Source organism: Stegodyphus dumicola, chromosome 4 (assembly GCF_044657685.1).
Source record: "Stegodyphus dumicola isolate Sdum_Otavi_A_Nest chromosome 4, ASM4465768v1".
In the NCBI taxonomy this organism is placed as follows: Eukaryota; Metazoa; Arthropoda; class Arachnida; order Araneae; family Eresidae; genus Stegodyphus; species Stegodyphus dumicola.
This window is the reverse complement of record NC_140771.1, coordinates 215,786,114-215,930,292: the sequence shown is the minus strand read 5'-3', so window position 1 is coordinate 215,930,292 and position 144,179 is coordinate 215,786,114. Positions and strand designations below refer to the sequence as shown.

The 144,179-nt window shown below is 32.3% G+C and overlaps 2 protein-coding genes across 5 annotated transcripts in view; one reads left to right on the top strand and one right to left on the bottom strand.

Moving 5' to 3' along the window:
- The window catches only part of LOC118182831 (uncharacterized), a 14,311-nt gene extending 12,660 nt beyond the window's left edge, over positions 1-1,651 (top strand). Inside the window, exon 3 of the mRNA XM_035352227.2 lies at positions 1,412-1,651. Within this exon, the coding sequence (XP_035208118.1) occupies positions 1,412-1,484 (73 nt within the window). The 3' untranslated portion in view covers positions 1,485-1,651. The remainder of the gene's footprint in view (positions 1-1,411) is intronic.
- A 37,460-nt stretch (positions 1,652-39,111) lies between these two features.
- AGO1 (protein argonaute-1) lies at positions 39,112-135,810 on the bottom strand. Of its 4 annotated transcripts, none has more exons than XM_085815976.1 (20): positions 135,713-135,810; positions 134,473-134,761; positions 129,255-129,372; positions 128,953-129,134; positions 125,134-125,270; positions 123,136-123,358; positions 121,964-122,047; positions 121,591-121,654; positions 119,900-119,971; positions 116,875-116,958; positions 112,642-112,764; positions 108,155-108,303; positions 101,086-101,270; positions 96,474-96,633; positions 92,953-93,043; positions 87,725-87,919; positions 76,382-76,618; positions 74,625-74,824; positions 64,858-64,890; positions 39,112-56,712 (listed from the first exon to the last, which is right to left on the bottom strand). In XM_085815976.1, the coding sequence occupies exons 1-20, from the start codon at positions 135,729-135,731 to the stop codon at positions 56,604-56,606; spliced, it is 2,754 nt and encodes a 917-aa protein (XP_085672102.1). In that variant the 5' UTR covers positions 135,732-135,810; the 3' UTR covers positions 39,112-56,603. The 4 variants fall into 4 exon arrangements, with proteins under 4 accessions (XP_085672102.1, XP_085672103.1, XP_085672104.1 ...); XM_085815977.1 differs by having other exon boundaries at positions 108,155-108,288; XM_085815978.1 differs by lacking the exon at positions 64,858-64,890.
- Positions 135,811-144,179: the final 8,369 nt, after the last annotated feature.

Genomic DNA, 144,179 nt, shown 5'->3' with positions numbered 1-144,179 from the left:
AATCCTCTCGAGTAGTTTAGTGATTAAAGAAGGGATCTGGCGGACTTCCGAAACCTCCCTCAGGCTGTTCTTCATCAGCACTATACCTGGCGGGACTGTGCCTGTTCTACCCCCCACCCAACGGTGAAAGTCTGGTGTTCCGATCACTTCTTTACCTGTATTACTTTCAGCCTTCTAACTGCCGTTTGTAGCAGCTAGTTATCTACGGAGTGAATCCTTGCGGGTGGTCTACAGATGTGCTGCGCGTGGATTTTATCACTTTAAGCTACCCGTTTCGAAGCCATGCAGTAAAATACGCTACCACTAGGGACTCCTACAATTTATTTACTCCACCAAGAACCTCAAGGTTTTAAATCATATTAATTTTTAGCCCAACATAAAGAAGCAATTTCCTAATCCTTTTCATGGTACTGAGAAAAGGATCTGGTCTGCCTAATGTGAAAAATCTTGTCTAACTTATGCGACTGGACTATTTACACTACGACAAAGTATAGGAAGCCTATCTATCCAAAGGAAGGAATGCTTTCTTAGATGATTTTTAAGGAAAATTGTCTTTTAAGTTACACATGAGGAAAAAAACACACAAAAACTTCAGTGCAACCTCTCATGCAGCCAGCCCGTTCGCAGGGATTTGAACCCCAGTCGAACTACCGCCATTCTTGTCGCGTGGCTAGTGTTGGACACGTCTAACATGCAGAATAACAGTAAGACCTATTTTTATATCCCATACCAATTATTCTAGACAAAGAACCTAGACAAAATTATTATGAGATTTTGACACTAGCTCGGTGGGGAGAAAGCTTTTTCCTTATATAATTGGTCTATTTGCTTCAAAAGCCATATCTAGCTCATTTAAGGTTAAATAGCGATCCGACTTACTACTGAATTTATTTGATAGTTTTGGGTCACCACACCGTTTGATCTCCTGAGAAATTTCTATCCTCGCATTTCGTAAATCAGATCTCAATTCAGTCTCCCAACGTCACATAATTATTGACAAATTCTATCACTTAATAATATTTCTAAATAATCTAAATAAAGTTTTTTTTAATACTTTAAAACTTCCAAACCACGAATCACTTTTTGCTTCAAATGCTTTTTAAACATATGTATTTCTTTTTTAATATGTAAAGACATTAGGTTAATTTTTTGGAAGCAGGAGTCATGAAAAATGAGCAACGCCTTCGTCGGAAATCGAACCACCGACCTCTGGAATACACGCCCAGCGTGCACACCACTACACCATGAAAGCACGCTAAAAAGGCGGGATAAATACCTTATAAATGTAGCTAAATAGTAGGTAAATAATGTAAAACGCAATGAGAAACGTTGTCGTTAATTTACTTAATAATATAATAACCGAAGTTCTCTTTTCATTTGCAAATATACTGAACGATAACTTTTCTTTCAGGTTTCAGACTCCAACTCCTTCATCGTTCAATAGTGAATACGCCTTTCGTCGAAGATCAGTAGACAAACATTAAAGCTCAAAATTGATGTCACCTGGTGTGACATCAAAAAGGTATTATTATCACTGTATCTCATAAGTTAATTCATTTCATGTTTCACTGATATTTCATGCATCTATTTTGTAAATATGTTTTGTAATTAATTGTCTGCTCCTTTAATAAAATATATTGTTATTTTTTAAGACTGAAGTACTTCGCTTCTTAATAAGTTTGTCTGTAACCTGCATAGATAGTACGTATAACAACAAAGCTGATTTAAATAGCTGTGCTCGCTTAAAAAACGCAGTGAGAAGAAAGAAAAATGTTTCTATCATGCACTACCCTAAAGTAACAAACAAACAATGCAACATATAATAATCCAAAAGTAACTCCATGTTAATGTGTTCTATTAGGAGTAATTTTCAGTTTTCTAATAAAAACTCATCATTACGATAAAGTAATTAACTTCTATAGAAATCCAAATTAAGAACATGATTATTCAACTGATTTCGAATACAAAACGCAGTACGTTGTAAAACACTCCACTTAAAAATTCGTATTTTTTTTTTAAAGTTGGGCATCAGAAACGTTATTTGTAGAAGTGGCAATAGTATCAAAACTAGTATTATACCACAGCTAGAGACAGGAACAATGAAGCAGAGTGCTCTCAACAAATGAGCGCAGATTTAATCTGACAAGCATCTCACGAATCGTCAGGTGAGAAAAGCAAAAGCACTCACACCAATGGGAAATCAGGGAATGCAATCGCATGGATGGCTGAGATGTTCTTATCTGAAAAAGCATACGGTAGCATTTATAATACTCGTCAAACTTAATATGCTCTCTGATTCAAGTTTTCAATGCCGTACTTCGTATTTATGTTAGTTATCTGCAGCTAAACTGCAACTAAACAATAAATGTTACTGTTATGGCATGATATATGCAAAACTAAAAGGTTGAAAACATGTTCCGCACTGAATGCATGCTGGAATTCGGGTGCGTAGTGTTGCTTAGTGTAAATTAAGTTTTTGAGAGAAATAAATATTGATTAATTATGACTCAGGCATATTTTCAATGAAAGGCAAATTAATTGGTAGTCAAAGAAAGGTCGCCCATGATCTGGACGTCTCTCAGAGTTAAGAGCTTGAAACCGCTTTTTAAACAGTGAAACAATTAGTAGTCAGCCTGGGCAAAGGCGTCTAAAAGCAACAACGGTATCCACAGACTGCATTCTGTTATTGTTGGCTCGATGAAAGAGTGAAATAATGGTAAGAGAAATGGACTGAATTACAACAAAGAACACGAGAGCTACCTGCTTAAGGAAAGGATTTTAAAAGGATGCAACGTTTTTGAAGCATTTAACAAAAATAACTTGGCTACTCCAACTCACTGCTACCATTTCTTTTCTTTATTTCATCTTTTTCAACTCACAACTCTCTCTCAAAAAAAAAAAAAAAAATCTTACTACCTTATACAATAATGCAATACGAATAACATCTCTTAATTCAATATAATAATATTCAATTTTCAATACAAAATTTTATACACAATACAATATACAATACAAGTTTTATAATAATAAGCTAACACTTAACTAACATTAGGAAGCTTCTTCTTGGGGTAAAATTGCAATTTTTGTAATTCCACGCTTAATGATGCCCTTTGCTGTCTGTATTTCTACTACTCTAACCTTACCGTCAACTCCAGGAAAAATTCTTGTAATGCGCCCTAACACCCATCTACAGACAGGAAGTTCATCCTCCTTAACTAGTACTAGCATACCAATTTTAATATTCGTTTGTTCTACCTTCCATTTTGAACGCTGTTGTAGTGTGTTTAAATAGTCCCTATGCCAACGATTCCATATCAACTGGACAAATCTGGTAGTTCGTTTCCATCTTGAGAGTCTGTTTTCAGGTATATCAATTAATTCGGGTTCTACTATAGCATTCAAGGGTCTTCCAATGAGAAAATGACCTGGTGTTAATGCCTCTAAATCATTTATATCGGAAGATAAGGGAGTAATAGGGCGAGAATTTAAAACAGACTCTGTCTTAAGTTACTACAGTTAATAACTTCTCGAAAGTCAACCTTGCATTACCTACAATCCGCTTTAAGTGATATTTCATGGATTTTATTCCAGATTCCCATAGTCCACCAAAATTAGGTGTCCGTGGGGCAATAAACTTCCATACTATTCCTTCTTCACCTAAATAATCTGCTAATTTTTTGTCAGGGTTTCTAATTAAATTGTTAATTCTTTGCAATTCGGCATTTGAGCCAACGAAGTTTTTTGCGTTGTCTGAGAAAATGATTGAGCATTTTCCGCGCCTAGCAATAAATCTCTTTAAGGTGGCAATAAATGCGTCAGTGGTGAGTTCACTCACTAGTTCGAGATGCACTGCCTTTGTTATAAGGCAAATGAAAAGAGCTAAATATACCTTATGAAGAGTTCCTTCCTCTGTCCCTTGTACCTAATAAGAAATGGACCGCAAAAATCGGTGCCGACATGATTAAAGGCTGAGCTTGGATTTACGCGCTCTGCAGGTAATGACCCCATAATTTGTTCGATAGTGACTGGTTTATTTTTACTACAAATTATACATTCATGGGTAATCTTTCTAGTTAAATTCCTACCTTGTAATGGCCAAAATTTCTGTCTCATAAAACACAATAATGCTTGCGAACCTACGTGTAAATATTTCCGATGATAGTGCTCAGCAATCAGCTTAGTTAGTTTGCATTTAACAGGCAAAATTATTTGATGTTTTTGTGAAAACATTACATTGGCCCCTTGTAATCGGCCTCCTACTCTCATTACATTATTTGCATCTAAAAAAGGGTTCAAAGAAAGTAAATTACTTTTATTATTAATGGGTTTACCTTGTGCGAGGGAGTTGTATTCTGAATAAAAACTACATTTTTGAACCTCTCTTACTAAAAAGGATTCTGCCTCATTTAACTCCTTTGAACTTACTCCTCCTGTTCTTCTCTGTGCTCCTTTCTGTTTTGCACACCTAGAGTTCCAAATGAACCTGAAAATATAACTAACAATACGTAATAATTTTAAATAATTGTTAGTGATATCTAGGATATTATCAATAAATTTTGAAGGCAAAGTGCATAGACAAGCAATGTCAGTTCTTTTTCTCAGTTCATTAGAAAATGTCTCTGTCTTTTCTAATTGTTCAAAGTCAATGTTCTTGTTAGGTATGACACCCTCACTCAAGAATGGAGGACCTTTCCACCACAGATCAGCATCATGCAGCTTGTCAAAATTCAGTACTCGGGAAATAAGGTCTGCCGGGTTCTCCTCTGAACGCACATAATTCCACTGGCATGTCTGTGTTAGGTCTTGGATCTGCAACACTCGATTAGCAACAAAAGTTTTTAGTACATGCGGAGGATTCTGAAGCCACGCTAACACTATGGTTGAGTCACACCACAGACATATTTTGCTGATGTCCAATTTCAATAAAGGCACCACCTTTGCAACAAGTTGTGCTAGCAGTACAGCTGCGCAGAGTTCCAGTCGAGGTACTGTCAGCGGTTTTAGTGGAGCTACTCTGGACTTGCTGCAAAGCAAATGTGAAGATAAATTATTGTCACTTCTACAGCGTAAATAGATGGCTACTCCGTATGCGTGTTCTGATGCATCTGAAAATCCATGAATTTGTATATTAGAAAAACTATCCTGTAAAACATATCTACTGACTTTCAAATTGTTGATAGATTGCATTGAATCAATAAAAAGTTGCCAATCCTTAATTATCCTTTCGGGTAGCGGATCGTTCCAATCAAGCTTCAATAACCAAAGTCTTTGGATGAAGATTTTTGCTTTTGTTATCCCTGGACCAAGCAGTCCTAATGGATCATAAATGCGAGCAATATCAAACAACACTGTTCTCTTTGTGTAAGTAGTTGTTTTCTTGATGGTTGATTTGTACGAAAAACAATCTATCTTTGGATTCCATAATAATCCTAAAGTTTTGATGCTCTGATCGTCATCGAAATTACTGAAAGAATATTCCTCTTGTCCATCCGGAAACTGCAAAAGATCAGGATGATTAGCACACCATCTGTGCAGACGCATTCCTCCACGTGATAATATGTTAATCAATTGCAACTGTAATTCTTTAGCCTCTATTAGAGTATGGACTCCTGTGAGTACGTCATCGACATAAAAATCCCTTTGTACTATTGGCGCTGCTAACGAAAAATTGTTTTTCTCGTCTTCTGCTAATTGATTAAGTGTGCGTGTTGCTAGATATGGTGCGTTGGAAGTACCGTAAGTTATAGTCTTCAGTCTATAGACCTTAACTGGTTCTTCTTCACTACTCTTCCATAAGATGCGTAATAAATCTCTTTGATGTTCTTTAATCAAAATCTGACGATACATTTTTACAATGTCTGCTGTGAAGGCAATTTTATGCGTTCGAAATCTGCAAATAATATCAAATAGTTCGTCTTGAGCTAACCCTCCATTCAGCAGAATATCGTTTAACGAAATTCCAGTAGTCGTAGGAGCAGTAGCATCGAACACTGCCCTAAGTTTAGTGCTAGGTTTCTCGGGTCTGAAAACCCCATGGTGAGGAAGATAATATGAGAAACTAGAGCTATCCCCTTCATCAATTTCTTCGGAATGGCCTAATTTATTGTATTCCTTAATGAAATCTTCGTATAAGTGTTTCATTTCGGGATTGCGAGTGAAGCGTTTAAGTAGATAATTCAGTCTTTTGCCAGCGTTTTCTCTCGATTCCCCTAAAAGGCTAAGTCCTTCCTCCTTAATTGGCATTTCCACTACATATCTGCCATCATCTTGCCTCGTGTGTGTACGAAGAAAGTGCTGTTCACAAAATTCCTCTTCCTGACTTTTCACTTTTTTTGCTTCATTAATACCTTCAATCTCCCAAAACCTTCTCATGTTGTCAGATAAATTATCCCCATTTTCCACAAACCCACAAAAATTATCAACACTGCCTTGCTGCGGCATGCGTACTGACGCGCTAACGATGTATCCAAAAACTGACTGATGGAGAATCAGGTCTTGCATATTTATTCTATTTGTTCCTAGTAAATCAAAAAAATATTTCGTTAGATAATAAAACATGTATTTGACCAGGTTTAAAAAACTCTGCATCAGCTAAACCAATGAGTTGCAACTGCTTAACATCAGAAATGTTTGTATATCTAGCAGGCGTTACGCGAGTTATTTTTTGAACAACAAAAAATTGTAAGGTACGAATAAAATCTCTAGTAGCGTTAGCGATGGTTGCTATAGCTTTTTCCTTAACACTCATAACTGTACCATTGATACCTGAAATAGAAGCGTTTATTTTTCTTTTCTTCAAATTCAATAACTCAGCACCTTCTTTAGTAATGAAATTATTTTGAGAACCGGAATCCAGCAAGGCTCTCAGCGAGATAAATTTTCCATCATTACCCTTAACGAAAATAATTGCAGTTGAAAGTAGAACTTGTTTATTAAAAGAACTGGAAATATTCAGCGTAGTACCGTTAATGGACTTTGCTTGGTTGGTTTCATTAGTGTCACTAACCTTTTGGCTGCTTGCCATTGGAGTAAATGTATCAGCATTTGGAGAAAGATTACTGCTTAATTTATTAGTATTGTTTGTGATTTGATTCGATGTGCCATTTGCTTTATCGAAATTTTCTTCATTTCGATCAAAATGTAAGAGCGAATTGTGAAATTTCTGACATTTTCTGCATGTATTAGAACTTTTACAGTCCTTGATTGTGTGGACCGAAGATAAACAATTGAAACATAGTTTTTTTGTCTTTACAAATTCCAATCGTTTCTTGACTGTTAGATTTAAGAATTGCGCACATTTCAACAATAAATGATCAGCTTTACAATAAGGACAACTTTTTGAATTTTCCGAAAGTGATGTAAGAGCTTTGGTATTAAATGAGCGTTTCGATTCCCCATACGGAGGTTTGTAATGTGATAGGGTGCGAGCGTGTTCCTTCAAAAAACATGTCAGTTGTTTAACCGTTCCTATCTCGTCTTTTTTAAGTGACCTTTCCCACCAACACCGAGTATTTCTATCCAACTTTTCAACTAATAAATAAACAATTAACGTGTCTGAAAATTCTTCCACCTTTTGCTCCAATGCTTCCAAGGATCGTAAACATTCGTGCACCTTATCGATAAATTTTAAAAGCGACGAAGTAGAATCACTCGTTTGAGGTATAGAAATTAATTTCTTTATGATAGAATTGATCAAATCTTTTTTGCTGCAATAGCGCTCAACCAACAGATTCCATGCTATGTCATAATTCGAATCTGAAATTGGAATGGACTGAATAATATTTAAAGCGTCTGCCTTACACGAACTCTTTAAATATTGCAATTTTTGCGCATTAGTTAATTTGCTATTTTTATGCACAGCTGCGGAAAATAAATCCTCAAATTCAATCCATTCTTCGATTTTCCCACTAAATATTGGAAGAGACAATTTAGGCAATTTTATATCGGAAACAATTGTGTCTTTACTCGAACCTTTTCTATTTGAACAGCTATTCCTTTGAGAACTGATCTCAGAAATTTTTCTTTTAATTTTCAAATGAATTTCATCGAGATTATCTACTACATTTTCCTTTTCCGTAATGAATTCGTCAGTGTCCTTTTCTTCACAATGTGCAAATAAAGAATCGAAAATGTTACTTAATTCCTTTTTAAATTCTAATATTTTTGATTCGTATAACTCCAATAAGGAAATATCTGCTTCATCCACTGTAGAATTTACCTTATTTTCAAACTTTCTGATACTGCATTTTAAACTCTTTTTGTTAGCTTTAATTGCTTTCAATTCACTCATCATGAACAAATAAATAATTTATCACTTACCGTGATTGCAGATTTCTCGACAGCAACACCGGAAATGAACGATGACACAGTATCCAATCTTAATTGCGTAATCCACACGAAAACGAAAGCATTCCAAACACTCTATATGAAGTTATGCGTAATACAACCAAACGAAAGTATTCTAAATGTTCTAAAAAGTTAATTTTAGCAACGGTATCTTTTACCTGTGGCTCGGCGGGCCATAAAGTGTTCATGCGATGCGTGCGTTGTTATACAACAATTTCAAATTAACTAGAAGTGGACTGTACTAAATATTTTATTCGACAACTTTAATCAAATGCGTGCCATCTTTCAAGCGATGACTTACTACTAACAACAACAGCAATAAAAAAAAACTGAGTAAGCGTTTACAGGGTTGCTGTAATGAACATGCAAGGCGCCAAGAAGAGAAAAAATGACGTAATCTTACAGTTAAATAGTCTTAATGACTTAACAGGGAATTACAGTGACGGAATCGCAAATGTAGACCTCTATTATTGCAATGGAAAAGAAACCTTTGCCGAAATCGTGGCCAAACCGCCGAAGGAACGCAACCCGGCTATCCTGATATACCCTAAAAATGACACCATAGGTCTCATTAATGATAAACTCAATGAACTCATCTCCTTAAAAAAACAGTAAAGCAAAAATAAACAAGATTGCTCCGATTAAAAATGGATCAATCGCCATCTGTTGTAATTCTGAAGAGGAGCTAAAGAAAGTGTCAGATGCACTGAATGATACAGCGGATGCTAAATCCCTCTTTGAGAGATCTTGAATTTGGAGTCTTTATTAAGACTCCAAATTCAAGATCTCCCAAAGTATCTATTAATAATATTCCTAAAGATACTCCTCCAGAACTATTAATAGAAGAACTTGTTGATCAGATCAACAATGAAAAAGAAGGGATCTCCGCTCTCTTTAAGGTAAAAGGAAGACTTTCTAATACTGTAAAATGGATTTTTGAATGTAATTCTTCAACCTTTAAGACATGCACGGAACACAGGAATATTACTTATAACTGGAATTTTCTCCCTATTGCAGAGTTCTTTGGCGTCAAACGATGCTTCCACTGTCAAGACTTTACGCCTTCTCAGTACAAGTGCAAATTTAAATCTTATTGTGCATTCTGTGGAGGCAATCACTCAATAAAAGATTGCAGAGCCGAGATACCTAACTGCATAAACTGTAGATTGTACAACAACGAAAACGGCACAAACATTAATTACAAGCATGCAGCATATGCACCTCAGTGCCCTCTGTACAAGAGAGAAACCGAAAAAATTAAAGCTGTCACAAATTATCAAATAGTCTAAATCATACTTCATTTCGATTAATCAACGAAATTTAGCCTTTGATTTACCTAGTTATTTTTCTCTTTTTCTCATTTTTCAAATTGTAAAGTATTTTTATGAATGCCTCATTTACCACAAATCCTTCAGTGCTAAACAATACTTCACAGATTCTCAAGAACCTTAATCGCCTTCAGTGTAATCTTAGGAGATGCAAGGAAGCCACATCTTCACTTGTGGAGTTCGTCTCAGAATCCAATTACGATATCTTACTAATCCAGGAGCCATACAGCGTGAAAGGAGAGATAAGGGGGTTCTCATATCATGGAATATTTTATATAAAAACTTAAGCAAAGATTTTCCAGTCCAGAAAAAAAATACCTCAGACATTGTCGTACAAAAAAATACATTGTCGTAACGAGCAAACAACTACACCCTACTGTATGCAAAATTCATAGAGACATTATATGTATCTCAATTAATTCAGGTACAGTACATTGGTGCAGTACATGCATTTCTTCTTGCCACTGTTCGCCCGCAGAAGAAATTGAAAGAAATCTTATACACCTTGACAATATAATTCAGAGTGCTCCGACTGCACATCACTTTATCTGTGGTGATATGAATGCCCACTGCGTGCAATGGAGATATCCAAAATCAGATTCTAGAGGCGAAAAAGTGAAAATTTCATAGCTGCCAACTCTCTCGCCCTTCACAACGACACCGTACAAGGGCCTACCTTCAAAACATGCTCAGTTAAAGGATGGCCTGATCTGACCCTTTCAAGCACAGCCCCTTTCTTAAAAACTGGAAGATACTGGACGAGGAAAATAATTCGGATCATAAGTTCATTCAATTTGAGATTGATCTCACATTTTCTAGTACCAGCACGAAACGTTTTCAAATAACTGAGTCTGGCATCAAGAAATTTAAATACAATCATGTCCATCAATTAAGGATAATTCGGAGTCACGCGGAAATCGAACTCTAAAATAAATATATCACCTGCAAAATCACTACACACATCTTCAAGAATCCTATGCAAATTTCAGGAAGTAACCAGATGACACCGATGGTACGTCACAATGACGAGAGTGTAAGAGAGTGATATATAAGGAAAACAGGCAAAGAAGTAAAATTGTTCGCAGGCGCTTTATAAGCATTTCAGTGCAATAACCGAATAGTTATGACACAAAGGATGCATTTGGATGATTTTTTACGTGGTAGAATTATCGGCCGTCTGGAATTTGGGCGTACCCAACTGGAAGTATCAGACGAACTTGGAATTGCCCAGAGTGTCATCTTCAGGCTTTGGCAACAATTCCAAGATGATGGTTATGTGAGTAGACGTAACAGCACAGGTCGCCCCAGAGTTACAACGCCGAATGAGGACCGGTATTTGGCAGTTACTGCCAAAAGAAACAGGCGGAGCATAGCCTCAGACCTGTCTCGTTAGCTCTCTTCAGCCACTGGTACGACAATTTCAAGGCAGACCGTGTACAAATGCTTAGGGCAGATTGGTCTATATGCTCGTAGACCTGTCAGATGTGTTCCACTTACTGCAACTCACTGTCGCCTGCGGTGTTAGCCTGGAGTAGAGAGCATGCGTTGTGGACACCGCAACAGTGGGCTTGTGTGATGTTTTCCGACGAGTCCAGGTTTAGCTTGCAGTCTGATTCTCGCAGGACTTTCATATGGAGAGCTCCAGGTACCCGTTACCGCCAAGGAAACATCATTGAACGACACCGTTACGGTGGTGCAGGAGTGCTCGTTTGGAGTTCTATTATTCTGTGTTCCAGAACTGACCTGCATGTTCAAATTGGAACCATGCCAAGCCAAATCTATCGGAACGTCATTCTGGAACAACATGTACGTTTGTTTCGGGGCGCCATGAGCGCACAATTTGTGTTTATGGATGACAACGCCCGTTCTCACCGTGCAAACATCGTAAGCGAATGCCTTCAATCGGAGGATATCACCCGTATGGACTGGCCAGCGTTCTCACCGGACAGTAGAGCACGTGTCGGATATGCTTGGCCGATGAGTTGCAGCCCGTCAACCTCCCCCTACATGTCTACCGGAACTTCGAAGAGCATTGCTTTTTGAGTGGTGTAATATCCCCCAAGATCTGATCGATAATTTGATACTCAGCATGCCTAGGCGTTGTACCGACTGTATTGCATCGTCTGGGAGACATACAATGTATTGACAACCATACCAACCATGTAATATTGGTTTTTTGTAAATAGGTTTTTTTTTTTTTTTTTTTTTTTTTTTTTTTTTTTTGTAATTTGCTCCAGGGAGTAAAAATCGCTAATTTTTATAATAATATCAAACGTATAGCATCTTTTTTGCTCTTTACCTTTTGTTTAATAAATAATCTTTACAAATAAGTCAAATTTGGTTTGCTTCTAACTCTTCTTTTGCCTGATTTTGCATTATCCTTAATTTATGGACATGAGTGTACCTCCTTGCTAAAGAAAAATCTTCCATTTTGAATGGCATAAACTACTGCAGGGATCGCAACCAATAAATGACATCTCCAGTAACTTTTTCTCAATCATACAAATAATATCCCAACAGAGCTTTAAAATTAGAGCTCCAAGAAATAAATTCACTGCAAATTGGTGGACAAAAGAGTTGAGGGCAGAAAGGAACAAAACTAAAGCCTTAAGGAGGAAAATAAAATCTGCATTGGACGACAGTTCTAGGAATGCTGCATGCTTGAGATTCAACGAGCGAAGAAGGATTTACAAAAGAAAATTACGGAAGCTAAAATAACCTCGTGGGAAAATATTTTGTTCTCAAAATAAAGCTACGTATGGCATCCTCCATAAATTGGCAACTAAGAAATTCTTTGTTCCCACAAAAATTACGCTTTCTAACAAAGATCACGTAAGCAACAGCAATAGTATTCCTGATTCCCAGATTCTGTCGCAAGAAGCAGTAACCAAAATCCTTGACGCTATCTTCATGGATGACAATTCAAAATATGACACACCCGAGCAGAGAAAGATTATACTTTCCAATTTCTCACGGAATGGCTCAAAAGACTCCCCTTCACTCTACGAGAAATTAATAATATTATCAAGCACCTCAACAATAAGAAAGCCCCGGGCCCCGACTCTATAAACAGCAAAATTCTAAAAATTATGCACAATTATGACCCAAGAATCCTTCATAATTTCTTCAATAAATGCTTAGAATTGTCGACCTTTCCCGATAACATGAAGAAACGACAAATTATACTTTTCGAGAAGAAGGATAGGAACTCCGAAGATCCTTCTGAATTTCGTCCAATAAATTTGCTGCCCGCCATAGGAAAAGTTCTAGGGCGTTTGAGATATCACTTTATCAAAAATAAACAATCAGTAAACACCAGTACGGATTCAAAGACAATACAAGCACTATTCGTGCAATTGATAAAATACTGAAGCAAATCCAACAGAATAAATCAAAAGGTGAACACAGTGCACTTATTTGTGTTGATTTAAAAAGTGCCTTCGACTTCAGTATTACATGTGTACGTTCCGTCGTTTAAAAATATTGGACTGTAAATTGACTTGATATTATTACCTCAGTGTAGAACCCAAGAAACCTCAGAGTCATAAAGTTGATCGAACCTTCTTTATTGGCTTTCAAACATTAAGTTGGTTGAGGAACGGCGAAGACGACATTCAAACCTCAAACTTCAGTAGCGGCTTACCAAGCAAACTCAGAAGAACCTCTGTTTAGTTGAAACTCCAGTAATTCACACCCGCCTCAAAGCTCTAAACGCGAGCTTTAAAACCCTAACAAATTTGCGTCTGCGCCACTCCTCGATACAAAGAAAGAAATACAATTTGCATAACATCGAACATACCCCCAGCCCTTTAAGTCCCAAGGGGGCTCAAACAATAAATTTAATTTAAACTGAATAAACCTGAAAAATAAAAATTAGAGTTTCTAAATCAGGAATTAAATGGCAAAGCACATAGCTTTGCTATGGGTCTTTTTATTTCCCCATTGGAAGTGCGTAAACTCACCACTCGAACTTTCTCATCAAGACCAGTATACACTTTAGTAATTCTACTTAATTTCCAAAGTAGCGGAGGTAGATTTTCGTTCTTAATAAGAACCATATCACCAACCTTCAGATCTTGCTGCAACTTGCACCACTTGGGTCTCTGCTGCAACCTAGATAAATACTCACTGCTCCATCTCTTCCAGAAATGTTGAAATAACCTTTGCACGTTCCTTCAACGATCACTGCAGCTTATAGTTTCTTGAATTTGGTTAGATTCTGGAATAGTGCTTAAAGCCGCTCCGGTTAAAAAGTGTCCTGGTGTTATCGCCTCGAAGTCGCTACAATCACTTGAAGCTTGTACCAAAGGCTTAGAATTAAGACAGGATCCAATTTGGGTTATTAATGTCAAAAATTTCTCGTATGTTAAAATAAGTGTTCCTAAACATCTTTTTAAGTGATGTTTCATGGACTTGATACCCGCTTCCAAAGCCTCCAAAATGAGGGGCAGAGGGAGGATTCAATAACCATTTAATGTTTTCTGAAGAAATATAATTCCTGTAGCTGTTCATCATGTTGAACAGTAGAAAAGGCTTTCTTTAATTCTTTATTAGCTCCTATAAAATTCGTTGCACAATCACTGTGAATTTCACACTGTTTGCCTCTACGAGCTATAAACCGCTTAAGTGTCGCAAGGAATGATTTTGTTGAAAGATTTCCATCTAATTCTAAATGTATTGCTCTTGTAGCAAAACAAATAAATAGACATACGTAACACTTAAAAGTTTTAACTTCTCTACCAGGACGATATTTAACGTTAAATGGTCCTGCTAAATCAATCCCTATACGAGAAAACGCTCTACTTTGAGTAACTCTTGAAACGGGTAAATCTGCCATTAGCTGAGTTGCAATTCGCGCTCTAAATCTACGGCAGATAACACATTGGTTTATACACTTTCTTATAATATCTCTAGCATTCACAATCCAAAATCTATGTCGTATGACAGAAGTGAGTAGCTGGGTACCTGCGTGAAGATACGTGTCGTGATAATGCTTAATAATTAAACGCGTAATATTGTGATTATTAGGTAAAATCATAGGATGTTTCTGATTATTTGAAACTGTATAGTTTCAGAGCCTTCCGCCTACATGCATTATTCCTGCGGAATCCAAGAAAGGACTTAAAGACAGTAATTTACTTGATGTCTTCAAGGGTTTACCAGATTCTAAACAGAATAATTCTTCTGGAAATTCGGCTCTTTGTACTTTCCTAACAATCATAAAAGTAACTTCACAAAATTCTTCAGTAGATAAATAACCCTTTATACGCTCTGTAGGTAACTTACTACAATTATTTCTAAATCTTAAACACCACGCTAACACCCAACATAACTTTAACCATGATGAAACCTTTGAAAACACACTAGGCTCTTCAAATTTGGAAACATATGAACTGAAACTCTTTTTCAATTCCTTCAACATGACCTCATTTTCTAATTCTACACTTGAATCTTGCTGTACATGAATTAGGGGTTCGTTTAAGCCCTGCGGTCCCTTCATCCATAACTCACATTGTAAGAAATCTGATGGAATAAAACCTCTGGTCCCACAGTCTGTAGTATTTTGTTTCCCAGCAACATAATTTCATTGAATACCTGGAACAGCTTCCTGGATCTTTGCAACTCGATTTGCCACAAAAGGTAGCCAACGGCGAGGTTCGGATGAAACCCATGCCAGTGTAACCCGCGAGTCGGTCCATGCGTAAATATTGTTAATAGGCAGTTCTATGCATGATAATACTGCACGTAAGAGGTTGGTTAAAAGTAACGCAGCACACAACTCTAGTCTCGGAAGAGACTGGGTTTTTAAGGGCGCTACTCTGGTTTTCGATGTCAGAAGGCTGACCTTGACTTATGAATCAAGGTTGATTGTTCTGAGATAGATGACTGCACAATAAGCCTTTTCTGAAGCGTTGCAGAAAGCATGGATTTCTATAACTACTGCCATCGGACTCAAGATATACTTCGGGAATTGTAAGCTTGAAATACAGTAGTGTGTGATGAAGGGCAGTTCTAGGTAGAAACGCTTCCATTTTCTACTTATTCTCTTGTCAAAGATTTCATCCCAACCCATCTGTAAACTCCACATTTCTTTTAATAATACTTTCGCGTATATCATTGTTGGCGCTAACCATCCCATTGGATAAAAGATTTTGGCTACCTCTGATAAAATAGTCCTCTTGGTAAACTCTTTATCACTTATGCATTCCGAAAAATTAAATGTATCACTAGAGGTGTTCCAATTAATTCCCAATACCTTTACTTTCTTGTCACTGGTTATTTCCAGAGAAATACTGGATTCTCGTAAGCACTCTGGAATATTCTCTAAAATAGCTGAACTGTTCGAAATCCATTTCCTTAAGCGGAATCCACCCCTTTCCATCATTTCATTTAACTGCTGTACTAGAACATTCGCTTCCTCTTCACTTTGTGCCCCTGAAAGCAAATCATCAACATAAAAGTCACGAAGGGCAATTTTTGATGCTAAAGGTAATCTTACTTGTTCATCTAATGCAAGTTTTTTCATTACTCTAGTAGACAAGTATGGTGCACAGGCAGTCCCATATGTAACTGTTACTAATCTGAATGTACTCAAGGGCTCACTAGGACCAAAGCATTCGTTGCCAATTTGTATCTTCTGGGTGGACACGAATTTGTCTGAACATCTTCTCTACATCGGCACATACTGCAATTTTGTAAGTTCTAAACCGTAGAAGAATTGGAAACAGCTCTTGCTGAACTCTTGACCCAACCATCAAAATATCATTTAATGAAAGACCCGATTTCGTTTTAGCTGAAGCATCGAAAACAACTCTCAGTTTAGTCGTAGTACTTGATTCCTTTAACACGGCATGATGAGGCATGTAATACGTAGAGTCAATAAAAATCTCTCCCTCAGGCACTCCTTCCATATGTCTCAGCTCAAGGTATTCCCTCATGAAACCCTTATATTGTTCATATATTTGAGGCATTTTTAAAAGTGAATGTTCTAAAGATTGGAATCTACGCATAGCTAATTTTTTCGAATCTCCAAGCTGAGAAGGCGGAGAATGAAACGGTAATTTCACAGTATATACCCCACTTTCCTCTCTCGTAAATGTAGAGTTGAAGTAATTTTCACATGCTCTCTCCGATTTGGTAAGCATGTCAAACGTAGGTACAGCATCCAATTTCCAAAAATCAGACAGCATCTGACCAGTTTCCACTTGTATATTATTCACATAGATGGTAAGATTAATTTCTGTTGAATTATTCACACTACCTGAAATAATCCATCCTAGTTCAGAACGAAAAGTTACTGGTTTACCTTGTTCGCATTTAATTATTCCCTCCTTCAAAAGAGGTAAAGCAATATCTACGCCTAAAAGTATATCAACAGGCCCACTCTTGTAAAATCTTGGATCTGCTAACATTAAATCATTATATTCCTCATCGTACTTCTTATCTAATGTAAAATGCGGCAAGGTTCCAATAATTCTATTAATGATAAATACTAGTGTTTTAAATGACATTTTCGCTGGAAAAAGTGGGACGAAGTTTATTTCCGTAATTCCATTAGTTTTCGTATCCAAAGACCCTAAACATGAAATAAAAACTTTGGTATTTCTGCTTGCTAACCCTAATCTCTGTACACAATCTTCTGAAATCAGGCTTGCTTGACTGCCATGGTCAAGGAGGGCTCTACACTATTGGCATTCACTCGATGAATCTAACACTTTAATAACAGCCGTACATAATAAAACTTTACGCTGATTAAAGTCTGAAACACAAGATTTAATTACTGGACTAGAACTTGTGATATTCTCTACTGACTCAGCCGATTGAGTACGAGGTTCTGGCTCGAGGGAAAATGGCTTACCCGTCACTGATAATTCTTTCGAACTGTTCGTAACTCCTTTACGTGCTTTTGGTTGATTTTGATCTCTTTCGAAATACAGTAGTGTGTGATGATTTTTAAAGCATTTTTTACATTTATGTATACTTCTACACTCAAAAGTTTTATGATTTGAAACCAAACAATTAAAACAAACATTATTTTTCTTGATAAAATTAACACGTTCCTGAACATTAGATTTAAAAACTTATTACATTTAAAAACTGAACACCCGGCTTTACAATACGTACACTGCGCGCGAATCTCTGAAGGCAATGAAGTTAATTTTTCTCTTGTAACGTGTTTTTTAACACCTTGCGTTTTACCTGCTTGCAAGGTTATGGCATGAGATTTCAAGAACTCTAACAGATCATTAAGTGTTGGTATTTCTTCACTTTTATTGTTCTTTCCCACCATCCTCTCGTCGAAGAATCTAATTTAAATTGTACTATTAACATTAAAATAGTATCCGCGAATTGCTCCACTTTGAATCCTAGATTTTCAAATGAACATACACATTCTCCTACAGTGTCTACTAACGCTAATAACTGACTAGGAATTTCAGCTTATAAATTTGATAAATACAAGATTTACTTTAATAACGATGAAAGTAATTCTCTTATGTGAAAATCTTTGACACAATAAATGCCACGCTATTTCGAAATTCCTGTCACAAATAGTTAAAGCTTGAACAATTTGCAAAGCATCTCCCTTTAAAGAACTCTTTAAATATTGTAGCTTTTGCGCACCCGATAAACGGCCATTATCCACTATAGCTGTTTTAAATAAATCAAAAAATGATAACCATTCTTCAGAACTGCCTTTAAATACAGGAAGAGTTAGCTTTGGTAAGCTTATACTCGCTATTTCACAAGATTTAGTTTCCACACTAATATCTTTAACATTCTTAACTCTGGTTAGCATTAAAATTAGCTCATCAACAGTATCTTGTACGACCTGCTGCTCTTCTATAAAGACATCAATATATTTTTCTTCACACACTACAAATATGTTGCTAAAAATATCCGAAAGTTCGGTCATTACATTATTTAATCTAGATTTAAAAAGTTCTAACTGATCAACATCAGCAGAATCGTAAGTCACTGTAATTTTCTCTTTTAGTTTACTCAACTTAGCTTTAGCTACACGCTTTTTAGTCTTAAGCGTTGTAAATTCCAATATCTAATAAGAAAGATATAAAAATACACTGACTCACCAATTTCACTGCAACTCCGTAGCCGAAGAACCAAAAACATGTACGTTTCGTCGTTTAAAAATAGTGGACTCTAAATTGACTCTATATTATTACCTCAGTGTCGAACCCAGAAACCTCAGAGTCATAAAGTTGATAGAACCTTCTTTATTGGCTTTCAAACATTAAGTTGGTTGAGGAACGGCGAAGACGACATTCAAAACTCAGACTTCAGTAGCGGCTTACCAAGCAAACTCAGAAGAACCTCTGCTTAATTGAAACTCCAGTAATTCACACCCACCTCAAAGCTCTAAACACGAGCTTTAAAACCTTAACAAATTTGCGTCTGCGCCGCTCCTCGATACAAAGAAAGAAATACAATTTGCATAACATCGAACAACATGCACTTAATAAAGCCAACTGCCCTTCTAATCTTCTCAATATTCTCATACATTACTTTCATAATAGAGAAAGCATATTCATTCATAAGAAGATGATAACCAATGAATTTCCCGATCATACGAAGATCTTCGCGTTTGCGGATGACATTGCGTTGGTTGTTAGTGGTAGAACTAGAGACATCTTAGAAAGGAATGTGAACGGTTCTCTCAAACAGCTTAACATAGAATGCCAGACGTTGAAACTCTATATTTCGCAAGTGAAGTCCAAGGCTATACTTTTTAACAAGCCAGGCCAAAAGCTCTTAAGAAAGCCTACCTTCACCCTGGACGGAAAGAAAATTAAGATTACCCAAGTCCTGCAGTTTCTGGGTATCCACATAGATAATCAACTTAATTTTATGTACCATCTTACGGAGACTCAGAAAAAGACAAATCAAATCGCTAATAATTTCAAAAAAATGCAATGCAGTAATTGGGGACTTCGTCCTCACATTCAAAAAATTTTATTTACAACAGTAATTTCAAGTATAGTTAATTATGAGGCCGCAATCTGGGCGGAGACTATGACAGAAAGGAAGAAAAGGAAACTTTTCCGCCATTCAGAGACCTTTTATCCTAAGCATCTGCAAAGCCTATAGCACGACAACTAATTACTCTCTATGAATTCTCACTGGAATTCCTCCGCTTCATTTAATTGAGACGAAGGATTCAATAAAAGCCAAAGTACTCCAGTTGAAAGAAGATGCTCACCTGAACGGCACCACCTTTTATGCCTCAACGTATGAGTCTTCAGCCATACCATTGACTTACCATACTTCAAAATATTGTAATTTAATAATCAATCAGCTTGATAAACAGAAAATTCTGTTTATCAAGCTGAGCTGTCAGGAATTCAATCTGCAGTAAATAAAGCTATATCAAATAATTTCAGGACAATAGCTATCTATTCAGACTATCAAACTGCATTATATGCCCTGAAGGACAGAAACAATAAGAACCAACTGGTTCAGGATATTCAAAATACAATAAGTGCCCACCCAGAAATCCAGTTTTTCCTCAATTGGGTGAAAGCCCACAACGGAAACGACGGCAACGAGGCAGCTGACCTTCTTGAAAAGGATGCAATGACTAACATCAACAGGTAATTCATTTCCCGTGGCTTAAGTCCCATTTAAAATTTACACTGAATGCAGTTGTCGAATCAAAGTGGCAAGAAGAGTGGGATTCTGCATTGCAAGGCAGAAGAGTCCACAATGTTTTCTCAAAAACTGACAAAGAGGCACTACACTATGACCATGTTCTGAATCAGTATATCACAGGGCACGGTCCTTTGTCCACCTACTTCCATGACAAAGGCATGTGCCCCATGTATCTCTGCATATGTGGCGAAAGGGGTGACCCTGATCATTACATTTTTTACTGTAATCTAACAGACGGCAAACATCTGATTAAGCCTAACAACAATTTAATACCATTTAAGAAATACGCAATAAAGAACAAACAACTTAGAGCCAAAATCAGAGACGTTCGTATACATATCGAAAGACTCGGACTGGATATTTGTCATATCTAATGCTTATTCATCTCCATATGTTACTAAAATATATTTATTTATTTATTTATTTATTTATTTTTAATTTTAATGTTCCAACAATTTCATTTATCTACTCAATGCTGATGGACGGGAACTCCAAAAACTTGCTTGTTACACCTTCCGCCATAGAAAAAGCATTTGTTCTTACATTTAAGACTTTTGGAAGCATCAGTTGTTGAACTTTTCAAGGACAGTCTTTTCTCAATATGATTTGTGTACACTATTAATACCAGAAGTCAGTTATCTCAGAAATTCCTCTCAAGTGGTTGATGGTAAAAAAAGGAGGAGCGGGAAAAACTCGGCCCCCCCCCCGGGAGTTCTTTCTCGAAATTGGGTTGGAAAGTTTAACAGTTAGCTAGGTTCAGCAATACCTCAATTACCTGTGGTACTACGGAGGTGCTGGCCTAGCTGCTTTGTCTGCTGTACCCCAAGAACACATCCAGTCTCTTTGAATAAATGCCGAGGCGTGTGGCAGCGGTCGTCTCCAACAATGGCGGCTACTCTGGCTACTGATTCTGGAAGGAACCACACTTCAGAGAAGTCTATAAATTTAATAATTTGATATTTGGTCAACATGTTATCTACTAAATAAATTTTGTTGTGATATCTCTTGTCTTTCTTGGTGTTACAATTTGGGTGGCCAGCAGTGTATTTTTATTCTGCATAGTAATGACATTTTAGGATTTGCTGAAAAACAAAGTTTTAAAATAATAAATAAAGATTGCTATTCATTAGCATAATTGAATCTTTACAGTTTGATTGTTCTTATTTCCACTAAATACTGAAATAAAATTCTTTAATAAATACTCCGAAAAATATATTTACAAAATTTACTATTGATTTCACTGATCCCAAATTTTGCAGGTTTATTTTCGCAGATATGAAGGAAAGGAACGAAAAGATTTCAAAGTATAAATAATTAACTGACAAAATTTAACACCACTTAACCAATTAAAAGACATAAAAATGATTTTTTATTATCTTATCATAGTTATTTATTAATAATTACTGCTGTTTTTAATTTTAAGAATAACTTGAATGAACGATCAGTAATATATCTAATACTTTAAAACTATAAATCCTTCAAAGCTTTCAAAAAGTATGTAAGTGTATTATTTATTCATTTCAGTTATTATGTAACAAAAAGAACAGGAGATCAAAAGTCGCAGAAAAATTAAAATTTCCTAAAATCCTCTCGGCATTTCCCAACATAAATAAAACGTAATTTTGTACAACATTACAGCAAACGAATTATTACTAATGTAATGATATCTTTATAATCTGATAATAAAGAAGAAATCATAAAAGACTGAACAGATGTTGCTTCAATACTTTCAAGATTCTCAGGAAAGCCAATTTTTTATTTATTTTTTTTTCCCCTTTCTATGACCTTTTTCACTCGAACTTCATCAATATATAAATTCACGAATTGTTTTCATGTCTCAGTAATTTTTTAACTTTACCTTTCACATACTTGCAATTAGCTTCATTGCTCGTTGATAAATCTAGTTTTAACAGGATTTTTGAGAAATGGTCAATGCATGGAAGGCAGATTAGTTGATTGGTCATAGAGGCAACTATAATAAGCAGCTTAATGTATAACGATTTGATTTAGTTTATTATGGCAAAGCACACTAGGCTATCCTATCTGTCTGAGGAATGCCTTCGCGAAAGATTTTAAGGGAAACTGGATCGTATACACAGGGAAAATCATGAAAATGCCCTTGCAGCCAGCCCGCTCGCCTGGATTCAAACCTAGGTCGAAATTACCAGTGTTCAGCGATATTACTGCTCGGTAGTAGGTGGGACAATGTATAACGAATAAGAAAACACCAGTACCTTGTAGCCGTTTTACTTTTATAACACATCTTTATTTGTTCCAGAATAAAATGTTCTGTTCCTCAACAAAGAATCTCAAGTGATTTTTATTCAACGTATGCTTCCTTGTTATATACTCGTAAGTCATAGTTCGTTTTTAATGATTTTAATGACTATTTGTTTGACATAACTATAAATGTTTTCAAATTTAGTCCATAAAATAAGTTTAGTATTTCCATTTAAATACTCCATTTCAACAGCTTCTTGTCCAAGAAACACTGCTGTATTCATATGAAGTGATACATAGATACTTTCTCCAATTTTAGGCTGCATATTAAAACTAAGCAATAAAATATAAACAAAAAAATTTAATAAAAAGTTTTTCACCCATAGAACATAATATGTGCACTGAAGAGCCAAACATTATGACCACCAACGTGTTGCGCGACCTTTGGCCTTCAAAACAGCTGCAACTTGTTTTGGCATGGATGCCACAGTATGTACCAAATGTATAAGCAGCTACCACGCAAGGTCGAGATATCCCGACAACGTGGTGTCTGAGCGCTGAGCTGCCGCTTCAGTACATTCCACATGCGCTCAATCGGGTTAAGATCCGGCGACTTAGGTGGTCAGGACATTAATTAGAATTCATCCTTATGCTCCTCTATCCACTCTAACATAATTTGAGCCTTGTGACATGGAGCGTTGTCCTGGTGGAATATTCCATTTCTAAATGGGAAGACAGAAGCCACGTAAGGGTGCAACTGATCCGCAGCTATGTTCAGATATACCGCAGATTTCATAATCTGTTCTACCACAACTAAGAGTCCAAGAGCCGCCCAAGACGCTCCTCAAAGCAAAATACCGTCACCACCCAGGGATAAACAGAAAGGGCTAGCTCATTTCTTTTTTCGACTCCTCGCCGACGCGAGCCTAATGGGGGGGACTTAACAGGCAGTAATCTGACGTCACTGTGATGTCACCTGCTCTGATTTCCCGCGTTTAAAACTGTAGTTTCATTCAGCTGCGAGACGATTTTCTAGAGGTTACATATCCCAAATTAATTTTAATCATATATATATACGTATCTGTTTTCTAATAATGTATATACTCGTATTTTGTGGTGATGGCGATAAGGAGCGCGCCTTGCGCCCTCCGATAAGTGTGGCAACCCTAGAGGAGAAGTTTCTTACGAGTAGCGAGCAGAGCGAAACAGGCAGGCTGTCGGGGAGTGTGCGCGAAGTTCCTAAATAAAGTTTAATTATTATTGTGCACTATGTCTTGTTAATATTTATATTAATGCAGTAAGAACATAATCTGTGATATGGAATTTGAGGATTGGTGGTAAAAACATAACAGGAAATCACTATAATGGTAACCCGGACTGTGTTAAATCGTATGAACAGTTCTCAAGCACTTTCGGTTTTGACTACAAGCCATCACTCAAGATCTCCAAACCAGAAGTAATGGATTACATCGGTTTTCGTCCTCCGGATCACAGATGAGTAGTAATTATAGATCATTTTATAATTCTGTTTTCTACTTATCATTTAATTTCATTTTCTTTAGTTAAATTTTTCCTTTTATTTTGGCTTAAAAACCTTGCACAATGTCTGATGTTTATGCCGTCCAAATTCCGGTTTATAACCGATCAGACCCATCTTTATGGTTTATTATGTGTGAAAGTACCTTTGCTCTTGCCACCCCCAAACCTATCACAGAATCCATTACTAAATATAATTATGTAGTTGCTCATCTTCCTCCAGATATTGCATCAATAGTACGGGATTTACTTATGAAACCAGACCCTATTGATCCATATGCAAAGCTTAAAACTGAGTTAATAAATCGTTCAGGAGAATCTTCTCAGCAAGAAATTCGCCAATTATTATGTGGAGAGGAATTAGGTTCTCGAAAACCTTCCGATTTGCTTAGAAATATGAAACGTCGAGCAGAATCTTTAAATGTTCCTGATGACTTAATGTTAGAATTATTCCTTCGACGTTTGCCTTCGACTGTTCAGTCTATTTTGGCAGCGGTTTCCAATTTAACTGTAGATAAAGCTGCAGAAATTGCCGACAGAATTTTAGAAGTAAATCCAACCCCAGGGACTTATGCCGTTTCTTGAGGATAAATTATTTAAACAAATAGAAAAATTAAACAAACGTATTGATCGCATTTCTCTTTCTCGTGGTCGCTCACCAAATCGCGGAGATAGCAATAAGGAAAGAAGCAATTCCAAAAGGAGAGATTATTCTGTTTGCTGGTATCATAGACGTTTTGGGAAAAAGTGTAGAGATGACAAATGTACAAAACCTTGTTCATGGCAGGGAAACGAAACCAGCAAAGAATAGAGGCGACTTATTCTTTGCCTCAAGTTTCACGTCGCCTGTTCGTTCGTGACTGTAGAACAAACCTTTCATTCTTGGTCGATACCGGCTCTGACGTGTCCTTACTTCCAGCAAATAATTCTCAAAAACGGAATTCGTCCCAACAAACACTTTTCGCTGCTAATTCTTCTACTATTCATGTTTATGGTCAAAAAACACTTTCTTTGGATTTCAAATTAAGACGACAGTTTACATGGACTTTTTTTATAGCAAATGTTAGTACACCCATTCTTGGAGCAGATTTTCTCCATTTCCTTGAATTGGTGCCTGATCTCAGAAACAAATGTCTCAAAGATTTAAAAACGCATTTTAAAACCGTCGGTTGCGTGAAAAATGCAAGCATTTATTCAGTAAAAACTGTATTTAGTGATACACCATATCACAAAATTTTAAAAGAATTTCCTTCAGTTACTAGATTACCAGATCCTAACCAACCTGTTAAACATAACACCGTTCATTATATCATAACTAAAGGTCCACCTGTGGTTGCAAAACCTCGTCGGTTAGCTCCAGATCGCTTAAAAATAGCAAAACAAGAATTTCAAACTATGATGCAATTGGGGCATTTGAGACCTTCGAGCAGCAATTATGCATACCAACTTCACATGGTTCCAAAAAAGGGAAGTCTGGAATGGAGACCTGTAGGAGATTATCGAGCATTGAACGCTCAAACAATAAAAGACAAATACCCTATTCCATGCTTAGCCGATTTTACTGCTGCATTGCACGGTACTAAAATTTTTAGTCATGTCGACCTGATTAAGGCATACCATCAAATACCAATTAACCCAGCCGACATCCACAAAACCGCCATATGCACACCATTCGGTTTATTCGAAAGTACCCGTATGCAATTCGGCTTATGCAATGCATCCGCGACTTTTCAACGTTTTATAGATGAAGTCACGCGGGATTTAGAAGGTGTTTACGCTTTCGTCGATGACTTGCTCATAGCCTCTAAAGATTCTGAGGAACATTGCAGGCATTTGAAAGCTTTATTTTCCAAACTTCAGGAATATGGACTTCGCATAAATGTTTCAAAATGCACCTTTGGTCAAACGTCTATTGATTTCTTAGGTTTTCACCTTAGTGAAAACGGAATTGAACCTCTTCCTGACAAAGTCAAATGTATTTTAGATTTTCCTCAACCTACCACTCTCACTCAGCTTCGCCGATTTTTAGGCATGTTTAACTTTTACAGATGTTTCATACCTAAAGAAGCACATATTCTTTCTCCTTTAATAAAATTGTTAGAAGGCTATATTAATAAAAAGAAATCTCGTTCTCTTGTTCAGGATTCATCCCCACAATTAAATTGGAACGAGAATGCTGAACAAGCCTTTATTGCTGCCAAAAATGCCATTGCTCAGGCTACCCTTTTGAGACACCCTATTCCCGGAGCCCAGCTAAGCATCTGGGTAGATGCCTCAGACGTCGCAATCGTCGGCACACTTATGCAGTTGTCTCAACAAACATGGGAACCTATAGCATTTTTCTCTATGAAACTCAGTAAAAGTCAACAGAAATGGTCCGCGTACGATAGGGAATTATTTTCTATTTATTCTGCAATTAAGAAATTCCGTCACATGTTAGAGGGCAGAAATTTTATAATTTATACGGATCAAAAACCGTTAATATACGCTTTTAAACAGAACCCTCATAAATGTTCACCTCGACAATTGCGCCATTTAGATTTTATTTCTCAGTACTCTACTGATATTAGGCATGTGCAAGGTTCAAAAAACGTCGTTGCTGACGCTCTTTCAAGAATCGAAATTGATTCCATAACAAAATCTCCATTTTTGGATTTTAAAAAATTTTCGGAAGCTCAACGGCATGATCCGGAGGTACAAGACCTTCTCAAAAACAACACATCATCTTTGAAACTGGAATTTAAACCGTGCCAATATTCTGATGGTAATATTCTTTGTGACATATCAACAGACATTCCTCGTCCATTTGTTCCGAATTCCTTTCGCAGACTCATCTTTAATCATCTGCATAATCTGTCACATCCAGGAATTGCAGCTACTACGAAGCTTATTTGTTCTCGTTATGTATGGCCCGATATGAAACGTCATATCAAAAATTGGGTGAAATCCTGTGAATCTTGCCAAAAATCGAAAATTACTAGGCATACTAAAGCACCACTGGGCACATTCTCTCTTCCTGATGCACGTTTTTCAGAAATCCATATGGATATTGTCGGACCGTTACCTCCATCAGAAGGCAATGTGTACCTTTTGACTCTAATAGATAGATTCTCCAGATGGCCTGAAGCCATTCCCATCCCGGATATGAAAACGGAAACCATTTGCAGAGCCATCTTCAACTGTTGGATATCTCGTTTTGGCTGCCCATCGATCATAACAACAGACCAAGGTTCTCAAATGAGATCCGCACTTTTTGCAGAATTCACGCGCATTTTGGGTACGAACAGAATCACAACAACAGCCTATCATCCAATGTCAAACGGCATTGTTGAACGATTTCATCGACATTTAAAATCTTCTCTCAAGGCTCACGAGACCAATAACTGGACTGAAACACTACCAGTTGTTATGCTTGGTATTCGGACAGCCGTAAAGGAAGATCTACAGTCATCTTGTGCTGAACTGGTGTACGGCACAACTCTCAAGCTGCCTAGTGATATGATAACGTCATCTAAGATATCTCCGTATGACACACAATTTATCACGAATCTTAGGCATAGAATGCAACAGTTGAATCCAATAGCAACATCTGCACATTGCCAAGAAAAATGTTACGTAAGTGCTACCTTAAAGTCGTGTACGCATGTATACTTACGTGTCGATCGAGTAAAGCCACCTCTGTGCCAACCATATACAGGTCCGCATAAAGTTCTTTCTAGAACGGACAAAACTTTCACAATTGGTATTAACGGTCTGAAATCTACTGTGTCTATAGACCGTGTGAAACCAGCCTATTTGCTTTCGGACTCTAATTTGCCTGAACTGAAAACAAATAAAGACTTAAAGACAGTTCAGCAGAATAAATCTGCAAACGAACTCTCTAAGACAGTTCAGCAGAATAAATCTGCAAACGAACTCTCTAAGACACAAACTGTCACCAGATCGGGAAGACATGTTCACTTCCCTAAGAAACTTGCTTCTTACATAACAATTTAAAACATTTTTTTTTTAAATTGATATCTTAACATATTTTTTGTTATTTCATTTTTATTATATGTGTCAATACCTTGTTATATATTGAATTGCATTTTGATCTTTTCTAATTTTATATTCTAATTTTGTAATCATGTAAAAAATACCCGACAGCACGGATACTCTGAGATAATTTCATAACCTATGTCGTTCCTTTGAATAGCCATTAAAGGAACTGGGGGGAAACTCTGTGGTGATGGCGATAAGGAGCGCGCCTTGCGCCCTCCGATAAATGTGGCAACCCTAGAGGAGAAGTTTCTTACGAGTAGCGAGGAGAGCGAAACAGGCAGGCTGTCGGGGAGTGTGCGCGAAGTTCCTAAATAAAGTTTAATTATTATTGTGCACTATATCTTGTTAATATTTATATTAATGCAGTAAGAACATAATCTGTGATATGGAATTTGAGGATTGGTGGTAAAAACATAACAGGAAATTTCCATAATAAAATAATTTATATATATGTAATTTTAAACAGTTTTTATTTTAAATTCTATATTGTAAAGTACCGTTTACGTAATATGGCTTTTTGCGCTGTAGTAACGTGCCGTAGCACTTACAGAAGTACGAAAGGATGAGATATTTTACTTCATGGGACCAAAAGATCCAAATGAGATTTTGCTTTTGACGAAAGAATGGATACACAAATGTCAAAGACAAGATTCTATTAATGTGAAGAGCTGAAAAATCTACAGCGAACATTTTCTATGCAGTGCTTATGAAGATATGATGAAAAATCGCTTGTTTGGATAGCCACAAAAAGAAACTGTTGAAATGGAATGCCGCGCCGAAAGTAAATTATGATGACAATAATAAATCGAAATTGATGATGACCATAATAAATTAAATTTTAATGATTTTGAAACTCACAAATGAAAATGTAGATATTCCTGAATGCCCTAAGTTTAAGGATAAACAAGAATGCATTGATAATTTGAAGAACAAAATAATATCCTTAGAAAATTGTATTAAAGTATTGAAAAATAGAGAAAAAAATTTTAGAATGTTTGTTCAGCCGCAAAGAAGGTGAACAACATCTAGACAAAAATTGGTATCAGAAATTAAAATCTCAAATAGCGAAATTTTTTGGGGGGAGGAAGCACAAAAATCGGAGAATTTGAAAAACTGTCTAAAGCAAGGATGTCAAACTCGCGGCCCACAACAAATATTTTTGCGGCCCGGCCAATATATCGGCAAATAATAATACATAATAATAAAATAACATATCGACGAAGAAAAGAATGAAATGTTTACCGCTAAGTAATTAACGATAATTTATTCAGTGCTGTTAGATTACTCACAGCGAGCTGACACACACACTACTTAAATTACAAATGCGTGTAGTAGCTTGCGTTCAGCTACCTTCGGCTTTTGGGGGACACGTGCACTCAGAACTTGTACGCATCCCCCGATAGCCGAACTCATGGTCTCAGTTTTCCAATCATAGTTTTGTACGATATATTGGTGCATGCATGGGCATGCACTTTGCTTTATTACTAATTATTACTTAATTCATATTGTTACGGATTTCATAGTTATTTATTTATTTAGTTTTTTTTTATTTAGAATTGTAATTAGATTTGCTTCATGTTGCCTTAACAACGCAGACCATTTTTGAAAAGACAGCTGCGTTGGAAGGTTAAAAATAGAACAGCGCGTGCATTTAATACCTAATAAATAAATATTTATTATTGTATTATTTGAAATAAATCTACGTTTCTATGAATATTGATTTTTTTTTTTTTTTTTTTTTTTTTTCGGCCAGCCTAAAGTTAAACCTTGTTTGTTTGGCCCAAGTGTATCTATGAGTTTGACATCCCTGGTCTAAAGCGTACTTTTATGACGACGCAAATTAATGTATTACTGGAAAAGAAGGAAAAAATCTGGTGGACTAGTGAAGATATTTCACGTTGCATTGTCATAAGAGCTCTGTCATCTTAAAGCTATGATTTTTGGAAAGAAAAAAATTGGAATATCTTTACCTAGTATTAGCAAATTAAAGAAATGGTGCGCTAAATTTTAGCGTAGTCCAAGAATTCAAAGTGATGTTCTTACTCTAAAGAAGGAAAGAGGCGAATATTTGTATTCTGTAGAAAAAATATGCGTTCTCAGTTTCGACGAAATGCATAGTGATGGGACACTTGTGCTTTACAAAAGGAAACTGTAGTAAAATAAATTTAAAAAACAATAACAATTTTTTGTGGGTGTGTTTCATACTTAAATTTAGTAACAATTATTACATAACATACATTTTCTCAAAATATTAAAATATTAATTTAATAAAAATGCAGTTGTTTAGAACGGAGCAAAAAATGGCACACATAAGTGTTGGGACACTTACTTTTCCATCAAATATTTATCCAAAAATTTTACTTCTTGAAATGTTTTAATATTTTGTTGGATTTCCTTTTACTTTTGAAACGCGATTTAATCTTCTTGGGATGGATTCGACTAATTCTTTTGTGATTTCTGGAGTGATTTTACCCCATTCTTCTTGAAGCAATGATTTTGATTGTTGTTTTGAAGAAATGGTGTGTTTGCGAATTCTTGATTCCAATTCTTACCAAATATTCTCTATGGGATTTAAGTCTGGAGATTGTGGTGGTGTTTTTATTATTTCAGGACAGTTATACAGCAGCCAGAGTCTAACGTTCAAAGCAGTGTGCTTGGGGTCATTGTCCTGGTAGAATTTAAAATCGTTACGAAGGATCAATTTTCGTGCTGAAGATTTCAAATTTTGATTTAAAATGTCAATATACTTGTACTGATCCATTTTACTGTCAATAAAAACAAGATTACCAACTCCAGCGGACGACATACACCCCCATACCATAACTCCTCCTCCACCATGTTTTACTGTTCGCACCAAATTCTGTTTGCGAAATTCTTTCCTGGGTTTTCTCTACACCAAGATTCTACAGTCAGAACCAAATATATTAAATTTACTCTCATCAGCAAATATAACTTCATTCCAGTAATCAGAGTTCTTATTTATGTTGGATTTTGCGAAAGCCAGTCTGAGTTTTCTATTCTTTTCACTTACGAAGAATTTTTTCCTGGCTGCTCCAGTAGATCGAATTATTCTTCTAATAGTCTCAGGATTAACAATTACTCCATATAATGCTTGTAAATCAGCAGCAATTTTTGGAACACTCATTCTTGGAATTTTTTTAATATTTCGAACGATAATTCGCTTTATTCCATTGGATAGTTTTGATGGTCGGCCAGGTCTTCTTTTATCCTGGATCATATGATTCTTTTTATATCGTTTAATGGATATTGAAAACTGTTGAAGGACTCAAGTTAACTGTTTCAGCTGTTTCTCTAATAGATTTTCCACGTTCAATATGCAAATTAATAACTAATTTTCGAATTTCAAGCAAAGTTTCATTTCGTTTAGCATTCATAGCTGCACAGAGCTAAAAAACACAAAAATTCCAAAACAAACTGGAGAGAAATACTGCAGACGATTTTATAAATTATTGCCAATTGCTTTTGAGTAAAAATTAATATCCCAAAAGATATTTTTATTGCTTACTTCAGACGATTTTTGTTGCATAGTACGTAGTGTGCCATCACTTATGTGAGCCATTTTTTGCTCCGTTCTAAACAATTGTATTTTTATTAAATTAATATTTTAATATTTTGAAAAAATTTATGTTATGTAATAATTGTTACTAAATTTAAGTATGAAACACACCCACAAAAAATTTTTACATGTTTTTTTAATTTATTTTATTACAGTTTCTTTTTGTAAAGCACAAGTGTCCCATCACTTTTTTGAGACACTGTAGATTGAAAACTCTGCTATGACTCTAAACTGGACCAAGTTCTCGGTTCTTTTCAAAATGTGCAGTTTGTTTTAATCAGAGGTCTCATTTCGCGCTCTGCCTCAAATTACTGAGAAACCACGTTTTAGAAAAAGGATTTGTTTTAGAAGATGGAACTGTTTTAAATTTTAATATTATTAAAGAGGTTTTAAATAGAGATTGAGAAGAAATCAAATTGTGTCACAAACTAAAACCGAATTATTTAATGGTCAAGGGAAACGAGAGACAAAGTCGCTTCAAAGAAAACATTATTTTCAAAAAGTACCGCAAAAGGTATACTCCACCCCACAGGAAATCAAAAAGCATCTGACTTCTGTTGAGTTAATCGATAATATCTTCGGTATTATGAATAGTACCAACAAGAATAACAAGTATTTAACAAACTAATTTTGTTAAATACTTGTTATTCTTATTGTATCTTTCGTAACTAATTATTGATTAGATTTTGTGCTATATTAGCATTCTAGATAAAATATAATAGTATAAAACATCAAAGTAATTGGCATAAAAAGACTTGCTTCCTTTACTCACGCTTTTGAAAAATTAAACAACTGTATTAGGTACTCTGAGTAAAGCTACTTTGTCAAAATTAAGGTAACAATCTTACATACACTGGTGTGCAAAAATTAAGGACGCAACGGTTTTTTCAATATAACTTTGCACAAAAGCTTTCCAAATCAACACATTTAATACCGTAAGATCCCCAATACGTAAGGACATGAGTAATGTAAGCAACACTTACTAAAAGAGAAATCAGAGGGATAAAAAGAAGCTTTATTGAAAAAGTAGCATGGAGCGCAATGCGACTGAAGGCCAAAACATCCCTGTGATGGGTGTCCAGCAAGAAACATCCGGTCTTTAATAGGGGATATGATCTCCCCCGACTGCTAGGCAGGTTTCACAGCGTCAGCCCATGCTGAGAATGAGGGTGTCAATGAGTTGTTGAGGCATTGCTGCCCATTCGTCTTGCAGCGCCAATCGAAGCTCCGGAATCGTTACTGGTGGTAAGGTACGAGCTGCCAAGCGTCAGCCTAGAAAATCCCATACATGCTCGATGGGATTGAGATCCGGAGATCGTGCCGGCCAATCCATACGTTCAATATCTTCACTCTCTAAGCTGTTCGGCAGCTACTGTGCGATGACATGGTGCATTGTCGGTCCATGAAAAGGAACTGCGGACCCATAGCGCCTCTAAAAAGACGCACCTATGGAAGAAGAATCTCGTTACAATAACGGGTCCCGTTGACTGAACCTGCGTCGAAGATGTGAAGGTCTGTACGACTACCAAGCATGATGCCTCTCCAAACGAGAACACCGCCACCTCCATACCTGTCCCTTTCAATGATGTTCGAGGGATGATTGCGGCGTCCCCGCTCTCTCCAGATGAGTATGCGATGAGAATCGCTACTCAGACTGAAACTGCTCTCATCAGTAAAGAGCACTCGTCCCCATTCATTGTCTCTCCAATTCCGGTGTTCCCGGCACCACAGAGAACGCCTTCTCCGATGGGCAGGCGTTAGAGGTACACACCGTACAGGGCGTCGTGCAAACAGACCACCACCGTGCAGTCTTCTGGCCACGGTAAAACGCGATATTGCTTGTCCAGTCGCCTGTGTCGTGTGTCTAGGGATTTCTCCCGCTGTTTGCCACCTGTCTCTTCTGGCCTGTAAGGCAATATACCGGTCATCTGCGGGTGTGGTTCCTCGTGGACGACCACTACTAAACCCCCGGATAGCTGTTCCTGTAGTTTGAAATTGTCTCCAAAGTCGTGAAACGATGCTGTGAGCAATTCCGAACTTTGCAGCCACACTTGTCACACTGCGGTCTTCCTCCAACTTCCCAATGATTCGACCTCGGATAAAAGCATCCAGATGCCGTCTAACAGATTGGTTATTCGCCATTTCTCGCTGAGGCAGCAACTCGGTGTGATTTTAACTGCTATACGGCGTGCAATCTCTTTGCCAGAAATACTGATCTTACACCGACAACATGCTTTATACTACTCAGACACTCCCCCATTACGTCTACCTGCATATCTGCGCATGTGCTACCATACATCACCTTACTTAATCTCCTGATTGGTCTTTCTGTCCGCTCTGCCTCTTCGTTCAGCTGATATGCTAATTTTTCGACTTCGTCCTTAATTTTTGCACACCAGTGTATATTTATTTAATTGTAATATAGATATAAGTATAAATTACAAAATTATTTAAAAAATATCTATTATTATATTGAATCGGAAGAGAATTATAACAATGTAAAATTTACAATTAGGCAAAAAATCAAACGTAGATTAGCAGAAATGTTGTCATGTATGTCATATATATTTAAAACTATGTCAATGTAAAATTGTTTTTTGAGTAAATTTAAATAGCTGCTATTATAGTTATCTTAGAAGCAATATAAAAATTCTCTCAGTTAACATGCAGATAAAGAAATGATTGGAAATAAACGTGCATTAAATAAAAAACCTGCAAATAAAAATAAAAAAACACGGAACTTTATGTTAAAAGAGGTGCACATTTTATCTATTATTTTAAAATTGAGTAAGTATTATTAAATTTTTTAATGGTTCAGTCTAAAATTCATAAAGCAGTAACATTGTCTCTTCCAAATTATAGCTATCTTTGACACACAGTTCATTTCAAACGCTGGTTCAAAAACGCTAATTTTCAGGCTGTGAATTGCATCTGCGCGCTCAGTGTCATCATGACTACGTCATCACTTCTCACTTTCTGCTTCAGGGGGAAAAAGCTCTATGAGCTAGCCCTTCTCTTCTAATAAGTCCTGGTCACCACCAACCTATATATGACCTGCTATACAGGAAGGGGGAGCAACTGTTCGCCTGGAAGATGGCGTAACATGATAAATCATGATTCATCCGATCAGGCAATTGTCTTCCACTTATCCACGGACCACTGTAGGTGTAGTTGACAATGACGCTTGGCCGACAAAGGCACACCTGGGGCAAAGAATACGTATTGTTAAGAAGGAAAGCCTGGTAGCAGCAGGAGTGGCTCCTTCCGAACAAAAAGGGACACAACTGCGCATGCGTAAAATATCTGTCGCCAAAAAGCGCCAAAGTTCGAAGCTGATGTCGAAGTTTGACCACTTTCGACGGTGACGTTTATCAAGAGTTTAAAGCTGTGTGACTCCTTTTTTTTCCCTACATATTGACATATATAAAATCGGACATCAAACTGCGATATGGATAATACAAATTCAACTAATAAAGCAAAAAAAGCACGAAACTTCGAGTTTAAATTATCGCGGAAAGTCAAAGAACGATTCAAATTAACCCGTGTTCCTCAATTTCCTGTACACGTACCGGAGGTGGAAAATCTCGGCCAGGTACATCACAAAGGGGGGAAATTCTCGCCAACAGGTTCCGTCGCCAAATCCCTTGGCGAATTGTCTAAATCTTTCTAGCGCCGTAGAAGACAAACTGGTTTACATTACGTCTATGGAGCATTTCCTTCTTTACATTAACTTTCTTTGCCTGGGGGACGTCTGCTCAACTGTGTGAAAGAAACCTGCATTGTGTTGGGCTCTCATCTGAGCCATTGTCTGGCGCAGATTTTGCTGCACCAAGCGGAACATTCTCCGACGTCCTTTTTTGTTTGACACGTGGACGTCCAACAACTTGGCGTCTACTCCTGGTTTCACTGTCATTTATCCACTTTGCATAAATACTAACCACGGCAGATCGAGAACAGCCTACCAGTCGTGCAATTTTGGAGATATACGTTGCAGGTCTTCAAGCCATCACAATCTGCCCTCTATCAAATTCGCTTAGATAAGCAGCCTTTCCCATCACTCGCAAAAGTACGGGCAAGAACAATTCTTGACGAATCGAATCTAACCATTATATGAAGAATGAATTAATTCTTAATAGTCACTGAATGTAGAAATAACTTTTCATACTTCTTTTATTACTAACTATTGCTATAGGAAACTTCAAATTGCGTGCATATTTTCTGAAAATAAACGTTAAATTTAAAAAAAAAAAAAAAAAAAAAAAAAAGTCCCAAATTTCGGAATTAAAAAACGTTACCATTGGTATGGCTACGTTACCTAAGAGACTAAATTCGAATTTCATTTACTTTAGAAGCTCCCATTAATGCACTGCTCTTTCAGAAAAACCTCGAAAACTAATAAAACATTTTATTCTTAAAAAAAAAAAAAACTATAAAGTACTTCTGCGCGCATATGCTTTTAATAAACAGAAAAATTATTGAAAACACAGCGCCATAGCTAAGCATTTTTCTTCCACTGGATTACCTGCAACAAATTACTACAAGAAATTCCAATCAGCAATCTATTAAAAAATGCAATTTTCCATTCATTTACGTTCAAACTTCGCAACTGTCATTGCTTAATCGAACTTTCAGGGGCGCAATGTTATGATTTTTTAAAAGTTATGAAAAAGTAAGCATAATGACATGCAATGGTCCTATAGACAACATAAATGAGTTTAAAAAAAAATTTTTTCGTCCCCCTTTATGGAAAGGGGACCGGTTTCGCCTTGAAACCAGCGCCCATCTAGAGCATTTAAGACGAAACATTTGCTTATTTATCTTTACTTTGCTGAAAAGTATCTGAACGTAACCTAAATTGCAGATTATACTAGTAAATTACTGAACAACTAATGAAGTAAGTAATATTTGCATAAACACGCATTTTTAGTTATAAATAAAAAATTTAAAACAGGAAACAAAAAAGTATGAGACAAAAAGTAACTAATAATGCACTAAATTACTTGCATAAAACTATGAAATATTTTTTTAAATTATGTTTAAAACTAAGAAAATTATATGTAAAAATAAAATAAATTAAGATGCATATAATTATTTTACTATGAACTAGAAGCATGAGAAAAGCGACCGCTAAGAGAAGCATAATAAAAACGCAACTGTGAGTGTTTTTCAGTGTGCTCTGTGTCTCTGTAAAAAATAAGAAATGTTTTCCCTCTCTCAAAAGCTCCATAAATCCTCATCTTTGAAGCCACTCAAATGAAAATATTGTGCAACTGTATACAGCAGTGATCCGAAAGCAATAAACACAACTGCAAATATCTCGCGACTCTGTCATCTAATCCTTTCTTCGATGTCCCAGAGGGGCGGTGGTTTCATACTGAAACCGCAATGAAAACATTCAAAATTAAAAGGGTTCCATTACTTTTTTTTTTTTTTTTTGTGAACTAAGGACATTTCATTACTCATTGATGCCTGCTTATAAAACATATTGTGGAGGTTTTTTTTTTTTTTTTTTTTTTTTTTTTTTAAATGGGTCAAAAAGAGTAGTGTGCAAAAGAAGCTATTTTTGAATGATTCGTATCAATTAATGGATGCCCAGAAAGGTTTGCTGCTGCCATCATTCTAAATTAAAAAAATGTTAAAAATGCGGTTTCAACGCGAAACCACCGCCCCTGAAAGGGTTAAGAACAAAGCGCCCGAGGATTATCTGCTTAAACGAGGAATACCTTTATGGAGGGCTCTCAGACAGCCACTGGTGTATATATGTATGTGGGTAAAACTACGAAAACGGCAATGTTTAGCTGTCATTTGGCCATAGTCATTTAGCCAAAAGTAATACTTTCGTAATAGGAACTAATTACCTTCGAGATATCTGAGCTAACACTTTTTTCCCTTGTAATCAATTAAACGAACAGCTGAGAGTTTGCATTAATAAAACAGACTAACTTATTACAAACTAAAAATCGCCTTCTCTTATTCAAAATTTTCGATAAGCTGCTCCTTTCTTGAATCGCTTTTTTTTTATTTGTTTTTCTGTAACCTTTTGGGAGAAACTGCGTGCTTTCTTGTTCTTCAGAAATGTACTTTTTTCTAAAAAAAATCATTCATTTTATAAACACAGTCTACATTTTCCCTATTGGAATAACAAAAATGAACTGTTGCCAATATGCATTTTTATTTTATTTTTTAAAACACTTAATGCACCAGGTGGAGAACTTTTCAGTTCAACGCGTTTTCTTGGAGCCAAAAAATGCGGAGATATCTTCCAATGAAATTTGGTTTTAAACCCACTTTAAATTTATTTCATAACCTTAATAATAAGCATAATAGTGTAAAACAAATTCTATTTTTAAAAGCATTTAAATTAATTCAGCAACATAACATTTTGCATTGAATTAAAATTTATTTTTATGAGCAAGATTACCAAGCTGGGTTGTGGTTTGTAATCCTAATATCCTTTTCTTATCAAGCTCAATCTTTCTTTGCATAAATTATTTTGATGGTTAAATCCATTTTCAACCATCCAAATGCTAAAATGTGAGACATCATCAAGTGATACTGATAACTTAATGATTTTTTTTAGTGAGACAGAAATTTAAGAATAAAATACTGAACGCTTTCCCACTAGATATTTAGTCTTGAACTTCCTAGGACAGAGGGGAAAAAATGACACTACAGTATGTTTAATGTTCTGGATTCAAGCTAATAGTACCAGGTTGAGCTGTCTAACACTGCTGCACGCATCACTGCTGTTGATATATTTCTGTTATATAAAGCAGGCTGCCATACCGTTAGTTACATAACAATTACTCAGTGCTTAAGGTACCCAGTAAATGAATACATTGCCATATCCTTTCATGATCTTACGTTATCACAGCAATTTGACATTCTTGAAAGCTGAAGAATGATTGAGGCTGTGAGCTCAAACTGAATTTTCAACTGCCTGAACAACTATCAGCCATTCTGTATATGGATGGTACCTCAGATCAGTTTTTAATTTTGTGTCACATTGGACCACTTATTGAACTTTAAACATATCCAAATTCTCAATCACTGGCCACAGAATTTTTTATTTCTGGAGGAGAAAAAAAAATTATCATGCATTGTCCTGTTTAGACATATAACAATGCTGCCATCATGTTGTGTCCACAAATAATTTCGAAGTCAACTAATATGTCATCAACTATATGAAGATAAAAGCTAACTGCACACTTTAATCATCTTATATCAGCCTAACGCAGCATTTTATATATATTCACTATGCTTTCGAATTAACTTTGAATTAATATTGTCACTGCATTTTGCATTTTTGATTACAAAGTCTGTATACTTATTCCTGACACAGAATTTTATGAATACATCAATATCTTTTGTAAATTATATAAGAAAAACAAAACAATATAGAATGACATTCAACATTTATTCACACATAAATGCATTTTCAACGGCTGGCTGACATGTCACTTAAAATGTATACGTCCAGTACCAATACACTTCTGTTAAGAGGTTTCTTCACCTGATTGAAGCAATACATTAGAGCATAAATTAATATTTTATCAACCATCACCTCCTAAACTCGATTATAACAAAACTGCTTGATATGTACTAAAGCTTATACAAGATACATATGAAATGAAATGTGCATTACTACAGACAACCAGGGTTCGTACATATTCCAGAAATACGAAATAAAATATTTTCAACAATATCTCATTTCCAATGCCTCCCCCCCATTGCAAATTTACGCACTGTTAAAGAACTTGCTTTTTTGCAATTAGCTGTCAGAGATTAATTTTATCAAAATCTAGAATACAAGGAGAAATAACCTTTTTTATGCAAATCATACAAATATATCCCCGCTTCATTTACAGGAAGTAAACACACTTATGTAAATCAGAAATATACACTAAAAACTTTCTTGAAAATGTTTACATAAAGTTTTAATACTTCAGTTCAATAAAATTCTACCCTTTAAAAAAAATGCATATACTTTAAAAGCTTTTTATCTCTAAAATGAAATTAAGGCTTTGCTAAGAAATGTACGAACCCTGTAACTTCTACAACCAGGGCTTGAAAAATACAACTGATGAATAAGCACAAAGATTACATGATAAACATACACTATTTCATAAATATAATTTGATCACCCAGCCTTTCATAAACTAATGTAAAAACTGCTAATTAACCACATTAAAACTTAATTTCTTTCCATTGAGCGATATAAAAGAATTCAAATAAAATAAAAGCCCTTCGTGTGATGTGCATGAATAACAGAAAGATTAAATTCAAATGTAGATTTGGCACACAAAGTTAAGTTTTCTTCATACAGAATACTTAATCTATACGTTCAACATGCACCTAATGGCACTGGCATTGCTTTCCATCTCTCTTAATCTTCACTTGTGACACAATAAAGAACTTACAAAAACAGTAATGGAAAAAGGCTCTTTCATATGATATAGTGCTCAAGCAATTACACTTGTGGGTGAAGAAAAACAAATACTGTCAGTCATCAGTTTTGCATAGTGGAGCCTTTAGTTAAGCATTAGGGATTATAGCATGAATTTACCTAATCGGTCTCACTTTTAAGGCACCTCCAAAAGCTCATAGTTAAGCAGGGGAAAAAAAGTTTGCACTTAAACAACATAAATTACAGCACCACTAACACTTGTTGAGGCTCCATAAATAAACTCACTACAACAAAAATTATAACTTCTCATTTAAGACTCTAGCAATGAAAGTTTTTAATTAAATATAATATATATATCAGGTAGACTCTGAAGTAGATACACTAACATTAAACACTTATATTTAAATGAGAAGACAAATGTAAAATGTGAGAAGTCAATAAATAATTAAAAGGGAACAAAGGTAAGTTGATCAAATTTCTTACATTGCTTGAATTGTGCACAATTAGATGAATTTTAGATAATATTTTTCCAATAAATAATTTCACATATATTTGGAAAAGGTGTAGGAAAAAGTAATGCAATTTATTTTTGTAACTTTTGGAGGGAAGGAGAGGCGATATCACTTTAAAAAATATATTAAGTTTGCAATTTTCTTGGCTGTCAATTCACAGAACAGGAAATAAACAGTAATATCACTTCAGTTACAGATAATCAACTGGTGTTCACTTTATAAACCAACTTACAGCACAATAAAAAAAGTAGGTATCATTAAAAAATATCTAAATTATAGTGATAATATTAACCCATTTATGCCAGTCACTTTGTGCAAACTAAAGACAAAATGTAATAAATAATTTTTTTCATTGCTAAAATGGTGCATCATAGAAATAATTAAAAACTGACTGAAGTGAAAAATGAAAAATACAATACACTAATATTTTTTAATTTTGCAACATGCACATACACAAAAAAAGTTTCACATACCTTTTTGTGTGCAAACACTGTATCTCATAGCTACCAAATTTTAAATATATATATATATATATATATATATATATATAAAGTGAGATTACAGATACAATATCATTTTAAAAGATCTCCAATCTAACTTATATTCAATTTATAATGCATGATTCAGGTTAAATATTAATACAGTGTGATTCAGGTTAAATATTAATGCAGTCAAAAGTCTTTAATCCGGACTCGTCGGGACTTCGGCGATTCCGGATTATAGATCATCAGTTTAAATCTGGTAAGATGGCATGCAGAAATTATAAAATTAAAAATATGAAACCGTAATTTATAAAATAATGAGCAATTATGATCTAAAGGGTATCAAAATTTACCAAAAAAGAAGCCTAATATTTATTTGTTTACTTTATTAAACATTTCTTTCAACGCGCGGATGCGTAAAGCATACCTTACGCGTAGCCGAAATTAGAAAATTGCAACCAGAAAACTATTTCATTTGTATTCGTGATATTTATAATGACGAGGAATTTGATTTAAATCATATCAAAGACGGAGTACATCGAAATTAAATACTACATTTAGTAAGGAATTATAAGCCCAATAAAATAAAAACATCTGCCCTGAAGATAACGATAGTGTTGACAAATCAACTTCCAGTTCATTGCGCGCCGCGACGTCCCCCCCCCCGGCGCAGAGCAGCGTGAAATTGATAAACAGATTTCGGAACGGTTAGATAAACAAAAAATATGCCTTTATCCATTTTTGTAGCAATTCGTTTTTTGTTTGATGGACATCGAAACATATTTTCGTTTTCTAGATCCTTTGGGAGCTCCAGCATCGGAAATTCTATTTGACAATTGCTCTTACAGTCTGCAAAAAATAATAAGCCGGATCCAATTCGAAGATTACGGAACAACGCAATCATCAACATTAACAGAAATACATAATTAGATAATTTTAGCTTATGCCGTCCGTTATATATTAAACGCGCACGCGAAAACGTATTCTGCACTTGCGCAGTCGGAAATGTCTTGCGCGCACGAGTAAAACGCCTATGCGCATGCGTCAATGCGGCGCATGCGCAGAAAGATTTTAGCTTTGAGGTCCGGATTATGGGTGTCCGAATTAACGACTTTTGACTGTAATATGATTCTGATGAAAAATACATTAATATATAATTAAAATATTCCAAATTTCATGTTCTTTGGTTAACTTAATTTTGAAATTTTCTTACACTTTTAAACTGAGAAAATCCTGAGTAGGGAAGGAAAGTTTTTATTTATCAAAGTAATTTCAAATATGATGGAAATAAAATTAATAATGTCCATATTATTGTGCGGGGAAACTTAGTAATGTACTATATGTATTACAATATTAAATACAAATGTTTATTTATTAAACTTTCTGTTAAATTTTCAAGAAGAGTTCTACAAATAACTACAATATCAAATTAATAAGAAAAATTATGCTGAAAATACTTATAGATGGTTGTAGTGGATGGAATTAGCACAAATTACGTTTTATCAATTCAAATATGAAACATTTTTGTTAGTAAAGGCTTAAAATTAAAAACAGATTTGGTGATCTAATGGGAAATGTAATGAAAAAGGTGAGAGAACTCACAGCTATGGTAAATTTTTAGGCAGAGAAATATTTTATAATATTCCCTTGAGCATCTTCTCAGATGTAAATCAAATTATTATAGCCTCTTCCACTACAGTATTTGAAGCTACGTTTACGCTTGCCCATACTTAAAGGACAAGCACTATTTTGTAATTATACGAAATAATAACACAAAATGGACTGGCATGTATATACTGCAAATAAAACTGGCTGATCTTGTATACAGATTGTTTCAATGCATGCATAAGTCTAACTCACTACTGCACATTTTATCTTCAGTAATGCACCATAAATATAACTCTCATATTCTGCAGAAATGGGTTGAAATGGCATTACACATTAACGAACATAAAAACTACTACACTTGCCTCACTCAAAGATACTATATACTAATTGATAATAGTGATATACCACCAGAAAACAGGTAATTTTTCAAGCCTTGGTTGATAGAGAACACATGACAAAAATCACAGTTTCAGCCAGTTATAACATCGATTAAAACTACAACTATATACAAGGAGTAAAGCGCAGTGACACGTTTCAAAAATCTTACAAGTGCATAAAATTTAAATCACTTTAGCAACAATCTACAGCAAATTTTACATTACACACAAAATTATTCACATTTTTTAGCCATGTTGTCCTTTAACAGTGAAAGATCTTAGATGTCAGTCACCATATTAATAACAATTTTACTTCTGATTATTTTCAGCAATATACAGGCTCTTTTTTCCTCAAATTAAAAAAATTGGACAAGGGGAAGAAAAGGAGGGACAATAATATTAATTATTTACATAGCATTATTTCATATATTTACTTCATTTTAAAAAGCACAAAAAGCTCAAAATTATTTGCAGATCTGTATCAATACACTAATCATCATATAATGTAATTAGTCATTTTACAAATTTACAATTTACAAGTTTCTGGCTCCAATATTTATGTAAATACATCAATTTTTTTTATGGAACACTATATTTAATCTAAGCATTTTACTATACATAAAAACAGCAAAATTTTGAAAAATAAATCATATTTAGTCCACAATACTTCCATAATTTTCTACACTGATCTGCTTTATCACTACAAAAGTATCTTAAAACCCAAACTACTTATTACATTGGTAGCAAGGAATATGGTTCATCACAACATTTTCACTGGGATTATAAATATAACAATTGCAGGAACCTATGCCATCAAAATGATATATATTATATTTAGAACCCATAACCAAATATTAAATAAGAAAGACAGCTGTTTTTATAAATTATATTTTAGCATTACATAATGTTTAAATAATGTTACATAATGTTTAAATAATTCAAATTTGCTTCATTAAATACAAGCAAAAACATATTATAAAATAAAACAATATAATATACATATATATATATAAAATACAAACACTATATTTTTGGCTTAATATCACTTTTCCCTTTCTGATTAGTACGGATATTTTGCATAGTTTCACTGGTTAATTTCAAATTAACCAGTAATCAATTAGTTAAATTCACTGTAACTGGAAAAGTTTTTTTAATACACTTGGTGGAAACAATACACATACTTCTGCAATGCTAGTCAAAGGGACATTCATAATTTTGAGAAAGTTTATATACTTATTTTATATACTTCAAATATTATAGTTATAGTTTATATACTTCAAAATACTTATTTCTCATTCTACCACTTAATTGAATGATGTGCCTTTCTCACATCATACATTTCTCCTATATATTCAAAATATTTTTTTAAAATTGCTTTTACTTGTCTTGAAAGTAAATACTAACCAAGAATAATATTCCTTATTACATACATATAAGAAACTAAATCAAAATGTGCATTTTGGACTATCACATTCAGAACTTCAAAGTGTTAAAAAAGTTTGCATAACAAGTAATAAAAAGGATATATAAGTATTAACCTTTTCAGTCTCAGTGCATTATGCAATATACATTACAATTTGATATCAATATGACATGAGATTGATATGTTACTGACAGGCCACTGCTTTTTTGATACGATGAAACTAAAGGTTTTATTTGATGGTCTAACAACTAATAAATAAGGCTAAAATAACACAAACTTAATAAAATGGAATATTTTGAGTGTTAACAAATATTACCATTTTACTCCATAAATATTAACCCTCTACAAGTTAAGGGTGTAAATGATGGATCTGTTTCCAAGTTGACTGCATATTAGAAGGAAAAGAGAGCACAAAGAGAGAAGGTCATTTTGGAATTATTCAAGAAAAATAACACTTATTCATGGCATTTTTGAGAACTTTAGGGTCTTAAGGGTTTGATGCTTCAGATAGTTAAAAAGCATGATGCTAGATGATGAGATTTAGATATGCATCAAATAGATAATTTTTAACTTCCATCTTTCAGTATGCCAACAGCACATAAAATACACTGATTTTCTGAATTTTTAGATTTCTTGAAACAGATTTTTTGCTTTCTTGTGTACAAAAGTAAATTTAATATAATCATTATAAGTAATATTGCATTTTGCCTTAATTTCATGTTAACTGCATAGATCATGAATTTGTACAGAAATAAAATGTAAACAATATTTGTGCGAAACTAAATACTTTGACAAAAAACAGATTTTATAGGATCTTTGTTTTTAATATTAAGATTTTAAAGCAAGAAAGTGCTTAGTATTAAAAATGGATGTACAATGCCCCTACGTCGTTGGCACATGAAAAAACTTCATTCTCGCTGCAAAAGGAATAAAAAGGTTATGTATGACACCAAACTGAAAGGAAAAGATGGCTTCTTAAAATTAATTTGTTTAACAGCTGACCGTTTTTAGCAGTTATTAGAAATTTCAATTATTATATATGTATATATCTATAATTTGAAGACTAGATACCTTTTTTTCTATTTTACTTTTCATCACTTTTACTATTACTCCCCACGTACATTTCCATGCTTATTCCAAATGATCTCCATTTGCAATACACTCTGCTACCAGATTATAACTGCAAGATTTTTATGTAAAATACATTCGCTTAATATTTAATTCATCAACCTAAATTTTAATTTATTTTTTTATTTTTAAGTTATGCTTTTGACTAACTGCATTTAACTTTGCAATTTTCTAAAATTTTTATGCTGATGAAAACCCGAGTAAGGGAACAACTTATATTTCTAACAAGTTCTTTTAACAACTCTGCGAAGGTAAAGTTAAACTTTTTTTCTTAGCACACTTTTTATCGCCACTATTAAAAAAAAGGAGGACATACATGAGATAATTATAATTTAATCTGCACATGAGCAAATATATGCTCTTACCATACTGAAAATAATAATTTTAATTACTTAAAAGATACCTTGTTAAATTATATCATGTTAAGACACTTTTTCCAATATTTAATTTTTCCCCTTCTTTTATAAACAAATTATTTTTAAATAAGTTACTCTAACCAACACTTACCTTCTGAAAATCTTCTTCATACAGTCAATCAATAACTACATTTTAACAGGGCTTTTAATTCAATAAAACATTTCATCATAATTCCTTTCGACGGCATACGTTTTAGATGGGTGATATTTTAAAAACATTCATTTCTTTCAAACTTTACCATGGCGGATTAGAAAGCATGAAATTCCAAGGCAAGATACCTAATATTCATGGAAGTGGGTTAATTTTATGGAAGAATTTTAGTTATTTTTCTCTTAAAAGTAAAGCTGTTTAAAAACATTTACATATTTAACAATTTTTCAAAAAATATGAAAGCTAACAAAAGTGCAGCAGCTGTACCCTGAAGTCAAATGAAATAATTTTTATAGCAATCCCACCAAAAGATTGTCTAAATGAAAAAAAAATTTTTTTTAATACAAGATATGAATATATGACCAATTTCAGTCATACTTAGGGAGAGTTTCACACCTATTGATATGAACATTATCAAGAAAACTTACATATAAGAAGCACCACACACCACTAATAAAAATTTTATCACCCATATTAATTTTCAAACTTATGACTAGCCCACTGCAAAACTGAAGATTATTTCCTCCAAAGTACACATTAGTCACTTGTATTTATTCATTTAAATTCTCTCCTGAGAGCAATAAGGGTAAGAGTATGTGAACTAATATTGGTTCTCTATGATAAAAAAAAAAAAAAAAAAAAAAGTTAATGTATACCAATAAGATAGCCTAGGTTCCTCTACCTATAGAGCTTCCAATTTGCTTTTGGAATAAGTTTCACCTATCACACAGATACAATAATTTTAAGTACATAATTAAATAAGGTTGACTAAATGTTCTTTATAGATTGTATGAACACTTTTTACAACTTTTCAGCAGTTATGGCAAAAACATCCACATTACACAATTCAGAAGCAAAAATGCTTTGGCTAAAACTATATAAATTAACAGCAGCATTAATAAATTTCACCAATGAGCTGACACATTTTAGGAGCAACTGGCATCAGTTCATAGATATAGAAAAACTGCATAAATGATTGTCTGAAAATTAATGCCATTAAATTATTTTACAGCAATATTCAATAGACTGCAATTATGAACATTACAATACTCTACTAAGAAACATGAATAAAAATTTGCATTATTGAGTTATTGTCTTATATTTTGATCAAACCAGTTCAAAGATGTTGAGCTTATTACGAAGTACTATAAACAAAGATCCAAAACTGATAGCTTATATGAACATTTCCTACTAATTTAAATATGCATAATCTCATAGACTAAGCTTGTGAAATAAATTTAAAACAATCTAAATATATTATGCAAGAAGTATAACCCCCTTTACATTATATTTAATCACTCATCCTCTTAGCATTCAAAGCAGAAAACAAAAATGAATAGGCTGTTATTAGATTCAGAGAAAACTTATGCAATTCTTAAACTTTACTTCTAGACAAATTCAGCATTGAATTCAATTTTAAGAGCATAAATGATAGTCTGCCTAGGTGCCTGATAGCCTGCCTGCACAGCCAAAGCTGAATATAATTTGACCTTTAGCATAAAACTCCAAAGTTTCACTTTGGAATAACTCAAATAGAAATCATAATACTATTCTTATGCTTAATTTTTAAAAATACAGATAGATAACAGTGTGAATATAGAAATCAATTTTGTAGTTCACAAAATTAATATAAAAATTTTAAAAACAAATTGCCTATATTCATTCCAAGTTTTATTTCATAAAAAATTAATTTCAACTAAACAATGGTTGATACTATTATCAAACAACATTTTCTGTAAAAGCTAGGTACTTTAATTTAAAAACTGAAAGCCTTTTGATTACATTTCTTCATTGCTGACAGTTGGCAAAAAAATGCAATTCCACCAGAAGTTAATATTATAAAAAAAGGTCATGGTTTAAAAGTTTTTTTATTAAACAGATTACATTAGCAGGATAATTGTTAAATGTAAATTTTCAATACACACATTAGCATTTCTCATTTAATTTTTTTTTCCATTTAATAATATGATTAAATTTCAACTAACCTAAATGGTACTTCTTTGGTACATTTTCCTATAAAACTGTATTACATACTGTTATACTTAATTGCTTTCAACAGCAAGTATAAAACAATTTATAGTGTGGCATTTTTAGACAGCCATATCAAAATCATAATTTAGCAAGTGTATTTTACTAGTGACATTTTGACAGCCACATCATTGAACTGGTTCATATAAGAATTAGCCATCACCAGTTTCCTTTCTTCTGCAACTAATCAAAATATCAAAAATATTACTTATTCTTAGATTATACAGTATTTTTACTTCTTGGATAAACTAAATAAAGCAAGTTAGATACTATACACAATAATCTGGAGAGGAAAAATGCTAAGCTATGTATACATAAATAGCCCAATAAAATGAGTAAAATAATACCATAACACATTTGTACAATATTCAACAAAAAATAACATGTTGAGCTCAATTATGGGACTCCCACTTATAATAAAAATTATCTTTTGAATTCAAGTTATGAATAACTTAATATTATAATTAATTATAATTTTACTAACAAAGAATTATCATATTCAATATTTTACTATAAGAGATAATATCAATAATATTTATAAATAATAAAACGTAAAACCTTATTTATTTCCTTTTTTTAAAACTACTTTAACGGAAATGAATATACATTACATGCAAGTCAAATTAAAGCGCATTTTAATTAACAAACATTAAAATATTAAAATTAAACAAAACATTAAAATATTAAGGGTCAGAAAAAAGGACAATATCAATTATTACTTCATTCTCACATAGCAAATTTATCTGTTATAGGATTTAAAACATCAAAATTTAATTTTTACTGGCAAAATAATGAACTTTTCTTAAATTAAAGATTTTAATTTTTTACTCATGAAGTAATGCTAATTGTTTTTTCCCTTAAAATTACAACAAGAAAAATCCCTATTTCTACTGTAAAACAAATACAAAACATAACACAAGATTCCCTAAATAAATATGAAACAAAATTCATTAACACATACAAAAATGATTAATACATAAATATATTTTATGTAAAATATGGATCTCAAGTAATTGGGGAAAATTTCAGAGGCCACTGATACAATATCTACAGAGATGAAGCTAATTAATTTTGTCAAAATGATAGTATGAAAATGCTCATTTGAAAACATTTTAACTCAGTAACACATAATAATTTCTATGAATTAAAAAGGACACACACAAATAATAATCATCGTAAAGCTCCATAATTCACAATCGGAAGTCAATAAAGGCTTAAGTGCATTTAGATAGTTAACATGTTACCTCTTTTGAGGTCTCTTCACTTTTGTGTTAATTACCTTCAATATATTATAATGCCAAATACTGGCCAATTTAACATAGCCAATAAAACAATTACAAAAGATAAACACTATAATGTAACTAAATTTATGATTTTTAAAAAACAAAACATTTACCAAATTCACAATATGTTTACATATCTGTTATATTAGTTATACATTTTACTTAACAGCAGGTACTCTTATGAAAGACAAATTTCAAGATAAATGAAACAGATATTATTATTAAAATGTGAAATTATATAAAGTAACAGTGCTGCAATTGTTAGCTCAGAACCTTTTCCCTTGGGGGAAAATTATTCTTTTAAAAACTATCCTTTTTAATGTATAGACTATCCAAATATTGCATAACTCAATGGCAGGAAACAACTGCAGAGAAAACAAATACATATCTAGAAAAATATCAACTGTCAGACATATATTAAAGACAAATGAATCATATACAAAAATAAAAAAAAGAGAGCAGGGTTGTATGAAAAAATCTTTTCTTCTTCACTACTAATACATGACAAATACAGTTAACAATAAACTTCAGTTGTTTCATTTAATGCCTTCATAAAATATATTGCTACACATATTATTAAAATTAAAACACAAAATTTCTTTAAATTTTAAAATACTTAAATTTTTACATGTACTTAAAGGGGTGTCAATTTAAAAATCAAAATTTGGCAAGGAATAATATAAAAACTTTAATTTATGGGTAGCTGAAAAATTTAAATATAAATAAAATATTAAAACTATAATTAACTTTTAATACAATATTCTTAATTTAAGGACATATTTAATATTAAAAATTTATTTAAGTCATTATGCATAAAATCAGACAGGTTTAAATAATTAAAGAATATAAGCTCTCTCTCTCTCTCTCATATGCATTACTGGAAACCATAAAACAGGGTTGCCACTCAAATAGGAAATTGAAATTCCCTGACTTTTCCAGGTTTTCCAGGTGTGTTTTAAGAAAATTCCAGTCTATCTGCGTAATGCACATTGGCTGTGCTAAGAGATAAATTAATTATGGTACCACTTGAAAACACAAAAATTTGCCAATTACATATGGCTTATAATATATAATCCCCAAAGCATTACTATTATAACTATAATAGGAATTGTTTTCTCCACTGAAGATTCAGATTAGAATCTGCCTAATCTGGACCAAAATGACCAACACCAAAATGACCCGTTTACTGCTCATCATAATATCCCCAAATCCCATTACAGTCAAAAGTCGTTAATTCAGACACCCATAGTCCGGAATGATCTATAATCCGGACCTCAAAGCTACAAACTTTCTGCGCATGCATCGCGTTGACGCCCTTAAGGGCGTAAGACCTTTACCACTGCGAATTTGCGTGTGCGCAAAATACGTTTACGAATGCGCGTTTAATGTATAACGGACGGGATAAGCTAAGCTAAAATTATCTAATTATCTATTTCAGTTAATGCTGCAGATTGCGTTGTTCCTTAATCTTCGAATTGGATCCGGATTGCGGTGTGCAATGAATTGGAAGTTGATTTGTCAGCACTATCCTTATCTTAAGAGCAGATGTTTTTATTTTATTTGGCTTATAATTGCTTACTCAATGTAGTATTTCATCTCGATGTACTCCATCTTTGATATGATTTAAATCAAATGCCTGGTCATTATAATTCGCTTCCGATAGCAAAGAAAGTGACATAGGTTATTGAAAACGAAAAAATTTCGATTGACAAATTAGTCGGTATTCTTGACACAGCAATTATAGAACTTGAACAGCGGAACTTTGTAACTGAACAAGAAATTATGTCTGTTTATAGAATTAAAGAGAATGTATTATCACATAAAAAACGAAGCAACTGAAACAACTTACATTGAAAGAAATGTTTAATAAAGTAAACAAATAAATATTAAGTTTTTTTTTTTTTTTTTTTTTTGTAAATTTTGATACCCTTTAGATCATAATTGTTCTTTATTTCGTAAATTACGGTTTCATATTTTTAATTTTATAATTTCTGCATGCCATTTTACCAGATTTAAACTGATGATCTATAATCCGGAAAAATCGATAATCCGGAATCGCCGAAGTCCCGACGAGTCCGGATTAACGACTTTTGACTGTATATGGTACATGGAGGCTATTCTAACCTCCATGTTGCCCTATACTAGGATTAAACCGATTTTATTTTATACGAGAATACCTATTTTCCTTAGTTCAACATGCACTGCATATGCGCATGGGAGTCTCTCGATACTCGAGGTTACTGGAAACCAAAAGTTACTGGAAACTTGCTTTGCCTTTCTCTCAAGACAATCTGACTGGAGGAGCGAAAATTTGGCTCTATGCCAGCTGACTGAATGATGCTCATGCGATACATAATTCGCCTAGAAAGTGATTGGTTCCAACGTCGGCGCAAAACTCGCTTTTGGGGGGGGGGGGAATATCCGTATGGAATTCCCTGACTTTTCCAGATTTTGACTAAAATATTTAAATTCCCTGACTTTTCCCTGAATTTTTTGGTCAATTTTCAAATTCCCTGACTTTTTACGGTTTTCCCTGTAGCGTGGCAAACCTGATAAAAACATACAAATGGTGTTTTCATGAACTACTGTTATTTTTTTAGCAAATTATACTGGTTATATTAGTAAATGTGCACTGAATTTTATATTTTAAATGTCTATTTTTTTTATACACTCTTAATATATTTATGCACTTAGACCTTAAAACTTTACCAGTCACAAAACAAAATACATGAGAACAGAATATATTGGAAATATATCTCTCCAACCTTTCACACCACAAAAAACTAATCATTGACCTGTTTTTGTTTTCCTTTTGTACAAATAAAGCATTCTAACATTCAAAATAATAATAATTAAAAACAGAGAGGAATACTACACATTAATTTACAATAAACTGAAGTGCATAATACTAAAACATATTCTGAATTTGTATTTTGATAATAAATTACTGTACATAAAAATGAATAATAGAAGATAATAATTACTAGCGATAATATAAATTAATATACAATAATGTTCACAATATACCACTTCTCTTCGGTAAAGAGGGAAAACTGAAATGTTGTGAACTTAAAAATCTACAAGCACATGTTTATACAGGGTTTAAATGACCACATTAAGCCAAGACTTGAAAGGGGGAAGAATATTGAAGTGAATACTTACTTAAATGTGAATTACAATTAAAGGATTCAGTATAACATGAAACACTGGTTTGTTGATGTATGAAATAAAAAATTTCAGAGGATAGTTATCAATAATATATACAAGAATTTTTTGGAAAGTAACTTCATATATCAAACACACAGAATTTTACAATATCCTGACTTTGGAATCAGATGTATATAAGTTAATCATCTCCAATAAGCAAAATTTAATAATCATACAGCAAAATGATAAACAACTGCATTTAAAAAAAGAACTAAAGATTTCACAGTATAATGAATTCTACATGCACTTGAATTATTTAAACAAAAAAGTGTTTTTTAATCACTAAATAAATCTGAGATTAAATTATAATTTAAAAGAAAAAAGGTTTTTTGATAATTATTTAAAAAGAAATATAGTGAACAATTATCATGCAAACTATTATACACCAAAAAGCTAAGAAAGCATTAAACAGCACAAATTAAAATATTTATATATATAACTACAAATAGGGATATAAGCACTAACACAGCATTAAAAAAATAAGTACACAAAATAACTTCTTTCAATCACAAAGACAATGATTAGAGGCTGCCCCAGGAATTATTGCACTCAAAAGTCTTTTAAAAATAAAAGCTGAAACACTTGGTACCGCAAATTCAATACATAATTTTCAAAAAGAATTCATTAAGATAATAAACTCCATTGCAGACACAGAATAATCAATTTTAATTTTTTGATTGTGTACCTATTATAAATCCTTTTCCAATTTTTTTAAATCTTCCAAATTATAATCACATTCTGTTTACTACAGAAATCATAATAAAAATTCCAATCCCCTTTTTGTTCTTGTCTGGTTTTCTCACTTATCCACAAAATGAAATGTTCATTCATGAAATTAACATTGTAACAATCTCAGTCAGTAGGAAATGACATTATATTCACATTTTGAAAGTATATTTGTGTTTAAAAAATATACGTTTTTATAATTTGAATCATTTCTGTTTATAAAGCCTATACAGCAAAATTTCTTTAACTAATAACTTAGTACCTAAGTCATATCTGATCAGCAGTGAAAGAACTTAGTTCGGTACATAAATTTAAAAATGAAAATTCACTTCTTTTCATAAAAGGGTATTTAAAAACTTTAAAACGCTTACAGAACTAGAAACAAAAATTTTAATAAAAGCCCTATATTGCATGCATAGGGAGAGGCAAGCTTTGGTGTCAAATCAACATTTAAAAGCAAAATGAAGTCATTTAGGATCACATTCTTTGTAACAAAAATCATGATGCAATTTCAATGCATTCAAAATGCAAAACCTTTAAAAAAAAAAAAAAAAAAAAAAAAAAAAAAAACTTTTACCAATAAATCTCACAAGTAAACAGTAACTATGGATAAATATTAATGAAACATTTCAGCTATAATTTGAATAAAGTTTTCTTCATTATCAAACACACTACTAATAAAACATTAATTTAGGATACTTGGAAGTTTTAAATAAAAAATGATTAGTTTAAAAACATAATTATGCAAAAAAAAAATAATTACAGGCATTGGCAAACATTTCCACATGCAATTTTAAGTTTTACTCTTTTGAACTGATTTTTAGTTGAAGTGTGCAATATGCACATATACCAAATTAATGTACACTATGTATGTGTGTACATACATACATATATTATACACACAAAATTTTAAGCCATTATTCCTATAGTTATCTTAAGATTCATTTCAAGATTAAGTTTTTTAATTAATACTTAGTTGATTGATTGGAGTTGATTGGAATTAAACAAAAACACATATAGATCAAGAAATTAACATACATAAAAATAAAATGTCCTTGAATGGCAAGTATCCTCTTCCAAAGTGAACAGTTTCAAAAGCCAGTGCATGAGGTGGAATGCATATATAAAGTTTACAAGAAACATAAATTCAGACATTTCACAAATGTGATATTGCTTTCCCACAAACAGCATAAAATAACATTAAATTAAAGCGAAATTTCTGTGTTGTGACAGTTATACAGAGCACATCAGCACATATCTTGATAGTAATTATGCACAGCAATCATACAATCTTGATAGTATTTTTTTTTTTTTTTTTTTTTTTTTTTTTCAGGTCAATAAAGCAATATATTCATACTGAGGTGAAGAGCAATATTCTTTGGTTACAAAAGTGGCACTTAGTTACTGGGAGCAAAATGTAACTCCTCATAACAGCACATCAGCTGCTCCTTTTAAGTGGCAGAGGAAGACATTAGAAAAACCACACATTAGTCATTTCCTCAAACATGAACACAACATTCAACACAATTATTTGCTTCATAAATAAGAGCTGAAAAATCTGTTAAATATATGATAAAAATATAAAAGGAATGGTAGGAATACACATATAACGTCATTTGGCTCTCATTACTCTACCAGGTTCTACAAACTAGATTTTTTACCAATGAGAAAGTCGTATGTGCCCGTGCATGATTAAAATAATGCTGTGAATAATTTATTTATTATGTACATATATGTAGGCAAAGACACGGGGGGCTTGTGAAACCCAGGCAATATTGAAAGACATACAGTTTCATTTCCTCTCATGTAGGCTGCAGCTCAATTTTTTTTTTTTTTGTTTGTTTCAGGGCAGACTAAGGCACTGATTGTGCCAGTACTTAACAATGGTATACTTATTGAAATTAATATGTTTTGATTAAAATTCTGTAAAATGCATGCACATTATGAGCACACTTAAAATCTGATTATGAGATAAACATCTGAAAGTTTTTTTCCTTCTCTCTCTCTTTTTTTTTTTTTTTTTTTTTTTTTTTTTTAACTAGCAGCTATAGATACTAATTCAAAGCAGAATTTGTAGAAAGGATGACAGCTCATGATCTCTTCTAATTTGGCGCATTAGATTTCAGTTATTGGTCCATGCCAATTGTGGACGGTTGGCAATAGCCTGAGGCTACATACAATTCCATATTAAGAAAGCAGAACTGTCACATCCATGTTATAAAACTGTTTCATTGCTTTAACTAAACAGATTTCTATATACAAAATTTTGTTAAAAATATATCTAGAAGTTAATATTGCTAAGAAATGGGGAAAATGTATGTATTACATGCAGTTATTAAATATAAATAAAAGAAAAAAGACTTTCAAAAATAGCAGAACAGACACCGATTTCATAATAAATTACTCAAAGGAATATAAAACAATAAATTATGGAAATTACAAAGGACAACATCCTTTCTGCAATGCTGCTAAATCTTAAATTCAAATATAATTTGTGACATTTACTAAATAAAACAACTTAAATACAACAAATTTAGTCATTACACATGCAAACTGAAATTTTAATGTAAAATCAGTTCTTATGCGTCAACAGATTAACAACCTATTGAGATCAACAACCTAAAGAGAGAAATCCATTATCAAACTAAATAAAATTACAATTTCAATTTAACAATGTTTATCGCAAAACACCTGTTCAGAAGGCTGCAACATCATAAATTGAATACAGAATAACTATGAAAGCAAAATGCTCATCCTCTTCGTTGTCTAGTTTTCAAGACTTCAAATTTTGTCAGAGTATGACCAGAATTGTTGCATTTTTAAAAAGGAAAGGGAAAAAAGAATGAAAAGTTCTCCGACAAAACAGATGAATATGATACACAAGTCCAATGGCACAAACAGTCATTATGTAATAAAACTTTTGTCAAAAGTCATTAATATTCACATCAAGTTGAAACAAATTTACCTATTTGAAAATTTTCTGTCATTCTGCCTATATTAACACACTGCACATTAGCAGTTACAATGTCATATAGATCAAAAGTGTAGAATAATCTGGCACCTGCAGTTAGATTGCAACTGAGCCAAATAAGATGATGCACTTTTTTCAGAAGATTTTTGTTGGGAAATACACATTTCCATTTTAAGCAAAATACATCACTTTGTTGGTGTCAGTATGTACAGTAACTGCCCTGGCCATTGCAAGAGGGTTGCGATCTTCTCCATTTGTGGACTGCAAACTGCCATCACCACTACACAGGGAAGAAAATTAAATGCTATTTAACATGCTGTAATTTTGCCAACTTATACATATAACATCAAAAAACTTAAATTTTGAATATAAACAAACAATACAGAAAATGAAAACTACAAATTTCAGCACTTTTATGTTATTGGCTAATGACCAAAAAAATATCTTTAAAAAATTAAAAATATACAACCATATTCTGCATCTAATGAAATAACAAAATTCAGTTTATTTAATTTCAAAAAGTAAATGATTTTTTAAGTATGTATTTTACTACAGTGGAACCTCGTTTAATGAGCATAATTTGTTCCCATATCTTGTATGTAACCCTAAAACACTTGTTCAAGTGAAACAATTTTTTTTTTTTTTTTTTTTTTTCCCCCCCCACAGAAATCAATGTAAAACAGGATAAAGCATTCCATCCCCCTAAAAACACACTCAAACATATTTACAATAATGTAAGATATTATTTATAACACATCTTATTTTATAAGAAAGTTGCCTAAAGACATTCTGTTTTACCTACACTTCAAATTTTCGCAAAATTGGAGACAAAACATTATTGTTAGTGTGCATAGGTACTGCCTTATTAGGATGATGCTTCTCAATGTATGACGCAAATTTCAAACACTTTCAGCATTTTCCTCATTTTACTAGAAGTTTGCAGCTTTGCTGAGGCTATTATCTCCTCCTCCCATTAAAGAAATCTCTTCGATAATTTTTTGTTGTGACACAGATTGCAGCTTCATAAGCTCTAGGATGGTCAGCTCCTCACCATGCTCTTCCACTAGTTATCCATCTCTAGCCTTAGCCAGAAATAAAATCAAGTCGATTATTGGCTCCCTGCGCACTTTCTCAAATCCATTGAAGTCACATTTGATAACGCCCAGATAAAGCTTCTTCCATGCAGATACAAGAGTTCTCTTAGCAACCCACTCCCATGCCTTGTCTATCATCTTAAGACAGCCAACAATGTGAAAATGGTCTTTCCAACACTCTGAGAATGAGATTGGTTCCTTCTGTTACCTGAAAACAATGCTTGAGCAGGACTTCAGTGTAAAGATTTTTAATTTGAAATGACCTGCAGTAAAGGAGTAGTGTTGGAAGCAAGAACTGGATCTAAATGAATTTAAATTCTTCAAGGAGGTCATCTTTTAGGCATGAAGGATGAAGCAAGTGATGGCATGGCAAATTCCTTTCAAGCAATTTCCCCCCCCCACAGACCAAACACTTCATTAATCCAATCAAAAAGTCATGTGTCGTCCAAGCCTTATTGTTAGAACTCCACACGACATTTAGCTTGCTCTTCTGGATTCTTTGAAAGTTCAGGATTGTCTGAATGGTAAACAAACTGTTTAATTTTCCAATTGCCACTTACATTGCCACAAAACAACAGCGTAAGATAGTCATTCATTGGCTTGTAGTTCAGTGATGCCTTCTCCTCTGCTGTAATATAGGTTTGCTTCACCATCTTTTTCCAGAAAAGACCTGTCTTGTCATGATTAAAAACCTGCTCTGGCAGATAATACTCAAAATTCACAAACTTCTTGAACGTAGCGATGATGTTTTTGGCTACCTTTATGGCTTAGTTTGCTGCTTCTCTGTTCCTCACAATGCTGTAGATACTGGTTCGTGTCTTAAGCTTTTATAATAACCCACAGCTTGTCCTGAATGCTTCAGACATGTAAACACGCTTAAAATAAATAAATAAATAAATAAAATAATAAAATAAATAAATAAATAAATAAAATAAAAAAATAATTTTTCTGAGTACAACTTCCAAAAATGGACAGTATGATGCTAGCTGAATTTGAACTGACAGCTGAGATGCAGACAGGATCCCACATGTGACCACATGATGTCTCCATGCCATTGTTATGTAAGTGTTTTTTAATTAAAAATATAATTATAATAATATTATAAAAATATAATACAGTGGTGGCCAAAATTGTGGACACTTTTGGAAATTTTTATGTTTTTGAACTTTGTATGCTTATAGAAAATGTTATGTTTCGCAAAATGCAAACTTGTATATATAATTTTAAAGAGAATTTATTACTGAATTCAATACAAAACACAAAATTCAATTACTTGCAATACAAAAAAAGTTATATGTACTTTAATATAAATAAAAAAACACAGTTATGAAGTGGTTTGTAATGTCTAGCTTTCCTGGCCAATCACTGTTCTTGTGCTGAGAACCAATCAAATGTCAGTAACTGCCAGTAGAATGACATCATGTTTACACTTGAAACAATTCATTATTTTGCTTTGTTCTGTAGAAGGAGGACCTGTTTCTTATACACTGCAATTACAAGTAGGAATTTTTGTAAAAAATTTTAATATTTAGTCAAGAAGCAATGACATCAAGTAAAAGAGTAGATTGGACACCTAGAAAGAGATGTAATATTATTGTGTTACGAGAAAGTGGTCTTTCCTATGCTGAAATTGCAAGACAGGTGGGTGGTTCAGTGACTACATCTGGAGTCCGAAAGTTTTGTTTACGATATCAGGAGATTTATTCAATAAAAAACAAAGAAGGAAAAGGCCGAAAAAGGTGGACCACATCTATTGATGATAGAAGAATAAAAAGACATCCAAGATAGAAAAATGTCATCAGCGGCCATCAGAAGTGATCTGAATGATGCTAGTGTTTCTGTCAGTTCAAGAACAATCAGGAGAAGATTAACAGATGTCGGACTGAGAGGTAGAATTCCACGAAAAAAGCCTTACCTTAATTTTCAGCAACGGAAAAAAAAAAAAAAAAAGACTACAGTGGGCAAAGGAACACATTAATTGGACAGATGATCAGTGGTCACAAATTATATGGAGTGATGAAACTAAGATATCATTATTCGGTTGTGATGGGCCAAAATATGTAAGACGTAGAATAGGAGAAGAGCTACATCCTGACTGCATTCAAGCAACTGTGAAGAACCCACTTAGTGTTATGATTTGGGCATGCATGTCAGCAGATGGTATTGGTCGCCTTCATGTCATCGATGGGACGCTGAATGCCAGAAAATACATTGACACTATTCTAGAACCAAAACTTCTACCTTTCATCAGAGATCTCTTTCCCAACAATGCTTCGTTTATTTTTCAGCAGAATTCTGCTCCTTGCCACACAGCCAAAATATCGACAGAGTGGTTTCGTACAAAGAGCATTAAATTGTTGTCATGGCCAGGAAACAGACCTCACCTCAATCCTATTGAAAATTTGTGTCACCATTTGAAAACTCTTGTCCGAATGAGGCGCCCATCAAGTAAAAGAGAACTAATTGAAATTAAGTTTAATTGTTGTTTCCTGGCATCACATAATAACGAAAGAAGACTGTTGTCAGCTCAATGAAACGTCGATGTGAAGCTGTAATCAAAAATAAAGGGTACCCTACTAAGTAGTACTGATAATTCCATGCAATCATCACTATCTAATGTATATCGATAACTACTATCATTTAACTTTTTTTTGTATTGCAAATAACTGAATTTTGTGTTTTGTCAAATGTAACGTTTTCTATAAGCATACAAAGTTCAAAAACATAACAATTTCCAAAAGTGTCCACAATTTTGGCCACCACTGTATATATATATATATATATATATATATATCAATAATGTATAAATAATGTAATAATATTATAAATATATATATATATATAAATTTAAACAAATTTAAATTTTAACAAACACATATAAAAGTAATTTTTTTTAAATATTTTTTTTAAAATTATTTTGGCTTTAAATTTAATTTTGGTTTTAATTTTGCTTTTTTACTTTTATACATGTTTGTTAAAATTTAAATTTAAATTTAAATTTGTTTAAATTTAAAATTCATTCCTTGCAGCAATGGTGCAAAGAATTATTTAATTAATTAAATTAAATTTATTCTTATGAAACAAATATATATATATATATAATGTAATAATATTATAAATATATATGCAAGGTAAAATTATATGACTAAGCATCCTGGGCCACTAGTGCAGAAAACACACTGGTTAGCTCAAGGGGACAGCCCTATTGATGGATATGTTTGTTTAGAAGTATTGCGAGGCTTCCAGTTTGGTAAAATCAAGAATTGTAAATGAAAGATGATAACGGTGAAACCATAAATTCTGAAAATCTTAATCTTATTATTTATGATGTTAAACTATAATTTATCAGTATAGAAATAAGTATTATAAATATTTATGTGCATTACATTTAATTATAAGTAATTATTATGTAAAAGTTTCTTTTGTGATATTCTGTAATAAACAAACCTTCCCTGAAGAATTATGATTATGTGAACTTTCAAACAAAAAGACTTTTGGACTGAAATGCTAAAAAATTCAATGACTCTAAAAATGAAAAATTTATTTTAAAAAAATTGATATTTACAAATTATACTTTACAGGACAAAAATTTTATGACTTTTTTTTTTTTTTTTACATTTGCTAGTGCTTTAACTCTTTCTCTTTAAAAAGGCTTCTCTGTCGCTACGCCTTTTTCTTTTTGAAGGGGGGGAATATGTAAGATAAAATTATATGAATCAGAATTATAATATAACTATAAACATTAATTCTTCCTCTTTATTCTAAAATCATAATAATTTCTCTGCACTGCGTCATTTCTAGATCACGCTATGGCCCCGGCAGCTCTGATGACGTAATAATTGGGAACTGAAACTGCCTTTGTAAACCAAAACTTTTCTCTTCGCCGTGCTTCCATTTTTAATAACTACGCACTTCAGCTTTTGCTCTCTACTGTGCTAAGATGTAATTTTGCTGGCTTGCTTTCTATCTCAACAATATCAAAAATGCAAATCTTCTGTGGAAAGGCACGACTAGAGTGCCAAGGGATTGTGGCCAGAAATATCAGTTGCAAATAAAAATGGAATTAAAACTGCCTCGAGTGCCAAGTTCTTTGAATATTACCAAGTTAGCATTACTAGCATACTACGCAATCAAAATCTTCTTCAATATGGGTCTAATCACACATCGACGGTGTTCCGTCTTTTGATTTGCTTTTATTATGATATATATATATATATATATAATCTGAATTTAAATGATATTGTAGATTAATTCAAAAATTAAATCTTTTATATGTTTGCACATTTTTTAATTATTTTAACTTTAAATTTGCTTTTTTACGTATATACATGTTTGATACAATATATATATATATATATATATAATTCATTTAAATCAACCAAAACTGAACAGAAGGAATCACAATATAAGTTAAATATCTGATTTCAAACTTCAATTAATATTTAAAACAAGAATTTGCCAACAAGAATTGAGAATTTGTAACAGTAAAACTAATTATGCTTTTTGAATAATTATTTATTACAGTGCTAATTAACAGATATATTTTTAATTTCTCCCCCTCAGGACCAACAGTTTCTAATTTTACATATTAACCAAAGCTATTTCAAAATAATTTTTTAAAATTGTAATCAGAAATTGGATTGCAATCAACATCTTGAACAGTTTAACATAAAAATTTTAAAATGTTTAAAAAATAATTTACAAGTTAAAAAATACAAAAAGAAAGTGCAACTTGGTTTTAATATGAAGATTTTCATATATAAAAGCCTAAGCAATTACAAATGTCCTACTCATTTAAGAATTAACTCTTCTAGAAATTAAAACACAAAACACAGAATGCTGCGCTAAAATGAACTGTTCAAATGGCAGAACAAACGGGGAGGAGGGATCATTCTGATATTATTTCATCATATGTTAATATCATACAGATTCTTGTGCACTTAATTAAATAAAGATTTAATTGTTCAAGCCATAAATGCACGTTTTTTTCTTGGGATCACGGAGGTTTACAATAAATATTATTTCCATCTAGTTACAATACTTTACTTTGGCAGAATAAAAAATTGGCAAGTAAAAACAAAAACAAAACAAAACAAAAAAAAAAAAAAAAAAAACCCTCAAGTTTCGTTTTGAGGTGTTTAAAAAAAATTTGAAAATTATAAAAATTAAAAAAGACCTGGAAATTTAAAAAGATTATATGATTATATGCGAAAATAAAAGTCTTATTACTACTTAACATACAAAAGCACATATATGCATATTACAAACAAATTTTAAAGAAACACACCAAATGAACGCTAAACAAATACAAAAGCGAAGGCTAAGCATTAATAAGTATCCATTTTCATTCCATTTACTAAGCAGCTTCTGTACAGAAAATTTAAAAGAAATAACTGTATGAATTTATACAAATACAATTTTCTCCGTGCACCAGAAATTCATAACTCTATTGTCATACACACATTTGCAGCTAGGGATACTTTTACATAGAAAATGTTATTAATAATACATTAAAATTTATGTAAGTAGCCTTATACTGTTGTCTTTACATAAAAACTGCCACTTTGATTTCTCAGCCAAAAAAAAATGAGCTAATTAATTTGCTAATTAACAAATATATGCAAATTGTTAAAGGTAGAAAAATTCTAGTATTTATTAAATAGATCTATGAAGTAATTTTTGACAAAATTCTCCTTCCAGAAAGAGCATTACTTTATTTCTAGAACATACTTGATATACATCCAAACTAAACATTCCGAAAGCATCTTTATTTCAGCAGTATTATTTTCAAAAAAAAAAAAATTTGCTTACAAACATAAAAGTATACATTAAATTTTTAGATTATTTTTTGTTATATGAGGAAGAAAATTACTAAAAATTAGCTACGCAGAAATAGCAAATTTGATATTCCCTGCTCATTATTATACAGCTGTCTTTTCCATAAGATGACAGCAAAAATTTTACTGTGAGTAATGATTCAATAAGTAACCTTCTATCCTTAGCATAGATAGAAGTACAAATGCTATTCTTATACATATTTTTAAAAGCTTATACCTCTATTTACCTCAATTATTTCTAATAACAAAACATTCAACGTCCTACGCATCTTTAAATATAATATATATATATATCACTTAAGGCTTTGATTAATATATCCTTGGCTATAAACAAAGCTTGTACCATACAGCATAAGACAATAGCTTTAAGCAAATTAGTAGTTATTATATGATAATACATGTGATACGAAAACAAGAAATAACTCGGCAGTTAATTAACCATTCAAAATTGCACTATCCTATATGCGAACAAGCCAGAAATCACATGCTTTTAAATATAATTATTTAAAACAAATGTAACAAAATCAACATATTGATAGCAGCATATCAGTAGAGGGCAGATTTCTATGTACTAACTCTTTTAGGGTGGTGATGACCTTGCTAAAAGATTTTATAACATTGCTTTAAAACATATTCTTAGCTTAAGAGTCAACAATTAATAGTGGCAAAGGAATGATTTCTGATAAAAATTCTCAAATAATTAGAGAGAATTATTTCCTTTCTTCCATGACAAATTTTTTTAAAACAGTTTATAAAATTTTATTTCCAGCATCAAGTTATAGGAATTTTAAGATACTAACACATTCCCCCCCCCCATATTATACACACTTTTTAAAAGTGACAAAATCAGTATGTTTATAAACTTTTATGGTTTGCTTGCAAAATCAAAACAAGTTCATTGTAAGCAAAAGAAGAATATGCTACATGGAGAGAAAATCCAAAAAACAGCAAACTGAAAGCTGTTATATATTATTAAGCATGAAAGATAGCAATTTCAATATGTGTTTAGTAAGCACAACAGCTTGAACTCGACTTAATTATGCAATTATGCTTAATTATGCATATATATATATATATATATATATATATATATATATATATAAATAGCACATCACATTTGAGTATCACAAATGAGAAATTCCTGGTTAAAAACAGATATCACTCTCAAACAAATGCACTCATTCTTTATCAAATAATTCAAGCTCAAATACATGCAAAACAATTAACAAATAACAAAAAATGCTCTTCTTTTGATATGGTTATAAAGGTGTCAGTGCTAAAAACATTTCTTAGGAACTAGGGTAACAGCCATCATTTATATCCACATTCATGCTAAATGTGATTAAGCAAAAAATCTAATGTGATAGAGCTTTTAAAATTATCCAGGCAGATATCAAAGAACATCATGAGCATGTTCGATCAAAAAGAAAAAGGGCAAACGACTACGTAAATTTCTACTGCAACATCAAAAGTCTTTTTTGACAATGTACTTACTTCAAACTTTGGCTTCCACCACCCAAATCTTGCCTGGAATGCAATGGAGAAATATATACATGACTTTTAAATTTTTTAAACGATAATTAAAACATAACACATTATTCGAATTACAATTTCCTACCAAGCAAGAAACATATTGCACCTATAGTCTGAAGCATATATATTGGATAGGGAAATAATTCAATGTAAGAAGCACACTGAAGTGAAGAATTAAAAACCTCAAGTTCTGAATTCTCTTTTAAATTTCGGCTGAACTCTAGTCTGAAAATTAGTAGATAAGAACATCACGGTATTAAATATCAAGTCCCTTTTATTTCAAAAGACAAACAATATCAATTTTCTATGAAAAATCATAGAAAAGTATTTTCATTAAAATGTTTTTACATTAACAGCTTCAGGCTGTAGCAGAAAATGATCCAGTTACACGCAGGATATGATTCATTTTGTCTCTATATATCTCTCTTTTCCTTTAATTACTCAGAAAATTATTAAATCTTTATTCCTCCCTTTTATTCCTATTAAAATAGCAATATCAATATACATACATATCACAATATTTAAAATTTGTATTTATTGCTTTTGACTACCAATTTCAATTAATCAAATTCCAATTACACAGTTTCTTTTCAGTTCTTTCAAATTATTGGCTTCATAAACAATTCATAAAACAGCTTAATAATTTTTTGTGTTTATCTACTTTATTGTGCATTAAAAATTCTTATTTTCATTGCAGAAAACTCAAAATATCACTAATCTGAGGTTTTCTATGATATAAAAAACAGTACGACATCCAAATTATTAATTCAACTATTAATATTGAATATTTTACTGATATTTCTATCATAATATACTGTATCAAACTTTTCTACACTCTTAAAACATAATTTAATTTATGCTGCTTCAAATTATATATCAGCCATCATCTAGTTTTTCTACTCTTTTCTTCAATATTTAGGCACAAACATGCCTTTTGCCTTGCTTTTATTCCAATTTAGTAATAAATTTAGATGCTTTAAGTGTATTCAACCATAGCATATCTCTAATGATAAAACGATACTTGTATCTTCTATGTTTATATAACCTACATCACATTTACGAATCACAGCAAAACAGGAAAGAAAAATTTAATAACAGCTAAATAGCATTTTAATGATTTCTGCAACTATACTTTGAGTAGGCAGATTTTGTTTTAACATTAAAAATCTCACCCTTGCAAACACTTGAAATATTGTTTTTCCTTCGATATGTACTTGGAACAATTTATAAGTTATTTTCTCCCTTCATTCTGTATGCCTTTGTGATGTAACGGTAGCATACTCGGCGCGCATTTAAAGGTCCAGGTTCAAGTCCCAGCGAGGGCACTGCACATTTTTCACGTCTCCTGCTTCAAAACAACTTAATGACCCTACAAATTTTTCTCTTTGAAGTCAAATAACTACAATTTCCCCAGAATTTTTTAATAACTAAATAAGAACAATTTTCTTCAAAAAGAGCATAAACATATCAAACTTCCATAGGCTGTTTCTTTAAAAAGCGCCATTCTCCACGAAAACAAAACTGTTAAGCAGCAGACGATAATTTATACTTTCAAAAATACAGCTGTAGTTAAAACAAAAATTTCTAAGCAGATGATTTTTTATAGCAAAGCAAAATCCATCTAAAATATATGCTAAGAGCCTGACATAATCTATATAACTGACATAATGACAACCTCATAAAATCTTTAGAACTACCATTTTCCAACTATATAAATGGAGAATACGCACATCACAATACATATCAATAAGCTTAACACAATCAGATATCAAGAGGTCAATCAAATGAAACATAAAATATGTTAAATTTTCAAAGGAAATGAATCCTTAGAAAAATTATTTTTATTAAAAATGCTTTTTTGATCAATTTTCCTTAATTCTATCTCAAAACACGTGAAAGTTTTTATACAGAGCATAAGAATAATTTCTACTTTAATACATGACTTAAAAACTAAGCATTTCTACAGCAGAATTGCATAGAAAATTTCTAAATCTAAACAATCACATATTTGTTGTCAATGAACAGAAATTTACTTATGATCAAACTCAAAACCAAACAAAGTACATCTAAACATTAGCCTAACTTTTCTGAACAGAGAAAGCAAAAGAAGCATACCATGAACATGAAAATTACGGAAGTTTCAACCTGAGATTGATAGGTGTAACAATGGCAATAATACAAAATTAAATTCTGACTAATTTAAAATTTTGTATTAGTACAGCTAAAAGGGTACATTAATCATTCATGTTGCAAATGTGTTTTATTCAATCAGGCTGATTAAGGCAAGCAATGACTTTATCATAACCAAAAAAATATCATATTGAACATGTCACTTTAATTTCCTTTATAGGATCACGATTTTTATTTGAATAAATAATAATTCCTAAAATATAATTTCTTAACATTTATTTAACGATTTACACGTTGCCTCTTTTCTGTTAATAAATATAAGCATACAGTAAACTCTCCTTAACACTCCAAGCAGCCAAGAGTTTGGTTCCAAAATGAATAAATGGTATTTTCTCAATAATTAAAAAACTATCCTCTCACTTTGTACACTGATGTTTTTTCTTCCAGTACATACAGACTACCTTAATTCCTTGCACATATTTCATGATGCATGTTTGTGTACTTAAGAGTATAAGTATGTGCAAGTGAAAATTTTTAGTGTGTGTAAGTGAAAATTTTTAGTGTGTGTGTGTGTGTGTGTGTGTGTGTGTGTGTGTGTGTGTGTGTGTGTGAAAACAAATATATAAACACCTGGCTTGTCCACTCAAAAGTTAATATTTGCCCTTTTAACAGGAGATCTGGCTGCCACAGTCTTGAATTTGGATTTGAATCCCAGAGAATTTTTCCCTAAAATACACAGCGATTTGTTTGTGCTTAAAAAAAATCAGAAAATTGTAGAGACTCTGCATTGAACAAACCTTGGCAACACAGGTTACCTAACAAACGCATTTCCTCATTGTTCTCTTTAAAGGTTTTATGGCAAAATTCTGTATTCCTACTAAAATTTTACTTCAGTTTTTTTTCCGATTGCTAGCATCTACAAGTGTTTGTTTTAAAACACTCATAGATGCTAGCAAGGCAAAAAATAACACAATTTGTTTATAGAAACCATTTGGACTTAGAATACCAGCAACAGAATGCATATGAAAATGATGAGATTGCTTGACTGAAGGATTATTATGAGTATAATAAAAAAAAAGTTCATGAGCATGGTTGCCAGAGTTGGCACACACTGAATTTGGCGACTTCTAAGAAATTGGTTGCGATAACACATTACTATTTATTTTGTAACTAATTTTGATATTAATGTTCTGATTTGTTGTTTTCAAAGCTGTGATTATTTTAAAAAAAAAACTGAACTCTAACAATCAGCTTTATAGACTTTAGAATTGTGAGAAAATGACAATTTCTATTTTCATTTAAAATTGTATTTAAAAGAATTTCATTAATTTTAAAGATTATAAGAAAATATACTTGTAGCATTTAGTACCTACTAAATTTATTTAACCTAAAATTCTTTTAACAATACTAAATCAAGTCGACCACTCCTGACATTCTAAATCCATTGAACTGAATTTGAAAAAGTAGCCATTGTACACTGCGGAAAAAAAATTGACAGTTCTATATCTCCCGTTCTGCTTAGCCAATTGACAAAATTCAAATTGCGTTTTTAATGTCTCGAAAGCGTGACTTACAATATACACCGTGTTTCAAAAAGAATATACATATTACAAAGTGTTATTTTGTCCAAACCATTGATTACTGCACCTCGGCTTGGCCATTGGCGAAATGAATACATAGACTAGTTAATATTAATAGCCGCTAAATGTCAGTTGTCTTCTGTTTTGTGTGGTTACTGTAACATGTTTAAAATGTCTACTCCACAGTAGAAATCTTTTGTGTCCTCAAGTTTGCGAAGTGCAATTCCGTGCAAAGATGTTTCAAGTTGAGGTACCAAATTGATCTTCCGAATGGGTGGAACATTTGCAGATGGTATCGACAGTTTGTAAATACAGGATGTGTATGTAAAGGAATGTTTGCCCTCGCGTCCCCGACAAAAATGATTATGAAGTCGTACAAGTTATATTTGTTACAGGCTCTGTGTCCTGATGGCAAATGCAAACGTGTGGCATTTTGTAACGAGATTATTGATGCTATTGACAATAACACTTTCGCACAACTCATGGTGTTCATATTAGTGGTCATGTAAACAAACACAATGTTCGAGTTTGGGGCCTACAGAACCCACCTGCAGCCATTGAACATGTACGAGATTTGCCCAAAATCAATGCGTTTTGTGCGACATCCTGATCATCTGTTTACGGACCATTCTTCTTTGATGGAAACATGGTTAACGGTCAGCAGTATCTTACTATGTTACAAAACTGGTTATTTCCAAGGCTGCACGAAGACAACTTCATTTTTCAACAAAACAGGGCACCCTCTCACTGGTGTCACCAAGGGTGTGATTATCTTAACTCCACCGAACCATTGGATTGGTCGTCAAGAAGCTGGCGACTTAGCATGTCTCAGCTGGCCTCCACAGTCACCGGATTTGACACCCTGTGACTTCTTCCTAAGGGAATTCATTAAAGATGCCGTTTATGTACCACCACTCCCACAGAACCTGGAATAAGAGAAGAACAGGATCCGTACTATCATAACATCAGTGACGACAGACATGCTTGCCCAAGTATGGGAGGAATTTGAGTATCGATATACTATTGTTTGTGTCGCTGATGGAGGACATATTGAGCATCTGTAATCTGAACTTTAGAGGTTCATACATATGTGTGTAAAGTTTCATATTTGTATGTCATACAGTTTAATAAATATATGCATTCGAAATATATATATATTCTTTTTGAAACATGCTGTATATTAGATTTATACATAGCATTGTTCTAAAAGAGATATTTTGACACAAAATGGGACTTTTTCTGAAATAACATAACATTTTTTTTTTCATATTTTAATTCTATGATTCAAATTATGTCTAAATATTAAATGTATGCCTAAATATTAAATTTTGTAAAACTTGGTGTGAAATTTACAGAGAAATTCACAAATTTATCTTGGCGTCTTTTTCTCAGTTCGCACCAAGAATAATTCACTTGGCGAAATTCTTAATATATGGCAAACCATTTTCCTTTCCCTTGCATTGTGAACGACCGGAAAAAAAAAAAAGTCACCTCAATCCTACACTTTTACATTGTGCATGAGCAAAACAAGTCACATCATTCTTCTTTCAAATAATTTTAACAAAGTGCCTAAATCACATTTGATGTTATTATTGCTTTCAAAAAATATGCCAAATTTCAAAATGTGCCAATATATAAATTCACGTATATCTTTAGAAATCTTGAATAAAAAACTGTAATTTTTTGCAGCTATGCTTAGAAATGACATGATGGTAAAAATTTTAATAGATGATAAAGAAAACATTTTTTGAAAAATTTATATAAATTATTTAAAAATACATATTTTAAAAATAAATCATAAAAAATGGGCGAATTTTATTTGGAATAAACCTAAATTTTGAAATGTGAAAGGAAGAATCAAATAAGTTTAATCAGGGTTCATAGCCACATTTTAGTTAAAAAAATAAGCACCTATAAGCACTTTTCAAGCACATTTTAAGAAAAAAATAAGCACCTGTCTAATTACATTAAATGCATAACCTTAAAATTAGACTCGTAATTTAAAATATGAGAAATGCAGTATTCATTAAGAGAGAATAAGTATTACCTCAACCATGCAAAATAATTACTTTTTTTTAAAATTTTAAATAACAGTTCAATTTACAGAACTAGTTTACATTGACAGGAAAAAAAAAAAACTATGCAGAACTAAACTATATTACAACATTTAATGATGAAATTTCACTTCAAAATAGAGGAAATAAATAATAATAAGGCATATTTATTCTATTCGCTTGGAACTTAATAATAAATACAATTTATTTTTCCACTCATATTGATATTTAACTAATTTAAATCTAAATTCTGAACATTTTCTAAATTTCCATCGTATATCAGTTTTTCCTTAACAGATATTGCAAGAGGAACATTTCTGAAATCAGAAGACAGAAATTTGCTTCATGCAGTCATCCTTTAACAGTAAAAGCTTAACTACCCGCATACTTGAAAATTGGCGAACATTCGGACAGTCGAGCGTAACTTGAAAAAGAGGAGCGGAGGGGGGGGGATAGACTGTAGCCATTCTTTAGATTTTTCTGCTAAATAAATGCTTTTGACATTTTGATATGTGCATCATATGAAAACAAACCAAGGGAACAGAAAAATATTCTGCTTTGCAAGCACAGTAAAACTCTTTTAAGTGTTCATAAACAACAACCTGGGGTGTTTTCATTCTAATTTTCAACAGACTGCGTTAAATTTCCGGAATAGAATCATTCTTCGCTTGGGGTGGTTGACCGCAGAACTTTTAGTCCTATTCAATCCAGATTGGAAAGTGACCAAAAAAAAAAAAAAAAAGGTCCGTTGCTTGTTTTGCAGCGAACTGTAACAGTTTCACTATTCGAGATTTTGCGGAGAAAGCGGAGAACCTCCCAACCTTCGTACTGTATAATGTATTGGCCAAAAAAATTAAATTATTTTGACTATTCGATTACTTTCCCTTTATTTAAGGCATTCCAAATATTATTCCTTAGAAAGCTAATCTGTGTTAAAACACAACCATTTTTGGAAGTTTACTATACTTCAGCAGTTACTGCAACTATGTTATTATAAACATTCATACATATGCTCATAATATAACGATCATAATAAACATGAATATGAACTGACCAAGCGGAACGAGAATGCAAATTATTAAGATCTTGATAGAAATTCAAACGTGTGTAGTATTTGGGTGGGAGGAAAAGAACGCCGAATGTACCGGAGTTTCTACTGCTTTTGCAATTCTTTGACCAACAGAACGACAGGCACCTACCTGTCTGTACTCTCCGCGCACACCAAAGGTTATATGTTAATGCAGAGAAAGGGGAAAAAGCTATTTCCGGGAGTATGATTCACCATCTGACATTCCATATTAGGAAGAAAAGTTGTTTATTTAGTTTCAGATTTGGTACGGAGGAAAATTGCGCGTTCATTTAAAAAAAAAAAAAAAAAAAGCACTAAAAGCAAAAAATAAGCACTAAAAACAAAAAAATAAGGGCTTTAAAGAAAATGTAAGCATCTATAAGGGCCTTTATATTTTATTTTCAAATATAAGGACTTATAAGCACTTATAAGGACCGCTACGAACCCTGTTAATAAAAAAAAGAGATATTAATATATAACAAACAATACATAACAAACTGAATCAGCACTGAGGAGCTAATTTTCGAAAAGTACTTGTGTGATTTTTACAAATCTGGCAGTTAAGCATAATTTGAGTCGTAGAATTGAAAAGTGGAAAAAAATGGCATGTCATTTCAGAAAAAAATCCGATTTTGTGTCAAAATATCTATATTAGAACAATGCTATATATAAATCTAATACATATAATAAGTCGCGCTCTCGAGACATGAAAAACGCAAGTTGAATTTTGTCAATCAGTCGAGTAGAACAGGAGATATAGAACGGTCCCTTTTTTCGCAGTGAACATATAAAATGCACTTTACTTTACACAGTGTACATATAAAAGTGAACAATTTTGTGAATGTTTTCGCAGCATACATATAAAAGAACTGAACACCTCAAAAGGTTTTCCATTTCTAATAAAATACTGGATTGGTTTCCATAAACAGATAAAAATACTACTGCAAATAATCAATGGTAAACAACCAAGCTGTGCAGCTGAAATTGCACATTTAAAAAGACTATTTAATTTGAAATGTTAAGATTTTAAATTACTGTTAGAAGCAATTAACTCGAAATACATATTTACTGCTAAATTGAGATATTCAATGCAGAACAAAAATTTTGATATCAAATACTTGGGGTAGATAATCTGACATAGATCTATGAGATATATTTAGATATAAAACCTTGCATTAAAAGTGGGGATAAAAAAGTTAACATTTTCTCTATGTTTATCATGTGCAAAGCAGTACAAACTACATAAAATTAAGGCAAAAAATTATTATTTCTTTTAGCAGAATCATGTCTCATACCTTTCCCACCCAGGATCACAAGCACATTGAAAACTCCATTAAAATTAACAAATGGAAGAAAATACCTTTAAATTTATCAACTATATAAATAAAAAGCAAAGCACGTTAGGCACATAGTCATAGTTTTACAGCTAACATTTAAGCAAACTATGTAGTAAAAACTGTAGGAATTAAAAATCTCATACATATATAAAGTAAGACATTTAGAATCATTTTTTCACAGAGACAAAAACTGAAACTCATTAGTAATAAATTTCAAATAATCTCATAAATGCCAAAAAGCATGAAAACAGATGTTACCGACATAGGTTTGTAAAAACCAAAACACTTCAAACAAGCAATACTCCAATTCAAAATTTAAAAGAAATTTAAAGAAAAAATAACATAATAAAAGAGGAATTCAATCAACTTCAATGCCACTTCATCAGAAGAAGGGGGAAGATTGTTTTGTAATTATATATATACATATATGAATGAAGATTCAGAATGTCATCAATTTAATTTCTGTAATTTTATAAATTTAAATACAGGACTTTCTTGATGAATCTTAAGCTTAACGCAACAACTTCACTGGGTCTTCCAGTGACAATCCAAGGCTACTGGAGTCATTTGTTTCTACTTAAACCAACTCCAGCAATAACAATTTAGTACCTTAGAAGCAAAAGTCTCCCAAATCCATGTTTATCACAGAACATATATACTATTATGGATTTATCATGTTAAAAAAAAAAAAAAAAAAATGCTATCAGCAATTTTTGACTAGTAACTGATTGAAATAAAAGATTACATTGATATCAGTGAATGATTGCTAATTTACATTGACAATATGTGGATAAAGCTAACATATAGTCAAGTTATAAACAACATTACAGATTCCATTTTAATTCAAACGAAAGAAATTCATAATATACATTAAAATGTACTTTATATTTAAAAAATGAAATATTTCATTTCTTCATATTCATAAAACTTGCATATATTTCTTGGAATATATATCATGTAAAACTTGTTTATATAGATTTAATAAATAGAAGTTATTTTTAGAAAGGAGAACAGGGAGAAATATAATCTCATCTCCATCTTTAAAAGCTAAAAGAGTTACAACAGACATTTAAGTTTAAGAACTAATAACTAGAAATTAAATATACAGAATGCACAGTTACATATTTTAAAGCAAGCTGTTCAAAATTGCAGTGTTAAATGTTAAAGACAAAAGCTTGCAAAATTACTACATTATAAAACTAATGTCACATCCAGATATTTTGTATGTATTTAATAAACTAAAAATATGATATTTAAGACAGAGCTGCACCTTTTTCTTTTTTTCAGTGGATTGGATCTCTTGTGCACAAGACTTGAAATTCATTTTCATGTATGAAATCTGAACAATTTCTACCAGGAACTGAAATTTGCAGACAGAAAACAACAAATCTTGCACTCAGGTTAATTTTCTCTCTCTCTCTCTTTTTTTTTTTTTTTTAATAAATGCAATTATTTTCTTATCAATTTCCCATGTAATTTCTAATATTATTGCAGTATGAAAAATCCATTCATGCAGCTGTATTAACAGGGGGGAAAAGCGCTTAGAAATACCACATACCTTTCATGATCTTTCTCAACCAAATGATACCGGGCACGGAAAGCCACCAGGTGAGCATAGTATGCTGGAGCTGGAATGGATACAGATCTAGTGCAACGGACGTATGTGTGACAGAGTTGATAAGTCAGACACTGAAGCTCATCTGCAGTAAACTGGTTATCATCCCACAAAACATGATAATGTGATGGACGACTAGTCCCCTAAAAATTATTGAACAAATAAAGTTTGAATAGCCCAAACATAAAACAAATTATCCTTTTTTGTTAACACTAGCATCTGAAATGATCAATCAAAATAAGTTTACGATTTACCAACCTCTATCCTTATACAAAGCTTAACCGTTTAACTGCTATGTGATGTGAAAATGCTGGGTTCATTTGTCTCGAAAACCGCAACGCAGCACTTTTGAGCTGCGAGTTTCAGTGTGTCTTTGTTGATCCATGGGTGTGAACGTAGACAGTCTGACCTCATGCGTACTGTGTAACACGATTGCATTCTAAAATAACTAACTGCATCGCGGTTTTCGAGACAAATGAACGCACCGCTTTTGCACCACGTAGCAGTCAAACGGTTAAAATTATCTGAGCAAGCCTTCTTTAAAAAAAAACTAAAAGTTTATGGTGCAGAAAACTTAATGTATACTGAATTTAATTATGAAACAAATAGTTTTTTCATAATTTATCTTTTAGTAAATGTAATAATAAATAAAAAATGTAGTAAATATAGTAATGCATACACCATAATACCAGGTACACTTTTGCAAATACATCTAATACATGTTGATAAAAGGATCACAATTTCCATCGTATGTTTCCAGTTTCAGTATAAAATTTTAAAAACTTTTCTCGAAATGCATTTGTTCTTGCCAGTGCACAAGTAATCATTCTATAATTTAAATTCTATAATTAATTAAGTAATAAATATAAAAAAAATATATATGTAGATAATCTTATTGATGGTGGAACAGATGGGGAAGCTATGGAAGAATACTGCAATGAATGGAATGTTTCTAATGGCAATATTTGTTTATTAATAATCTTTACTTTCTTCGCTAGCTCTTGCATTTATTACTACACATCTACCATTTCACAGAATTATTTCAATTGCCTCTATAAGAAGTGAATCTGGTACGACTCAAGTTATCAGGTATGACAAAAAATTATTTTACAAGTATTTTAGTTCTGGAAGGCAATATTAATCCTGTGAATTTTTTATGATACATAAAACTAGCACTCAAAAATGTTTTATTAATTCTAAGCAATAATTTAAGTCAGTGTATTACAAAGAGGAGATTATATTCATTAAATGCAAAATCAATTCAAAACATGAAGCAAAACTGTTTGGAGTTAGCTATAAATTTTATACTACTGAAACTTTCTCTGATGCTGTATTATACCTATATGTAATTATCTATTTTAACAAACAGAAATCTTACTACTTAGAAACTTGTTTAAGTGTTTTAATGAAAATTTTACACTAATAAATTAAATACATTAGTATTTCACATGAATACTAAATATTGTTCCTTTATATAAATTTTAATGCAGAGGCATGTAGTTCAGAATGTTTACAGCTTTTGATATGGATAAATATTTTCAAAAGGATTCCAAGCAAATATTAGAAAATGCTAAACAGTTAAAGCTTTACTTTTATTAACATTAAAAAACTTTAAAATACCACAAAATATTGCTATTTTTATTAAATAATAAATAAATTTAATAAATACAGTAGACATATGCAGAATTATTAACTCTCACCTGTATACCAGCATGACTGCAAAGATAGAAATCGAACTCAGTTGGATGAGTAATACTAACATCAACAGTAGTACCAGCTGGTATATTACCACTTTTCCCAATTTGTTCTTTTTTGTCCGAACAGAATAATCTTGTATGATGCCGCTTCTGAACCACAATAAATGTGATTCCAGGTTTATAATCTGCTTCGAGTTTCATGCATGCTTCCCTCACGGCCAAAAGCTCATGGGTAAGTACCTAACAAAATAAAAAAGAAATGTATCTCAATGCACAGATTACATAAGAGATTTAGATCAAATAACACACATTTACAGAGACCACAAAATTCAAATTCATCAAACTTTAAATCAACCACATTCTGATGCATAATAAGCCTAAAAAAAAGTATGTGAATAAGTTATATAGAAAAAGAACACATTCATCTTGGACCTGTGGATGAATAGTTGTATTCGAACAACATTAGTTAATTATTGCACTACTTACTTTACCATTAGTTTTCATAAACTTCCATTTAATAGGATAACATTTAGATTATTAAAGAATATAAGAGATTAAAATATTTTAAATAATGAGTTATTATAAACCATGTGACAAAATTTCATGATCAAACATAAAAAGTCATGCCATTCAAAGGGTTTAGGGGGTTCAAAGGGTTAAATTAATTATTCTGCCATAAATAATTAAAATAATTAAGAATTCAGATGAATATTTTATTATCTACAAGAATTTAAAGGAACAAAATAATACTGAAATGCTAATAAATTTTAGAAAGCTGTGTATTTTTCCTACCATAAAATTAATTAATTACAAAAAAATAAAAGCATGCAATCTGAAATCTTTCTAGATATAAAAATATGACAGCATTAAAAAACTTTTTCCTAATAAAATCTTAAAATTCATTAGAACTCTATTGAGAATTGTAGCAACAGGTAACAGAAATTAGGTGGTTGAAATCCGAGTACCTTATAGCAATTAAAAAAAATCTGATATGGACACAATATGACTTCCTTGTATAGCCTATTAATTTATATACATTTTTTGCTGCACTTTAAAGCTTATTTCCAAAAACTATTACAACTTAATTACGCGATACCTCAAGTCCAGCTGAAAATGACATCAAAAACTGCAAATTTTAAAATAAAGTATCTTAGTCAATTTTTCTCGCATGGTAGTCAAGTGTAAAACTTTCAAAAATATAAATACAGGAGCCAGGAGACCGCACTTATTGTAGATTTTTGTTTGTTTAATTTGATACTGGCAAAACATAAATATTTTCATTATTTAAAACACTTCTGTAATTGGAAGTATATGACTACAATCAAAAACTACAAAATTAAAGGCCAGCTAGCAAAGGGATGAGTATATATATATGTGTGTGTGTGTGTGTGTGTGTGTTTGATATCGCCGACTGCCATAAGATGGAAAGATGCACAACCAGAAATTATAGCAGTCCCACACACAAAATTAAAGTTCTACAGTGAAAAAAATCCCTTTTCAATACATTTTACCATCTGTTTCCTTTATTCTCTCTGTCGGTAGGCAAACGTCATACGAAAAAGTTTCTAAATGGATTCTGGAAGAGTCAAAATTTTGATACCCAAAATTTTTCACAATTACAATACTTCCTTTACTTCATATATAAAGAAAAATTTGATGGGTACAAAACATGACTTCCTTGTACAGAATATTAAATTATATGCATTTTTTCTTGCATTTCATTTAAACATATGGGATTGAATTAAATCCACTTCGTCGATGATAGCACATAAACCACACTAGAACAAATGCACTCTTTAAAATTCGCTATATTTGTTTACCATAGAAACACTCTGGTGCTAGGTTCATTTAACAGCGTTATATTTCGTTCACATTATAACTCAGAATGCACAAAATTTATATCATTTGAAGAATTATCTAATCGTTGCCACATGTTCTATTCAAATACTATAATAAATTTAGAACGATGTATAAAAGAAATTAAGTACACAAAATAAAGAAACAGTTTTTCACAGACAATTTAGTATTTCTCATTAAATTAATTCAGTTATCACTTTGCGACAAGGCAAAAATACATAAAAACTCAAAATATCTATATTAAAAATTACGAAGTAAATCCTAAACACTTATTTCCTCGAAAAAATTCCAGAAAGGATTAAGCATGATTTAATTCGCAATAATAAATGAAGGTGTTATCTTTGTTGTTGTGAAACTTAGTCTCTCTAGATTGGCAACAAATCTATTATTCTGCTATTTCAAATGTAAACAAATACAGGGGTTGGACAAAAATATGGAAACACCTTTAAAAAAAAACATGTTTCTTTGCTTAATATGGTGTAGGAAAACACGTTGGCATCCAAAACAGCTTGCAGTTTTCTCGGAATGGATAAATACAGTTCCTGTATGTTTGCCAAGGGAATATTATACCATTCTTCCTGCAAAACGGTGGCAAGTTCAGATAACGATGTTGGCGGTGGATAACGAGAACGCACTTTCCGTTCCAATGTAGACCACAAAGGTTCGATAATATTCAGGTCTGGTGACTATGGTGGCCAGGGGAGATGGGACAACTCATCCTCGTGCTCAGAAAACCAGTCCTGGACAATGTGAGCTGTGTGAACAGGGGCTTTGTTGTCTTGGAAGACACCATCACCATCGGGGAACAAAGTTTGTACCATGGGATGAACTTGATCGGCCAAAATGTTCACATAAGTCTTGGCAGTCATGTGCCCTGACACAGTTATTATGGGGCTAGCAGAGAACCACGATATGGCTACCCAAACCATAACAAAAACCCCGCCATGTTTCACTCTTGGTAACAAGCAGTCTGTATTATAGGCTTGAGATGGCGTTCTCCACACGTAAACTCGGCCAGAAGTGGGAAACAATGTGAAAGAAGACTCGTCAGACCATATTACTCGCTTCCACTGCTCTATAGTCCAGGCTTTATGACTTAAACACCACCTTTTCCTGTTATGGGCATTAGCATCACTGATGAGTGGCTTCTCAATCGCAGCACGGCCAGCAATTCCCTGTTTATGAAGCTCCCTTCTAATTGTCTTGGTACTCGCAGGGTTTGGTAACACAACATTCATTTCAGCAGTAACTTTTGCAGCTGTGGTCTTCTTATTTTTCGTCACAACTGCCCTTAATGACTGTCTGTCACGATCACTCAGGACACACTTTCGTCCGCGCTGTGATTTAGCAGATGATGTTTTTCCGCTTTTCAAATATGCAGAATAAATCTTCGATACAGTACCTCTTGAAACACTAAACACCTTGGCTACCTTGCTTACGGAAGCACCTACCATACGTGCTCCAACAATTTGCCCACGTTCGAAGTCTGTTAACTCTGACATAATGCAATGACAACCTCACATAACAGTACTCCGACAACAACTGAACTGTTTAGCACATTTATGAAGTTGAATAGGTGGCATCAGTAGTCAAAAACGCCAGTGCCACCTACATATTTCATTAAAAATCAATCTTTCTTTTCAAACATGCATTTCACAAGGTGTTTCCATATTTTTGTCCATCCACTGTATGTCTGCCATGTTATTTAAAAATTAGGCTTAACCGCACTTAAACAGCTTTTGAATTGTCGATAATTGTACAAATATTGCTTGCAGATTTACTGAAGGCATAAAAACCTTAACCAGAAGATAAGAACAACTTGATTCAATCATTTTTAAATCAAAAAATTTACAAAACATATAAGAATAAAGAAACTGAGATCACTGAGCCGGATGCTGACTTCGTGAAAGAAATTCTGATTACTACAGTGGAAAAAGGAAAGAAGAAATGGAAAAAATACAAATGGAAGAAGAAAGATTAGAAACAAAAAGAAAACACAAAATAGAATTAGCGAAGATTCGAGCAACTCAAAATGAAGGAAGTAGAAGTCCAACACCTTCAATCCAAAACACAGAACGAGAAACCAAAATTTCCCTCGACAAGCTGATCAAAGGAGTAGAAACACTGACTATACCAGTACTGAAGAGAGCAGAAGAATGGAATATATTTTTCGATTCTATCGAAAGAGCATTTAAGCACAAGAAGGTTGCCGAAGAATACAAATCGGAAATACTATCAAAATTAATTGGTGAAAAAGCTTCAAATGTTCTTGTTTATATAAAAGAGGAGGTTCTGCAAAATTACGAAAAAGTGAAAACTCTTGTTCTGAAGGAATACCAACCTACTCCTGAAACCTGTTTAGAAAATTTCAGAAGAACTAAACAATATTCCGGCGAAACGCATATCGTTTGCTTCACGACTAACAGCTACAATTGAACTTCAACCAATTGAAGCAAATTTACAATAAAAGATCATGGAAGCAATATATTTAATTTTGTATATACATTAATTGCAATGACTGATAAGCTAAATGTGCCTTGCTTAACAACTCCAGAAACACATGAACTGTTGATTAATTCTGTGGCAGAAGAATCAAACGCAGAAAGAAATAATTACGGAAGCGAAAACACGCAAAGTTTATTCGCCAATGCACAGTCATACAACAGAGAGTTGCATGTTAGCCTTGGAAAAGGAAGGTAGTAGATTTCGCTACACGGTAAGAGCAACGTACTGCTCTGAGTTCATTTATTATTCTTTGAATCATATTTTCCTAATAAATGTTTGTTTCGTCTTGCTAAATAGTGGCTTATTAAACCACGAAGTCATCACAGACATAAGCTCTGCCACTGTCATTAACTCTTTCGCATCAGTACAGGCTAAAATCTGTTTCACTAAAGCATCTGAAGTGTCACATATGTGTATTTTTGTTGGAATGGATTTCCTTTTCCCCTGTGCCAAGTAGAATGTTACAGCACTAACAATAACCTACTTAAGTGAAATGATAAGTTCTGCGTTTGGATCTTCAAATAACAGAACTAATTTTAGTTGCTTCAAAAGACTGATTGGCAAGCCATTTAACAAATCCAGAAAGCAATCAGCCCCGCACTATCCTGATGGGGGAAAACACCAGGTAGAAAATTATTCAGGGGTTCGGGGGACCCACTGATGTCTAAATTGTTGGGTCTTTTGAGCGACTTTGATGTGAAAGAGTTAACAATGCCAGCACACTTCTCTACTTTAACCTTTGATAACACAACACATATCTAGCCTGTAATAGCATGGTAAGTATGACACTATTTATTCTATGAAGAATTCCCCTTTCGAGATCATCTAGGTTCTGCACAAGCAATGCAATATCCTTAAAGTAGTCGCAGAACCCCTTCTGTTATGAAATCTACTGTGTCAAGTTTGTTTGCTGAGCTCATATGCATATGCAAAACATTTCATTTTATCTTAAATGTTAATACATGGTGTCACTATACACTCACAGGTTTCGACCGGGCAACTATTTTTAACCTTTGGTTTATTTATTTTGAAAACCATTTAAATTATGGGGTAAATGGTTTGGTTGGTTTATTTTTTGGGCGGGTAGCAGTGGCGTGCGGTCCATACGTGCACACCCTGGCAAAATTATGAGAGACAATTTTCTGCACCTATCTTTATATGGTATATAATAAATATTATTTATAATATATTCAAATATGCTGATTTGCTTGCTTGTATTCCCACAGTGCGTGCGGTACTAGGAGCTGCAGAATCATCCGAAGGTATGGTTTATTAAGCGTTGTATTAGAGTGGGGACTTGCGTGCTGAAGCGCTTTTGGTTTTTTAACTGATTAACTGGTCATACAATTTTGCAGACGGTTAATGTTTAAATTTATATATTGTAAGATTTTGTTTTTATGGAAATATAAAAGAAGTATTTCATCAATATAAAGGGAAATGTTTTAGTATAGCAAAGTAATTTCAGTGATGTATTATATTTATAGAAATAATTCGCTGAAAAACAGTTTTGTTTTGTTAGACAAAAAAGAAACTAATTTTAACAGAACAGTCCAAATTTTACCATTCATTGTCTTACAGACAGTATATAAGTTATATCCGACTAACACCATATCTCCTGGTTTTGTTTTTAAAAATTGTCAAGATGTTTTTCGCAGAATATACGATTTCCAAATGTTAAAAATAATTAATAAACATAATTTAATCCACTGACCAAACAAGAAACAGTTCGTTCTATTGTGCCAGTGTGCAGGGAAATCCTCTGCACGTGGAATAGACGTTCAGTTTGTCGGCACCAATGAGCATCCTGATGACTCATCCTGATGTCATCAGGCTGATGATTAGGCACGGTAGCGGCGGGCGCCGTTTGGAAATATAATAAATATAAAAACGTTTGCTGAAAATATAAGTTTTTCGTGGAAGTGCGAAACATTGCCTTTTTCTCCACCGATATGACACCATACAACACAAGACATGATTTTTACTTCAGTGCTAGTAGAATTCTTGTAAGTTTAGCTGTTTTTATAGTTATACCTCGACTACTCGTAGGTAAATATTTTATTTATTGTATTCCTTAAATTTATATTCATAATAAATAACCTATTTCAGAATGGAGAACTCAGATGTCTCAATAATTAAAGATTTATTGGAAAATCTATTTTCGAGACAAGATATTGCTACAAAAAACAGAATAGTTAAATTAAGAAGACCGATGCTGGATATTATTCCAGGCATGAAAGCTTTCCCGCCTTTTGCGGAATTCCACTTTTTTTAACTGTTTCTGAGATCGATGCAGAACCGTTGAGAAATCGCGACCAGCAAATGTGGGGGGGAAGGGTAAACGGAGAACATGCTCTCTCTCTTCCTGTTTTCTTTGTAAAAAAAACTTTACATCATGACAGAGATCGCGAAATGCATTATCTCATATCAAGGCGAAGTAGGTAGGGCTTATGTGGAAAGGCGGAACTCATCGTGGAAAGGCATACGAATATCAAATCAAAGAAGAGCAAGCCACCGTCAAATGAGAGCTGACTTCAATAATTTCAGCGATTGGTGCTGGCGCCATCTGTCGGACATATGGATACCCTACTGATGTTATCCAGAGCACGTGAGAGTTTTAGCGTGTGTAAAGTGGCACACTGTAATTCTGAGTGTAGATCGTTATGTTATTTCTTTTTTGTTTGTTGCTGTAAGTTTTTCAGTATGAATATCTTAAATCCAAATCATGAGCATTAAGGAGCGAGAATCTAAAAAAAAAGCAATTAAACATTGCAGAAAGTAAAGAAGAAAATAAAAAAGCATCAATGGATTGTATAAAAGCTGCTGAAAAGAAATCGAGACTAGCTCGCAAACGGAAATTAGAAAAGTTGGCTGCAAAAGTAGCAGAAAAGAAAAAGCTTTTTCCCTAAAAATTTTTAATCAGGATCAAGTGAGACTGAGACAAAATAGTTATTTTTTTTTATATTCCTCCTTTATGCTATTTTGTAATTATATTATCTCACATGACTACTTTTTCTGGTGTTATATAAAATACTGTTTATTGAACTAAAAGTGAAGATAATTGAAAGCTATAGTGACAGTTATATATATATATATTTTTTTATCTCAAACTTATTGCCTGAAAATGGGCAGTAATATATAACATAAATATGTATATTAGTGTGTTGTAATGTTGTGTACAGTATTCATGTATCAACTGTTAAATTAAGTTACATAAAGAGCATCTTAAAGAAGGTTAACTCATTACATACAATCTCTTGGTGATTTAATTTTTTTTTTTTTTTTTACAAGTGGAAGATAAAATTAATAGCAAAATAGTAAGTACAAGTATTATTTTAGTTTAATTATATGTATATGTTTAATACTTTTTATATTTAAAGGTTTATATTTTATTAAATTTTTTTTTTTTTTTTTTTTTTTTTTAGGTCACACGTGCGCATTTTTTTATGTAATTTTGTGTCCACGCGTTGTTCAGCTTTTTTGCCAACTTGCACTTTCATGGCTGATTATTCTATCACAAAATGTTAAGATTAAAGGACAACAGTGTGTACGACATTTTCAAAAATCTATGTATGAAAAATTTAAATGGTTAACTGGTTGTAGTGAATTGAATAAGTTGTACTGTTGGCCATGATAATTGAAAAGGACAAGAATATTTGGACAAAACAAGGGTACAGTGATTTAAATCATCTCCACGAAGATGCAAAGAAACATGAAAAAACACAATCTCACATAAATGGCGTAATACTATTAAAAACATTTGGTACCGCCAGGATAGATTTAATGTTAGATCAACAAAAGGTTTCATCAATTGTTCAACACAATGAAAAAGTAACAAGAAATAGAAACATTCTCAAGAGATTAATAGATGTAGTTTGCTACTTAGCAAAACAAGATGCATTTCGTGGACACAATGAGAATATAAATTCCCTTAATCGAGGAAATTATATAGAATTAATAACTTTAATTAGTAAATATGATGACCTTTCAGCAACCCATCTAAGAACTGCAACTGTATTTTCTGGAACCTCTAATAGAATACAAAATGATATTATTGCATCAATAAAAAATACTGTAATTTCAGAAATTAGAAATGAGGTAAAAGAAATCCCATTCGTTGCTATTACGCTGGATGAAACATCTGACATATCTCACAAATGACAATTATCGGTTGTGCTACGATATGTTAATAATTGTAGTGCACCAGTGGAAAGATTTTTGTTTTTCAAAGATGTTAGTGGTGATCGTTCAGCAGAAGCTTTATGTAATGTTGCGCAAGAAATGATTTTGAGTTGGGGGTGTGAGAATAAACTGATTGCTCAAACGTACGATGGGGCGGCAGTGATGGCAGGAGCGTTGAATGGGACGCAGAAAAAAGTAAGACATTTTCCCAGAAGCTATGTTTGTGCATTGTTGCACACATGTACTTAATTTAGTTCTGTCGCAATCTGTATTGTTTATAAAAGATTGTAAATTATTTTTTGCAACAATTTCTGGCATAGCCTCATTTTTTTCAGTGTCTACAAAAAGGAATCATGTTAAAAGAAAATTTCCAAAATTAGCTATAACACGTTGGAACTATTCATCTCGTTTGGTAAATAGCATAAAAAGTGAAAGGCAAGGCCTATTTGATTTATCTGAAAATATTATTGAGAATCCAGAAGGCTGGGATAATGATACAATTAATAGTGCAAAGAGTTATCACATTTTTTTGAAGAATTTAATGGTAATTTTCTACTAAATATTTTTGCCAAAGTGTTTAGTTATACTGATGTTCTATTTGATATTTTACAAAAAACTAACTTAGATATACATAGGCTGTTCACACATTTTTTAGACGATGTATATTGTATTCACAAAACTAAATTACATAAAATTCTTGTGTTCTAAATGTTCTATTTGACATCCCTTATTCTGAACTATCTTTCGACACCGCAATTTCCAGGATAATAATGCCTTTTGAAGTGGCAGAAGAGCTATTCTATCCCATTCCTCCCGAACAGCTTTCTAGAGTCCTGTTAGGGTTTTGGGACAACATTTCGATAATGCAGTTTTTAAAAGTCTGAAAGCACAAAAATCCATAGGTGACGCATCGGGAGATTTAGTAGGGATATCAGTGAAGGGTATGGCCTTGATACCAGTTTTTTGTTCCATTTCTTTTAGGAAATTTACAGTGGATTTTGATGTGTGACTGCTAGCCCTGTTGGAGTCTCACAGATTGATGGCACTGTGGGTAAAGCAATGGTATTTCATTCGGAAAAATTGGCGATAAAATGTTCCTGATAGTATTTCGAGTTAATCTTGACATTTTTTTTTGCACTCTCTTTATTTTTTACTTGCCATTACAAGAAAAACCAGCAACAATCATGAATCCCCTAGAAAAACTTTCTTTCGATTCTTTGAACCATGTACTTGAATTTTTTCCTCCCCTTTTATGATAATAAATGGCTCTCTTTTTTTTTTTTTTTTGGTACAATCATTTAAATACACCCATGCTTCATCTATTGTGATAATTGTTTCCCATTTTTCTTTGGATAAGTGTCTCATATAGAATTCTGCAGCGTGTCCTGCGTTGAGCGATATGCTTTGGAAGAAGACTATGCACATTGCGTTTTTTCGCTTTCTTAAGATTTAAATCAACGTTTATCATTTTGTTTACAGTGGACACCGAGCATTTTAATGATTTTGCAACTTTCCTTTGACTAGGGGGATTTTCTTTTAACATTAAACAACATACCTTTGCAATAGTCGAAGATGTCCGTTTTTTCCTTGGATACTTGTTTGGAATTTTTGTCCCACTTGAGGCTCCAATTTGACGTTTTTTTCCTTTCTTGTTGATGATATTACCTATCGACGCTTTAAATATCACAAAACCATGACTCTCACATCGTTTTTGGATAACGGAGTATTCATATTTCTCTTCGGAAAGAGCGTAAATGTAGCCTTCGAACCACTGCTTTGTTAAATTCGCCATTTTGAATAAAAACAAAACTTTCAAGCCACAGACGATAATTTTGACTTTTAAAAACATAGTACAATTGCAATTACTTCTTTTGCAGCAAACGATTTTTTATTAAAGCTTACCAAAATCGTCTAAAAAATGTGCGAACAGCCTCTGTAGCATATTCTAGTCAAAAAGTAGAGGAAGTAAAAGATGCAATTCAAAATATGCGAACTTCTGTTGTATTTGATGAAGTTTATGAAGAGACTATTTTTGTAGTGGGTACCCCAAATTTAAAAAAACCTCGTGTAAATTTACAAAACTCAAGTGTAGACCAAGACCAACATTTTAAAAATTTATATTATGAAGTAATGGACACTATTTATTGTCAGTTAGATGTCTGTTTTAAAAAATTAAATTTGCTCAAATTTTTTGAACTATTGAATTTCAGTTTTTTAAGAAATATCAAAGTAAATTTCCGGATGAATTCCTTAAAGAACACTTATGCAAAACATTTCAATTTTGTAAAGCTAACCAATGAATTATGCATTCTTTATCATAGTGATGCTGAATGACTTGACAGATGCCTTAAGTGAAGTAAATAAATTGGCACATTTAATTTGTACAACCATTTTCAACTGCTTCGGTGGAGAGATCATTTTCAGCATTGGAAAGAGTAAAAAATTATGTATGCAATACAATAAGCCAGGATAGATTAAGCAATTTATCTCTAATAATAATAGAAAAAGAAATATTACACTTATTACAGACAAAACCAGTTTTATGACCATATAATTGATGACTTTGTTAGTAATGCGGATAGACGCATGGATTTTGTGTACAAATGAATAATAAAAAGTTAAAGAGTGTTTAATGTACATTTTTATGGTTTTATTATTATTATTGTTGTTCTATGCACACCCTGCATGAAAACCTACCGCATGCCACTGGGGGGTAGATATAAGTTGGAGAAGCTGCATTTTACACAAATTTCCTGCGACAGACAGGTTATAAATAAAACTGATATATACTAAAATAGTTCTAACCTGATGAAACTGTCCTTCAGACACACCATCTCTGTAAAATATTATCCTATATGGCTTAAAGCGGGTAGATTTATAAAACTGTATTAATAGTTCTTTAACCATAGATGCCAGATCTTGTATAATCTCTTGTCTATGCTGCTGCACCCTAACTGTAGCTGCATACCTGCTAGGATGACCATCCATGCTGCCAACGACCTGATTTGAAATATAAATTATTTCAATCAACAATACATTAATTATTGCAATAACTTCTAGTTCTAAAAAATTAAATATCCACAGCATATTAAGTTAGAGAACTTAAATAAATATGAACTTTTTTATAAATAATTTAAAATAAAAGTTGCTATGACTAAGGTTAATACATATTACCAAATACCAGTTATATATCAACTAATACATTCTAAAAATCAAAACATATAAACCAGTGGTATGGTGAGCTACTTAAGAATGTTATGAATGCATATAAAATTATGCAGTTATAATGTTAGATTAATAATTAGGTAATAACATAAAAAGACATTCCTTGATTTTATTTCACACTTATAGATTCGTAACTCATTTAATTAAATAATTATTACCACATAATTATTAATTCAAAGTATTAACTCAAATCACTAAAAGAAATATGAAATACGTATGATGTTCTGGTATTTGTCAGTCTCAGTAGCCTTGGTGAGAAAGTTATTTAGGTACAGAAAGTAATAATATCTATAATACATAATTCATGTGATATACATATACAGATGCAATTTAATATAAATCTGCATTTTTATTTAACACAATTCTGTAAACAATTAATTTAGAATAAACCACAAAAAAATGAGCCACCACCAAAAATAATTTCCAAAAATGGTTCACTAGTAATTTTAAGAAGCAACATATTAATAAATTTTGAAATGCATGATACAGTCATTAAAAATGCCACAAACATTTACTTTTTAGTTAAGTTTAAAATTTACCTTTTAGTTTGTTTCCTGATAGACAAGCTATGATTCACAAATAACTTTAGCACATTAAATCGAAAAGGGCAGTAAAGAATCTAAGTATTGTTTCTATACTTCCACTGCCACATTAATTTGCAGAAGTTAAGGACCAAAAAAATTTTAAACCTGGCAATAACATGCTCTATCCTTCAAAAATTCCATATCACTCTTGTAAACCAAGAATTTACACGTTGAAGCAATTAATCCTTCATCCCTACAACAATTAAAGGCACTTCTTAGAACTTTTTCAAAAGACTGAATTTTTTTTTTTTTTTTTTTTTTTTTTGTATTCTTTTATGTTATTTATTGCTCATTTCACTGTTTTTAAGATATTGAAAAGTTTTGAGTGATTTTTTTTTAGGAAACAAAGTTCTTAACCTTCTTTATGCCATTTGAGTTCTTAAGATTTTGCAAAGGGAAGTTGGTTAATTTTATTTATTAGGATAATTAATATTTGTATTAAGGGATATTGCTTATTTCATGGTAATTTTGTTATACGTAATAACTCTTTTTGTATGAAGTTGTTCGGCAGAGTAAAATTCTACGCAGTTTTTAAATTTAACGTTTGGTGTTCCCTTCAGCCATTTTTCCAGTACATTTAAAAAGCCAGATGAAGGCTGGCAGCGAAGCTGCTAGTATACATATAAACCTTTTAAATCCACATGTACACAAACATGTATGTGGTATATATATAAAGTCAAGACAGGATTAACATGCTGCAAGTTTTCCCAATGGTCTTCGAACTCTGCTGCCTCAAACTTCCAGTGAATCATCAAATTTGTTTCCAGTGTGTGATTTAATGGCATATTCAAAAAGTGCTTTGAAAATCATCGAGTATCTGCAAGTTCAAAATCGAAACTGTTTCAAATCAAGGTCACTGCCGCAATGTAGCGAAATATGGTTAGTTGTTCTCGCTCGCTTTGAATATTCGTAATGTTTATGCATTTCCGATCATCACGTAAAAAGAAAATTAAACAGCCAAAGTGCTTTGGAGGTCAGTAACCTCATGAGTGAAATAGTGTTTTGTGCACATTTTGCGTTTTTCACTGCTCTTAGTCAAAGAATGGAATATTATCAAAAGTTATTAATGTGATATTGAAGTGGTATGAAGTTCCCAACAGAGTAAATTGCGTTTTTCAATGACTTTGTATTATAAGTAATTTTGCATTTATAAGTAATTGCATTGTTTTATGATTTATTGAAGGCAATGTTTTGCTTAAATCATTTTAAAATCAAAGTTAATAATTCAAAAATATTAGGATTTATTTAAAACGCAGTTTTGTATTTCTGAATTGGGAAAAAGAAATGATTGAATTTGGTAAAAATTAGGTAAAGAATTTAAAGGTTTTACTTAGGGAAGGTTCCTAATGCGAATAATATTTTTGTACTACAGTCAAAAGTCGTTAGTTCGGACACCCATAATCTGGAATGATCCATAATCTGGACCTCAAAGCTAAAAATCTTTCTGTGCATGCGCAGCATTGACGCATGCTCATAGGCGTTTTACGCGTACGCGCAAGACATTTACGACTGCGCATATGCGTCTGCGCAAGCGCAGAATACGTTTTTGCGTGCGCGTTTAATGTATAATGGACGGTATAAGCTAAAATTATCTAATTATCTATTTCAGTTAATGTTGATGATTGCGTTGTTCCTTAATCTTCGAATTGGATCAGGCTTATTATTTTTTGCAGACTGTAAGAGCAATTTTATAAAAGTAAGCTTGAACTTTCGATTATGTCAAATAGAATTTCCAATGCTGGAGCACTCAAAGGATCTAGAAAACGAAAGTATGTTTCGATGTCCATCAAACAAAAAACGAATTGCTACAAAAAATGGATAAAGGTATATCCTTTGTTTATGTAACCGTTCCGAAATCTGTTTATCAATGTCACGCTGCTCTGCGCCGGAAGGGGGGGGGACATCGCCGTGCAATGAACTGGAAGTTGATCTGTCAGCACTATCGTTATCTTCAGGGCAGATGTTTTTATTTTATTCGGCTTATAATTCCTTACTAAACGTAGTATTTAATCTCGATGTACTCCGTCTTTGATATGATTTAAATCAAATTCCTCGTCATTATAAATATCACGAATACAAATCAAATAGTTTTCTGGTTGCAATTTTCTAATTTCGGCCATGTGTAAGGTATGCTTTACACATGCGCGCGTTGAAAGAAATGTTTAATAAAGTAAACAAATAAATATTAAGCTTCGCTTTTTGTAAATTTTGATACCCTTTAGATCATAATTGATTATTATATTATAAATTACGGTTTTATATTTTTAATTTTATAATTTCTGCATGCCATCTTACCAGATTTAAACTGATGATCTATAATCCGGAAAAATCGATAATCCGGAATCGCCAAAGTCCCGACGAGTCCGGATTAAAGACTTTTGACTGTATTGTTTAAATTTCTTTGAATTTATATTTTTTAATTTTTACTATATTTTAAGAATGAAATTGTTGTTTGAAATTTTTTAATTGAAGGCTCTCACCTTATGAAAAAATAACTTTTTTATTAAATCTAAGTATTTTTATTTTTTCATAAACTAGAGTGTGTTTTTAATTTTTACAATGGAATGACAGCAGTTCGAAAATGGCCAGTTGCCTCTATTGAAGGTCTTTTCTACAATAACTGCTAATTGGCAAATCTTTCGGCCATTAGTGAAGAATAAACACCAGTTTGCTCAACTGATAAACTAATGTGATGGATATGCTGGTATTTAGAGAAAGTTGTGGAGTTTTCAAGTTTTGTAAAGAATAAGTAAAATTTTAAATAACTTAATAATAGTGAAAAGTTTGAAACTTGTTGTGCTTATGAATAATATATGCAAAATTTTTATATTTTAAAAATGCCTTCCCTAAAAAAAAAAAATAATTATGGAAATTCTAGCAAATAACATGAAAGTTGGTATCTCAATCTGTAATATAACAGAAATATTTTCATCAACAAAAATTGAAAAGACTTTTATTTGAACATTTACTTTGTGAAAAAATTTGAACTTTTACCGTGTGGAACTATCAAGAACTTTACAAAATTTCATTGGACATTCCTACCTCAAAACTCTAAAATAGGTTATTTTTTTAAAAGAATACAGTGCTAAAATTAATAATTCAAAATTTTATGACTTTCAATGAAATGTCAAATAGAGTCAAAATATTGGTCAAAATTTTATGACAATAATTTTTTGTTTAAAAGTTAATATTTTTTGTATTTTCACAATTATATCTTTTCACATTTTGCTGCTCTAATGCTTTTTCTTCCACCCTGGTCACCCAACCCTTTTTTTTTTTTTTTTTGAAGGGGGGAATATGCTAGATATAACAAAATATGAAAGCTGTTTAAAAAAAATAATTGGCAAACTCAAGATTAACATTCTAAATTTGGTAATATGACCCTAAATTCATCTTTTCTTACAGGTTCCAGATTTTTCTATCTTAGGTAACTTAATGCAGTTACTTCTTGTCCAATCAAATTAATTGTAAACTAAAATTCTGAACTGAAACTTTTCCAACTCCCACCCCTCTTCCTCTGAAGTTCTACGATACTCTTCCCATTTTCACATAAGCTCTCCTGCCGGCAAGATGCTTTTCTTCTATGCTGCTGCTTACTTGCTTAAGATGAAGTACTTCAAAATGAAACTTGTATTCAAATATAATTAGGAAACATCTTATCTGCAAAAGGATGGTTTGATATACGTAAAAAAATAAAAAAAAGAAATTTAAAAAAAAACGAGGGGGGATTGTGATTTTTCAAGATACGTTGTGCTAAATTGTGCCATCAGGCTTTCCACTCACTCATTACGGTCTTCTCAGTCATCAATGTAATATCGAAAGTTGTTAAAAGTTCCACTGTTTTCATCTACACATTCGGAATCATTACATATATACAATGTGTGGGTTAGCTACACATAGCCAGCCATATTACTGTCAGTTTTGTACGTTTATTGAGTTCAAAATTAATTTTACACACAATTAAATTTTCTATGCACCTTAAACACATACAAGATATCTAGTAGCATGAGCTTCAATTTGTTAAATTTCTAATTAAAAAACATGAGAATTCTTTCTCCCTTCTTGATAATCCTATACCATGTAGTATTATAAACTCTATTTCACGTAAATTCCATGTAAAAAAAAAAGATATTTTCAAAAATTAATTAGATCTGTAAACAATCACGGAATAAATAATCACACAAAAACAATCTGAGGGAATGGTAATAAGACAAGCTTTCTTACAGCTGCTATGGAAGGCTTCTTGTTATCTCCAGCAGGTGGATGAGTTACATCTGCACCGAGAAATATCACAGGCTCATTGAACACTTTGGGTCTGAAAACATTAATGAGATTCAATCCAAGATTATCATAAAAAACCAGCATTTCAACTTTCAACAACATGAACGAAATAAAAAAACAGTTCTTATTTATTATTCAAGTTTAAAGCAAAGAGAAATCATTTTGTTGCAAAATTAAAATGATGCATAAAGTTTTTGGTTTGTATACCATAATTTCCATACAAATTTTTGTATTTAATCATACATTTGTCAGATATTAATAATTACTAGGATAACAATAACAAGGCAGGATGCTATTAACGTACTGCATGCCAAATAACTGCCAACTCTCATTTAACAAATTACTCTTGAGATTATTAAATGCTAATTACAGCAGCGTTCTGCAAGCTCGACTCAATATCTCGACAACTTTTTTGGTGGCTAAACAGAGCAAATATTACATATAGTACATTTATATGTATGTGCATTTATGCACGTGTGGCACATTGTAGAGTTTGCGGGATTAGCAAGTCTACAGGAGCACCAATACACATCACCCCACTTCCGACAATCAAGCTATTTTGAACTATCTTCCACCAAGACACCTATTCTATGATCACCGAATCTCATCTACAGCACGAACAATATTCATTCAGGAAAAGGGGGTATCGCTACTGCCTTAGACTTTATGGAGAAACCCATCCTGTGTTTTTCAGTTGACATATTGTTACGAAATGTACAGGTGCGGTAAGATAGCTTCCCCGCAAAGCAGGTTTAGGGTTGCCCCATTTGGCAAGAAATCGCCCATTTGACGATATGCCATGGACGGATGAAGAACCTTCTGGAACGAATTCTTACCGGTTTAGCTCAGAATGTTCTCGAACACAAGCCGAAAGCTATATAAACCCTGCTGGTCCGCAGTCAGTCACTGTGCTTCATCAAGAGGGCGAGTAAGTGTGCCTCGTCTAGCGAGCAGATAGTCAGTCATTGAGCGAGTGTCTCAAAGTCTAGTGCCGAGTGCATCGAGAGAGTCTTTTAGTGCATCGTAGAATTTTGTCTTAGACTGTGCTAAGTCAAGAGCTATACTCTTGTGTATTGTCAAGTGCATTGCTTAGAGTCTCGAGAGTACGTGGAGTTTTGAGAACGACCAAACAGAGTCAGAAGCTGTACTCAAGTGCTTTGCCGAGAAGCTGTCTCCACCGTGATAGCCTGATAACCTGAAGGCTGTGTCGCTGATCATGTCAGCTTGTTTATAGTAGTTCATCGACGACTGTAAAACGTGTTTTGGAGCTGTCCTGACAATTAATAAAGTGTGGTAAATAAAGTGTGTTTTGATACTTCATCAAGTGTCGTCATTATTCACTCCAAATCTACGAACGTGAAGGAAGAAAATAACGTAACAACTGGAGTGAGGGTTTGCGAGTGAAGGCCAGTGACCCACCTGAAGAAAAAAAGCCATGGCGGAGGAAACGCAGATTTTGATGGACTTTTTAGCCGAGATGAGGGCTGAGATGAAAGCCGGACAGGAAGAGATGAAAGCCAGATATCAAGAGATGAGAGCTGAAATGAAAGCCGGATATCAAGACATGAAGGCTGAGTTGAAAGCCAGCCTGGACAAGATCAAAGCCGGACTGAAGGAGATGAAAACCACACTGGAAGAGAATAACGCCAGACGAGAAGAAATAAATGTCAGCCAAGAAAAGATGTGAAAGCAACTCCCACAGATGAAAAAGGAGCTTACAGAAGAAACTGGTGCCATAAAAGATGATGTGGTTATGAGAGAAGTGGCTTCTGAAGAATCAAAGGATAAAGAAATGAAGAAAGTAGCTAATGAACTGTCTGAGGAAGATCAGGAAATAAAAGATGAAACAACTAACGGGATTAAAGATAAAGAACGAAAACATGAAGAAATAAAAGACGGCAAAGTAGATTTTGATTCTCAAGTGCCTGAAACGTATCGTCCTATACTCTTGTGTATCGTCGAATGCATCGCGTGGAGAGTCTCAAGAGTACGTGGAGTTCCGAGAACGACCACACAGAGTCGGAAGCTGTACTCTGGTGCTTTGCAAAGAAGCTGTCTCCACAGTTATTGCCTGACAGTGTGAAGGCTGTGTCGCTGAACGTGTCAGCATGTTTATAACAGATTGACGACTGTAAAAGTGATTTTGGAGTTGTCCTGAGAATATTGGTAAATAAAGTGTGTTTCGATACTTCATTAAGTGTCGTCGTTATTCACTCCAAATCTACGAACCCTGTACGAATGTGAAGGAAGAAAATAATTAAAGAATATGTTTGGGTCTATTTAAATTCATTGAGAGGGTACAAGTCTTCAGGCAGCTTTATACGATTCATAATACATTAAAGTGGTATAATTTATAATGTGCAACATCTAAAGTTCTAGGAATATCTATTTCAGTGCAGCTTCGAAAATTCCAGGAATATTTTTCTCTCACCATTTGCCGTGAATAGGTCAGTGGCATAGCAACAACTTTTGCCACCCGAGGCAGTAAATGAATTTACCACTCTCCCGATAGACAAACAAATAACTAAAAAATGTCAAAATAGCATTCAGAAAAATTAACAAATAATTGCAAAATTCTAACTACATTTTTTTCTGGCAATATAACAGAAAATAACAATAACAAGCATCTCAGAATATAAAAATTATTATCTTAAAAAAAATTAATTTTTGTTTTGTTTTTTTTCAGGTAAATTTATTTGTTTAATGCTAATAGATTAAAAATACTATTTCATAAAGAAACCCTCAGTCTTATAACATTGTTATATTATCATAATAATAATAATAATGTACTATGATCTTGCTTAAAAACTGTAGTACCTAAGAACAAGTTATACAGTTATAAACTATGCATATTCCTAACATTTATGACTCAATTATTAAAAAATATTTAATAATTTACAAGTCATAAATAATGAATCAATTTGAAAGACACAGTGACCACTTATTTTCATGTGTATCCATGAAAATATATGGGAACTGTGACCAACAGACTCATTAATTTACAACCCCCTAGAAAAATTATAAATAGTGAACACTGCCGTAACAATTATAAAGAGGCCAATTTAAATTTGTAACATCAGTATGTAAAACAAAATATATTAACTATCAATAATTACTTTCAAATTGTAATAGAAGTACAACTAAAAATAATTAAAAAATATAAGTTACAAAAATTTATATTTATATATATTCACTTAATGAATAATGCTGCTTAATGGAATTGTGATTAATGCTATTATTTAGATATTGTTATCGAAGCCAAAATCTCACACCATTTGTATATGACATTTTTATGCATTCAGGACTTTCATCAATACTATTACAACCACATTTTCAGGTTTTAATATGAATTTTAACCATCTTTAATTCCATTTAACATACACTATTTGTATTTACAGAAACAATGCCACAAGCAATAAGTCTTACTAAGCAGAAACAATGATTTAGGCAGCAATACAACAAACCTGATATTGGGAACAAGAATACTGTTAATGCCACCTAATTTGACATTAATCTTTAAGCAGAGGTTAGAAAGAGTTTGGGGTGAAGTCTTGTTAACATTCTTTGCTTGAACACATTGGGTGGCCATTCCAAGGACTGTATCACCCACTCTCTTCACTTCAGCTGAAAATAAATATAATTTTTTTTTTTAATACACTGTTGTATTTCAATTGAATATATTACAGTTTGAATTTTACATACCACGCAATGAAATAACAGAAATTTTAGAATTTTGGAAAGCTTACAAAAAGGATATCAAAAAATTTAAAATACTAAAATCCTAATATTAAAAGCTCATTTTCCTCCAGTCATGTACAGCAAGATTAACTACACTTTTTTCCACAAAAAAAAAGTTTTTTATAGGGAAACAGAAGTCAATAAAAATAAATGAGGTACACAGAAATGAATATTTTACCTTATAAAAACTTAAAAATTATTAAGATAATATCAGTTTAGATATTTTATTTATGCTTTCAAGCTTTTGGTTCACTAAGTATATCTGAACAGTAACAAGAATGAGCTATCTTTAATTTACTAAATTATAATCAATAATTAAAAATAAAAACATAATTATTCCACTTGAAAAATATGCATATACTTTAATATAAATATACCTGGTGTACAGCAGAACATAAATACTGTTAGTGTTACTGTATGCTTATTTGAAGTAGACAAAATACTTCTCTTTCAGAATAAAGTAAAAAGTTCATTAAGTTTGCAAAACCTAATGAACAGATATTTTAAAAAGTTCTTTATTTTAAAATACTATTTTTAGTTTAAAGGGGCTTTGTCCTTGAAGGACTATTGTTTTTGTTTTGCGATTTTGCGTTGAATCACTCTGAATGTCCAATTCACTTTTCAAACTGTCGCCACCAAATATTATCGGCCTGTATTATATTTGAAGAAACTAAATAATGAAAAATCTACATAAATGTATTTATATTTCTCACATTGTGATAAAACAACGGTACGTCGAATTTTGAATGATGTAATCCCCTGACGAATATGGGCATGTGGAAGACTAAATTTGAAATTTGGAATTTGTTTTATTTTTGATTTCATATTTTATAAAACTTTAACGAATTTTTTATTAACAAACTCAACGATTTAAAAGCGAGCAATGGCAACATTGTACGGAGGGTAGGACCTTTTTATCTCCAGAGCGCGGAACTGTGTATCGGAAATATATAAAGATATGCTCATTTTAAAATTATTTTATGACACAGCTATTGAACTGAATTTTATGGTTTAAGTGCAAAGAACATGGTATTTAATAAATAAAGGTAACACACAAAACGTTAGAAAAATGCCCCTTTGGGTATAATTTAAAATCTGAAACCTTTCAGATTTATTTATTTATCTATTTTTAAATTTAGGTTCAAAGAAAATCTGATGCTTCTAAGATAATGTCATTTATATATTTAATGTGAGTTGAGTCTTACAAGATATACACAGTTTATGTATTTTTTAAGACACAGCTTCTTAACACAGAATCCAAACTGAGAAACAAACATATTACATGCTACTTATGCAACATGTTTTATCTTCCCAAAATTCATCAGACTTTAACCCTTTGCATTCAAGAGGTGACTCTCACTCACTGCTTGGTTTGATGCAGAAATTCGATGCGCTGCACTAACTGTTTACGTTTAGTTTCTTCGAAGCAGGTTCCCATGCTTTTTCTTTATAATCTTATGAAGTATAAAATGATACCCCTTTAAATGATAATAAAATTTTCTTATTTATCACAAAGTTTGTTCTCAGAGAAATGAACCCAGAAAAAGGCATCAAATGACATATTATTTTAATACTTGACCCAACAAGAATGTCATGCATCTTGGGATTTATTACATGAAATATCATACACAGAAAAATTACAGACTAATATTTAAGAAATTATATTTATAAAGGTGTAAAGATATATTAAATGTTAAAGTATAACAATTTTATACATTAATTTGTGTGTGTAATGATTTAAAGTTACTGGTAAGTGTGTGTATATAATTATGGCAAAGCCTCGAGTTCTATCTGCCTAAAGGGAGGGATGCCTTCGTGGAGGACTTTCTAAGGGCAACTGGCTCGTATACACATTACACATAGGGAAAAACCACAAAAATGGCCAAAGTTACTGGTAAGAAATGCATCAAAAAGTCTGCAAAACGTGTCGAGTTGCTGATGCACCGCATAGAAAAAGCCAGAGTGCAAAGGGTAAATATAAAAAATATATATATATATTTTTAAAATCTCAATTTCTAAAAAGAGCTATTGTTATTAAGTCAAATATTTTTAAAACTTAAATTAAATTTATTGGCTTTGGAAATTGTTTCTTACATTTCTTTTTTGAGCATACAATGGTATAAAAAACATTAAAAAAGTGTATTTACCATCTGAATGAATCAGAGAAGGAAAAGAAGGAAAGAAAAATAAATATGAAAAGAAGTTTTCAGTACACACACACACACATTTATATATATATATTTACCAGACAAATTTCTTATTGTTTATGTAGTACTATGTTACAACATTTCGTGGAGCTACAGCTCCTGGTAACTTTTTAGCAAGGTTGCTGCAATGTTCCTACCTACTACTATTCTTTCAAATCTTTTTGCAGCATTATGCGCAAAAGTTTTTGAGACCAGATAGGTCTTACGTCTAATTACCAGTTAGCTTTACATTTTCTTTTTCAATTAATATATATGTATATATATTGTTGCAAAATGCATGAAAAAGGTCATTAATGTTATTAATGTTGTATAACAGGAGTACAAGATATTTCATAACAGTAAGGACTTCCCAAAATCAGCAAAACAAAATTCTTAAAATGATTCCCTTAATGAGGCAATATTTTGCAAACCAAGTGACATACAGATATCCTGACATCACATGCAGAATTTTGCTTGCAACTCAGCTATCAGTCTGTCTTTAATGCTCATTCAGCTAGCATCATATTGTTCCTTATCATACAAAATTGTTTTTAAACACATTATATTATACTTTTTTAAGTGCAATGTTTAAGAATGCTTACACGTTTGTCCCCAAAGAAAATGATGCATCATCACAGGAAGAAAAATAGAAGAAAAATCACCATAAAAGTTGCACACCAAATCGAGAAGCAAGAACGAGGCATGAGTGTGGCTGACATAGCGCTTACATGTTAATTGGTCTAATCAACAATTTGAACTATCCTCAAAAAAAAGGATAAGATTGATGAGAGAGATGCTTCAAAAGGTATCACAAGAATTTCCATACAATGGCAACATATTCTTAATGATTTTGAAAGATTGCTTCTCATATGAATAAATGGGAAGCAAATGCAAGGCATAATTAATGGAAACATAATTTGTGAGAAGGTGAAACTAATTTTTGCTGATCTCACTAAGGCAACACCAGATTCATAAATGGACAAAGAAAAAGCATTCAAGACAAGCCACGAGTGGTTCGACAAGAACTAGCATACACAGAATTGCGAGACATGGAGAAGCAGCAAACTCAGACATAAACTCAGCCAATAACATCCACATATTCTAGAAGGAGGTCTATTTGCTACAGCAGGGTTTTACTTGGGATGTAACAGATCTCTTTTGGTAGAAGATGAAGTGAACTTCTATTCAAAGATTAATAATTCTACTATTTAGCAGTGAAGGCACTGTTGGGCCATAAGCCAAAGAAAGCCCCTCTAATGGTATTGTTTTATTCATATGCAAGTGGTAATTTGAAAATTAAACAACTTTTTCTTTACCATTTGGGCAACCATGAACCTTCAAGAAGTACAAAGTATAGAACAGCACGTTAAATGCCACGTGGATGTCCAACAACAGGGTTTGGGTGGCATGCGATCTTTTTAGATTGGATAAATGAAGTGTCCCTCTGTAAAAAAAGTCTGCTTGAGATGAATTTGAAACATCATCATTTACTTCATCATTCAGGCCTAAAAGATGACATCCTTGAAGAATTTAAATTAATCAAGATCCAGTTCTTGCTTCCAACACCACACTTCTATTGTTGGTCATTTCAAATTAAAATTTTTACACTGAAGCCATCTTCAAGCATTGTTTTGAGGTAACAGAAGGAACCAGTCTCATTTCCCACATAGTTGCCTGTCTCACGATGATAGACAATGATATAATTGTCTATAGACAATGATATCTGTCTCACAATGATAGACAATGATGTCTCGCGATGATAAACAATGATAGACAAGGAAGGTGTAGGAGTGCGTTGCTAAGAGAACTCTAGTACCTGCATGGAAGAAGCTTTAGGCAGACGTTATCAAATGTGACTCCAACGGATTTTAAAAAGTGCCCAAGGAGCCAATAATAATTATTTTTGTTATTATCTCATTATTTATTTATTAATTTTGACATTATGCTTATTAATATTTATTTTGATACTCAAATTTATAGCAAATATGATGAGTGTCCTCATAATTTTAGAACAGAAATTTTTTTGGTTCATTTGGTTGCTCCATGAATTGCATTATTTATATGCTCAATTAACAAGGTTGATATTTTCTCAGATTTCTGGACTGTAGAGCATTTTACTGCATTATTTTTAATTAACTACAAAAATACACACCATACACAGGAGTCTTTCCAGGCAATACTACGACGACTAGTTGAAGACCTTGGAATGTAGATTTGAGGTAGCGGAACATGGGTTCTACTTGTTCGGCACCAGTTGCATATTTGCAGAAACAAGGCTGCCCAATAATGGGCATACCAGCATCATTACTGATTTTCTGAAGCTGCTGTGTAAAATTTCTGTAAAAAAAAAAGTACTAATTTGTATTAAAACTGATTTAAGAAAATATACACAGATGAAAACTATCTATAAGAAATGAATGTGCATTTTCCCTGCAATAACGTTCTTGAATCTTCAAAAAAGTTCTCAAATTTCTCAGAAAGTTTACATACAGATTTTGTATGAAGTATATAATATGCATATCAAAAAACAATATACCACAAATAACCACTGCAAAATTACAGAAAATCTAGTTTTCCAATCGCCATACTGTGGTAATCGTAAACAGCATTAAACTTTTCAGATTAATTACAGATAACCATTCACAACCAAGACATATAAAATGTCTCAAACACATTTTTCATTAGAAGCCAAAACATAATAAAAATGAGAAAAAGAAAAAAAGGGGGGCAATTTTTTTTTTTTTTAATTGTCAGTAACAAAGAATCTTTAGTTTGATTTAAATGACAGTTTCAAATATACTGTCCAGTATACAATTATCAAATCTTTGCTAAAATGTGTTTCTGTGATTTAACTTGCCCACACTTCACTTTGAACACTGCTCCATTGCTTCTGTTTTAATGAAAAACTTTTATTACAAAAAAAAAAAAAAAAAAAAAAAAAAAAAAAAAAAAGAGAGAGAGAAAAGAAGAAGAAATTGCTTAACACAACGGTTCCCAACTTTTAATCTTTTGCAACCCCTTAACAAGATTTCACAAAATAGAATGTCACCTAACCTTCCCTTTCAGGATTATGTCCCCTCACCCCTTACATTATCCTTCCAATATACCTTACTCCTGTATTATTTCAGTTAGAAAACTAATGAAAAAATCCGACATGGCCAGCATATGATCTCCCCCCAATTCCATGTTACACATGAAACTAGTCACTTCTAGTTGATCAATTGTGAATAAAATCCAATTTTTTTATAAACTTTATGACTTATTTATAAACACTACTCATTTTTATTACTCTGTTTCTCTATACAATGGACAATGATAACAGTATGTACAAATAAGTTCTTTCTCTTTTATTTTAAAATATTGCATCTATTATACTACAATCTTTGGTTATACAATGTTTTGGATAAGACAGTGACCTTAACAGTCACTAAATTTTGAAAAGCAGTATGCCTTTAGAATTTCTGATACAGTTTTAAGTTTTAACATACACTTATTTTTATATTCGCTTTATTACTTCTACAAAAATAATACAGAGCAATAATGTCTGATGGCAGGATCCATCTATTCTTCTAAAATCTGTATGCATCTGTTTGTTTGTTTGTAACATCATTTCCTCTGGAACAGTAGGGAGGAGTTAAGTTTCAAGAGAGGTACACCCCCCCCCCAGATTCCAAAAATTCGCAGGAAACCATTTCTACCCTTCTCATCTTTGTACAACTTTAATCAGGCTAGATATTAATTAAAAACTCTGAAAACATTCAATTTCGCACTCATTTTTCTGAGTGGCCACAGTCTCACAGACCAGAGCCAAAAATTTACTTTATTTCGAAAATTACTGCCACTTCTCGCTTTCAAATCATAAAGTTTGTTAATCAAACATTTGTAAATTCTACAAAATATGAAATTAAGCATTACCAAATATTAAGCGTATTATTATAATATATGATCATATTCTGATGCTGAAGAAAGCAAGTGATTGCGTGATATTCTGTCAAACATTTTTTTGTTAATGTCTCAATTTAAATTACAGCTGCTGTTGGCAACTTTGTTGTTTCAAGTTACGATAATTGATACAATATGTTATAGCCATATTAATTCTTTTATTGATACTGAAAAAAAGTTGTTATATTACATTGAATTTAAATCATGACATCATACATATTAACCTGAAGTGTCAAAAGTTTTTTGTTTCCTGGTTTGGCAACAAAAAATTATTCACAAACTGGTTGTTGCTTGGTGAGAGTGAACCGATTTTATTCATATTGAAATGTTTTTAAGCATTTTCTTTTAATATGTACATAGAATTTATTAATTTTGCTTTGGCCACAGCCTACTCGTTTATTTATTAAATGTTTCGACATAAAAGTGAAAACAAATGCAAAACTAAGGTCTGAGGCTAGTGCATTTAATTGCTTCATAAGGAGAGCTCATCATTGCATTTAGCATTATTCCACGAATGTCGTTAATACTTATAAATGTTAAATATTTTATTCTCACTCCATATATATTTTAAATACCACACTAAAGAAGTTTTCGATTATCTCATATTTTTTTAATGAAAGTCTACTGGTCACTTTACAATTCTCATTATCTACCTGCATACATATAACTGAACGCATCTTTCAGAAAGACGAAATTTTACACCTTGTTACTAGGACTTTTTGCAAACTGTTCCAGAAACAAGAGAGGTGTATTTAAACAAACTTTGGTGTATTTAGTTGCAGAAATCAGGAATTTCTTTTGTGTACTATTTCAGTTGGTAAAATTGCCCTCATCAATTACATATAGAATCATTTTAATTGCCACATCCAGCATGCAGACCCAAAGCCAGACATTCTAAGGCAACTGTCTGGCAATCTGAACAAGTAGGTGAGTACTTTGATTATCTGCATCACCACAAAAAGTCACCAACTCATAAACAACTTAACAAACATATGTATCAGGGGTGTTTGTGGGACCCCAAAAAATCCCCTGAAACTTTTATGGACTTACTTTTACCGACATTTTGGAGTTTCGAGAAGGGGGGGGGAGAGAGAAATGAAAAATTACAATTATGAAGTATTGAATGACCTAATTATAAAAGTTCAATGAATTACTTTTTTTTTTTTTTTTTGCAAAATTAATAACCATAAGTTTTCAAACATATAAACTACTACATTTTATGTAAATATTTTAAATTACCTGAATTAATTCTTTAAAAAAAATTATCTAATTTCTGCTGCTTTTTTTTTATTTTCTGATGTTTGTGGGCTTGTCTTTCTTTTGTGGTGAACTTCATAATTGCAGGAAGGTTGACTTTTATTTTCCTCATTTACAGTTGAAGAAATTTCCTCGAGAAATGCACATGCAGAGTCTACCTCTGACTCCTAGCAGTTTGCTTTTCTGCTAATGTAGAAGGTTTTTCAGAGACTTTTATAGGTGACTCATCTGAAATACATGTTTTTAAGTTCTCTTGATATGTTTTCCAACTTCTGTTCATATTCAGTAAGAGATCTTTGTGAATTGGATCAGTACCACACAATGAAGGCATGCCAAGAAAGCAGAATAAATACCTTACATAATCCCCCTTTTAAAGGGTGACTGGGGTTTTTTAGGGTACCCAATCGCCATATCCTGGGTGTGGAAAATCATCATCCAACACCTTTTTTAGATCGGGTGCTACTGTAGAGACATTAGGTTATTTGAAAGCAGGAAAGATGAAAAACGAGCAACTGCCTTCACCGGGAATCGAACCGCAGACCTCTGGAACATGCGCCTAGCGTGCAGACCACCACACCATGAAGGCGTGCTAGGAAGGTGGGAGAAATAACTGTTCTGAGCCCTGTGCTGTACAACTGTGGTGCACAAGGAGGTTTTATGTGTTCGAAATAAAAACATCAGCATGTTGCTATAAACATTGAAGAATTTTGCTGTAATCTTCAGCATGTATAATTTCATATTATTTGTTTCCATTATATACCATTTTATCATCTTCTTCAGCACTCTCATTTCTGCAATTCTTACTATTTTTGGCACATTGCCATAGCCGAAAGATTTGAAGGCTTTATTCTCTATTTTCTACATTTAAGCTTTTCAAAATGTCATATTAAGCGATAGTTCCACATCCTTTTATATTCTAGAATAGGGATTCTCAGCAGAGTCAGCAATGACCCTGACGAGGATTGAAGTTTTCACAAGGACGACAGCAAGAGGTCGACAGCTGAACAAGTGAAACATTATTAATCTTGTTTGAAATAGCTTTATATCAATAAAGTCTTATTCAAAATACTTGGATACACTAAAATCCAAAATTTAAAAGTAATCCGAGAGAAATAGCCTTAAATAAAAGTTGTGACCGGCTCAATATTATTGAATTTTACCTCTTCTCACCTAGTGGAAGCATGCTTTTGTAAACAAGCGTGCTTCCACTAGGTAAAGAGAGGTCACAAATTCCACTAGGTAAGAACAGGCCACAAAGAAGAGGTCACAAAAAAGTCACAAATTTATTACGAAAACATGAATTAGGTTCAATATTTTTGGACGAGGTGATTTCTAGGTTAAACAGTTTTATGCCAAATGTTAAAAAATTGCTTCAGTACATGAAAAGCAACCATCACATTAATAAAAATCTATTTTTTGTGCTTTTGAATCACAAAATGTAAAAAGAGGCTACATGACGAAAGTCAAATTTTATAGGAGCATTAAAAAACTGTTCCATTCCTCACAATAATGTCAGAAGATGTTTGCAAAACTCTGAATTAAGTGCACGTTAATTACATCGATCTCATAATTTTTTGTTTTGACTTTCACATTCTTGTGAGGAATGGAATAGCATTTATTCTCCTGTAAAATTTGACATTTGTCGCATAGCATCTTTCTGCATCTTCCAATTCAATTAGAATCTGTGATTTTATTTCTGAAAATTTGTTTATATTTGTAAAATTAAAAATAATAAAAGTAAAAAAGTAATAAAATATAAATCTAATAAATGCTTTTTATTCAAAACTTTTCTTTAGATTGATAATTTAATTATTATTTTTAAGTTAATTATATCCACTTTTTTTGTCTTGTGATTATGTTGTATACTGTATACCACAGAGAAAGATATAAGAGGAAAAGGAAAGCTCTATTCTCCATTCTCTTAAAAGGAGTTGATGCAAGAAAAGGAGTGGAAATTTTTTCCTCAGGAGATGTGTTCGAATATCACACATTTAAATATTAAATGCATAAATCCAACATATGGGAATATGTGCATATGTGGGTTAGCAAATGTTGTGTGCACCATCGAAAATATGGTAATTCCACAGAATGTTGAAACTGAGGTTATAGATACACATATAGTACCAATAGGCGTTCCATTAGCTTCTCTTACTTTACTTATATCTATGCCTATTTACATTATTAGGTTGTAGAGATATTACGTATTTTTGAAAAGAGGCAAGATGAAAAATTAGCAAATCCTTTACCAGGAATCGAACCTCGGACCTCTGGAGTATGCACCCAGTGTGCCAACCACCACACCAGGAAGGCATGCCAAGAAAGCGGAATAAATACCTTACATAATCCCCCTTTTAAAGGGTGACTGGGGTTTTTTTAGTGTACCCAATCGCCAAATCCTGGGTGTGGAGAAACATCATCCAACACCCTTTTTAGATCGGGTAGAGCCACTGTAGAGAATGCCACCCTAATGCCACTGTAGAGACATTAGGTTAATTTGAAAGCAGGAAAGATGAAAAATGAACAACCACCTTCACCGGGAATCGATCCGCAGACCTCTGGAACATGTGCCCAGTGTGCAGACCATCACACTACGAAGGCATGCCAAGAAAGCAGGAGAAATGCCTTACATACTCTCCCTTTTAAAGGGCGACTGGGGTTTTTAGGGTGTGAGGAGAATCATCATCCAACACCTTTTTAGTTCAGGCACGACTGTACAGACATTAGGTATTTTTGGAAGCAGGAAAGATGAAAATTTAGCAATGTCTTCGCCGGGAATTGAAATGTGGACCTCTGGAATATGCCGCCGGCGTGCCAACCACCACACCACAAAGGCATGTTAAGAAGGCAGAAGAAAATACCCTATAAGGTAACGGGCTACATTATTAGTTATATACAACAGAAAAATTTGAAATTTAGGCAAGCCTAATTATAAGGTAAACAATCAATTAATCTAATATGAATTCATATAATTTAATGAATATTAATGATTAACATTTTTCAGAAGTAAGTCGCTATATACAAGTGCAATTATGTTTTGTTTGAATTATCATTATACAATGCCGTAGCTACCCTTTTATATGGGTATCAAACTTTTATATTCTGAGATCTGTTTACGAATACATAAAAATACAGTGTTGTAGCTTCTCTTTTATATAGGTATCATACTTTACATTTTGAAATATTTTTATGGAGACAAAAAAAATTTACGTGTTCCTGAAAATAATTATACAATAATGTCCATGTTAACCTTCTGTGTGGCCAAACTGTATATGTATGTTCAAATATATTAGTCAATATTTTTAAGTATATAGATATGCACCTTGATATGTACCCAGAAGATTTAAGTAAAATATATATTGAAAGAAGAAGAGTAAAAGTACAAATTGGGCAGGTCATTTTGGGATTACATTAAGATATCAAGAAAATACCTCTTACTTATGGTCTTCTTGGGAAATTTAGACCAAAATCTGGGACCATGAAGAGTTAATATTATTATCACTATCATTCGGATAACATAAGTCCCGCACATTTATATACAAAATACTATGAATTCATCAATGTATTAAGCAAACTGTTTAATATGATCAAAATGGAATGGAATACATTGACCACAATAAAGTCATCAGATAGTGGTTTTTGATGTAAGTCAACCAAATACATTAAACTAAACCATTACAATTCTTTTTTAACATTTTTAAATTATGGAGATACATAAAAAATTTTATAATGAATAGCTAAATGAGAACTATAAAATGCAGACAACTTATGGCAAGGACATTATTAACAATTTTTTATAAAATTCTGAAATTGAATAATGAATATAAGATCAATACCCTTCTGGCAGCAAGTGGTAAATAGAAAGAGGTATTCGCTTTGCAAAAAAGCATCTACTTATTTCAAAAATGAAGAAATTACACGATTAAAAAATCAGCATTTGGTTTTCATTTATACTTAATGTACATTTATATACAGATTAATAAAATAACCACATGTACATTAATACAGCATGAAAAATTTCAAACCTTAAGGCATCTTCTCGACATGTGCGTTGAGGTGCAAAACAAGCAATAGCCCAAACTCTGATTTCTACTCCTGTATGAAACTGTTTGCCTCTCATATCCCATACACCTTGATTTGGAATTGCTTGCTGCTTTGTCTGTGAATCAAAAGACTTAACAAATCACATATGCATGAAAATATAATTTAAGAATACTTAGACTGCCAATAAAAATTCTGATAACATTAGAGGGGAAGAACTATTTTGATGTAAGTTTATTTTTTAAAAAAAAGTTTTAATTGCACATTAACTGATATGTACGATTTCCATTGAAAATTTGTGACAATCTGGCTGATTTTAAATTAATATCAATTTCCACTGATATTCAGATATAGCTCGTAGGCCTTTCATTTCACCTAAAAAATGCAGAGTGGTTCAAATCTAATCAGCTGACAAAATGTGATTGGCTTCTTGCACTAATAGTCAACAACTATTCAGTTGTCACGAATTTAATCCAACAAACTCCCTATTAATTTCTCACTTGCATTATTGCATAATACAGTCAAAAGTCGTTAATTCGGACACCCATAATTCGGAATGATCTATAATCCGGACCTCAAAACTAAAAATTTTCTGCGCATGCGCCGCGTTGACACATGCGCATAGGCGTTTACGCGTGCGCGTAAGACCTTTTACGACTGCGCATATGAGTGTGCCCAAGTGCAGAATACGTTTTCGCGTGCGCATTTTATGTATAATGGACGTATAAGCTAAAATTATCTAATTACCTATTTCAGTTAATGTTGATGATTGTGTTGTTCCTTAATTTTCGAATTGGATCCGGCTTATTATTTTTTGCAGGCTGTAAGAGCAATTTTATAAAAGTAAGCTTAAACTTTCGATTATAACAAATAGAATTTCCGATATATATTTGTTAATATGTAAAGGATCTAAAGCGAAAGTATGTTTTGAAATCCGAAATCTGTTTATCAATTTCACGCTGCTCGGCGGGAGCAACGATCCTTATCTTCAGGGCAGATGTTTTTATTTTATTTGGCTTATAATTCCTTACCAAATTAGTATTTCATCTCGATGTGCTCCGTCTTTGATATGGTTTAAAACAAGTTCCTCGTCATTATAATTCGCTTCCAATAGCGAAGAAAGTGACAGAGGTTAGTGAAAACGAAAAAATTTCGATTGACAAATTAGTCGGTGTTCTTGACACAGCAATTATAGGACTTGAACAGCGGAACTTTCTAACTGAACAAGAAATTATGTCTGTTTAATAGAATTAAAGAGAAAGTATTATCACATGAAATGAAGCAAAACTTAAACAACTTACATTGAAAGAAATGTTTACTAAAGTAAACAAATAAATATTAAGCTTTTTCTTTTTGCAAATTTTGATACCCTTTAGATCATAATTGTTCTTTATTTCATAAATTACGGTTTCATATTTTTAATTTTAGAATTTCTGCATGCCATCTTACGAGATTTAAACTGATGATCTATAATCCGGAAAAATCGATAATCCGGAATCGCCGAAGTCCCGACGAGTCCGGATTAACGACTTTTGACTGTATATGCACTGATAGAACATTTTTAAGTATAGTTCATAAATTTAATTCCTATAGGTAATCTGTGATACAAAATGTTTATAAACCAAAACTTTTTTCTCTGTACGAATTAATGCAAAATGTATTAATTCATTCTTAAATAATTGCTTATTTAAAATTTACAGCAGTACTTTTCACAAAAGTACAAAAATAGTGGAAATCATTAAATTTTAGGAAAGGAAGAAAGTAAACATAATATTAAACAGATAAAATAGACATAATCTACCCATATGAAGAAAAGTGGATGCCATAAATTTAAACTTATAAGGAAGAGATATAATAGTTTAAATAAGAAATCCTTCTCCATAAAAATATCAGGTAAAAACTTTGCAGGTCATCTATCATTCACCTTTTTCTTAGCAAAACTCAACTCTGCTTGAGACTGACTGAGCTCTGTTTCGAGCAAAATTCATAGGATATTATTTGTTATTATCTATGCTTTAAAATATTTTTAAATTCAAACATGACACTGTCACAGAGAATGCTTCACTGTAGCTTGCTACTGTTTTATGAAAGTGATATGTTACATGAAACTTTGCATGTTATCCTATTTTGCATAATTTTGCAGATAAAAAAACTATATCATATTTATTCTCCTTCCTCTGAATACACATCATCCACAATTGCCTTCTGTTCCTGCTTCTGAAAGTGTTTCCATTCTTTCTTGTTGATCCTCCTCTCTATATCTCTCTCTCTCTCTTTTTTTTTTTTTTTTATTCCAAATAGAAAACTAGTCCAAATAGAAAATCCTTCATGTTTTCATTGTTAACTTCCAAGTGCCTCTACCCCCCTTTTTTGGGTCCAAGGACTCAATACCATAGACAATAAAAAAATACACACAGCCTTCTGTTTAACACAACCTGTCCATAATTTTCTCCAAACTGAATTCATACCTGCCAACCTCTAAAGATAAAAATTCAGAAGATTTCTCCAAAATTCAGAACACGAAGAATTAATATCATGCTTTGATATTAAAAAAAATAACAATTTATACAAATAGAAAAAAGAAAATTGTACTTACATTAGTAAATCTCAATTAAGTAGTAACTAAAAAATTTATTAGGAAACATAAAACAAGAACTTAATGTTACACAAAAAAATTATTGCAATGAATTTAGAGTGCATTTTTTGGCTTTAGCCAATGGAAAATTTCCTGTCATAACAATTAGTTTCCTCATAACATTTAACAATTAAAATGTTTTCTAGAGTTTTTGGTGAAATTGAAGAACGAAACATAGTTTCGTTTTTCTTCACAACACTGAAGACTCTCTCAGGCTCAGCATTACTGTGTGGAATTACGAGAATAGCACATAAAACTCTTGCTAGTCTATCATATTTTGGTGTTCCATCAGCTCTTTTTATTCTTTTTAAGGTACCAACGAGGACATCATGTCTATCTTCTCCAGAAAATTGGTTCTGTAGTTCATCTAAAGTATCTTTATGGCATTCATTTTCTTTAATTGTTAACAAAAATGGAAATTTATCAATAAAAAAAAACAAATCTTTTCAAAAGATGAATTTTCAATTTGTTTCAAATTTGCCACTTCAGCATTTAAAAGAACTTCATTTTGCAAAGGAAACTTCCTTACAATGTAATCACAGGCTGAGGAAAAGTACTTTCTAACACATTGAAAAAATTCTTTTTTCTCATGATCTTTCAAAGAATTTACAAGTTCCCTGGTTTGATTTCCAATTATAAGATCATTGTCATCCTTTTGATTTGCCAAACTATTATAGGCAACACGAATCAACACACTGTTATTCACAACGAACGGTTTTACAAACTTAGTAAGAAGTTCTTTCAAAAGATCATTAAGAATTTGGATAAGCAGGGAAGATTTTGGCGAAGCTGATTGTCGAAGGGTATTTACACTTTCAAAAATCTTAATGGTACTTAACACAAGACTACAATATGCTTTGTTCAAATCCGAAGAAAGAAGATAGAAAATCCTTTCCTCCCGGCTAATAGAAGATTGTTTTTTTGAAAAATATAATCTGGCGCCCACAAAGAAAAGAGTGGGAGAAACAAGTTCAGCGCATTGGATTGGCTGGTTAAGCAGCGAGTTGGGAGAAACCGCAGGTTACTGGATTCGAAGTAGTCGGTAGTTGGCGGTAAAACACGATGCAATGGGCAAAAATCGCTGAATTGGCGAAAAATTCCAAAATTTCGACAAAATCACTAAAAACACTTGAAAAAAGAAAAAAATCGTAAAAAATGGATTACGCATTTTTGTAAAAATTACGAAAAATTGGCAGGTATGTGAATTCATGGTCTTGTAAGTCACTTGTCACTTAATCAAAGGTAAGAAAAATATTAATATGATTTTCTAGAAATCCCCGGGTATTAATTCTGTATCAGAGGTTACCACCAAACAGATTTGAAAATCATCTGTTGTTGGCTTGAATGTTCGTAATTTCCAGTATTGTTTTTCAGAATTTAGATAATTTATTTGTGAACAGATATATTTATGATGAGGGGCATTTGAAGTCTGAGATTCCCTGTACATTATAATCAAACTAATTACTATAACTTTTACTAATTACTAAACTTCATTAATATAACTTGTTTGTTGCTGGAAATTCCCATAATTAAGTTTTGGCTACAAAATTATAACAAATGCAGGATTAAGAGCAACAAAATAAGACATAATATATTGTTAATACAACTTAAATTACATGACTGCAATAACAAAATGGACAGTTGATGATAATTTATTGCCATTAACACTTTCATTTAAATAAGTATGTAAAAAAGCCATTTTTTCAATTGTCAAATATCCATAAAACAATAATGAAATCAAGTCATAGTCCTAATTTGTGTGACAATTATTGATTATTAATTTTTTAAATCACAGATCAAACTTCACAGCAACATGGACTATATTTAAATACTCACTCGACCTCCATACTGAAGCTTAGGAGGTGGTAATATTCTACCTCTCACTTCCATCATAGTATTGCTGATAGAAAGACCAAATTCACGAACATATGGATCATTGTTAAAATCAGCTCTCCTCACCTGAAAATTATAAAATATTTTTCAAATAGTAATCACATTTTAACATGATTTTTAAAAAAATGCAAAATGCAGAAGGCATGTATGCTAACAGACCTTCTTTACAAAACAAAAAAGTTATAAAGATTATATTTAATTTAAAAATTTGAATTCCTTAAAAAGATACACTGTGATATATTAAGTAAATGGAAAAAATACTAATAAAATTCATTTTAAAAAAAGTAAGTATTCAGTTTTTAAAAAAAAAAAAAAATCCTTTTTGACAATTTCAAGGTAAACACTCGCTACTGCTAAAACTGCAAAAATTCAGTTTTCAGATATACCTACATAAATTAATGTGCGTACATATATATGTTACTCTTACAAAACATGTCCATCAGATTTGTCCTAGCTTAATTGAAACCATATCCTAATCAACTTGTTAAACTACCATAACCAACTTCCAGAACTAAGTCAGAAGAATATTGCTCTTATATTAAATATTTCTCAACTACCATTATGCAAGACTATCAAAAATCATGAAAGATATTTGCAAATCAAAGGAAAATTGAAATGAAAACATAAGATGGATGCACAATGGGGATCTTACTACTGAAAAAGCAAAAATATATGGCATTCAAAGGTTCATTTATGCAGCAGAAAACTCAAAAATTAGCCAAATTTAGAAAAATGTTTTTGTAGTAACATATGGCTAGTTTAGCTGATAAGAAGAAAAGAGAAAACATTGTTTACAAATGCATTGCCGGTGAAGGAAAAGATGTTGATTTATTTTTCCAGGAACTTACATTGTTGTGAAATGAATGGGCCATTCTATAATATTATCCTGAACACACAATGCCGATAAAAACTATACCGTGTTAACATTTGTTTTTGAGCATTTAAAATGAATCTGAAGACAGAAAATCCCGCAAACTGTAAAATGCAATCAGTGATTCAATTTCTTAATACATAAGTCATGAAACTGATTGAAATTCATTGTTAGATTAGAATTGTACGGAGAAACATTATGAGTGATGGAATGGTACGGAAATGGCTTTTAAAGATGGCAGTGGCAGACTGAAAAGGGGAGATTTTTTGGTTCATAATGATAATGCTCGTCCAAACATGTTTGAACAAATTCAAGATCTCATAGCATCATTTTGCTAGCAACAACAGGATCACTCACTGTACAGTCCCAATATGTTCCTGCCATTTGAAAAAAACATCTGTGTGGTCTCCCCCCCCCCAACGACGATGAGGTCAAAACAATAGTGTTGCAGTATATGTCAAATCAGGCAGAAGCCTTCTGTGAAGAGGGGACATAAAAACTGGTTGTATGATACGATAAGTGCCTTAACATTGGTGGAAATTATGTTGAAAAACAGACTGAGATACAGGCTTTCATAGCTGGAAAGAAAATTCTATTTTTATTGCTATTTCTTAATGGTATTTACTTTAAAAACATGACTTGTTATTGAAAATAAATGAACAAGGAGAACTAGCCTTCTTCATCTGCTGCATTTCCCTAACATGTCTTGGTACTGTGTCTCAGAAAAGACAAAGAACAGCTTTCAGCATGTCAACCCCTTAATAATTGATGAAATAGAAGAAACTGAAGATCTAAAAAATGTTGTCTGCAACTAAACATGAGCTGTGAAAAATTTAACATTTGAGTGGACACTGATGAAAACACTCAAACTGGAGCCTCAATAATAAAATACTTGCCACTCGTTTTCTGTAACAAATCCAAACACATAATATGATAAACTTCCTGATGAAAATGACAAAATCGGTAAATTTTATACAAATGCTGACATGAAGGATACCATGACTATTATGAATAGGAGTACAGCATTGATTAAATAATTTCAAGAAACATTATGAACAATTCATAAAAGAACTTAACAGTAACAGACAAACAATAAGCAGACAAAATATTCTGATGTTTTCCTCACTAAAATGTTGTGAAAGTATTTATATTTTTCTAGTTATATTTATATTAATTAAATTTCAGTGATATCAGAGGTATTTTTCACGCTCATTAATGCCATCAAAATAGTCAGTGACAAATCGGATCACATGAAATGGTGCCTATTATAAGCAGCATCGTAAATTTAACATTTCAATGCATAAATCCAGTGTTGAAATTTTACAAAGGATTTTCTCAATAAAACTATTATTATTTAAATACATACGCAAGAGGCTAAAGAATTTTGAGGAAAGTACGATTAGATACATTCAAATATAATAGATTAAGCACTGTTTTCATAAAGCAAGATTTACACTTCCAAAAATGAGTTGGAAGCTGATACAATGATGTTTCAAGATTTGAATTGAAACAAACTGCATAAATTGCACTTCACAATTTGGCACAGAAAGGATGGAAATCACCAGATTTCAAAAGCAAAGATATTATTAGAAGATGCAGATATAAGAGTACCTCTGCTAACTACATTTTACATGTAGAATAATACTGTTTGCCCATTGATAACAATCCAATGCAGACTACTGCACATGAGAAAAAAAAGTTCATTCATTTGTGAAAACAGCTAATTGTTCCAAGGAGGTGGAATAATTTTTATGTTTAAGCAGAAAATGAAAAGCCTTCCTTTTTTCTCTACACTGAAAATTCAACTTTTTTTTTTTTTTTTTTTTTTTTCGTACGCTTCTAACAATAGGTCTTTTCTTGTTTGCAAACAATCCTTGACAGTCAACGTGAACAACATTTTTTCTACAGTATTTCCTACACTGTTAAGATGAATACACAGCAATGGTTTAAAGCAGTGATCACAAACACAAATTGCATATGGGCTGAATGCATGTAGGTGGTAGCTCAAATTCTCTTCCCCCCCCCCAATTTTTTTTTTTAATTGTACTTTTAAGGTTAGCATCTGCAAGAAAATTTTGATAGTTACATTTTGTATTCAAACATATTAACAGCTAAATATAAAAATTTCAGACCAACATTTATTTTAAAAAATTCTAATGTGTTGGAAAAATACCCGTAAATAACTTGCTGTCATCTTACACAAAAAATAAACAAATTAGGAAAGTTTTCCAAACGGAACACAATTTGAGAATGATTTATGACAAACAATTTTTTATGCATATAAAAAATTATATACTTGTATATTTGTATGTAAATAATTATAGCTTCTTTACTTCTTACCACAACTTTCAGTTACAACTTCAGTTAACCTCAAGGCATTTCCGTCTCGCTAAATTTAAAACTATCAAATAAAAACTGCTAGAAACTATCTTAATCACAAATTGTGGATGTTCACAGGTGAGTCTTCTTTTTTAGACTTCTTAATTTTTAACTGTGGTAAAAGAAGACTGTTCAAATACAAATGAACTTTCAAACAAAGTGATTATTCTTATATCAAAAATTTGTAGCTAAGCATATTTACTTTTGACAAGTAATCAAGTAAAGTTAATTAAATATGTGTCTTCAAATATTTGATTAAGATTTATATCACAGTGTAAATTAATTAGCTGCATTTGTAGATTTTCAGGAACATTTACTCACATTCATTTCTTTATTATACTGAAAGTAATGTAAAATTGGACTCTATTAAAATCTTAAAACTTTCTTCAAATTCATGTCATAATAATACTAATACGGGAAATGTATTTGTGGGGCAACAGTTTGAGATCACCAATTTATAGCAAAACTGTATTAATGCATCTGGTAAAGCTGCATTAATAACTTTTAAAAATACAACTTTCATCACATATGTATATAAAATATAAATAAGCTAAATAATTAAAATATAAATAATTAGCATTTTGTAACGGATATCTTATATAAAATTAGCTATGGCATGTTCTTGCTTTATCAATAATTTTGGTTAATCCTTTAATAATTACTAAACTGAGCTTTGGTTACATTTGAAATTCACGAATTAGCTCTCAAATTTGAAGGTACAATCACTCAATGTTTGAAATATATTAAAGGAAATAATGAAACGCAATTTACATTTTTAAAAAATAACAAGAGATAAGTGCAAATTCCTGGGGAAGAAAGAAACATCAAGAAAAAATGTATAAATATTAAATTATAAATATTAAAATAGTATATTAAAATCTAAAATATTTTTGCATTACTAAATAACAAAAATATGTGCTACTTACTTGGTTTGAAGCAGATGTGAGACCGGTATTGCTTACAAGGTTATTAATTTCCCTTTCTCTATCTGGAGCTGAACGTGCAGTAGCCTAACAACAAAAACAGGAAATAAATATATAATTTGCATAATCAATTACAACGTATGCACAAGCCATCACAAGCAAAGCATTAGCTGATGGAGGAGTTCCAAAAACAAATAATTAGGTAGGGTGTTTTCGAAGAGTGGCCTTCATGTTCACCTGACTTAACTCCAATGGACTTTTTCCTGTGAGGATACCTCAAACAGCAAGTGTATGCAACCACTCCACAAACACTGCAGGACCTTCGACAGCGCACTACAGATGCTTACGCAATGCTCCAATGCGTGCAACATGAGTTCAGATGTCCATTTCAGCTAACAGAGAGAAGTTTGAACATTGAAAATAAAGGTAGTTTGTGATTACTACTCGTTTCCCCCCTTTTTTTAAGACCATTTCGCCATGTCACAGTATACGAAATCACGCACGAACAAACATATGCGCATTTAAAACATTCTGTTTTTAACATTCATGTCCATGAGGTGTTTCGTACTAAACCGATGATGCTCTACAACTTTGTAATTCACATTTTGTTCTTATCTCACATTGTTTTCAAGATAGGAAAGCTAACTCCGCTGTTTTTCACCAGGTGTCACTGTAAGTGCTCTGATCTAGTAGTACACAGCCTCTTTACTACACCTAGACAAAAACTTTTATGATTACAGCTGCAGCCGTTTGTCAGTTAAGCAGGTGCTATCGGACTTTAGTGGGCACCCTGTACATTTAAGTTTTGCCTGCATGTTTACCTTTTAATGAGAATGGATTCATATCTAAATTTTGTCTAAATGATATCTGATTTTTTTTTTTTCTTTCTTTCTGGCTTTCATTCTGGCTACATGAGAAAATACATGTTGTTTACAATTACATTTTATACTGTACACAACTGAAAAATCTTTATTCTAGCGAAAAATGCATCATTTACAGAAACTTTAGATGCTTTAATGCATGGAATTTCCGTAGAATACGAATTTTTATCCTATTATACTAAGGCAGCATATAATTCAAAAACTGTCTGGGGAAAAAATTAATTACAACTTGCAGCACATGCTAAGTTTTCTCAATATAACTGAACCAGACTCGCAAGTAAACAAGCTTTTCACTACAGTGTGCTTAATTGAAAAAGTAAGGGTTTGAATTTGTTGATCTAGGAATAGCTACTCTTCAAAACTAACAAAACCACCTACTTAGCACGTAATGATGTCACAGCCATTTCGCCAATTATTGGATAAACACGTTGGTTTCGTTTTGCATGCTTTCCCTTGGCCTGCATTTTCTTTGGGGGGGGGGGGTACTTTGGTATTATCATAAACACCTTGGTAAAAGTGGCTAAACTGCGGCAATCATGCACGTAACAAATCTTCAAATAACCATAACGATAACTACAAGTTTGAATAAGCAACATTGCCAATTTTGTGCATGATTTTTTTGTTGTATTAAAAACTTAACATGCAAACTGTGATATTTTTGGTATTCAGCTGAATTTTGAAACGTACGCTCATGGAATTTGCCTGCAAACAAAGAAACCTCTGTGCAGGAATATAGTATTTTGCCACAAAAGCAGAAATGCTCAGATTTGCATTTCATGATGTTGTACTTTTGAAATGCAACATGAAAAAGTGTATGAAAAACATCGGCATTCAAAGCAGTAATTGGTTCAAAAATAGTTGTCTGCCATGTACTATAACAGTCAGATTTATATACTGCTGGAGTACAGAATGAGCAAGTGTTGCTTAGAAGAGTTAAAAATGGCCGGTAACACTGAGGTAGACTGCACTGATTACATGCAGGATATACCATTTGTAAGTAGTTTTATAATTTGTTTTCTGGGAAAAATACTGAACTAAAATTAAAATATGTATTTAATAACATGTACAATATAAAATAAATAACTTTATTCTATTTGAAATTACCATTTTTATTATTCCTTTTAAAAAAATTGCCAAACTGCACCAAGGTGGTTGCGATAATAACAAAGTACCATTTATATATATATATAATTTTTCTTTTTTTCTTTTTTTTCGGGGGGGGGGGGATAAATTTTGTAGCCTGTCATTTTTAAAGAATTTCCATAGAACTAAAATCCCCAGACAAACCAATACCGTTCAAACTAAAATTCATACAAAAATTATTAAAGGCAAACAGATTCTACATCTCCATCAGAGGGGGTTGGTGAATCGAGAAATGTAAAAGAAAAAGACTACTTCTAAATTCACAGATATGCAAAATTAATCTTAAAAAAAGGTAAATGTAAATATAAATTAAATCAATATGTACATTCATCAATCCTATCTTTATAGGATGGTTGCAGTACAAGAAATAATTTTAAGTTTATGAAATTTTATGAAATGTGCAATTATAAGAAATACTCTAATTTGAAACAATGTATAAGTAGTTTCATGAGTATCATAAAGCTATCTATGGATCAGAAACTGAAGTCTCATATTGATAAAATAAACTTGGTCATTTTTAGAAAAACTAATTAAATTTAAAAATCATTATGTTAAATACTAACGAACAGAAATTTTACAAATAAATTAAGATAAATTAGCAATAGCATTTGAAAAGATGGAATAAATTTCAAAACAATAAAAAACTCACAGGAGTCAAATTGTTTCTTGAGATTTACATTTTACATTACAAATCAGTTGTAGCATGCTTATTAGATTAAAGAAAAATATATTTAAACTCCCTAGGGTAATATTGAGAGGGTAAAAATGAAACAAAAAACATTAAATCAGATTAATAAAAATTCTAGCTGATGGTGTACCGATGTGTGTGTTTATTATCCTACAGTCTAATCCTCCAAAAACTGCTTTCGGAATGACTATACCTAATATATTTGATAATATTAAAATTAAAGCCTTACTTTAACACATTTACATTGCTCTTAATATTACTTTAAATCATTATAACAAATATTATAAATAACTAAAAAATAATAAAATTTAATTACCTTAATCATAGTGGATGTCTGCATGTCAGTCAATTTTTTTATACACCTTTGGCCAGCAACAATATTGCAAACCTAATAGAGTGAGAGTGAGAGATAAAATTTATTAACAAAATAAAGTTTAAATCATGTACCAAAAATAAACAACATTAGAAGATACTAAGAGAAATTACTATAAAGTTAATAGTGAAAAGAACAATTAAAATAAACTAAAATAAAAATGTAATTTAAAACAAATTTATCATTATTCGTACTACGTAGCGTATTCGGAAACTAAGTATCGTTTCATTCTAGCGCCGTCGAAGCGCTGTGGTAGGCGTCCCGCGCATGCGCACTAGTCTTTCTTGTTCACTGACTTTCAATTGTCGCCATTTTGGTTGCTCTATGTTGTGTTTTCAGTTTGCTGTGCACATTCAAAATGTTTAAGACAATTAGTTCTCCCGCTGACTGAGAGATTCGTGCCGTGATTAAATTTTTGGACGCGAGGAATGTTAAAGCGGCCAAAATTTATCATCAAGTGACAGAAGTCGAACAAATGTCCACGCCGAAGCTCAGAGTGGTCGCCTTTCTGTTGTCACCGATGATTTGGTAAGGAAAGTTGATGAAGCAATTCATGAGAACAGACGCTTCACAACGACAACTCTTTCAGAGGCATTTCCACAAATTTCACGTACTGTTTTGTTCAAAATTGTGTCTGACTGCTTGAATTATCGCAAACTGTGTTTCCGATGGGTTCCAAAAATACTCACTAATGTTCACAAAACAAAGCGACTTGGTAGTGCCCTGATATTTCTCACGCTGTACAGTGATGAGGGAGAAAACTTTTTAAACCAAATTATGACAGGTGATGAAACTTGGGTGTGTCATTTCACACCAGAATCAAAACAACAATCGACGGAGTGGAGACACACTCATTCTCAAAAAAACAAAAGTTCAAATGTCATCACAAAAAATCATGTGCACTGTCTTCTGGGATAGGAAAGGCGTTTTGCTTACTGAATTTCTTCCCAGAGGTGAAACCATTAATGCAGCACGATATTGTGAAACTAACAAAACTAAGGCGTGCCATTCAAAACAAACGAAGAGGAATGCTCAGTAAAGGAATTGTGTTGCTCCATGACAATGCTCGGCCCCATACTGCTGGAGTCACTCAATCGTTAATTCGACAGTTTCATTGGGAGCAGTTCGATCACCTGCTGTACAGCCCGGACTTGGAGCCGTCCGACTATCACTTGTTCCTGCACATGAAGCGCGAGCTTGGTGGCAAGTGCTTTGGATCTGACGATGACACGAAAAATGCTGTGGAGTCGTGGTTATCGAAACTGCCGGGAAGTTTCTTTGACGATGGTATACAAAAACCGCTATGACAAGTGTTTGATCATTGCCGGACACTATGTTGAAAAATAGTTTAAGACATGTATTTTCATGTAAAAATAAAACTGGATTCGAAAAAATTGTTTTACTATTTTTTTTTTTCAAAACTGTATTTAGTTTCCGAACACGCCTCGTATTTTCAAGTATGCAAAATATACTTCTGTTAATTTTGGTCCTTTAGCCACATTTCTTTAATGATATTTGATGCAATAATTGAAAATAAAATTATAGAAAACAAGATTTATAGAACTCTTCAAATAAGAAACTACATTTACAGAAAAAGGTGAAACAAGCAAAGGGAAAGATTTAAACAACTTTACCTCCAATGGAAGGTATGTATGCTTATGCTCTTGTCCAACTTGTAAACAAGGAAAATGTGGATACCTAAATAAAAAGTAATAAAATTATCTATCACTGTATTTCAATTAGTAAATGCAAGATATTTCATTATTGCCCTGTAAATAAGAACTATATCATGTAAAATATTTTCTATATCACCCCACAAGGAACTGCACATAACTGTTATACATTTCAAATTCCCAATATCAAATCTTAATAATAATTTTTTAAACATGAATAAAAACTTTATAAAACATTTTAATTAAACACGGTTTATTTTAAAAGATTGGCTTCAGTTTTTGGAAAACAAACTATTTTTTAACTTCTAGAACTAAAACTCTGTATCTTGCTTACCTTAATTTCATTTTATATTTGTCTAAGAAATATTTTGCTACTGTACACTCAACAGTCTGGCCATTCTCCAGTTGAAGAGGAAATCTGAAAGGAAGACATTTTATAATATGTTATACATACTTTATTTTCATGTTTATTTCAAGGATTTTTCTGCTCCCGATTCTTTATAAATTTTTCAAAAGCATTCAGTGTTCTATTCCCACCCCATATGGAATTCTATTTCCTTATAATTCCACGCCTTACAAGTTCTTTTGACAATTTTTAGACCAAAATTATCATTCACAACATGATTCATTACTTGCTTTATTATCAATTTACTGCATCCCAAATATCAATAAATAAACACTGACAGATATACCAATAATGCAAAAATTTATAGGTTTGTCAAATTTTATTTTATCCTGTGTGACAGTATTTTACTCATATAGTAGTGTGACTGTGACAACAGACAGCACCTGCTTTCTGAAAGCATTTTCATAATCCATATCAAGACGTAACAGCTTGGATCACAACAGTATAGTTTTTTTTAAAATATTTCAGAGTGCATCTTGGAATAGTATGCACAAATTACATATTTATTTAAAAAATTTCTGAACTCCTTTGCAGGTAGGTCAATGTTACAATCAAAAGCAAAGCAAGATTACATATAAAAAATTCTCTAAATATGTATTTAATCAAATTTGAGTTGCCACATAACTATTTTGGAGACATAATTTTTTGCCTCCTGAATACTTTGGGGAGGAGGATAATTAGCGGAAAAATCTTCTTTAAAGAGATGTATTTCTTTTCTAAACAGCAGTGCATGTTTTTCTCTTATTTTTCATAAATTAATTTAAAAAGAATAATAAAATATTTAAAAAAATTAATCATAAGATGTTTATTGTTTATGTACACAGCTACAGAAAACAGAAACATGTTTACATTAAAAGAAAATAATTCCTGTAGTTATTCAATGAATAAATATCTTAATTTTCCTACATAACAAATCATTATAAAGAATGTTTTCATACTTTAAATAACAAATTAATTTTTTTTTTCATATGGCAGCCAAAATTAACTACTATTTTAATACTGCTAAGTTCTTTATAATGCTGAATTAAATATCAGGTACGAATAACATATGAATTAAAACTTTCTCTTAGAAATAAAATTTTTAAGATTAAAATACTTACGATTGAAGCTGAGCAGGTCTGCGAGTTACATTGCACACTCTGTATTTTCTCCTCATAGCACCACAATGAGTTATTTCTATTTTTAATCCTTTAATTTCTTTGGTGAATTTTACACGTTGAGAGTCTGTTAAGGGTTTTTTCTGTTCATTGATATCTCTAATATCTAACACTTCGCACAGAAAATCTGTTACTGGTTGTGCTTTGTAAAAAGCTGTAGCAGATACTAAAAATTAAATATTTTAGATTAGCAACACAAAAACCAGGAAGCCTATTTTTTACACTAGATATGTACACATACAATGAATATATCATATTAATCATGTTATTTACATTCATAAAATATCTTTTGAAAGTAAATCAAGTTATAAAATGGGTTAATGACATTGCTGAGCCTACGATTTCTTCCATTCCTGATAAAAAGTGCATCACCTATCCAAATAACTGAAAAAATAAGATTTAAAAAAAAAAAATAGTTTTAATGAAAGGTTTCTTAAAAAGTTGCTAACAATTAAACAATTAAATTAGAAACTGAAACCAAGTTTGTTAGGAAGAAAACCAAGTTAGCAAGGAAGTTATGTGTAACTGTACCAAAAATGTTATTAAAGGGAAATAAACTTTCAGTCTTAATAAAGTAATTTATCATCATTATTATACAGGGTGTTTCATATTAAATGGGACAAAATGAAAGTGTGCATCAGAACACTGTAATTACTTTATTTAGATAAATGAAATGTACAGTGAATCTATAGTAGTGAGATTCTTTAGAGAATCACACTCACATTCCACTACACAATGCAGGTTTTCCATGGCCCAAAATCATAACAGTGTCAGAAACTTGAAAAGTGGCTTTATCTGTGAACACAAATCAGTTCATGAAACCATCTATTTCCAGCTTACCTTGGAACTCTCACAGAAAGTTTTATGCAATGGTTTGTACGAAGGTTTTAACACTTGCAATATCTGAAAGGCGTATGATTCGAATTCTAGACCTTTCCGTAACACATGCCACATGGTTGAGAGACATTGAGCTCAGAACTCGCACGACACACTGATTTTTTCTGACTTCATAAAAAAATATCCCAAATTTTTTCAACCACTTCAGTTCTGGCTGCTGTTCGCCCTGCGCTGGTTTTCTTACACAAGCAGCCACTGTCCCGAAACTGCTTCACCCACTGTTCGATGTTGAGTGATGTGGTGGTTCTGTATCAAGTTTGATATGAAAATCTCTTCAATTACAATAAATGATGTTTTCCAAAACACAGTATGCTTTCTCCTACATAGATGGCACCACTCTGATTAGCAGAGCCTCTAGTGGTAATTTCATAACCAGAAGATTTTTCGCTGTAGCCAGATAAAATCTGTATAGTTGCAGTTTCAGAATTAATATATTTTGGCTAATAAATCAATTACAGAATTTGTACTGTTATCCTTTTCGCCCCATTCAACGGGAAACACCTGGTATGTAAGCTTTGGGCTAAGGATCCATTTTATTTATTTATTTATTGAAAACTCAAATGACTATTTTTATAATCAACAGTTTGCATATTGAAACATACATAAAATTTAAATAAAAAAAATATTTCACAATGCTTTGAAAACATTTCTAAGAAAATTTATGAAGTACAAAATATAGTCAGTTTATATTACTGGCTCCACACAAATCTGCTTTTCACTCACATTAATTTTATATGATCTTTTAACATTTTACCCTAAATAAAAGAAGCATCTTCTACAAGTATACATTACTCTGTAAAAGTCGTAATTAAGTTTTTTTAACCCTGAGTCAGTGCTAATATTTAAACACACTTTTTGAACGAAATGATTTTGCAGATTCAGAGTTATGGCTTCAAGATGGGGATGATAATATTAATATAAATAAAAACAAATTTGAAATACAGTTTGTAGAGGGAAGGGAATATTGATAATTCTACATTTGTAGTGCAAAACAGAAAACTTGCATTCAGAAAGTTCTAGTATAAATCATTTAATAAATTTTACCATCAATATTGAGCATCATTTTCCACTGACTAGGCCTAACACTCTGATGAAATCCAAACCAAACTTCTCGGCCTCCTCCTAATGGGTGATTATAGCCATCAGGAGATGAAAAAAATGACCTCCCAACTGGTGTATACCTAAAAAAGAATTAACTTCTAATATAGACTAAAATATTAATACATATGGAATTAATATGTATAAATTACTTCTTTCAAAAGTCATATATATATGAAAAAATCAGTAACTATACTGAATAGCTAATAATATGGCAAAGAAAATGATTACACTACTTTTAAAATGATGTAAACATACATTTACATCATTTTAAAAGTAGTGTAGTGAGTTGGCACAAAACAAAAGGTAGCATATTTGATTTACTTCAAATTCTACATGCAAATAATTTACAAGACAATATTCACTGTTTCTTGTAGAAGGAAAAAAAAGGGAGGATAAAACAAAGAAAACAGATGCACAAAGTCTGCAAATTTCTTGTTAATTAGTACAACATTAAAGTTCTCAGAGGATTTCCTAGTGAAGCTCTTGGTCCTAGTAAGGCTTTGTTGCCTCTCCTGGTCACCAGGGTTGTGGAGTCGATAGGGAAAATGACCGACTCCTGGAATTTTAATGACTCTGACTCCTTCATATATATGTAAACATATAAACATGGGTACAGATTATTTTTTTAATATAAAAGTAGTAGTAGATGCTACAGATAAAAACTGATACATGGTAATTTTTTTATATTAATTAGCATTTATTATGAAATGGATAAACTGGCATTACTAATTTCTAAGAAACAGTAAAACTTCGGAAAGATCTTCTTTGTTAGAGGACCATAGATCCGATTTGATAAACTTCAGAATTGAGAGGAGTCTTTTCACACTAACTTGAATAGGAAGAACAGCTGTTACTGTTACGGCTACTTCCTTTAACTTTTCAGGATAGATTTTTGTAAGTTCTAAAAGAGATGTCTAGCAAGAGCAATCATATTTATATATTTCTTCAAAGACTGTGTATAAATGTTGTTTGTATTTTTTCATTTTTAAAGGATAAGGCTATTGGTTCTTTATTTTCATTCACTTTGCCTTAGCCTTTTCAATATTATCCAAATATTTCTCAAAATCTAATTCTTCAGTGGAAGATGATGATAGAGACTCAGTTGCAATATCTGCAGTTTGACTGTCCTGATTTGAATACTCCATTGTTCTGAGAATAATTTCATTCTTAATGAATATTCATAGATGGCTTTCTTTGCCTTTTTAATTTGTTTGTCATCCAACAAAATTCGGCGTTTTGGATCTACATATATTGAACGCAGCGCTATCTTTTTGTCTAGCGAGATTCCTTCTGCAATAAACCTCCATTTCAGAAAGAACAAACATTGTATTCTTTCAGTCTTGCCTCTTGTTAATTCTTCAGATTGTAGCTTTTTGGTGGCTATATATGGTACAGAAAGAAGAGTTTCCAATGCTGCAAGATCATTCCACAATCTTTTTGTTAGTGAAACATTAAAGTTATCTACATCTTCTAACATTCTCGTCTCCTGTTAATTCTTCAGATTGTAGCTTTTTTTGTGGCTATATATGGTGTTGAAAGAAGGATTTCCAGTTCTGCAAGATCATTCCACTGTCTTTCTGTTAATGAAATATTAGAGTTATTTACATGTTCTGAAAAAGTTCTTAATCCTAACAACAACTATATCATCAAATATGTACTTCTCCACTGTGTTGCTCCTTTTCCTGCTCGCTTCCTAAGAATGGCATCAATTTTGGGAGTTCTTGCTGCTTACCTCAATTCACCAATGAGATTAGTAACTAAATGAATTAGTTTAATCAATAATGGCAAATATCACATCCATCCTGCTCCCTTATATTTATTTACTAATACGTCAATAAAACAGAAAATAACTATGTATTAATGTATATAGTTCATAAATAAGAATATTAACTCAGTTTGTCATTAATTTTTTTCAATTCACTTTAATTTCATTTGGAATTCAAATTGTCCTACAAAACTGGAGTCTGAGTCGATGTGTTTTTTAGAGACTCCAACTCAGACTCCTTTTACCCAAAAATCTACCTGACTCCACAGCCCTGCTGGTCACAGCTGGTTGTTCTGAAATCAGGTAGCAGAATATCCAGCTACCGGTTACTGAATCTCTCTGCAGCAGGGAGATAAGAATGCTCTAGACAGAACAAACAGGAAAAAATACTTTTTTGATACTGACAGAGTTAAAAACATGAGAGAAGGTTTTCTCTCTTTTTTTCACTAACACTAACTCCCTTTTCTGGAGGTTAGTTCCCTGTTTTTGTTCAAGATTTTCTGGGCATATAAGGAAGAATTCCTGAATTCACATGTGCCCGAAATTTGCAGAGCGTCTCTCAATTCCCAAGAGCAACTGGTTTTTGCAGGTATAATGTTGACAGGCTTGGAAAAATTTCCATGATAATTCTCAGGGTCCAACTTAGAATGCAATCTGCCAGTCACCTGGATCTAGGTATTTGATGATAGGCAGTCAATGCCTAACAATACACACATAAACAGATGTGTGGGAATTTTAAACAAAGGAGTCCCTCATTCTAGTTTTTCTCAGGAACTAAGCAATGTTCTCCTTCGAACCACCATGAAAGGCAACAACTTGACAACAACATGTGATTACAGATCATTTTCAGTTTTCCCAAGAATTCTTAAGTGGTGTTTAGAAAATAACTTTCCCGAGAATTTTAAGATGGTCAATAGAAAATAGTTGACGATGTCACAGCAAAATAGTTTGTGAACCTCCAAAAATACCTTGAGTACATGAATTAGTACTGTGCATATTTATTTACTAAAAAAATTATTGGCTGTATTCTATATTTAAGAAGTATACTTACGATACATAAACTTTAAACTTTTCTACAATGTAATGAGCCCCCTACCCATCCCTGATACAAAACTAAGCTTTTTTGTTTTTTTATTTACAATATTTTTTTCCATCAGAAGCAGGAAACTGTTTTTTTCTTTTTTCTTGCTAAACGTAACTCAGAGTAAATTGAAAGAAAGCACACTGGTATATGAACATAGTAATCAGAAAAATTAAGCCAGCAATTTGCAGTTAATCTTAAATTCCTACATACCTTTTTAGAAAAAATTCACATAAGTCCACTGTAACAGAATAAACTGGAGATAAAATTGCAGTTGAGAAGCTAAATTTATTCTAAACTTTTACCAAGGTTCGGAAATAAAAAAACCATATTTAGTTTCCGTAACAGGACCAAAATACAAAGATTACACTAATTTATAGTCTTAACTAAGTCTAGATTATCAGATTTTGTTTTACATAACAAAAATTACAAACATAATCCACTGTTTGCTATGTATTCTCAATGTATTTGCCCTTCATTCTACTCCTTTTGCTGGTCCTACTTAAAAGTAGCACCATGCATTAAGTCACAGAAAGAAAATAGACTTTTTGAAAATTAGCACAAGCTGCATATTTTGAAAATATTATATAACTTAAAAGGTTAAAATTACTGACTAATAAAAGCATGCGATACATTACAGCAATCAATGCTTCAATTCACTGATTATACTGCATAAATAAAGTACTGTTCATTACAATGCAAGGCATATTTAATGAGCCAAAGAGGTGCATGGAACTCACAAATTTATCTGAGCATACCTGCTCTAACTGAATATACATAATAAAGCATTTTAGTGCTAAAAGCAATTACTTTAATCATTGAAGTACTTTGAATTCACTTAAAAAAGTAATATAGCCATCGCTGTTAAACCTCTGTAACATGTGTACAATTTCTTTTCAAAGAAACAGTTACTTACGTCATGCTTGGGAGATGCCTCATGACCACATCCAAAGCCTGTATTACATCTAATGGTATTGTACGTGACCTTCCTTCAAGAGCTTCTTCCAGAGCATATAAACTAACTTTTGCTAACCACTTTATAGCAACCCTAAAAACACGGTCCTTTCCTTCACCAGGTAACGTTACTTCTAGTTCCATCTTAAAATATATATATATATATATTCAATTGGGTATTTCAATGATATGTTAACTAGCATATAGTTCAAGACATTTTGAAAATAAAAACATACATTCACTAATATTTTAAATACTAATTACTTTATCATTCCCAATTGGAATGTCATCTCTTGTGTACATATTTTTTCGGCCGTCAAACACAGGTTTCAAGTTAGAAAATATTTTTGAATAAGACTGTACCATAGTTTCAATAATCTCCCTGTAAAGGGAAAAAGTATACATATTAACATCATATATAAAAATATCAGAAAACTACTACTTAATAATTAATAAAAACACACGAAAGTTAAAAATGAAAGTTTGAATAGTCTATATTTTGGGGTACCCCTTGGATTATCGCCAAGTTGTTGTTTCAATTGCGGTAATCTGAGTATTTAATGATTCACGTTTTGGAAACCTTATCATGACGTGACTGGTTGTGATGCATGATGGCACTGATTTTTATTATTAGGAGAATGCTTCTCAGGGCTTATTTTTGCGTTGGATGTCGGTTAGGAAGTATGTTGCTTATTTTGTGCTTAATGCAAAACCATAAAATGGCTGTTATTAAACTGGGTATTTGGTGGTACGGAATAAGGAAGCGGAACAAGGAAGTGGTTGAGAACAAACTTTGTTGGATGTAATTCAATGGAATATCTTACCTGGAACAATAATCATATCTGATATATAAAATTTTACTCCAAAAGTTAAAAAAGCTGTAAATTCAATGATATATTGTACTAAAACAAATAACACAAACAATAAAATAGGCTAACAAAAAATTAGCAGTTGTAACAGAAAATTAAAGAGGAATATTAAGAAGTATCTGAAGAGAATTTATCATAAGCTATGCATCTTTTCACTTAACAAACAGATTTTCATCAATCTCAAAATTTTTTTCAGTCCAGCAATTTTATACCTTTTGAGTGTTTAGCGATAAACTTTTCTCATACAGTTGCTTCAATCAGTTGTGTTTCCAAACATAATTTAACTGTCAACTGCACTATTATGCATTACAGTCAAAAGTCGTTAATTCGGACACCCATAATTCGGAATGATCTATAATCCGGACCTCAAAGCTAAAAACTTTCTGCGCATGCTCCGCGTTGACACATGCGCATAGGCGTTTACGCGTCCGCGTAAGACCTCTTACGACTGCGCATTTGCGTGTGCGCAGGCGCAGAATACGTTTTCACGTGCGCGTTTTATGTATAACGGACAGTGTAAGCTAAAATTATCTAATTATCTATTTCAGTTAATGTTGATGATTGCGTTGTTCCTTGATTTTCGAATTGGATCCGGCTTATTATTTTTTTGCAGACTGTAAAAGCAATACTAAAAAAGTAAACTTGAACTTTCAATTATGTCAAATAGAATTTTTGATTCTGGAGCTCCCAAAGGATCGTACAAAACGAAAGTATGTTTCGATGTCCATCAAACAAAAAGTGGAATTGCTGCAAAAAATGGATAAATTTCAATTGACAAGTCATTCAAAATTTCGATTGACAAGTTAGTCGGTATTCTCGGCACAGCAATAAAATTATGTCTGTTTATAGAATTAAAGAGAAAGTATTATCACATAAAAAGAAACAACTTACACTGAAAGAAATGTTTAATAAAGTAAACAAATAAATATTAAACTTTTTTTTTATTATTTTTTAAATTTTGATACCCTTTAGATCATAATTGTTCTTTATTTCATAAATTACGGTTTCATATTTTTAATTTTAGAATTTCTGCATGCCATCTTACGCGATTTAAACTGATGATCTATAATCCGGAAAAATCGATAATCCGGAATCGCCGAAGTCCCGATTGGATTAACGACTTTTGACTGTATAAGTCTTTCAACCCAATAGTAAACGAAGCACAAAATAATACAAAAAGAAATCCTAAAGCCATGAAACCAATTATCAGCATGAAGACTTCTGCCCCCTGCAGCTTTTCACATTCCATCTTGAAATACTTTCTTCCCAAATAAAATATGGTAACCATTTGTATATCTTTCCTCAGTATGCAAAATTACATAGTCTTTGGGTAACAAACAACAGTTTCTTTCTCCTTTGATGGCAAATTAAATATGGTTAAGGTTTTTGAGGATTAAAAAATAAAGAAAGAATGAATCATATGATGAAGAAACTACTGTTTTTATTCCACTTGATGTAAAATTTAAAATGGTCAACATCTTAGAGAAAAGGAAAAAAAACAATAGTCTAAAATGAATGTGAAAACCAATAAATCGCACATTACAAATATCATGAAAAATTTACTGTTTCCTTTTGGAACATCTATAAGTGAAATAATAAACAATTTAAATGGGAAACAACAATAACTCAATGATATCACATAGTAAACTTCGTAACCTAAATAATTTGAAAATCAAACATGTTTCTGGTAATTAAATTTAATAAATTCTGATGTTGTCTCTTTTGGTAACTGACTGAGGTAACAAGTAAGCAAGTAAGCATCGTCAAGCTTCCGGTGTTCAATGATCTCATCCACTCAACTGTTCTTAGATAAATAAGGATTGTAATTAACATTAAAGCAATGCATCTTTATGTTGATAAATATAGATTTATAAACAGAATAAAAAGTTACTTTTTTCACTGTCAATGTTTTGGAAAAAAAAAAACTGATATACATTTAGCAATGAATTATGAAGGGACTACAGCAACTTAGTCGTAAATCTGCATAACATTTTTTATTCACCAAAAATCTATATCAAGTGTTTGTTGCTCAATAACAGTTCACTGATACAATAGAGTAGTTACAATGATCAAGGTTGGAGCTAAGCTTTTTGACAACTTGTGTAATCTCAGACTCCTAATTTTATCATCCAGTCTGTCAATTTTAAAAATTTACTGGCCCCTAAATTCTGCTGTCGAATGCAAATATTACATTCTGTCTTTTCTCTAAAATAACTCTTCAGTGCTTTACATCACGTAATTGATCCACATAGTGCGAGTGAATGCACAGTTTGACTAGTCCGAATGAATTTCATTTTTTTTTGGATACTCAAAAATAGCAGCCATTTTAGCTAGTATTTTATAAGACAGAGTTTTATTTTCTAAACATTACTTATTGGACAAAATTCAAAAACATTTTGCAAGACAGAATCCCATTTTCAAAATATTTGTCCAAGAAACCAACACCCAAGCTGTCATCTTTACACCCTTTGCGAATAGCAACAATATCCTCAATATATTCAGTCAAATAAATGACAGCTTCAAACCAAGAACCAATTTTCGCTCAAAAAACTTAATACTAGTAAATTCCACACTTGTTTTGTAAATATAAAAATTATGTAATTATAATAATCATTCTATGTACAAGAACTAATCTTGCACATCAAGTATGCAAACTATTGTAGTTATGCAATTATGCTGATGGCTCGCAGTTTTTATTTTTAATTACTTGAATTTCAAAAGTAGCTAATAAAAACAAGACTATTTCAACAGGAAGAAAAATATTTTGCTCTACAAAATGAACATAATTTAACAACATATTTGCTTGCCAAATGTGACGATGTGTGTTCTGCGCTGGGTTTTGGCACAATTGCCTGTTGTACAGCAACCCTTTGGATGTTGAAGACTCTTTTGTTGGAGTGTTTTAATTGCTCGTTGGTTCGTGTCATGTGTGTTTTGAAATGGCCCATATTGCAATGAGAGAGGTGGTTGCAAGAGGGTCTGGGAGATTTATTTTGGTAAAAGTTTACAATTGGGTGCCCCTCGTGTATTGGCGATTCTTTTTTGACGCCAAGATCGGCGTCAGGAAGTCACAATTTCAAGATGGCCGGTACACAAAAACAAAATAAGAACTCAAAGAATTGCATAAGATCTGTGTCCATGTACACATCGATCTGTTTTTACTTAAAAACATCCTAGAATTGCACAAACTAGGCATTGCGCACTGCCTTAAATATGTCCATGTACACATCAATCTATTTTCATTTAAATAAAATCGGGAAGCTATAACAAAGTTAAAACTATCGTGGTAATAGTGAAGTGAGGTTTCATTGCCAAAATTTTTTTTTAAAATGTCGCCGATCGGAGGGGCACCCAATTCTACACTAAGGCCTTTATTTTTAGTGGCTGTGCATGATAGAAATAAAGAAATGCTGATGCAGTGTATTAAAGAGTGGATTGAACTTTTAACAACTATTTTTTCGGATGTCTGGAAATTTTACAAGGATTTAGAAAAAGGTTTTGAACATTTATTTGAGAACCATAGTATGAATTTTCTGGATAGTGTGTCATATAAATATATTAGGGATTACATGGCGACATGAAATTGGTATTTCTGCTGTTTGAAAAAGCATTCCTTCATGGTATGTGCATTTTATTTTATTCTTGCTTTTTATTTTGTAGAATGTTATGTTCATTGTTTTTTTTAGTATGAATTTGTCGTTATTGTTATTTTTTTTAATTGTCTGAAATTTATATTAGTTATTTTAGTTTATTTTGTTGATTAGTGCGTAGTGCCTAGATTGCGCAATTCGTAGATGGTTTTTAAAGTTGAAACAGAACGCTGTGTACATGGTATTCTTTGAAATTTATTGTTATGTTAATTTATTAAAGCGAGGTGTGCGTAGTTTGTAGATTCTTTCACTGCCTAGATTGTGCAATTCGTAGATTTTTGTTACGTTAAAACATATCACTGTGTACATGGATTCTTGTCAAATATTTTTGGTTAGAAACTTCACATTTTTGCTACCTAAATTTGTTAATTTTCTTTCGGATTTTTAGCTTAAATTGCGTGTTCAAAACGTGGTTTTTGCATGTGCGAAAACCGCATTTTTGGAAAAATTTTAGGCTTAAAGTTTGAAACACAGACAAAAAATTTAAATAGTAATATGGCACTGTGGAGTTTCTCGCCAAAAATATTTGGCGACTTGAGGGCGCATATAAGAGTAAACCTTGCTGCTAACAAAAGTTCTTAGCAACAGTTAATGTACAAATGCATATTTTTGTATGTCTAGTGCATTACAATTATTAATTATGGTTAATGTTTAAATGTTGCAACAAAAAGTGTACTGTTAAGATTTAATAATTAATTAAATGACTGTATTCCATATCTGATCAAACATAAAAACGAAATTTACTAAAAACAAACAATGCAATATTCTAAAATGCTTTAACATCAATAGCATTCTAAAAAATACTTCATACTCTGGAAACAGATGAATCAAAAATACGTTTTTGAAAACATTTTTAAAAAGTGTGTTTAATAAAACTAATAATTAATGCCAATATCACAGAGTGAAAACACATATGTATACACATATGCCTTAAATTATACATGTATCAAAAACAAAACATACCTATTCACTTTTCTAGGGCATTTGTCGGGTGTTATAGTAACATCATAATGATGTAAATATCCTCTTGGCATTCGAATTTCAAAATGATTTGCCCTTAGCATAATGGGTCGCCCTTCAGTCCCAACATTTGGCCTTCGAGGACATATAAAAACTGGTAGTTCTTGAGGCTGTACACCACCAGGTTGCATTGGTAAACCAGATGGACCTGGTGGTTGCATTGGAGGAGCAGTAGACTGTGTAGGCATACTCTGCGGGGGGCCTCGAGGAGGAGGCCCCACTGGCCCAGGTGCTGTACAAAATAAAAAAAATAATTAATAAAGATACAGATGGCTAATTAATATTAAATACTTTAAACTGATATTTATCAATAAGTACTATTTGTAATATTACGGCCTTAATATATATATATATATATATATATTAGTTCTAATAGCTAAACTGATAAAAAAAAAAATATAACACAAATTTCACATAGCAGAAGAATACTAATGACATACAAGGCAAAATAAAAGACAATTTCCCCAATACAACTTCATAAAGCATTATATAATACTAACTACAGTAATAAATAATATTCAGCAAAACATTTGTTTCCCAATTTATCGCAAAAGTTAAATTACTAAAAAATAATATTAGATTAAGGTAAAAATTTTGTCTATATTAAATTCACAAAAGTCCCACCAAAAATCATCAACTGAAACAAGATTTCAGTTCGAATGAATACAATGTCAATCCCATTAAGTAACAGCTTCCAATGAAATACGACAGTAAGTGAAATTTTATTAATCTAACACTTTTTCTTCTAAAATATATTTACTTCACATTACCTTGACTCGCGATTTTCTAAATAATAATAAAATAGCAGTAAAAGAAGTTTTATATGTGCATGCAAGCGTTTTATTTATAGATCAACAACCCCAAACACCCGCATGGGAAGGAGGGAAATTGGTATCATTTACAAGTATAACCTTTATATAGCATTAAATGTTTAGATAACATACTAATACAAAACTTCGAATGTATCTAATTTAATATTACGGTTAGTTGTTCGATTAATATTTAAATTTTTTGCATCACAGTTTTTGTAATACATTTCGCCAATGTGTACATTTAAAAAGGTGGATGCACGTATGATTCACAATAAAAACATTAAAACTGACTTAAGATATTTCTTTTCGTAAAAATTACGTGTATGTAAATTTTCAAAATGAAAATAATAACAAATTTTCAAATTACTTACGTTGGCCTACGGGATACATCTTTCGGGTACCCCAATACCCTCCGTCTGTAAGGTAGCGATCCCCCTTTTAACTTAGATTACAAAATGGCGAATATAAACGCAACAATCCTGTTGCCAGATTTATAACGCGAAAGTTCTTTTTTAAAACAGAGAGGTTCAACGACATTTAGAAATAATCTTTGCTAATTAAAGCATTTTAAATGAATGCATTTTGAGTCTCAATGAAAGCATTTTGTTTACATATTTTATGCAACTCGTTCAGTTGAGCATTTTGTTTACATATTTTATGGAACTCTTCTTCCAAAAAAAAGTATGAAAAATTTATTTCTAAGTATTTTATGGGAATTTACTGAATACTGAGACAGGGAAACTTTAAAATTCTATGTTTTGCATTTTCAGTGTTCGAAAAACAGATAAGCGTGAGCTTTAACAAGCCTTTAACAAGTATTTAACTGGCGTGTTAACTTAGCGATTCGCATTCAGTTTTCAAGCTCTAACGATAACGCTTTAAAGAGCCATTTTATTAGAAACCTAAACATTCATTTCGTGGCGTAAGGGTTTATTCAGATGTGGGGTAATATTCGGAGAACACACTTGCTGGCGACCATTTGGCTCTAAATGATATTTTGTTATGCCAACGGAAATAAATATCGTGTAAGGAATAGTAGCTAGGGAGAAGGCAAATATATGGGAAAAAGGGAATTAAGAAGCATTTATTTTTGTTTGGTAAATTAATGCTAATTTTATTCTGTTATCTAGCCAAATTAATATTAAAATTCAAGTAAAGTACATTTATGATAAAAAAAGTAGGCAATTAGGTACTTTTCCGTTTTGCCGGCGCCCACCAGCGGCCGAGCGGTAAAGACGCTGAACACTGGTAGTTCGGTCTGAGGTTCGAATCCCGCGAACGGGCTGGCTGCATGGGCGTTTTCGTGGTTTTCCCCATGTGTAACGTGTATACGAGCCAGTTTCCCTTAGAAAGTCCTCCACGAAGGCATCCCTCCTTTTAGGCAGATAGCCCTCGTGTGCTTTGCCATAACTGAATAATCCACCAATCCGTTTTGCGGCACAAACCATAAAATCGCCAATAATGGTACAACTGATGCTAAACGGTATATCCTCGCTGGTAACCTTTTACGCCTCATTTTCAAAACCAGTCGCAGCCATTTCTTATCAGATTGATTGTTTCTGTCAATACTGGCATACAATTACATGGAATGTTTACCAGATAGTTCCACTTTTATGCCCTAAGAGCTTTTATGCCCATTCGTGGTAATTAAGTAAATTAGGATGCAATCACACCGCTTACCCGAAGGCGAAAACATAGAAAAGGCAAAGTCAAGGATTAAATTCATCCATTCTAATGAGAATGCACTAAGTAAAGCACTGCGGTTTTACATAATTTCAGAGTAAGCTATTCATACGAATTGAAGTAATTCTTGCATTTAAACTTGTATTCAAACTAAGATTTAACTTGAAATTAATGTAAGTAATTACTGACTGAATTAGATTTTTGTAGCGTAGTTTACGTTGGATGGGATCACTTGTAGTCACGTGATACGAACCGGCGACTCAGAATGTTGAACCATGAAAGCATAGTAAATTCTTAAATTAATGTCTTTTTACAAAATTATTGTCTTTATTTATTGGCTTTTGACAAATTTTAAACGCTATTAAAATGTTTATGCCTTCAAAATAAAAAATTCTTAGAACTAACATTTGTTAACATTTTTATGTGCATACTGTATGATGTCGCCTATAAAGTCTGCTTGGTAAGATTTGCGCCGGTGAAACGGAAAAGTACCGGCAATTACTTTTGGATTTTATATATATACGTATGTAATATTGTGGCAGTCGGGCACATGAGTGAAGTTTGGCAATCTGGCCACATCAGAATTCCGGACATTGTTGTGGCTGAGTGTAATCCCATGACGACGCAGAAGAATTTAACTTTTTAGCTCCATCTCTTTATTCCATGTGAATGACAGATCATTCAAAATTGCATAAGCGATAATAATTTAGAACTAAATAGGATTAACATTAAATTTACTGCGTCATACTATTCAAACAAAGAAAGACAGAGCGGCAGCAAAACGATGTTACAGCGACAGGCGAAGAAAAGCAGTCTCTGACGCAAGATGGCGCGAACTTATTTCTGGGTGTTTGCTATCCTACAACGTTTTCTGCTCTGAAAACATAAATATGAGAGACATTTATGTGCATGTTTGTAAAAATATTATTTCAGATTAAAATTCTCATATAACAACAATGGAAATATGCTTCTATTATCTATTAAAAATGCAATATTTGATATCCTTCCACATAACCAGCTCTTCCAGAATTGTTTCTATTATGTTCAGTAATTTGTATTATGCATTATTTTACCTTACTATTCATTTTCATACAGCATATATAATCAATATAGAGAATGTGATTTCAATATATTTTAAAGATAGAAGTAATGAACAAAAAATAAAAGTGAAACTACACATGTGGCTCAATGAAATTGACGATATTCTAAGGAAGTTAAATAAACTCAAAATAGAGTGAATGCATAACCCCTGCCAGTCGTAAGCTGTGCTAAAACTATTGAAACACTCAGTGGCGTAGCGACGGGGGGACAAGGGGGTGTATCATGCCCCGGCCTCCGCTTGCAGAGGGGCGCCAAATGGTCTCCAAACAAGATTTTCCGGAAAATTTCAGTTTTTATTTCGATCGATTTCTAGAAAATATATTTAAAATTCATAATTATTGTAATGTAATTAATTATTTATTTTCTTGGTTTGTTTGATAAAATGTGTAATAAAATGTTTGCAGTACGTCAACCAAATATCTCCGCATACAAAACGTTCTTTCTGGCCACTTTATTTTTCTAAAATAGAGATCTATTTTTATTTTTTTATTATTATTATTTTTTTATTTTTATTTTTATTTTTATTTTTTTTTTAACGAAATGCGCATATAGCTCCCGCTTTTTATTTTAAAATGATAACACGACCTTGCCCCGAATTTCTCAAACATATCCAGTTTCCAAAAACGATTCTATAGTCTGGAAATGACATTTTTGGAAACTCCTAACACTTCCGCTACAATGGATTTCGTTTGACTCTCCTGTAAACGACTGATGGCCTTCCTGAATACCGATTCAATTAAGTCATCTTGCTGAGACATCGTATATTCACTGCTACAAAGCATTCAACGCGTGTCAATTGTTTTTAATCTCCTACTACAAAGGAATGCTACAGGTCGCTCCTTACTCCTTATCATAGTTTTCAAAGTAACAGACTAAATTTGCATATTTTGTAAAGGTTATAATTTTCCTTTATAACCTCTTCTATTTCTTTTTGTTAAAATGGTTGTCGATTATATGGTTATTTCATACCGAACTCACAATATCCCCTAATTGTTTTGAACAGTGAATGTGACTGCAAGATATTACTCCGCAGTAAAAAAGAAATTGAACGTAAAACTCCATTACAGATCAATGGAGAAAATGTTTTTCCAAACCTAAGAGTCGCACTTCAAATACTCCTTACTATTTCATTATCAAATGCGTACGTTCGCACAGCAAATTAAAATAAATTTTGACTATTTTCAATCAACGGTGGGACAAGATCCCCTAAGTCATCTAGTGAATGTGAAATTTATTTAAAGGTGAAAATATTTAAATGTGAAAAGAGAAAAATTTGAAATGATCGACTTTGATGAAGTAATTGATAAATTTCTTTCATCTAAGGCAAGAAAAATGTATAAATAGTAATTAATTGTATTAATGTATTGTAATATTATATTATTATTAATAAATATATCTACTTATCTGTAATATATATTAACTTTTAATTGTTAAAAAATTGTACTTTTTAAAAAACAATTATATAGATATGTAAAATAAATAATTTAACCTTTTAATTAATTCCAGATCATCGTATGTTTGATTTTTCAGACGACACAGATACATTTCCGAATCCAGTGCTAATGTAGTTAGGTAGTGACAATTCTTAACCTGTTTTAGAGTATTTTTATGGCAGATTCAGCATTTTATTACTATTTGCATTATTTTCGTATTACGAATATATTTTATACAATATATTACTGTAAGTGTTTTTTGGGAGGGGCGCCAAAAAGGTATTTTTCCCCAGAGGGACCAGTTATGCTCGCTACGCCACTGGAAACACTATGAGATAAAGACATTAAGTATCGCGGTTTTAATTGAATTAATAACCATCCAATTCAAGAAGAGAAAAATATACTTTATAAGAACTGAAGATACGAAGGAATCTTCGGAATGAAGCAACCTATTAAGGGGCGAAAAAAAACAACGCATAAAATTTCCGTTGATAGGGAATTTTCTTTGTCCAAAAGGAAAATAAATCATCGTTAATAATGAATCAAAGAGGTTAGAATAAATGGAGTAAGCATGACGTCACAACAGAGAGGCCAAACAAATCTCAGCAAAGTGATATCACATTTTATCATGGCCGCTGTACAACGTACGGATAAGATTACGAAATATATTGCTAAAAAAATTTAACATACTTTGAAAGCAAATATCAACGTCTGCAGATTCATAAAATGGTCTTTAAGCATAATTTGCATAAAATACTAATGAAAATTTCATTGGTCTTCTAGGTTTTACCATGTACACTGCTCAAATAATAATAATAATAATAATAATAAATAAATAAATAAATAAATAAAAGGACACAGTTCTATATCTCCCGTTCTACTGGGCCGATTCACAAAATTCAAATTGCGTTCTTCATGCCTCAAAAGCGCGACTTAGGATGTATATTAGATTTAAATATAGCACTATTCTAACATAGGTATTTTGACACAAAATCGAACTTTTTCTGAAATAACATACCAATTTTTTTTACATATTTCGATTCTACGACTCAAATTATGCTTAAATATTAAATTTTGTAAAATTTGGTGTGAAATTTACGGAGAAATTCAACAATTTATGTTGGCGCTTTTTACTCAGTTTGCGCCAAAATTAGTTCAATTGGCGAACTTCTTAATATGTGGCAACCCATTTTCATTTCCATTTTTGCATATTGCTTGAGGGGAAAAAAGGCTCAATCGTTCCTTCTTTCAAATAATGTTCTTTATATTATATTTTTAACTATAATTGTTATTAATTTTAAGCAATTTTTTTTCTTTTTTCGAATTACATTTTAAGTGTTTACGTTGCATAGTTTCTTTCGAATAACTGTTTTAAAATTTTCTATTTACTCATTCGAACTGCGTAATTTAAATCAAAAGTGCACCGTTTATTTATTTATTTATTTATTTATTTTTGTTCAAATACTTTTCTTTATACTATTTTTCGTCATAGTTACTATTTTAGGTAATTTTTAAATTTTTAGACTTTTATTCGAAATTTTAGTGTTGCGTTGTCTCTTCAGATAATTATTTTAAAATTTTCTATTTGCTCATTCAAACTGAGCATTTTAAATATATTTATTAATATAAATTTTCCAGAATTTGATTTTATTTATTTGAATTGCGTTTCTTTCGGAAGAACACTTTGTAACCCAGACTACGATGCATTTGAAAACTGCATATATTAAAAGAGAAAAATACAGTACAGCACACTTAACACGCATTTCAATGTTCCGTTCAGAAAAGATATACAAATAAGAGAGATGTATAACCAACATTTTACTTAGAATGACTTACATTACACTGCTTTAAACATTTTTTTTTTTTTTTTTTTTTTTTTTTTTTTTAACTTCCTTGTACGAAGTAAAAAGGAAGTATTGTAATCGCGAAAAGTTTCAGGCAGCATATTTCAACGAAAATATCCATTTTGACCGCTATCGAATGCAATTTAACGATGTTTTTGCGTGATATCTGTACGTAAGGACAGAATAAAATACTATTTTCCTTCAAAAAAATTATAAAACTGCTTTAAAATGAATTCTGAAGAGAATTTTTCGTGGCGTCTGTACGAACGTATGTACGTACGTATCTCGCATAACTCAAAAACGAGTATCCTCAGAACGTTGAAATTTTGTACATAGGACTGCTATAACATGTAGATGTGCACCTCGTATTTTGGTTGCAATCGGCAGCACCAAACGTATATAAATATATTTATTTATATATATATCCACTTTGTTACCCGGCTCAGTGATCTCAGTTTCTTTACTCTTATATGTTTGTAAATTGTACATTTTTTGCTTTAAAAATGATTGAATTATGTTGTTTTTATCTTCCGGTTAAGGTTTTTATGCCTTTAGTAAATCTGTACGCAATATTTTTAGAATTATCAACAATTTTACAATTAACAACAATCAACAAGTTGTCTAAGTGCCGCTAAGCCTTTTTTTATGGCGGCTATTGATGTTTACATTTGAAACAGGAGACTAGTGGATTTGTTGCCAATCTAGAGAAACTTAGCTTCGCAACAACAAAGATAACGCATTCATTTATTATTGCCAATTAAATCATGCTTAATTCTTTCTGGAATTTTTTCGAAGAAATAAGTGTTTAAGATTTACTTCGTAATTTTTAATATAGATATTTTGAGTTTTTATGTATTTTTGCCTTCTCGCGAAGTGAGAACTGAATTAATTAAATGAGAAATACTTAATCGTCTGTGAAAAACTGTTTCTTTTTTGTTTTGTTTGCTCAATTTCTTTTGTACATCATTCTAACTTTATTACAGTATTTGAATAGAACATGTGGCAACGATTAGATAATTCTATTCTTTAAATGATATAAATTTTGTGCATTGTGAGTTATAATATGAACGAAATATATAAGTTAACTGTTATATAATTATTGAATTATATAACAGTTAACTTAGTTTCCGTTATATAATTATTATATAAGTTAACTGTTATATAATTATTAATACTGTTAAGTGAATCTAGCGCCAGAGTGTCGCTATGGTAAACAAATACTACAGTGAATTTTAAAGAATGCATTTATTCTATTGTGGTTTATGCGCTGTCGGCGAAGTAGATTTAATTCAATCCAATAAGTTTAAATGAAATGCAAAAAAAAAAAAAAAAAAAAATGCGTATAATTTAATATTCCAATACAAGGAAGTCATGTGGTGTACACATCAGATTTTTTTTCATAGCGATCGGCAGTACTAAAAGTATGTTATATCCACCTCATTATCATTAGTTTTATTATCTTAAACTGATAAACAAGCAATTAGGGAAGTGAGGCCATGTTAAACAAGGATATGTACATATCCTAGTAGTGGTAGTTTAACAGGCTGTCGCTTTCCCAATCACTTGTTTACCAGTTTAAGATACATTTTTAAAAACATGAAATGTGCTTAATATATGAAATATGCATAGAATTATATAAAATGTGATTAATTTTTTGAGCAGTTTAATGTATTCTTTAAGTAGGTCCTTGAGTATTGTAGTCTATGTTCTGTATGTAATATAGATTATGCAGCTTTTCTTATAGTTTGTACTGTGTAATTCACAAATGTTCATGAAAGATGGAAAAAAATCTGATTTTTTCCTTGAAATTGTTAGTGTCATTCAGTAAGCATCTGCAATTAAACTCGTATGGCACTCTCAAATTAATATGAAATGATATATATTCTTTGAAAAAGATTGGGCTATATTCTTAGAATCTACGAAATAGTGAAATGTTTAGTACGAAACGATAAAAAATCTTGCATGAAGTTCGGTATATGTTCACTCTCATTATTGAAGATCTCTTCTTAAATTCTGAAATAGTGATGTTTTTACTTTTATTATTTTCAAAATTTGGTACTTCATGACTTAAATAACTGTATAGATGTACTAAACGTTATCGAAAATTCAAATATCTTATTAATTGTTCGGTTTTATTTAAATGGTTTAGAAGTAAATGAGCGGTATGTTAGGCAGTTTCTTTCAGAAATATATCCGTATTTGAAAACTCTGTAGATAATTTGCCTTGCTAAAATCGTTCTAAATTTTTAAAACTATATGGATGATTCGATGCTATGTTATCATCTATAGTGTGTTTTCTCTTTGCAAATAGTGTATAGAGTTACAATAGGAATTGAATCTTCTTTCTATAGCAGAATTTATTAGTATCTCTAGAGGAGGAATTAGAAAAACAATTTAATGTTTTTGTAAAAAATAATGAAGTATCTGGTTGTCATTGTGGTGGAAAGTGTTATTCAAAAGTTTCAGAGTGGTAAAATATGATTCTGAAATGGAGTTTTCTGAAAATAATCAGTGTATTTCTCAATACTATAAATTAAAATAGTCAAATTTAGAAGTCTTTTTACACAATGTGAGTATGAAAGTCATTGAAAAATCTGTTGCAGTCGTATAAAATTTAATTCAAAGATGAAAATTGTTGCTTGCAGGATTAAACAATATCAAAATTTGGTTTGAAACCAAATCACTGAGTGCTACATACAGATGTGATGGTGACTGTTTCAAGATCTTTTAGTAGAAGATATCCTGTTTTTTAAGTAAAATTATTTTCCTTTTCCGAT

Excerpts from the sequence above, each read along its gene's own strand:
- AGO1 (XM_085815976.1), bottom strand. Across the intron at positions 123,359-125,133 it reads AATGATGCTCAATATTGATG|TATCTGCTACAGCTTTTTAC; the intron begins GTAAAATTTATT and ends TTTAATTTTTAG. Across the intron at positions 56,713-64,857 it reads GGTGGAAGCCAAAGTTTGAA|TGGTGATGGCAGTTTGCAGT; the intron begins GTAAGTACATTG and ends TTCCCTGTGTAG.